Raw genomic sequence first — 121896 nt, 5'->3', positions numbered from 1 at the left:
GTTGATGGGTCGATAGGTAGGGTACAGGTGTGGGAGCTGCCTTCCTGGCACGTCGGTAGCATTGGTGCTCAGCACGGAAAACAAGATCGACGGAAAAAACAAACAAAAGGAAAAAAAAAAAAAAAAATCATCAACACAGTGTACGGATTTCGATTCAAAATTGTACGGATTTTGATTCAATCGTAGAACGCTGTACGGATTTTGATTCAAGATGTGTGCAATTTAAATACTTTTTCTTATAATTAAAGGTAATCTTAAGACCTGGTGTTTGCAAATAATGGTAAAATAAAGATAAATGTATATGAAAAAGATGTGATACAGGGCATAATGTGATAGCATTATTTTGTATTGACCGTTAATGATTCTCTCGTGCTTAGCTGTACGGATTTTGGTCCCACACGGTATCAAGTTGTTCTCAATCGAAAATGCTTTCCCTTTCTATGCTAGACAATACGTATGACTCCGAATTGCAAATGTCGTTAATATCTCAAACGTGCTTATCTTCAACAGTGACAACCAAAGGAGGGTGATGAGTAACTTGCTTTACTAGTGGAGAAAGTGCCGTGAAGATTAATGGAAAATCCCCAATACATGGAAGTCATCACCTTTCAGGAACATGTTTAACAACCATATGTTTTGTTTTAAAGTTATATATTGTTGCAGTTTCCTTCACTTACCACCTATGGGCTTATAATATGCACTATAGCATTATTTCACTCCGTCCATTAATTCTGGTTTCTGTTTAAATAAAAGCATACTGATTCTTCTATTATTATTTCGAAGACCAACTGCCCTCAGCTGTGTTGATAGATTACTGCCTGGCCTACTGCGCATCTCACTACAATCTTGATGAATTTCCATTGCTGGCTCGTACAAATGCTAGTCCTGTGTACTTGTTGCCAATGGCATTTTGCTTTAGTCGTTTCGTAAATACTCTCGTCGACTTCGGAGCTCAAGCATTTCTCACTTTACAACTATGTACTACACTTTCCGTCGTCACGACGTTCATTTCCATTTATTATTATTTGGTTCGAAACATTTGTTTTATTACAGCAGCGTTGCATTTTTCCGCTATTGCCTCTCCGTATTGTTCATTGTTCTGCCCGCTTGCAACATCCGATTCTAAGCCAAAACTATTTACAAAAGTCCTTATCTCAAACTAGTTTTTGCTCTGCTTATTATTCTGCTTCTCTCTCTCTCTCTATGTCACTTTTCATTTTCCGAAAGAAGGGAGGGATGTGTTTGCAGTTGTGTATAGTAATGCTTTCTCCTCGTTCGCTAAAGCAATTTATTATTGTTTTCATTTTCACTTTTTATGTTTTGTCATGTAGTTCTTTTTTTTTCTTGCATTTGTAATACTGTGCCGATGAATTTTTTTCCTCGCAAAAAAAAAAACTTTTTCCACATCCCAGAAACGATTGCAACTTGGAACAGATATTTCCGAGTGCACTTCCCAAATGGCAGCAAAAAGTGCTTGGTAACAAAGTTGAAAATGGTTACAGATAGCGGACAGAAAAAAAAGGTTAATATAAGCAGCTTTTTCTCGATCCCTGGTATAAGTGGGTTGATGTAAAGAAGGGAAAAAAAATGTACCGGAAACCTGGCAAGGAAAAAATCAAAGAGACGCTGTCGCTGTCGCCATGGTCGGTGCTGGACCGCCACACAATTAAAAGTAAAACCGATTATAAAGGATCGGGAGCTGAAAATGTTGGACGTCCTTTCGTTTGCTGACGTTGACCACTATTTTGAAGACACATTTGGAGCTCCATTCCGCCTCGTCGTGGGCTTCGTAGGTGATGAGATGGCTGCCAGCGCCGAAATCCGTCCCCGGGCTCTAATTACCAGCCACAGATGAAACCATAACGGAGGTGGGATTATAATTTATTCGGTGTAAGAAGGGAGGGATTTTTTTTTAAGTCGTAGCAAATAGAGGATACTTACATTGGACTTTGTGATGGTGACGACCCCTACGTTGTCGGAGAAGATTGGTTCCTCCCAGGTGGCCTTCACGCTTTGATGGCGACCCTCGATGGTGTAGATCTGGGTGTCTGGACAGAAGTCGACCGTCGGTGGTCTGCCAGCTGTGGAGAGGGTGGTTGAAAACAGTTGATTACAATTATTGTACCGTCCCGTGCTGAGCTTTGTTAGTACTTCAAACGAGTTCTCAGCATTTTATTAGTTTTACAATTTGCTTGAAATCTGCATATTCTCAGGAATGGTGGTAAGTGACGCAATCATCGAATATAAGACGATGAATTTTTCATCCTGAATAGTTCCTCGACCGGATCAGCAAATGAATCTGCCTCTAGAACTGGTGCACTACATCAGGCATAGAATATAGTGGGGCAAGAGTACGCCCTTAGTTTCAAAATTAACGTATCGATTCCTGGGCTATGTGGACACAATTCGAATAAATAAAAGAGGTCCAACTACGTACTTTTGCCTCACTGAAAAGAGTGCGCAAGTTTTTCACAAACGTCTGTTTTAATTTAATGAAAGCTTTCAAAATCAATAACAAACCAAAATTGAACGTTACGCACATATTATGTGTATGCATTCATATGTTTTCCTTGTGTAAGTATTTAATGTTGGTAATTTTAAACGGTGGAAATTAGCATAAAATTGTACAAATCGAGCTGCAAATAAGATATTTGGGCACATTTTCGTTGATTTTATGTTTGTGGATTTGTATACTAGGATTAAATCTGTTCACACGATATTCTGGTTAATATACATTGAAAGAACCTCACTTCAAGCAATGCACCAACAGTAACGACATATTATTCAGGGCATAAATCTATAGAGCGTATGGCAAAAACTAAAAAGGTCACTCAATTGCAACAACCGATCTGGTGCAACGAACAAAGAAACAAACGAAAAATCCCATCAAAACTCACCCATCACATTGACGACGAAGGTGCAGCTGCTGGTCAGCTTGGAAACCGGATGTTTGGCCGTATAGCTGATATTGACCGGCCCGAGTGGCAGCAGAAGGACATCCTTCTTGGCCCAGAACGGTTCGACCACAATGTCCCGCTCCCAGCTCACATCCGTCTTCGGCCGTCTCAGCTTGACCGCCGTCTGATCCGTCTCGTTCGGATGCAGTTCCACGTTCACGCTCGTCGGGCAGGTTAGCTTCGGCTGAGGATACCCTGTGGGAAAAGAACGATAGAAAAAAAATACACCAGTCAGCAATTACAGGTTGGTTCGTTCAATGCTTTCGAATCAAAGGGAAAAAGGAAATAGGGAAAAACTTGTTCCTTTGCAACCTGTTCACGTGTGCTTGCATTGAGTGAGCAGAGCCAATTGTGTGTGATTGTGTTTCCACCTAATTGAACGCGGCAAGTGGTCCCCTTTGAACTAACTAGGAGTAGTTTTTTTTTGTCTCAAGTGAATTGCATTGAATACGGGATTCCTGAAACCACAAGTGAAAGTTTTACATCGCATTGCATCGTGGTGCTTTCTCGTTCTCCAGGGGTGCCAGATATTCGTTTGTTAAATTATAAACAAAGCCATTCCGGAGGGAAGAAAAATGGAATCACAAGTGTAGGGCAAAGGTTCATGCAGTGGTGATGATGACCAGTCATCGGCATCTGATGCTGCCGGGGACACTTATCTTCGTATATGTGTGTGTGTATGGTATTCGCTGACCAGCTGGCACTCCGGAGAGGACAAACTTTTCCCACAGCTTCCCGCTTTTTCCTACTTTCATCTAACGAGCAGTAGATGATCATCAGCACACGTCCATTGAATATAAAAACATATATGTATGTGAGCAAACTCACACATGGTGTGGCACTCGATGGGGTCAAGGATGCTGGGTGCAAAGTTGTGACATTCGTTTGATTTATGCGCTAGTTTAGCTAATAGTTTCGTGCTGGGAAAAAGTTCAACCCGATATGGTGGTGATGCAATCTTGGAGTGAACGAATTGTGTTGGAAGGTCTATATATTTTAAAGGCAGAATCTGGATGAATGCTGATATGATGACACTGGGCAGAGTGCAGGTGGTGTATGAGTTATGGATCGGAGAACAATCAGGAAAGATGCACTGTGAGTACGTGTTTAGTTGTTTTGAGGAATTTGAAATTAAGTGGTTTGACATTTGTATTAAGCCAGTGTAGATGAATTACGTTAGTTTTGAAAATCAGTGCTATTCATTGGCGAATATGCGTTTGATGAGGTTCATCCTTGCTGAAGCTACCAACACAATATTGTTATAATTTGAAGAGAGTTGGCGAATTTTCACATAAAATTTACTTTCAAAACTGAATTCGAATTGCAGATTGTCAACATAAAATTACTTGTCAGTTAGAAAAGAGTACACTTAAATAGCAGGGACCCTTGAATGAACATTAGACTGATGCCAAATTTGAAATTTACGCTCCACAGTGCTTAAACGGTTCCAAATTGGGTCCTGCTTAGCCTCTCAAAATTTGAACTACTTTAGTAAAAAACTGGCTTGGCACAAACCATTTCAAGTTTATATGGGAATTACTATGGGAAAACTTATGTTTTTGTTCATATATATCTAACAATTCACCACATCACTATGCTTTTAAAATGATAGCAGTGATTGTAGCAAATTTTCTCAGCTACAACTTTGTTGGAAGCTACTTTTCAATCATATGTAAGGAACAAAAATTATTAATGATTCAAGTCACTGATGTCTTATGATTATGCTCATTCCACTGTTCAGCAGGCAACATTGGTGTTTCTGGTGCGAAGAATAGAGCACAAATATAATGGCTATTATGTCACACTGCAGAATACAGTGTTGCCTACAGAACAGCTGCTTGATCATGCCATAAGATTATCAATCTCTTAAGCAATTAATAACAATTTAATTTGACATTTGGCTGAAAAACGATATTGCGCAAAGTTGTAGCTTAGAAAATTTCCCGTAATAATAGTTATAGAAATTTTTGAAAAAGCAATATGGAAAGTGGGTAGAAGACAATGAACAAAAAGTTTGGTTTTCCCATAGTAATTTCCATATAAACTTTGAATAGTTTGTGCCAAGTCAGTTTCTAACCAAGTGAGTTTAAATTTTGAGAGGCTAATCAAGACCTGATTTGAAATCGTTTGAGCTCTGAAGAGCGAAAATTTCAAATTTTGCATCAGTCTAATGAACATGGTTATTTAAAAACTATCAATCTGTAAAATTTTAGTAAAAATTGTTCACCACAGCCAGGGCTGGTTAATGTCATTTTCAATGAAAAATCTCACGTGATATTTACAGAGATATTTCTGTCACTATCATCGGATGATAAAACGATTTTTTTCAAAATCTCATCGATTTTTTTGTCATGACAGAACGTGACAGTGTTGTGATCATCGTAATATCTAGCTCATTTATTGCTATTAAAGTTACTTGTAACGAGAAAATCTTAATAATATATTCACTCTACCGATTACATACGGTTGCTTGCTTAAATTCATCTAAATTTGGTAGAAATGTTGATGTCAAACCCGCATAAGAATTATTCTCATGAGTGCTTGATCATTGGAAAATGACAAGAAATATCGTGATAGGTAGTCTCGTCTCATGATAGTGAGAGGACCTGTTTTCTCATTGTCACATGACGGCCGTGATATTTACCAGCTCTGGTCCACAGCCCTTAAAGCAAACAAAAAAAATAGTTTCGTTTTCTCAGAATGGTTATTTTAAATATTTCCATATAATAATATTTTACGAGAATTCCTGTCAACAAATTCAACGATACATATTACTGTTACGAAATGTCCAATAATCCCAACAATTTTTATTTTATTTTCAATGATAAAGTACGAAAAAAGTTAACAATTATATCAAGAACAATTTATCAACAGGACGTATCTGCTTTGGTAAGCAAAGATTCAAACGTCAATTTTTCGAAGCTCTTACAGCAATCTTACACCACTATTAGAAAGGGTAATGTTTCCCAAACAAGATTGTGACCTTAGTTTGCGTGGGAGGGTTAAAATTATTGCCAATCTAACAATTGAATCTTTATTTACAAAAGCAGGTATGTTCTTTGGAAAAAAATAACCTTTGACTGGAGAGTTGAAATTATGCGTTACTTATTTTCATAAACCAGCGAGACCATGTTGAATACTTTTGTTACTATAAACGTTGAACACGAAAAAACCCCGCACCGAAAATCTAAAAAGGGATTAAAAAGGCATTTGATTTTTCATAGTTCAATGTAACAGCTATGCATTAGTAGGAATTATGCTTATCGTAGGACCATCGTTTGAGTAGCGGCAGCTTGCCAACTTCGGCCAGAATAGGCAATCCATCTCATGCTGCTCCATAAACGGCTGTGTTCTCTTTCGTAGGCACTTCTCTTGGTAAATTTGCTGGACAAGGAACTTTTTGGGGAGTTCCAGCTTCTTTTTTATTTTACATTCTTCCGGGGCACTCTTCCGGTCAACCGGGGTACAAAATTCCTGCCCAGAAATTTGACCAAATACTGTCAGGAGCGTGCAGGTTTGAAAAATAGATGATGTAAACAAATAAACATATCCTGACAACCAATGCCTACTGTGATTCTATACACTCTTAGCTTGATTAACTGAAATTTTGAAAAAAAAAACAAAGTACTCAAAACATGCCTTAATGGCAGTGACTTTTTCGTGTTCAACCTTTAAGCTGCTAAAGTGATCTAAACTGTATGTCTGATTTGAATCTAAATCCATCATAAACAGTCTACATGATGGGCTTAGATTTATGAGATGGATAATAACTAGGTAGGTCATGACCTTTCATACACATTTCCTGACAGTTGGTGAAAGGTCATTTGGATTCAAACTGCTGCACGGGTAAGTTGGACATTGAGAAGCTGCGTCGTGGGTGATTTGCTCATAATTAATATTGGCGGATTTTCACATTTCTGGCGACCGTGACAGGGCACGAACCTGGAATCTTGGAGACCCCCGATAGGTAATAAAAGGGGCAAATCACCCACTTGCAAGGAAGCTAGGATAAGAACACGACCGGGACGGCCGTTCTGAATGCGAGTGAGGACAGATTTACAAAAATCGTCTCCTCACCGTGGCAAAGCCACAGGAGAGAACGCGACCGGGACGGCCGTTCTGAGAAAACGAGCGAGTCCTTCTTAATGCTGCTAACAGAATTGTGAAGGTAACCACACTTGAGGTAACGGAGCCCTCGACGGAGCCACTCTGAATCACGGTATTTATAAACGCGATCGGAACCGCCAGCAGGGGATAAGTATGCAATTCCGGCAAAGCCAAGTAAGGATGAAAGTTATCAAGGAACGACAAGCAAATACAAAGAGAAGGTAGTAATCAAACGTTGACAACCGGTATCTAGATCCAAGATACGCATTTGCATGCTGCTGGTAATTATTTGATGGACGATGAGGATAAACGGATTAAGAGTAAATAGTAGCCATGAGAATGAAGAAGAGCAGGACTATTTATTTTTGTTTTGTTATTGAACCATCTCAGTGATTTCCAGGATCTCCTGTTTATTTATTAGACTGTTCAAAAGTTTTAAACCATGGACGTAATCGATTGACTCTCCCACCAAAATATTGTTACCATCCTAAATGGTAACATTTTGTATTTTTATTTTGTGTGGGAACGTAGGGCACCATTTGTTCAGCAAACTTCCAATTTAAATTGCGAACGGTAGCACCGATAACGATTGTGGGTGACGAGTGAAGTCAGCTGCAGTAATTGGAACGGAAATGTGTTGGCGAACGAGAGAGCTGAGTGGTGTGAGTGCGACTATGGGTGGATGGTGAGGATTATAGAGAGTTCGGGGGAGTCGGTGTGTAGCGATGCCTCTTCTTCTTCTTCTTCTTCTTCTTCTTGTTCGCATTTCAAGCTTATTGCTTAGCGCATATTAGCTTATTGCGTGCTCTCAACTTAGTGTTCTAAATGCACTTCCACAGTTATTAATTGAGAGCTTTCGATGCCAATACCAATGCATGAATTTGTATATTGTATGGCAAGCACAATGATACTCTATGCCCAGGGAAGTCGAGAAAATTTCCAACCCGAAAGATTCCCTCGACCGGACCGGGAATCGAACCCGCCGCCTCCGGCTTGGTAATACCGTGCCTTTACTGACTAGGCTATGAGGCCCGTAGCGATGCCTCTACCATTCTGTAACAGGAAGTCGCCATCTTGGATTTCGAAATGGCGTCAGACATCGATTTCCGGTCCCTACACGTCACTCCGATTCCACAAATACACATATTGTGGGGTATATGACAGAATTTCCAAGTTTTTATGTAACGAGAAGCCACCATCTTGGATTTCAAAATGGCGTCAGATATTGATTTCTGGTCCCTGCACATCACCCTGAATCCAAAAATACCCATATTGTGGGGGTATTTGGCAGAATTTCCAAGTTTTTCTGTAACCGGAAGACGCCATCTTGGATGTCAAAATGGCGTCAGACATCGATATCCGGTCCCTACACGTCACTCTGATTCCAAAAATACCCATATTGTGGGGTATTTGACAGAATTTCCAAGTTTTTCTGTAACCGGAAGCCGCCATCTTGGATTTCAAAATGGCGTCAGACATCGATTTTCGGTCCCTACACGTCACTCCGATTCCAAAAATACTCATATTGTGGGGTATTTGGCAGAATTTCCAAGTTTTTCTGTAACCGGAAGCCGCCATATTGGATTTCAAAATGGCGTCAGACATCGATTTCCGGTCCCTACACGTCACCCTGATTCCAAAAATACCCATATTGTGGGGTATTTGACAATATTTTCAAAAACCTCTTTTTACGAAGTAAATCCCAAATAACGAGTTTTCTTTTTACGAAGTAAATCCCAAATAACGAGGTTTTTTTTACGCACTAATTCGATTTACGAACCCCCGTTTTGGTTCGTAAATGGAGGTTTCAGTGTATTAATATTATGCCAATAGAAAGGTGGGTGACGCCATGATATTAGTGAAATTTAAACTGACAGCATTCAGTGATTCGTTGTTTTTCCTTTATTTAACGTCGGTCTCTGTTCCCCAATCTAGTGTCAACCACCGACGGACATCGATTGCCATCCATTGACGGCAACCGAATGTGCAGCAAGGCAGCTTCCACACCTGCGTAGGATATCGCACCCATTCAACACACATGGGCCGGGACCAACGGCTTTACTTCCCTTCCGAAGGAAGACGTGACCAGAGATTTTTATGCCTCAGAAAAATCCCACCGACCTCAGCTGGGATTGACCCAGACCCATTGGGGTGTTAGAAAGCAGTCACGCTTACCACTACACCACCGGCGCCGGTTATAATTCAGTGATTCATTAACATTACTTATTGTTTAAAAAAACACATTTAAAACTTTTCTACCGAAGGAGAGGGAAGATATGAGATGAATAATAACTGGGTAGGTCATGACCATTCATACACATTTCCTGACAGTTGGTGAAAGGTCATTTGGATTCAAGCTGCTGCACGGGTAAGTTGGACATTGATAAGCTGCGTCGTGGGTGATTTGCCCCTTTTTAATATCGGCGGATTTTCACAAGATTCAATTCAAATTCTAACCACTTCCCTGGAGGTTTTCCGGTTTCACCAAGATGGTGCTGAGTACTCAATGCAATGAGGCTTGTAATGATCTTAATTTAGAGCAATGATCCAATATGGTGTTTCGCATGATGATGTTTGACCCCGGTTGTGGTTAGACTTAATCCAAAGACCCTGGGGACGTAATAATGGTTTTCTTTTGATTTCGATGCCAACTAATTAATTTCGGAATAGTCTACAAAACAAAACGTTCTAAAACAAAAAGAACTTTTGACATTTCGGCCGAAAACAAAATTTACTGCACGCCTAAAACAAATATTGAAGCCGATCATTAAAACAACGAATAACCATTACTCATATGTAAGCAAGGTTGCATCTTTAAAAAAAATACATAGAATCAGAATACATAAAACAATCAACTCATCCTCATAAAAATAATCTGACAGGAGCAAGTCTCCCCTCTGAGCAGCAAACGCCACCCTCCCTTATTTGTCCATACTTACGGATGCACGTTCCACTTTCATCGCCAATCCATTCGCCCGTCGTTCCGCAAATCTTGGAATACTTCCCCTCCAATCTGTACCCGGTCGGACACTTGAGGATACACTGACTGCCCGGTCGGTTGATGATCTTAAGCCGCCCTCCGTTGGGTCCATCGGAAATCTCATCGATCGGGCGACTGCACTCCAGATAGCCGTGCCTCGGTGGAAACAGCGGCGGACAGGCTACATCCGCAAGCTTCAACGAATCGTTCAGCACTGGGGAAGAAGAAGACATTTATAAGAACAAATAAAGCAAGGGGTTGTTTAAAGGGGAAGAAGCCATTTCGGTGTTCGATGTTTTGAAAGCACTGCATAATTCCTTCGGGGAAGAGTTAAGAACGAACCACGCAGACGGGTGCTTGGAATACATAATCACGCTGTTTGAATTTCAATTCTTGCTGATGCCTTCAAAAGATAGCAATCGAGCAAAGGTCACTGGTTAGGAAAGAGCCTGAATACCTATTTCTGTTCCCGAGAGCGAACTCACGTTCGAAAAATCCCATTTAATCATTTGATTATTTCTCGCCTTGACCTAGCGCTGCCACAGCCGTCGTTCTGTGCAAGAGTTCCCCAAAAATGTTCCCTCTAAATCAAATCGTGTGGAAAAATCTTCACCGCAAAATTGGTTAAAAAAAATTGAGAATGACAGCTATGAAAAGTAGCTCGATTGCCTTTCATTGAGGGGGTGAAAAGTTGGAGCAATCATTCCACGTAATTTGACACTCCTTCCTATCATACTAACTTTCTGGAAGAGTGTTCAATGACGAACGGTAGTAAAACTTGAATCCCTGGGTGCCCACATAACTTTTTAATTAGAGGAGCTTTTCCATTTCATGGAAACGATTCAATTGAATTTCATGGAACATCTGAAAATGAGCAAATTTGATTTAATCCATTGAAATTCAAATTCCAAACCATCGCTGGTGATGTTTGCTCCACCTACCTATAAAAAGATTAAATCATTTCTTTTCCACATAATGCTCTGATGATTGACCACAAAAACAACCCACGATCATCATCATGACCAAGTTGAAAAACATCCCACTATGCAAAATTTACATTTTTAATCAAAATTCTGCCCATTACCGTTCTTCAATTTTTCGCACCTCGCAGCATCCGAAGCGTGGCATCAGCCGTCGATGGAAGACAAACGGAAAAGAAATTGGCGCCTTGCTCACCGGTCGGTCTTCTGTGGAGGGTGGTTCGGAAATTTGCTGCCGGAATTTTTCACATTTTAACTGACACCACTTTTGGAATTTGGCGTATTTTGCACTTGGTTTGGTTTTCGCCTGGAACTGGGTGATGGAGGGATAGAACGAACGTAAGCGTAAATGAGTGAGTGAAAGTGACAGCCCTCTGCTGCCTTCCATCTCGGTCGTCGTCACGGAACACGATGGGAAATTTAAATAATTCAATTAATTTCTCAACGTCTATCTACTTGTGATTTTTTTTTCCTGCTGCTGTCAAGAGCTCTGGGTGCAGGTTCCTTTTTCTGTTGCTGTCGGTTACATTTTTCTCATTAATTTATCAGAACGCTTTTTTCCACTCATCAACTGGGCCAGCACGTGAGGAGTGCACAGTGGTTGAAAATGTCATTGGTTTGCGCCTTGATAAAACATTTTAGAGGTATGATGTCTTGGGAGAAGTTTTTTGACATGCTTATGCGCTTCTTTTAATATTTTCAAACTGATGATGAATCCCCCTAAAAGAGATATACATTCTATTCAGTTTTTTTTTCTTATGTAGGAAGGATTCAACTATGTCCATGACACCTAGTTCGTATTTTGTTTGCTTTTGAAAATATTCGACATTTTTTGCAGATAGTCCATAAACAATAAGATGCATAACCGCAACCCGATTAGAATTTTGTATTCCTTGATTTATTTTCCGTCGATCTTGTTTTCCGTACAGAGTACCAATGCTACCGACGCCAAGAAGACAGCTTCCACACCTGGACCCTACCTATCGACCCATCAGCTCATGGACAGGGGACCCAGCGCGTTACTTCCTTTTATGCCTCAGAAAATTTCGGCGGCACCGACTGGGATTGAACTCAGGCTTTTTGGGGTGAGAAGCAGTCACACTTATCACTATACCGCCGGCACTGCTTACCCGATATGAATTGAAATTGAAATGTTTTCGAAGTTCCCGTGAATTGTTTTGCCATATTTTGCAGTTACCTTTTAGTAACTCAAAAAGGTGCAAAATGATCCAGATTATCTACCATACATATGCTACCATACCATAAAACTACAAGGTATTTGCTTCAATGTGACGATAAAACCATTAAAATTATGGTATCTGTTTTAAATCAGCAACGTAACTACTGTTTTTTTTTAATTATTAGTTGAAAAAACACGTGCTGAAGCGAATAAACAACGACATGTTTCAAAGTGCTTTTTGACGAAGTTAAGTGTCACTAGTACTAAAAATATTATGAATAAAAATTTACAGTCTCTAGAGAATGTGGTCAAATTTCCTAATATTATTACAGAAATTGCCTACCTTTTGACGCAACATTCTATAGAGAATTTACAATCCAAAGAACAAATAGGTTGGGCTCTCTCCGATTTTAATGAAACTTTGCATGTATGGATTAATTTTTTTATAAGAGCCTGTATAAAAATGGGTTTTATTTTCAAAAAATCATAAGTTGAAAATGGTATATTTGATCATAATGACGTGTGGAAAGAAGTTTTAGGTAATAGTATGGTCTATGCGAAAATAAATACACTGAGAGAAAAATCACCTAACGGCGCCGGTGGTGTAGTGGTAAGCGTGATTACCTCTCACCCCAGCAGGCCTGGGTTCAATCCCAGTCGGCGCCGCCGGGATGTTCTAAGGCATAACATCTCTGATCACGCCTTCCTTCGGATGGGAAGTAAAGCCGTTGGTCCCCGGTTCTTGAGTTGATGGGTCGATAGGTAGGGTCCAGGCGTGGGAGCTGTCTTCCTGGCACGTCGTCGGTAGCATTGGTGCTCAGCACGGAAAACAAGATCGACGGAAAAAACAAACCAAAGGAAAAAAAAAAAAAGAAAAGTCACCGTAAAATCGTGCCTAATAGTTAAATTGTTACCCCCGCCGCGTCGATTTTTTCATTTGTTTTTTTGAAGAATGCTAAAGTTATGCCCTCAAATCTGGTGCGGAGTACTAGATAGTAAAATGCTTACAAGTACTTTTTTGACGTAGAACTACGTCTTTGTGAACTATACTGGGATGGAAATTTAAAAAAAATGCATGAAGAAATAGTGTTAGGTTTTGAACACTTGTAACTTTGTCATTTATAGATGAAATTAAATTCCAAATTCGCCAATCGATAGGAAATAACTCTACAAATCTGTTGAAATAAAGAAATAGATACTTTGCTCAATTTCAACGATCAATCTTTTGAAAAATATTCAAATGATAATGTTATCACTGTTTTAATGAAATAAACGTTTTCTCCAAACCCAGTCGCCATAATCGAGTACCACTTGGTTGCACATCGTTCTGCTTGATCCTGAAAGCATATAAAACAGCGGTGCTGTCGTACCGCTGGTCATTTCCTCATCGGATGACGTGGCTAGCAGAAAGTCAGCGGTTAAAAGTGGATCACGGCATGATCACCTTGACAACCAGCGATGGGATGGAAGGATACTTGGGTCCCGTTCAAATATTACGAAACGCGAAATATGTTATTTTTTTTACGAAACTATTAAATTTATTAAAATTATTTTTCCGTACTTGACGTCCGTGAAAGAACTGACAATGTAATTAATAACACTGATGAACTTTAGTGATGACATTTTAAATTTTAATATTTTGACTAACTACAGTGCGTAATTAAAGAACTTTATATAGTTTTTGATATTTATATTTTTCAGCCTAGCAACTGAAATGATTAATTTTCCTTAAAGCGGAATTAATTTAATTTGATATTAAGCATGACTGCCTTTAGAATATAAGGTCATTGCGTGTCCTAGGTCTGCATTGATGAAAATCATATTAGGCTCTGCTTTGCTTACATAACTATGCTAAACCTTCACACCCACAAAGATTAATTGGAATCTGAGAGTGTGCTGTTACCCAACAAACATTGAATGTTGAATAAGAGCTTATTCAGGCAAACCCAAGCTTCTTCAGCTAAAAAATAGCTTATTCAGCTGTTGATCAACTCAAATTGTTTGTTGGGTAGTCCCATAGACGCTTTTGGATGTCACATGCAATGATTTTTTTTCCTCAACGCAGAAATTGAGAAGTTTTGCTATTTAAAAAAAAATACTCATTACATTATAATTTTTGTTGCAGTGAAAGAATACAATAAAACTTTCAACCTTTCCTTTTATTGTCTTTAGTTTTGTAGGCCTTATCTTTTTGAATTTATAAGCTTCATCGAAGCAATTAGACTTCTTCTGCATCCTGCATAAATTCGGGTTTTTTTTTCTAGTCTTTGCCAATTTATAAATAAATATGGAATATAAGTAGAATGGTTTTTCTTCGACTCAAATTTTCTTTTGTTATACAACTACTGTTATTCAGACTTTAAACTGCAGTACATGTAACAATGAAAAGATAATTGTCGATATTACCACGAAGTAAAGGATGGATGTATGTTACAACTATATCAATCAAACAATGTAAAAATAATTTAAATCATTCTCATAATCCCAATAATAAGTTGTTTGCAAATGCAAACGAGCGACATATGTATTTGCAAGAAATGAAATCACATGGCTTAAAAACATGCACATATTCCGGATATTCTAGATCATATCGACAAGTCACCAAGTGTTGAAATTATTTCGGAGGTCTTCAAAGCAACTCGTCTGTGTTCCCGATCAAGATAGCTCAAAGCTGTAAATTTATTTAAGGTTAGGATAGCAACAATATAAATTCATGTTTTCTTACATTTAGTCTCCTTACACAATGTACCAATGAATGTAATAAATAAAGAATTCAATTTTCTCTTATCCAGTCTAGAAACAAGAATATAAATCAAATAAAAGGTACTAATTTACTGTAGTATAATATTTACGTAATAATATATAATGTTGCACTCGATTCACCAGATAATGACAAAGCAATTCTACATTTGACATTTGTATCGTCTGACAATTCGACTGACATTTATCCTATATATTCTTCTCGTTCACGAATACTCTCACGCTGAAACAAGGGACCGCCCGGTGACTGCATTAACCACAACACCAAGAGAATTTTTATTCCACATTTTCTGATTCATATACTAGAACCGCGAAATACATTCGAAAATGGCCACAAACTACCAACATTTAACAAAAATTGTTTTAACTCGCTACTTCTCGAAAACGGAACAATTTAGAAAAAAATATGTTCTTTTGTATTGTAAATTTTGTGTACTGTTAATATAGTAAGTCGAAAAAATAATTGAACCAAGTTTTGGATAATTTCCCAAAAACTTGACTTTTTCAAAAATCATAACTTTTTTTGTCCATCATATCTCTATCTTGACCAGCAAGAGGAGGCATTCATTGTCGCCTAAAACATATGAAAAAAAAAAATAAAACAAAAAATATCTTTTGAGATGAACGATTTTTACGTTTTTATTCCATTTTCATTTACAAATAGTTCCAGATGTTTGCTACAACATTGCCGAAGGTACCAAACTAAGTGGACAAACATTTTTCGAGTACCAGCTTTTTTTAAGATACGCATAACATTTTTCTATGAGCCCTTTTCAAAATTAAGGCTGGGTTTAATATGGTGATCTAAATATGCAAAGTGGCATTTTTGGTCTTGAGAATTGTTTCTGAAAATTCTCAGCCAAATTAAAAAAATATGAAAATTAATGGTTTTTGAATCCATCTGGAATCACTCTCATCAGGCGCATATTATTAAAAAAAGGGCTTGGCAGCTCTGCCTTGACATGCGAGCAGGATGAAAAGAGTAAACTCATATAATAAATCACATAACCAGTGGAAAATATCCATGTGAATTTCACATAACTTTCATGTGATCACATAAATGGAAATTGCACCACTAAATCACATGAACGTTATGTGTCCAATGAAATCTATATGATTAGTCATATAGAATTTGTGATGTTATGTGATATTCAGGTGAAAATCATTATTTTTGTTTTTGGAAAATTATCATGTGCTTTCCTTATAGAAACTAAGCGAAAACTTTTTTCAGTGTAGATTGGCATCGACAGAAGGATAAATAGGAATGTTCAAGATATCTTGCAAAAAAAATATACAGGGATGCATAACAATATAAAAGAAATGTCCGAAATAGAAAACAAAATTTGAATATTTTTTCCTTTGATGTGGATCAGATGGGGAATTATGGATAATATGGATGTGAGATGAGCATGGATGAAGTTGTGTCGATCAATTGCGGTTATTTATATCGGTCAACATAAATTTGTTTTTGTTTTTCGGTTGAATCTAAAACAGAACGGGTGATGCTGACTCCGTGTCTGAGGATGATTTTTTGTTAAATAATATGCAATCATCATATGTACATTTTATAGCTGGACATCATGACAAACATTTGAAAATGGTCTAAAATATTGGAAATTTTTAATTCCCAAATAGTAAAATTTGTAATAACTTGAGAACAGAATAACTTAATAAAAATGCGAATTCTAATGAAGACTATATCTTTAGAAGTCATGCGCAAATTCCGTTAATTAACTGAAAATTACAAAATTTGATTACATGTTTCAAAATATGGTAACAACACTATCTAACACTCTACATTTATTTATTTTATTTTATTTATTTATTTATTTAATACAAGTATTAAGCGTAGTACACATAACCACATGTGTTCTCAAAGCTCGTACTACACTGAGAGATGATCAGTTCCGTCTCGAAAATAATTGTTTACATTGATTTTTAAAGTATACGTATGAGGCAGCTTGTTTGCAATTCATAGGCAGTTCATTCCATAATTTCGCAGCACGTTGATGAAAAGAGCATCTGTAGATCTCTGTACGACATCTAACGAGTGTTAAATTTCTTGAGCGAGATGACCTCAAAAATGAAAAGAAATTATGCAAATAAACAGGATCTTCATTCAGAATTTTGTAAGTTTGGGTACATACTCTCAGCTTCACGTAATTTTCATAAGTGCAACCTAAAATCCCCTTGTGATTGATGCCAATATGTTCAAAGCGAGGAATTTTATAAACATATCTTGTAACAGCATTAAATGCAAGTTGTAATTTTCGAGTATTATTGGAGGAAGTAGATGTATATAGAACATCAGCATAGTTAAATAGCGGAACTAGAAGACTTTGAGCTAATTTCAAACGAATATGTTTAAGAGTACAGTCTCTCAACAGCACTAATGAATGCAGACCAAAAAATACTTTTTTTGAAACACTGTTTACTTGTGCAGTCCAGTTCAGATGCGAGTCCATTATTATTCCCAAATTCTTAGCAACATCTGAATATGCTATTGCGGTATCACCTATCATAATGCAAGAAGCATCTGAAATGTTTACTGATCTATTTTTAAATATGATTGCTTGAGATTGAAGATTCGTCCCGTAAGATATGAGGAAAGTAAGTTTACAGAAGTTGTATCGAGATAGAAAAAACAACGTAGCTTCCGACATAACAATTTATGATTGATAGAATCGAAAGCTTTACTAAAATCCAAAAGAACTAGAACTGTTAGATTACGTTTGTCAAGCGCAGTTTTTATGTCGTTTTCAAAGCTGTTGTAGTACTGCAATGTTTACGATAGCCAGATTGTAAAGGACATAGTAACGTATTATGAATCAGATAATCGTTTAATTGTTTAGTCAGAAGACTTTCAAAAATTTTGGAAATAATTTGAGGGCATAACTTTACCTTTATTCACATACAAAATTAAAAACATCGATAGGGGTGTTTTGAGAAAATTATCAATTTAGCGTTCCAGCACAATATTACAGTGATTTATCTCTCAGTATATATTTTTTTTTTCGGATAGACCCTACCAGTACCTACAACTTCTTCTCACACTTCATTTTGATAAAATATGTATCGTTTTGAAGCTGATTTTTTGAAAAAAATAAATCCCATTCTTATATAAGCTCTTATTAAAAAATAAGCCCGGAATTTTTCAATTTTTTTTAAAAAGAAAATGTCACCTTGGGTAGCAGCCAACATATGTGCAAAAATTCATTTAAATCTGAAAAATTCGGTAAAAACGTGGCTTTATTTTTGCCATTTTGTGCTGGAAATGCTCAATATTACATTTGTTGCTTACAATGCATTTCGCACAAGCATTTTAACGTATGATTCGAATTGAGCAAACCCAAATTTATAAGGTATATTATCTTTAAATGCACTGCAAAAAAAAACAAAAGGTTCATCAGTTCCACCGCATATCTACGTTTTCATATTTAAGATTTCAAAAATTTCCAATGAATAAACAAATCATCCAATATGATACATAGGTGATTATGTAGAACGATAGAGTTCTCACTACACACTTATTCTAGCTCGGTAAAATCTCCAACAGCCGACTACCTCGGCATTTACTTTTGCTGATATCTCTACAAAATATGTGTTTGTTAGTTGAGATTTCAGCAAAATTTAATGCGTTAGCTGAGTCTCTGAGTTACCGAATCTCAGCAAAATAAATTGCAGAACTACTCGGCTGTTGGAATCTCGGCGAAAGAAAATTAGTGTGTACTGGATTCCAATTTTTATAAATAAGTTTCCATACTTGCGTTAAGCAGTGATCGATTTATCCCCGGTTTACCTAAATTAAAATTCTGTTGTAGTATCCTATTTCAATTGGCACTGTGGCTAACATCCGTAACATGGGTGTTCTATCTAACGGTATAATGCCACATTTTTTAAATCCAGCTCGAACATTGTTTGGTCCTTTAACCTTGATGTAATCCATCATCTCTTTTAGAAGCCTTGGAAATGTGTCTTATGGAAGAGATGCTTCGTGTTTGCCTACGCCAAGCAGTCTTTAGAGGACGAAAAAACGCCACATCTAACGGTTGTGTTAAGTGAGTTGAGTTGGCTGGGAGAAAAATCAAACTTATGTCGTTATTGGAGCACAACTCAATAACCTGTAATGTCAAATGTGAAGCAAGATTATCTCCAATTAAAACTCTTTTTCCAGTTTGTTTTTTTCAAATAGGGAATTGCAATTGTAGACAACCAGAAAGAGGAACTTTCGAACCAACCCGATTTCGATCGGTTGTATCTAACGTTCTCTGTCCTGAGTTATACAAATGAACAGCTTTATAAACAACATACGGTGGTATTATGGTACCATCTCCTGCAGCACTAAACATCACCGATTCAGACGCTTTTGTACTGTTCATTACCCGTTCCGGATATTTGCAGCCACGTCTAGTTATAACCTTCCTTTTTCCCGGATCATCTCACAAGTTCGTTTCATCATAGTTTACAATATTAGACGGTGGTACATCTAGGAGTTCCTTACATAACCTGTTGAAGTATTCGTTGATGATTTTGTGAGATACAGCAGACCGGTTTCTCTTAATATTCTGGCACATCCTGTATGAAAACTCCTTCTTATGCCTTTTCAAAAAAGAATAAACAAAATCTGGTCCTGGCAGATTTCTCTTGAAGGTTGAAATTTTCTTTCCCATTCTACCCAAATACTATTTAACAATGCAGCGTAACATCCAAGTATCAACAGGATAACCCCATTCAGAGCAAATTTTAAGCCTTTGGACTAACAAACCTTCGTCAGATTCAGTAAGGCACGTTTGTCTGCCTTAGGGTTCGATGGCATTTCCTTCTTTGAATGCCGATAAATCGCAGAATAGCTAATGCCGTACTGCACTGCCGCTTGGCGCAACGATATTTTTTTTGTTAGCAACATCCTCGTGCCTGCTTCAAAGTTTGTGGGTCTGTCTTTTTGGTTTGCAGTTTCTAACCATTGTTTTCCTAGAAATAATGGAGCACTATGTTGGTGTCGATTGCATAAAATGAATGACTTCAATTATCAACGCCATTGTTTCTAATTCGCCCCGTCAAAGTGTGAATCGGGACCATGAATTCAAATATAAGTGATAATATGATAAATACCTGTTGATGTTCAAATGTTTCACTGTAGAAGTTTACATAATTAAATAATATAACTACTACAGTACGTAAGCAAGTTCGAATTAAACAAAAAGTGACTTTCACAGGTGAAGTTTTTGCGCACTAGCAAATACTACTAACTCGAAGCAGCATTTTATGAAATTTCTAGAAAAATTACAGCAGGGCTGCCAACCCAACAATAGTTGGACTGAACTCTTTCAGTAGCTTAGTAACTGGGAAAAATGTTGTAGGATGTTTTTTTTTCAAAATAATCTTAGCATAGTAGTAATATTTTTAAGGCTGGGAAGTTTAGTTTCTTTTCGCCAAAATATTTATATTCGCCCCGTTTTACGGTATGTCCACTGGTATAGATTGTTGGTCATCTGGTAATGTCTTGTATTTAGTATCATGGTTGGGGTCCCATCATCGTCGTCATAGCAATTTTCGGAATTCTTAGATATACAATCTGATGCGATCTTGGGCTAAGTGCATTCCCATGCTGGAAGAATCGGATTAAAAATTAGCACTTTAAAAGATTTAATTCAACAGTTTAACCGTCTCTGTCTACCCAAAGGCAACCTACTCGCAAAATTCAGCCTCTTTCGGGTCGAGCACATCACGCTGGTCTCGTACAAATTTACCAACGGAGGTGGTCTCAGGTGATGTGGTTTGCTGACTGCAGGATCATCTTTTGGATCGACGAAGTCATTGAGTATCACCATGTTATTTTTCCTACTTCTTCTACACTATTGCTACTAACACCATTAATCGCTTGATCCCACAGGTTCATCCTTCGTCGAGTCCCTGATTAAATACGAAACAAATGTCTAGAAATGACTTGACGGAGCAAACAACAACAAACAACTACACTAGGATAGAAATAAGTAAGAATTTAAAATACTTAAAAATCTTAAGGATATTTATCAGATATTTCAGAATATTTAATTTATACCAGATTTAAAGCTTTAAGTTGGATACCCCTAGGTTGTAACGACAATAATGGGTTTAAGAAAAACACACTTTGAAATGCATTTCACAAGATCACTTGCTTTGCACTAAAGTTCTTTTCTAGAACTGTTATCAAGTGGCACATTTTTTCGAGCTAAAATACGATGAACAAATCAATTCAAGAAAAAAATAAAACCGAAAAATAGATACTCGGAAATTTTTCGCGACCTACAGAAACAGAGCACACTTCGATCTCGTGCAGTTTGATTGATTATCTGATTATGCATTTGATAGCAACATCTAATGGGTCTTATCTAAAAAGGCCCAAAGCTGGGCGTGCAACTTTTTTTTTTATCTCAGCAGACACTTAACATGCTTCTTAAATCCTGAAACTTTACCAGAAGTTTCAACCACGAAAGTTAGGAAAAGTCACTAAATTTCGAGATTATTGAGCTTATGGTTCCAGAAATTCAGTCAATTGACTAGTGCCTGTATAATATCGCCAGATTAAATAGAACATACCGTGTTGGATTTTCTTTACGAAAGATCAAATTTCAAACACCTCCGAAAGGCCGCCTCAAGGGCAAATTGATGTCAGTTGAAAGATTGCTTTAGTGGAACGTCCACTTTTGAGAATCCAATCGTCACGAAAAAGCAGCATAATGTAATGGATACCTCCAATTACCCACATTAGTCATCAAAGAAGTCTGAATTCTTCAAAGAAGACTTAATTGGAAATACATTGAATACGCATGTAAGTCAGACCGATACTCAGACGATGGATATTTGCCCAGATATAGAATCCAATCAATTGTGCTACGCCTCATCGAAAATGGAACACGTGCTGACAAGAGGCAGAAATCCCCACAGATGAAGGAAGATCTGTGATGTAATGATGAAAGCTCCCGCACATTTTGATGTACAACGTTCTACCGCCTAATGCACTTCCAACTGCCACCTAATTTGTGACACAATTCGGCTTCTTCCTGAGAGGTTGTGCATTATTACAGTTCGCCTAGGATGGGTGGTTGGATGCGGTGGAGCAAGCCGGGCATTGCAAGCTAATTTAGTTGCTTCCGAAAGTGCGTTCATGCGTTTACACAGATAGAGATATTGTACGATGATGACGGATGACGGTCGCCGACAAGGACGAGCACTATGGCGATGACGATGGCAATGAATAAATCATCTTACAAGCAGTTGATGTAAATTAGCTTACTCGTTCAGGCTCGATTGCGAACGATGATGTGAGTTATACGGTGGAACGTGGAAGGGTCACAAATGGAGAAGCCCACGTAGAATTTAGAATTAAATCAAGGGTTTAAGACTGTCTTCAGGGATTGGCTTGAATTTCTCAACAATGGGCCTGGAGGGGCTGTGGTCGAGCAAACCGAGATGAATGAGCTGACAGAATGACAAACAGGTATTGTCCCATGGTCCATGCATAAATACAGTTGCTGATGGTCGAGATCTGAATACCAGCGATAAATTTCCTTCTCGCTTCTGTGTGATCCCTTTATTATCAGGGCTTGCAGGGTAGTCATAAATCAGAGTGCTATCAAAGCGTAATTAGATTTTGATGAATGTGTATATAATTGTTCCACTTGCTCCTTGGAAACTGCTGCACTGAAATTGAGTAGTTCGTTGCAATGGACGGAAGCAATTTGTGGCACATCTTTGGAAGATAAATTGGCTTCGTTTGCATTCGTCCAGTTGTTTAATATCGACTGATGCTGAAAAGTGAGCCAATTGGAACAATATGTACTAGGACGATGAATTTGATTCACTTTTCAGTTCGGGAAACCAGCAGGCAGAGCAGCGTATCTTTCCGCTAATCAAATCACGAAACCGAAATAGGGAAATCTTGACGTCGGTGGCTCCGACTCGGAATCCAAGCATTATAGTTACGTACCCAGGCAGTTGTGCTTGTCGACATCGAGCTTGAATCCATATTTACACGAGCAATAGAAGCTGCCATCGCTGTTGATGCAGTGATGCTGACAGCCACCGTTTCCCTGGCTGCACTCGTTGGTATCTGAAATCGAGAAACGGAGGAGATGTGCTGGGATTGATGCTTTTGGTTCGGCGTAAGGTAAGCTCATTGTTGAGTATGGATGGTTACGACTTGAGCTGCCAAGTGGCTCATGGTCGAGATGAGATGATTTGGTTGTACTATTGATCGGTTTCATTGAATGGAAGGTGCTTAGAAGATTAAATTTTATCAAGCAATGCAATAGATACAATAGCCAACATTAGCTAATGATAAATAGAAATAGGCCTTTGAAAGTTTTCGAAGATAAAGTGGGCCAAGATCTTGGAACTGGTGGCACTTTAGTTATGAATTTACTTACTCGGAGGTGCTTGTTTACATATTCTGAACATTTATAAATTTGGTTAAATTAATTGCACCTTTTTTCCATCATCAATGACCAAGTCGGAATCTCTAGTGTCATACAAATAGTTGTACCAATTAACTACATCAATTCAACCACTCAGTGAGTTCCTGCGATTTATCCTACAATCAAAACGCACTCTTCCGGAGGGAAATGAACGGAAACATACACGAAACCCACTCGTCCTCTCGACCAGACACCCTAAATGCATATATGCAAAACCAATCCACCGAATACCTTACCTTGACAGTCGCCCATTGTCGTGTTAAAATAGTACCCCATCGGACAGAGGGTATCATCGTCGCTCTCATCGTCCAGCTCGTCGTCCACTTGCTTAGTCAGCCGGTCATCGTAATCCAGACCAGCTCCAGCAGGTCGCCCCTCCACTACATCCTCCAGCAGACACCGGTAGGAACCAATCGTATTCACGCAGTTTTCACGACAGCGAAATTCCTGTCTAATCGATTTCTGATTCAAACATTCGTCAATGTCGATACAGGTCTTCCAGTCGTCGTCCAGCATGTAGCCCTCGGGACACACACAGAATGCCCTCCCCAGTGTGTTGAGGCAGGTATGCGAGCAGCCACCGTTGTTGACCGTACACTCGTCGATGTCCTCGCAGCTGTGGCCGTCATCCGAGAGGCGAGTTCCTGGCAAACCCGAACAGCTGCACCGGTAGCCACTCCAAGTGTTGATACACGTATCCTGGCAGGGACCGTGACCGTTGCGCAGCAGACACTCGTTCACATCTGCAAAAAGAGGGGATGGAAAATTGTTTTAATTTGCATCAAACTGTGATTTTCTTCGCTGGATTTGCTTGAGTTTGGAGATTTTTCTTCTTTGTTAAGGGATCTAACAGCACATCAGTAAATAATTTAAACCGTTTGCAACCGTTTCACATTTTACGATTTGAATAGCGTCGTGCTGAGCAAATCTAAAACTTCTCCTCAAATAAATAGTAATGCTATAATCATACCATTCCCATTGGTGCAAGCTAGCTGTAGCAAATATCTAAAGCACACGCCAACTCCTTCGTACAAGAAAAACTGATTGCAGCTGCAGAAAACTTGTACGCCCATAATCATTTGTATGGAGGGAGATAAAGAGAGCGAAGGACGATGGCGACGACGACGACGACGCTGTTGGGCAAAAGCATAACCACTTTACTCGTGAAGCAGCTTTATCACTCGATTGTGGTCGTTGCTGGAGCAATAGAGCTGAGCGCCGGTATGCCGTCTATTGAATGTTCAATGAACTTGATGGGATTATGTGTGAACAATTTCGAATAAAGAAAAGCACTATTTTCCATATGCTGCTACGAACCAGTGTAGACTCTATTTTTGATGGTGTGATTTCAAATTGCTACCAAATTTAATGCAACATCCCAACAAACATTGCACGCTGAATAAGAGTTTATTCAGGCAAAAATATGCTTCTTCAGCTAATTAATAGCTTATTCAGCTTTTAATCAGCTCAAATTTTTTGTTGGGATGTTCCATAAAATCACAAATTCAACAAAATGAAAATCGCATAAAAACAGCATTGAGTAAATAGTCGCATATCAGACACATATTTGCTTGATTTCCTATCCATATGGGACGAATATACCCCATTAGGAATAAATACGCTTGGCATAAGGACGATAGGAATAATAGATGATAGCTTAGCTGTTTTGTTTGTGTTTTTTTTTTTATTTGCTTTCAAAACTATGATCTGAAGTTCAGCTTAGATTGAAATCAGATCCGTCTCGAATACTTAGATGATCTAAGTAATTTTGCCCATTATTAGAGTGGTCCAAAATATCGATTTTTCTTCACAAAGATGCTGAGAATTCTCTCAAAATGTGACCTCATATGGAACTCATGCTGGACTGGTTCTTTGCAAATTATAACGTGATTTTCCTAGCTACAATACATTTCAATTGAACGTCAGAATAATGAGTTATTAATTGATTACGAAGATGATGTTCTGCTCCATTGGTGTGCTTGGCGGGAAGAATAGGGCAAAAAATCCAGGCTACTATCTCATAAGTGCATGATACAGTGTTGCCCAGAAGGCAGTTGATTAGTCATATCAGAAAGTTATCAATTAACAACTAATTACCTTGAAATCGAATATAGAAGTGGTCTAGAACAAAATTGTAGCTGATAAAATTTCACAATGAAACTAAAGCTAGCTAACCCGAAAATCAATATGACGAAGAGCTAGGACGATGAAAACAAAACTAAAACCCGTATAAACTTCAAAGGGCCAGTGCAGTATGAGATTGCATCCAAATAAGCTTATTTTTTGAGAGAATGACTTGTTGATAGATAAAGCCCAAGCGCAATGTGGGCGGAAGCGGAAAGTTTGACAGTTGCCACAAATGACATCAAGATGCCTAACCGAAGTTGATTTAGTTCTAACTAGTTTTCAATCCGAAAAGTAGGCTTACTCAGATCGGGCTTTTCTGCTGCCGCTGCCGTTCCGCTTCCGCTGTCATTGCGCTTGGACCAATAGCCTGTCGTCCTGTTGAAAAAAATTCATATTTGTTTAAAATGAAGTTTTTGAAAAACTTCACTTTTTTAAGGAATTGGTTTTTTTTAAGTGTAGTACTTTTTTATTATTATTTTATTATTTTATTATACAACTTTCAACAAATCATCTAACATAAACATTTTTGTGTGACTTATCAGGTTTAAGCTTTTCAAATGGTGGTCTTAATATGGTTTTTTTTTTATAAAATAAGTATGTAAAGTTTCTTAAGTAGAATATAGCTTTACATCAACAAAGTTTCATTTAAATCTGAGAGGGTTCTGCCAACCCCGTAGTCGAGTTGGCGTGACAATCGCCAATTATTATTCCACATAAGCGGCAATGTTCTCACGGTAATGCTCTCTGAGCAATGTCATCGAAGGAGTACAAAAATACAGATGCATAATAACTCGATTGGTGCGTAAAATATTTGTAGAGTTAAGTTGATAAAAACGAGAGAGAGAGAGAGAGAGAGAGAGAAGGATTAGTAATTTCCATTTAATTCCACTAACTTATTTGCTAATGCTCGACTTTTAGTACAAGACACTGAAGAAGTCTGCACATTGTAAACAAAATATGCGTATCTGTCAAGGATAAGCAAATAAGGAAATTACTAATCCTTCTCTCTCTCATTATACAGGTATTCTACTAAGACGCCCACATTCATCAGGATTGATAAAAACGGTTTTTGGTGCAAATCACAGAAGACAGCCTAATCACACAATTGACCACACATTATTTTAACCGTATTGTTACTATTTATCGCGAACTTATGAAATTTCTCAAAGTGAGTCGCATTCGACGAAAGTTTGAGATCCACTGCACTGAGAAGTTTGCGTCCATGAATGCCTCCTTTTTTTGAACTTAACTTTTTTATGAACAATTTACCTAGCATGGACAAGGTGACTTAGGCAAAATTTTACAGAATATCTATCGGTTACATTTTTTTAAGATATGCAAAATTCTTATATGGAGACTACAGAACATCAATGTTTTGGCAATAACTTTTCTGATAGCAATTTCCCACCATGCTGATGTTTTACAAAGTTATTTATATTATCGACATGAGTCATTTTTTGACGTAGGAATACATCTGTCTATATGGGGGTACACTTTGTGAAAACTGAAAATGGAACATGTAACAAAATTATGAAAGATTTTGAACATTAATAGCTCAGCTTCCCCTCGACCAATTTCAATAATTTTATCACCAATCGATCAGAAATATTTCTACGCATCAATAAAAATGTTTACAGCTGATGATTTTCATAAAAAAAAACTATTGAACAAGTGGTAATGTCAAGCATTGTCCAATGTACAAATAAAAAGTGATAATTTTATCACTGTTTTTATGAAATAAACGTTCTTCCCAAACCCAGTCGTCACAATCGAGTACCACTTGGTTGCACATCATTAAGCTTTAACCTGAAAAGATATGAAAGAGCACTGCTGTCTAGCCTCAACTCATTGATTCACTGCCAGACTGTTGAGCTGTACAGTCGACGTTTTTTTTTTTTTCTCGCACTCTTCGTTCGTTCGATTGCGTTGTCCCGTTTTTTCTCGCGTTGAATAGTGACGCTCTCGCTGACCCAGCCATGGGTAGAAAATCGCGCGGTGACGCGAGTGCCGGCAATCCCGGGAAACGGTCTAGGCCTGAAGAGAACAGTGACAGTGCAACGGCCACGAAGAAGCTCCTCGACAACGGAAACAACAGGACCACCGAAGAAGGACAGCATGCCGCCCTTCTACGTGAAGGGCTTCCCTCCCGGACTGCGGGAAAAAATAAACTTCTTCATCACGCAGGGCATCCGGTGCACCATCCAGCTGTGCACGGAAGGATACAAACTGATGGTTCCGGCATTGAAATATTACAAGGCGGTAAAGACCATACTGGACCAATCATAGGTGGAGTGCTTCTCCCATGACATCGAGGCTGCTAAGCCGTTCAAGGTGGTCCTGCGTGGACTATACGACATGGCCACAGGCGTCCTCTTTGGTGGCTAAAGAACTGAAGCCGGTCCAAATTCACAAGATGGCCCGCCACAACAAGGCCGTCAAGAACCGCGACCTGCTATATCTGGTTCACCTTGAGAAGAACTCAACAACTTTGATGGACCTCCAGGGCATCCGCGTCCTGTTCAACATAGTGGTGAAGTGGGAGCGGTACAAGCCGGTCAGTCGTGGAGTCACCCAATGCTCGAACTGCCTGCTGTTCGGACATGGAACGAAGAATTACCATATGATCAGCCGCTCCATCAAGTGTGACAAACAACACAAAACCGACGCCTGCGACAGACTCGATGAAGCCGATCCCATTTGCGCCAACTGCGGTGCTGATCACAAAGCTACAAGCAAGGCCTGCCGGAAAAGCACTGAGTGCATCGAGATCCAGAAGAAAACATCAACGAGAAACCAGCCTGGCCGCAAGAAAGTGCCGGAAATTAATGACCAGAACTTCCCACCGATACCACGATGACCGACTACAGTGCTTCCACTCAATCAACGATTGTCTGCTGCTCGTGCCACTGCTACTGCTGCGACGGCCGCCACCGCTCAAGTCCCTGCAAACTCAGGTCATGAGACGACTGCTGCTCCACAGCCTCAGGATCTCCCCACAGCCCCTGAGCTAAACTGGCGTGGACCGTCCCTACTGCAGCCAGAAATCAACGATGGTTCGTGGTTCACTGCAACGGAACTAATGACCATCTTCCTCAAGATGCACAACATTGCCAACACCATCAAGAACAAATCCGACCAGCTCCAAGCTGTGGCTACCTTCATGCTCAGTTATGGGCCGTGAACTCACCTGAAACCGGAGATGAACGTTTTTTTTTCGTGGTTGGATCGGACAAGCTCTGGGGGTGGTGAAGTGGCCATCGCTACCAGGAACAACATCTGCTGCTGGCTGCTACCCAGTTTTCAGCTGAAAATGATTGAAGCATTGGGAGTGGAAGTCTCCACACCTGTCGGCTTCGTCACCACCATTGCAGACTATTGCCCGAAACAAGCCAACGCCAGGGGATGGATCCGCGGCAGACCTGCGGAGGGATATTATCAAGATAACACGATGCCGTGGAAAGTTTATCATCGCTGGCGACCTAAATGCCAAACATCAAGCTTGGGGCAACGATAGGCGGAATCAGAACGGAACCATTCTAAACGATGACCTACCAGAGGCCCAGTACACCATCCTGGTGCTGAACGCTCCCACCCGATATCTTCGTCAGCAGCATGGAAAACATCTCCCAACCGGTAGCCCACCAAGAGTTAAGCTCGGACCACTTTCCGGTGGTGGCCGAGGTGGGCTCCTCCCTTAATCGATTCCATGCTTCCCGTCGGAATTACCATCGGGTAAGCTGGGATCGGTTCCAACAAGTCGTCGACGAAACCATCGATTTCGGCGCCCTACTGGAGAAGACTGATGACATTGATAGATCTCTGTGCGCCGTCGAGGAGACGGTATCCCGAGCCCGCAAACTACACGTGCCAGCTTCCAGACGGGTGAGTAATTCTCTGAACCTTGATCAGAATACTAAAGCCTAATCAGACTCCGTAACGCCAAGCGTAGGCAGTACCATAGAACTGGATTGCCTACCTTGAAGAACCATTTCAACCGTCTAACCAAACTTATCAAAGCCAAAATGGTGGACCTCAGAAATATTTTTTTCCAATAACATCCGTTCCCTCCCAGATTGTACAAAGCCCTTTTGGAAACTAACAAAAGTGCTCAAAACTAAACCGACGGTTCAGTGGTTCACCTGATTACACCTGAAGAGAAGGCTGTCGCGATAGGTCAACATTTCGTCAGCTCCCACAATCTCGGACAAAACATCACCAGCCCTCAGGAAGCTGAGGTTGCTGAAAATGCAACCAATCTCCACCAGATTCCTAACATCTTTCCCGAGAAATCCGAGATCACGACTGACGAATTGTTGGCTTATATCAGAACTTCCAAAAACATGAAGGCCCCAGGTTTCGACAACATCCTGAATCTGGAGCTCAAGCCCTTGAGTTCCAGATTCTACAACCATCTGGCACTGATTTTCAATCAGTGCCTCCGACTTAGCGACGACTTCCCCTCATGCTGGAAGGTAACTTAAGTCATCCCCATTCGGAAACCTGGGAAGGATGCTTCCTCTCCTTCAAGTTACCGACCCATCAGCCTTCTCTCAGGGCTAACCAACCTTTTTGAAAGGGTAGAAGAAAACAACTTGTTACTCGAGGAACAGTTTTGTTTTCGAAAAGGTCGATCAACCGTCCGCCAACTGACCCGAGTAACAAACATTCTTTGACGAAACAAGGCTGCTTCAAAAATATCTGCTATGGCATTGTTAGACGTTGAAAAAGCGTTTGACAATGTCTGGCTTGATGGCGTGGTGTACAAGCTGCATCGATACGGTCTTCCGATCTTCCTCATAAAGATCCTACAAAATAATCTATCGGACAGGTCTTTCTAGGTCTCTTTGAATGGCATCACATCGGATGCCTTTAACATCGGTGCAGGTGTGCCCCAAGGAAGTATCCTTGGGCCCATCCTGTTCAAACTATTCACCTTCGATATTCCGGCTCTCCCTGATGGTGGATCGTTGTCTTTGTTTGCAGACGACACATCCATCGTCTACAAGGGTAGGGTCATCGGAGCTCCAGAGAGGCTTGGATGTCCTGTCTGAGTATTTCAACAGCTGGAAGATCCGTATCAACGTGGCGAAGACCCAGGTCATAATTTTTCCACACTCAAAATCTCCCAGACTTGTTCCGTCTGAGAATAACAAAATCTGCCTAAACGGCACAGTGGTGAAGCGGTCCAAAGAGGTAGTCTATCTCGGACTAACACTCGACAGCAAACTGATTTTCAGGGAGCATGTTGACAAAACCAATACAAAATGCAACATCTTGATAAGGTCGTTGTACCCGCTAATCAATAGGACCCTGTTTGGAGCAGAATTAATTACTATTCAATATGAATACACCTTTCTTAATTTTGTTGAACTAGAATTCAAAATGTATAACAGTTTCCCGATAACACCTAATAATTGTGAGTAGGCGAATTTATTATTGAACCCTATAATAGGAAGTCGATCTTTTGCGTTCTTTGATCCATAGAAACCTTTTCTCACATACTACTACAATGAAAGATATAGCCGAACCCACGAACCGAATTGTATTTTCCAGAGTTAGTTGAAATATAGCACTTGTATGAAGCAGACGATATCGCTTGTTCACCTAAGGCATGCGAATTCCGCGTAATCCGAAAGTACCTCGAGTTGTAATTATCGTTCGAAAGAAGTAGCCGCGAAGGTGTCCGCTTTGAGTTTCATCGGTCGCAAACTTCAGCGTTGTGTGAGTTCACCAAGAAGAATTCCATCTCTGAACAGACCCTATCCACCCTATCCCTGAAAAAAAAAACAAGCTTGCTGTCTAAAAGCAAATAATCCTTCCCGTCATAGAGTACGGGTTGCCAATCTGGGAGAGTTCCGTACATTCTCATCACCTCAAACTACAAAGGATCCAGAACAAGATCCTGAGGATGATCCTCAACAGTCCACCACGTACTAGAAATTCTGAGGTCCACCGCCTACCCAGACAACCAGAAGTCGTATAACAATGTACAAACAGTATCGTAAATAACTACAGTTTAAGTCAACATCCCATATAAGTATGACATATATCGCATTGTGTTTAAGTTGAATCGTATAGAATGCACATTTGTTACTTATATGCGATGAATCATTTTTCCATCGTATTGTACCACAAATTAAATCGGATTACATCGTAAGACTTTTCAAATTGAATTTGTTATGACAGATTAAATCGTATATGATGTCAAATCAACTCGTTTAATAAGAAATTAAAATTTGCACGTATATGGCCTCCACTTTTTAGGTATAAGCCTTTTTTTGCATTCTATACGATTTGATTGTTTGTATATATGTTTGTATATCACAGAAACAACTTTGAATATACGTGCATTCTGGTTGTCTGGGTAGCTGGTCTTCAGACGTTAGAGAGAACTGCTACCATCAAAAGGTTCAGAGATTGCTGCATGCGATCCGATCAACAGATCATTAAGGACACACAAGGACACAAGACAATAAGTAAATAAACAAACATTTTAGTTGTAGTAGCCTCAACTCATTTTCGCTTCGGACGGCGTGGTGAGCAATGATTGGTCGTGGCAAAGGAGGAAAAGGTCTTGGTAAAGAAGGCGCCAAGCGTCATCGCAAGGTTTTTCGTGAAAACCGCCATTCGTTGTCTGGTTTTCCGTGGCTGTGTCAAATGTATCTCCGGTCTGATCTACGAGGTGTGCTCAAGGTGTTTCTGGAAAATGAGATCCGTGATGCTGTCACCTACTCTGAATACGCCAAGCGTAAGCGTCCATGGATGTCATCTACGCTTTGAAGCGACCATCACCAACTTTTCAGGGCCAACAAGCTTTTTACAGTAAAGAGTTGGAATAGAATTTATCTGTGCCTATTTGTCCATATTCAGAACCACATGCCCTCAACGACCACACAAAATGCTCTCCGGAGTTGTAATCTTGTCTCTTTGAAAAAAAAAAAAATACTACAAATGTTTTACGCCTACAATTCAAAAACGGAGAGAGTTAAGATAATAAATGATCGATCAATTAAAAGAACTGAATACTTTTCACATTTGTTCCGTCCACTAGCGGTCCTACGTCAAGCTTCCGTTTGTGCCCCTAAGCACATACCCTTCTTATTTTTTTTCTATGAAAGTTAACTTAAATATCCCATGAAATAATGAAGGTAGAGACTTACTTCCAAAGACAAAATGGTGCATCTCAATAATATAAATAACTTTGTATAACATGCTGATGACAGGTACACATATTTCGTCTTTCTTTATGCTGATGACGAAAAATTGCTACCAGAAAAGTTATTGACACAACAATGATGTTCAGAAATCTCCAAACCAAAATATTACATATCTTAAAAAAGGAAGATATTGATACTTGGCGACTTCTGCAAAAATGCTCAAAAACTGCAAAAACTTTGCTCAAGACACTGTGTTTCTATCGCTATGTGTGTGTAACGAGGTTTGTTCGGTGAAACACTCGTTCCAATGGACGAATCAGGAATGGAATTATGTCTCGATAAACATTGATGTTAAAAAAATATCATTTTAACCAGAACATTGGAGCAAAGGTTGAATGTAATAAGAATTTTTTTGTTCTAGTAGTATTAAAGAAAAGCAAAACTCACTCATTACCCAATGCGCGAGATTCAAATCTCTTACTGATGTGTTGCTCATTTACGATTGAATTTTCGCTGCCATTCGACTGGCTCGTAGCTCTAACTTCTACAGTCAAGCAAGCAGCTCTTTTGAGACGATATTATTTCTACGCTGTGATCAACACACTGACTGTTTGGAAATGGAACCAAATGTGTGTTGGGCTGAAAAAATAAATAGATTTTCGGATCTTTTCCTGCATTCGAGTACCATTTGAATTCGGGGATAATTTTCATAATAGAATGAATTTGTAGAAAATATTGTCCTTTCATCAACTCTCCTGTTTCGGTTTGCTTTTATAATATAAGATCCAAAAAGCACCTGAAAATATTATTCAAATATCCATTATCAAACGAACGACATGAAAGTTCGTTACAGCTCGTTTTCTCTAGAAACCCCCACAGGCGATGCCTTTCTTATTCTAAAGTAAAATTCACTTCATCGAATGGAAACCATCGCAAGCAATAGCTAGGAACAGAATGCATGAAAGAATATGTATAGAAGCTCCCCGGAGGCCAAAAATGGAAATTGGATGTGGAGCAGCCTTCCTTCTTCGGTGTATAGAATTCATTGTTCACTTTCGATATGATGGTTCCTGGACAGTGACGATGACGATGGTTTTGATGAAAAATTGCCATTGTTGCTCCGTTCACTTCGAGTCGCAAACATAGATAGGCCATCATCCACCGAGAGAACGACAGACGACCAAGTTGTGCGAATTTGATTTGAACTTATTATGAATGTTTATGGAATTTAGGATGTTTGGAATTGCAATTTGCATATTTAAATACCTTCCAGGACGAACGGGCTTTCGTGTGCGTGTGGTGAAGACGTTTGGATTGCCGGTTGGTTCGTCTGTGTCTATAGCCTGGAGTAGAGCAGCATCGTATCGAGATAAATATTCAGGGCTCTGGAATTAACCACTTTGTGAGTAGTCATAAATATCATCGAAGCACAGGAGGGAGGGAAGGAAGCTATTGAAATGCAAATTCGAGAGCCCCAGGAAAAGCTGCTGATGTGAGAGGGTTGATCGGAACTTAATTCGAGAATGTATTTCTAAACGTGTCATTCAAATTAGTTTTCCTTTCGGTATCACCGGGCCTCGACTGAGATAGCAGCCTTCTTGAATAGCCAAAGGCTTATTCAATAAATTCTCATGCAGCATTGTTTGTTCATTGATTTTGAGCTTTGGAATGAAGCAGAACATTTCAATTTCTTTCAAAGCAGTCCATTCTAACTTTCGTATCCATAACCATGATCCATAGAATAAATTCAAAATCGTCTTCAGAATTCAACTTGTTTACCGAATGAAGAATTAATTTCACCACATTTATCCATCCATCCCAGACCGAGATAGAATTACTTGCTCAACGAAGCAGAAGCACTCGCAAGTAATTAAAACATGCAAATTCTATAATCTCGATTTAAACTAGTTTTCAACTCAGTTTGCAGACTATGAGAGCTATGTAACAAGTGAGAATTATTACTTTATATCTGGATCCAGACAAACCCAAGCCGGAGCACAAATGGCACAAGATAAAGCCAATCCAACCGACGACGTGCTTCCACTTCTCGCTCTAGCCAACAACAACGGTAGCCCACAGATTTGATTTCAGTTACCTATATGCAAACGATTCTGCTACTGGATGTGAATGTGGGAAAACAACAACAGCTACCCGATTTGGCCCAAGTGGCAAAGTTGCTAGCTTGGAAGGACGAAGAAGAGATTCCAATTTGCGGTAGGAACCATTTTGCCGATACGGTTGTGCAATAAACGAAGAAATGATTTTTTTTTTCGGTTTCTGTAGCAAACAACACATGCTCAACACAATATCATATCAGTGACTGTAGGTTCTTAGTGGCAAGAGGTATGTATAATAGTCCCGGCGGAAGGGGGACGTGATCAGCTTTAAGAGCTTTAGGAGCTTGTTGGAAACAAGGTGGAATTTAAATTTGTTGGATGCTTACTAGGGTCGTTCAAGTTTCAAACAAATTTATCAATCCTAGCTTCCATCTCTACAAATTATTATACTAGGGAAAAAGTTGGCTTCGGCAATACCTTAACCTATTATCGTCAGGGGGTAAACAAAGTCCTAGAGCACTCAAATTTGGCCAATAGTTGCTCTGAAACACAATGTATCCACATGCCAAAATTGAGCTCTCAAGGACGTTGTTTACCCCCCTGACGATGATAGGTTAAGGTATTGCCGAAGCCAACTTTTCCCGTATATAATATTTGAAATTACGATTATGATTTGTGAGGAAATTAAGCGCATTACAAACCGGTTTCTAGTTAACCTCTGGATTTTTTTACATGACAATAAATTATGTATATTTGTATATATGCAGAGACGTTTTCGTAATTAGTTTACTAGTAGGACAAGACGAACAGTGCATTTTGGCAAATTGTACGTCACATGGTGAGGTTTGGTCATATGCCAACGTGGTCCTAGGTACTCATTCTGACCGATAACAACATTACAATTAGTTTCATAACATAGATAAAGTCTGTTCCATTAAGTATTTGGTCGCTTCTTTTTAATTACTGCCTCGCCTCTAGTTGTCGTAGCAAGAAACTGTTGACAGCGTTTTGATCCGGAAGGATTATTTATTTAGTGAATGTAGTTTCGTTTAGTATGAGTTTAACCTGCAGAAGACTGATATTATTTACTAAAAAAAAAATGCTGCATTTATTGATGAAAACAACAACGAAAATCATTATTATATCCCTCCATAATTTTCATTCAAATATAATGGTTATATAGTTGTCGTTTTCATACTGATGCTTCATTTGGCTTGACAGTCGTTGTGGTCATCATTGTGATTGCAGCAGGATTAGCAAGGTGAACTAGGACTCTATGAGAAGGATAATAACTAGGCAGGCCATGACTTTTCATACACATTTCCTGACAGTTGGTAAAAGGCCATTTGGATTGAAGCTGCTGCATGGGTAAATTGAACATTCACTAGCTGCGTCGTGGGTGATTTGCTCATAATCAATATCGGCGGAATTTCATATTTCTGGCGATCCTGCCAGGAGCACATCAGGTCTCCATTATCTTGGAGACCGGCAGATAGGTAATTATGGGCAAATCACCCACGACGTAGCTAGTGAATGTTCAATTTACCCGTGAAGCAGCTTCAATCCAAATGGCCTTTTACCAACTGTCAGGAAATGTGTATGAAAAGTCATGGCCTGCCTAGTTATTATCCATCTCATATCTTCCCTTCCTCTTAAAAGCTTGACAGCGATTACACTTGGAGCAGCGAGAACGATAGGTACTCTACTATGCCATCTGTGAAAGGGAATCTAGTTTCATGTAGAACAAATCGTCCAATGTAACACTAATACATAATCAAAGAAAAATCGTCCAATGTAACATGTCCGATGAACAACTTGACTAGTCAAAACGTCCTATGTGGTTTTTGATATATTGTCGCATGAAATTCAAATCAAAATTGTGATATTACCGTTTCTACTGAATTTTCAACGTTATTATTCACTGACTGCATTAAAAATAGTATTGCAAAATGTATTGTTTCTAAACAGTTAAAATAATAATATGTCGAACTTCAACATCAATTTTCTCAAAATGGTAGATATGTAACATTGGTCTATTTGAAAAGTGACGCGTGAATTTATTATTTATTTTTATCACATGGCAACACCAAAACCAAAATTAGTCACTGGGCGCTGATGTCGTTTGATTTCTTGTAATCAACTACAGCGCCATCATGTTGTCAACGTTTTCAAAGTAAGTTTTTTTTTTAATTCTATACGCCGCCAATGTTTATATGAAAAAGTGAAAAACTGGTTTTAAAATTAAAATTGACAGCATTCAGTTATTCATTATAACTTGTATAACTCTTATAACAAAGGAGAGGGAAGATATGAGATGGATAATAATTAGGCAGGCCATTACTTTTCATACACATTTCCTGACAGTTGGAATGATAATTATTTATCGTGATATAAGAGGCTCGGTGCCCTAGTGGCAACCTATTTTGCCAAATGAGCAGAAGATCATATGTTCAATTTCAGGCTTCTTCACCAGGTATTCTGATTTGTTACCTTTTTGCACTAATATGAATTTAATTCCCATGACAGATGGCCAACAGAAACATACCCGTAGTACTTCTAAATTCTTCATTATTGGTGATTTTAATGCTCATGGAATAATGCTCAAAGCAATTCCAATGGTGATATTCAATTTGAAAATTGTTCTGCAGGCTATTAAACTATCCAATATTAAAACAGTTCAACTTGCTCTTCTTCATCAAAAAAGCTGCATTATTGTTTGAAATTCGTCAAAAGCAAATAAATCAGGGTGGAGAGTGAATTTTCATTTTGCAAATCCCAGTTTTCTAGGTGCAAATTAAAAAAAAACGGTTCCTCATATTCAGTAAGAAATGTAAGTTGTTAATAAATTTGGGATTTGAGAAAATTTAAGAGATTGCTTTCAATTTTTTTACAGTCTTAGACTACGATATATTTTCGAGATTTAAAATTATAAAAATGTACGTGATCCTAGATATTGAGAAAAAAACAAAACTATTTTATGTTATCTTCATGGATTAAAAAACAATTCATGTGGGATCTTGAAAAAAAAAATCTAGATCCCAGATTTCACCATGAACTTCAAGGCTGTAGAACTTGAATGAAATTTCAGGGATCTAACTAATTCTAACAATTAAATTCTGCCAAGTAAATCTATGAAATTTTGGGATGAATTTAAAAGAAATTAGAGTGTTAATTCAAAGGAAATGGTGTGGAGGATTCCAAAAAAAAAAAATCTGGGAAAAATTCTAAGGCGCTCTAACCAGAATTCCATATTTTTAGATATAGTCCTAAGAAATTAAGAGAAACTCCAAGGTATTTCTGGGAGAGAAGAAAAGAAGTTCTGGATTGAATTCTTAGGTGATTCAGTAGTTACTTGCATTTGACTCGTGAGGATACCAGCTTTTTATAATAGTCACTTTTTTTTGGGTCATTCATGACTTGGGATTAGATTTAAACTCGTGACATTGGCTTCCAAGGTATGAATGCTAACCACTACACCGAAGCCATCCCGCGGAAACCAGGTTTGAAGGAGAATTCAAAGAGAAACCTAAACTGAGTGCGCAGTAGGCTCTGCCCGCAAACGGTCGGTTTTAATTTCGCTGTCACAAATTCCGTGTTTTCCGCGTGCTGTTTGGCTTGTACCAAGGAAAAAAGTAATTCGTTTTCATTATTATCATGTGAATATAGATTCATCATGATTAATTTATCGGTGTTTTAATATTGTAAATTATTGTGAAAATTCCCGTGTTAGAATAGTTGTGTTGCTGTATAGTTGTGTTGCTGTAGCGTCGTGCTAGTGTGTTTCGGTGCTACGTCTCCACTTCCGGAAGCATTGGCGTTCTGCCCCTGGACAAAAACCGGGAAAGATGAATTTGCAGATTAGACTACGATGCTTCCACGTCGACACAATACATAAGCGGTGTGATCTAACTGATTACAACTAGATATAAAAATACGAAATGCATCCTACTAAATACGTGCCATCTACAAAGCAGGAATTGCTTTGATGATGGAAGTGTACACGCAGTACCAATATACATTTTATATCGGTACTACGTGTATAAGCCCCGCTTTGTAAGTGAAAGTAAAATCGAAATGGACGTGAGTGACCAGGCATTCTGAAATGAGTTACTGAATCTCAACAGAGCTAAATATCACCTTTCAACTTCCGGGCTAAAATTGTTTGCAATGAGATCAGTATATGATAATAATAGATTATATTGCAAACATTTTTCGTCCATAAAAACACTGTCGGACAGTGGAAGATGGATTGTATATACATTTATACAATTCAAAGAGACACCTAAACTGCATTTAAAGAGTGTTCTGACGAATTCTGAAGTGAAAAAGAATTTCACGGGAATTCAAAAAATATATAAGATTATAACGAACTTAAAAATATTTGCTTTTCATTAGGAAAAACGGCTGGAGTAGATAATGTTAATGCTAGAGTTATTCAAGATTGCTTTCATGTCATTCGACACACTCTGCGGGACCTTATTAATCAATCATTGCAATCTAGGCACGTGCCGCATATTTGGAAAGAATCTTTAGTTGTTCCTATACAAAAAGTTGCTGGGACGATTAAAGCCGAAGAGTTTCGTCCCATCAACATGTTGCACACATTAGAGAAAATTTTAGAACTTGTTGTAAAAGGCCAGCTGTTAGAATATTTAAATAGTAACTGTTTGTTGATACCGGAACAATCGAGATACCGGGAAGGCCATTCTTGTGACACCGCGTTAAATTTAGTGTTAGCTAAATGGAAATAAAATTTGGAGCATAAAGATACGATTGTTGCTGTGTTTTTGGATCTAAAACGCGCTTTTGAGACAATTTCTAGGCCCTAGGTTCTGCATACAAATGGTTTGAAAGCTATTTATCTGACAGAACACAAAGGACTGTTTTTAATGATTTTGTATCTTGTCCCGTTAACAATGACCTTGGAGTGCCTCAGGGAAGTTTTTTTTTTTTTTTTTTTTTTTTTTTTTTTTTTTTTCCTTTATTTTAGAGATTTTTAGCCTAAGGGAAGTGTATTAGGGCCCCTTTTATTTATTATGTATATTAATGACATGCGACGAGTTTTACGGTTTTGTGATATTAATCTTTTTGCTGACGATACTGTGTTATTCATTGCAGCTAAAGATTTAGAAGAAGCCGTTTCACGCTTGAATGAAGATTTGCGTTCTCTTAGTAGATGGTTGAAGTATAAACAATTGAAATTGAATATAAGTAAAACTAAATTCATGGTAATTTCGCGGAATCGTGTAGATGATGATGTCTCTGTTGTTATTGATGATGAGACACTTGATCGCGTTCAGGAAATTAAATATCTTGGCGTGATTATTGATGACAAACTCAAGTTCAATTCTCATATTGACAATGTCATCAAGAAAATTGCCAAGAAGTATGGAATCCTATGTCGCTTGAAAAACGATTTAACTATTGGTAGTAAAATACAGTTATACAAATCAATCTTCTCCCCTCATCTAGACTTTTGCCCTTCCATTTTATTTCTGTCCAATGCAACACAAATATCGAGATTACAGCGTTTGCAGAATAAAGTAATGCGTTTGATTTTAAGATGTAATAGATTCACTTCCTCAACTTTTATGCTGGACGCTTTGCAATGGCTGTCAGTGAAGCAAAGAATTGTGTTTTTGACTATAGTGTTCATTTTTAAAGTTTTTAACGGTTTGCTGCCTCGATATTTGTGTGATCGGATTGAAAGAGGAAGTGGTTTTCATAGATATAACACTAGAAACGCGGATGAAGTAAGAACACCACATTTTTTGAATAATGCTTCACAAAATTCATTATTTTTCAAAGGTATAAATGTTTTCAATTCGATGCCTAGACACATCAAGCGTGCAACTACACTTACAGAATTCAAGAGACGCTGCATTTCACATGTAAAAGCTGTTTATTGAGCAGTTAAATTTTTATGAATGGATAAATCATGTATCTTGACAAAGTTATCTCTAACGGATTATTTTGTATGGAGACTGTCATAAAGACATTTTAGTAATTTGTGTAGCATATACAAAAAACTACATTGTTTGCCTCGATGGTGATGATGGCTTTTTAGTTTTTTGATTTTGTAGTATTATTAGTAAAAATAGCTTTGAGTAGTCTACAATGGTTTGAGCCTCGCGCGCGGAATACAGGTATAAATGACTAATACGTGTAAATTGTGGCAAAACCCTTGAATTAGTAAAGGGTTGGCTGGAAGTCGTTTCCTTGGATATAGTCCTGGCACTGCGGAAGCTTAAACGTGTAAATCCCAGGTCACGTGTAAATGGAAGTATTGTCGAGGACTATACTTGGACTTTTGATAACTAGTTACACCTTTGAATGTTTTTGGTTGATGCCTATAACATATTTAACAGGACATTTATATCTGTAATTGTAACCAGCTCGATTTTGTTTGCAAACCTGGTTAAAATGTTTATATTTAATTATCTTAAAGATAACTCGTCCAGCTCAAACCTTTGTAGGGGTAAGAGGTGGGATCATCATCATCATCATCATCATCATCATCATCATCATCATCATCATCATCATCATCATCATCATCATCATCATCAGCATAATCCAAAAAAGAGAGGGTAATTTTAAACACACTTTTATGATTTTTTAAAGAAAATTCAAAAGAAAAACTTCACAGGATTTCTGATGAGCATTCCAAAACAAATTCAGAAGAGCATTCCACAGGTCATCTACAGAGGTTCAAATTATATCTGATTTCAGCTTATTAGCCAAATTATCTTATTTAGAACGGCACATTTGTTATTCGCCGCAACGTTTCAGCACTTGTTGGTGCCTTCTTATTTTTCTTCCTATTATTCTTCTTCTTCGCATTTCATTGCTTATCGTACGTATCTTATAGCGAATTCGTTTATTATTCAGTTCCAACCTGGATCGGGTATCAAGATTGGGTCTGCTTGTTTTCTGACAAACGTCAGTTTGTTCGTTTGTTTTTAAAACCTAGCTCAGGTTGAGGAATTCACTATTAGCTTATTGTGTGCTCTTTACTTCTAGATGCACTTCCACAGTCCATTAATTGAGAGCTTTCGATGCCTGTACCATTTTGCATCAGTATAATGTGGCAACCATGCTCTATGCCCAGGGAAGTCAAGAAATTTTCCGTCCCGAAAAATTCCTTGACCGGACCGGGAAGCGATCCAAGCCACCCTTCAGAGGAAAAATAGTTCGTCAAGTAGCTTGATCTAAAAAAAATGTGAGAATGCCACAATTAAAATTTTGTGCTGAAAGGTTGGGACGAATTTCAAACGTGTCGTTCTAAATTAGAGTGTTTGACTGATTATCAAAATAATTTTAAGAAGGATTCCAAGGTAATTCTTAAGGAATTAAAAAAAAATGCTGATTGTGAGGAGAGCAACTAGAAAATTTACTAGTTAGTTTAAGGATAATTCTGGAAATGCTAAATCTAGCATTCAGAATTATAAGGGTCTAACTGCGATGATCGATTTTCTTCATCCATTTTCTCTTTTTGCATGATCACAGTTCAGTGAACCAATCTTCCGAAATTACAACAATACATTGTGATAAAAAAAATGCAACATCAAACGCACCGATAAATGTAAATCAAGCCATCAAGGGAAATTAACGAAGCAGATATCTATCTACCTAATATATAAAAATGAATTTCTGTCTGTCTGTCTGTCTGATTCTTATAGACTCGGAAACTACTGAACCGATCGGCGTGAAAATTTGTATGCATGGGTTTTTGGGGCCGGGGAAGGTTCTTATGATGGTTTGAGAACCCTCCCCTCTCTGCAAGGGGGGGCTCCCATACAAATGAAACATAAATTTCTGCATAACTCGAGAACTAATAAAGCAAATGGAACCAAATTTGGCATGTGGAAGTAATAGGGAGAGTATCCCCTTAGATAAGAGGAGGAGGGGCTCTGTACAATATAGCATGCGTTTTTTAATCGGGGCATAAGCTCAAGCTAACATTAAATCCCAAGCAAGGCCGGGTACACTCAGCTAGTATGTAATAAACATATCCAGAATTGCCACTCTCTGTCTGTCGTTTATTCCTAATAGGGCAGGACTTAGCAAGTCTTCGAACTCGAGTCGCCTCCATCCACCTAAGAAGACTGCTATTCTCTGCTGAAGAACCGTCCAAGCCGGGCCGACGCGAGCACAAGCGCAAAATTTGTGGGAGACAGTTTCTGCTGTACGGTTGCCACAATGCGTACAGTGTTCGTCATCTACTCGCCGCATCACGAATAGCAGTTTGCGGTGCTCTATCTTCTCGTTCACCAACAAGTAAAGCTTCGTCCTCTGCGCTGAAGTAAGCTGCCTCGATGCAATGTTTCGCCATGTGCGTGACCAGTCACTTGCTGGACTGTTACGTTCCGCCCTTGGTAGCTCAGTTTGCTGGACGAAGTTGATCGGTGGAGGGGTTCTGTTGAATTTGGTGGGGAATTTGGGATAAGTTTGATAGGATTTGTCTAAGGCAGCCCTACTTTTGCTCAATAAAACAGATGAAATTATCCTTAATAAGTAAAAAAAATCTCCTTTAAATAGATCGGGTTGCTCCTTAAATGATTGATCAAAATACGTTAAAAATCTTAAAATGCTCAGTAAATATTTAAAGTACGCTCCCTAAAATAGAGAAAACTGTACATTAAGTATTTGAAAATGCTCCTTAGTACGCACCGCTTTGGACCATTTTGACGTGTAATTGTACCATATATCATAGGAAAAGCTGCTGTAGAATGGTTAATAAGTACCATGAAATCAGCTGAAATGTTCAGTAAATCATTGTGCGCATTTGTGCATTTTTACTGAACATTCCAGCTGATTTCATGGTACTTATTAACCTTTCTACAGCAGCTTTTCCGATGATATATGGTACAATTACACTTCAAAATGGTGCAAAGCGGTGCATACTAAGGAGCATTTTCAAATGCTTAATGTACAGTTTTCTCTATTTTAGGGAGCATACTTTAAATATTTACTGAACATTTTAAGATTTTTAACGTATTTTGATCAATCATTTAAGGAGCAACCCGATCTATTTTAAGGAGATTTTTTTTACTTATTAAGGAACATCGTCATTGTTTAATGATTCATTTACCTTTTTACCTTTGTCTAAGGTCGGGAAGATCTATTGAGATGGCTGGGCGGGGATTATCGTGGAAAAGAAGGGATCTATAAAAAGGAAGGGCTTCGATCTCTTGTAGGTGTCGGTTGATTGCGAGTGACTTACATTTCAGAGCTGGTAATTGCAGCTTCAGGCCTCCATTCTCTCTGCTGCGTGCCAGCTGCATCATTGGGACACAAACTTTGGTGCAGCGTCAGCGTGCGCAGAGAATGCAGCCCACTAGCGCATTCCAGTTCAGCGTTGTCATCAGTCGTATTGAATTTGCGAGAACAACACCCAGAAGTTTAACTACATTGACTGTTTGTAGCCACTGAGTGTTGATTGTGTTGCCTTCGCAAAGCCCAACATCGACGGCAACAGTTTTTCGCAAATTTAATTTTGCGCCAGCAGCTCTCTCGAAACGAGTGAACAGCCTATTTATCTCATCGATTTGCCTGGTCGATGTGACGATCACACTGATGTCGTCCGCATACGCCACCACACTGAAAATGTATTTTCGTTATTTCTCTGAAAACCGTTTCGTAAAAATGAATATCGTACATACAACACATCTTTCATAAATGGTACGAAACATTCGTTTTTCCTGTCATCTGGCGCAATGTCAATATTACGCCTTATTCGTATAATATACAAATACATCTTCGTACAATCAAACCAACAACTGCGCTTATTGTCTCCTAAAGTGCTGATTGTGTGTTGGTGATGGGACATTTTTTTTTAGAAATATTGTCGGTTTGACCAATACATGCGAGCTACAACAATAAATCAAATTACTCGTCGCGGTGGTTTTATGTTAAGTGGACCCTACACGATTGCTTTTATTGACAATAATCGTATTGTCAATACATTCAATATTGAAGTCAATATATCGAGATTGACAATATTTCTGAATTCACATCATCAATATTATTGTCAATAATTTCCCTTCGCATCAATATATTGATGCGTGTGAGGTTTGCTTTAGAGAAAAAAAAAATACATGCAAGCAGCAGAAAAGGCAAGCGAAATCGAATTACCGTTCCATGAGTACTTTTTATTTGCCTTTAGCTTTACCATTTCTCATAGCACAGATAGAGCGATGAATAAAGCACAGAGCTGACGATCGCAAGGTTCATGAGACGAGTCCGGTCTGAAACTTATTTTTATTTTTTTGTCATATTTATTCCTTCCAATGTTGAAGTTATTTTTACCCATCCTCACTAACACACTCCACATTTTTCGGTTTTCACAACCAACACTTGTGGCCCGCTGGTTGGGTGTAGCGATAGCGAGTGTGGCAGTTCTAACGAAACTAGCTTCATACAATGTAAAAATCCATTTCGTTGCAGAAAACAACGAATAAATTCGTAGAACAAACGAGCAATTTCGTTGTATAAACGAAATTTTATTTTCAGTGCAGCAGATCATTCCACACACTCTTTCGAGTCTGCACACTAGTGGATGTAGGTAGACAACGAAGAGGTGCATAGGTAGCGGATCCCCTTGCCGTACAGAGCGTTGAATTTCGAACGGACGAGAAAGGTGCCCATTGATCAACAGCCAGACCGGCCGGCGATTCGCGAGAGTAGAGCGATGAGATCCTGGTTGAAGCCGAGCGAGCGCATGGTTTCGAAGAGAAAAGAGTGCCGGACCCGATCGAAAGCGTGATCGAGATCAAAGCTGATTAACTTCCCGGCAAGGCGGTGGTGGCGGAGATGTGCTATCCGGTCCTTGAGAGCAAGAGTGGCTTGAGAGATATTGTGCTCTGAGTTGGAGGATTTCTGCCCGTCGCTTATTAACAAAAGAGAAAATTGACGAAGAGAATCGATCATCGCAGCAAGGCCCTTATGATTATGGACGCTATATATTGATATTTTTTTTTAGATGCCATGTTCATTTTCACAATTTTGAAAAACAGACCATTAACAAATATAAACCTTCAAATTTATTATAAAAAATGGTTATATTTATGCAATGTTTAGACTTAAGCGTAAAGTGTTATAAGTTCGGTTTTCGTAATATAACAATGATTTATCACACTTGTTCTGGTATCTTATAAACCGCTTATAGCACAAGAGACTAACCAGCTTGGGGCTGATAGGCTTTATAATAAAGTCAAAGAAGTAAAACCGTATGTCAAGGTTTATTGCTTTTTCCCGATTACTTTTTAAATTCCTGTTTGCTGGCCACACTGAAGAAAAAAATGATAGAATGGGAATGGTCCGAAAACTGCATGTTCGGTATAATTGGCGTTTGAAGCAAATCTGAGTTTAGTTTTCTACAATGAAAATGGATGAGTACTTACCCATACATTTGTTGTTGTCTGTAACTCGTAAGCCCTTCGGGCATTTGCACGTGAACGACCCAATCGTATTGGAGCAGCCATATTCACACACATCCTCGCCATACTCGGTACATTCGTTGATATCTATGGAATCGAATGAAGAATTGAAACGAACCATTATTCTCCTCAACTGAATAATTTGACAAATTTTTGCATTAAAGCTCGCTTTCCCAGATGCAACCACAACATCAAACCGAATAGTTTATCACACCTTTTAACGCACCTGAGGAGGTGATGCAACAAGATTTCTGACTCGAGATAGTCGAACTAGTGCCGGAAGCAGGAATGAATGAAAAACAGCAAATCCTCCAATCCCGTTTCTTATCTCGTGACAACTTGACTTCAGACATCACTTTGTCACTGTGTTCAAAGACGGCGACAACGGTAGAGCTAGGTATATCATTCCTGCTGCAACGAGTGCATCAAACTGTCTCGCTCCCTTCAATCACCTTTGTTCCAACTCCCACCGCAAAGAAATGACGGTTGTGAAACGGATGATTTACAACTATCTTTCACGGATTTACCGTGTTTTTGTGAGAAAAGTAGAATTTCAACACAATGTGACCGCGGGATAAGATGTCCTGCTGGTAATGTTATTGCCGGGTAGTTTATCCTCCACCCACCCAGCACTCCCAGCGCCCAGTCAGGCACCATTTCGTCATTCTTCTTTCTCCACTGGAGTGTCATTTTGTGGCACACGGTCTGCCATGATTCCTGACAGTGATGGAATCTTGAAAGCTATCTCTGTTTCCTCCCTCTCTCCGATTTCACTTCTTTCTCGCTCACTCGCTTATTCGATGAAGCACTCTCCACTCCACTGGGGGTAGACCGCAATTTGGTGCAAATAAATAATTCATAACGCGGTTGATGCTTTTAACCTGCTGATTCGATGCGCGGTTCCGGAGATTTTCATGCGAAATGTTGTTTGCGGTCGGTGGATGATGCTCCATCCGATGAACATTTCAGAGTTGTGCTAATGGAGGCGCATGGTTACTGACGATCTTTATTGGTGAATTATAATTTGTATACTATTGTCGACACTCCATCACACCCCTATTTGAGACTTGCTGTTCGTCCTCACCACTTCAACCCAAGGAGTCAGCGAAAGTGACACTCGTAGAAACTGAATTCTGTGGTTCAGTCACCGAGGAAAACAAAACCACAAGCGGAAAACCGTCAATTCCATAAAAGTCTGTGAATGACTGCGGTTTTTACGCCACTACCCTCTTAGGAGGTTGTAGCCAGCGAGCGATATGGGCTATGTAGGTAGGTACTTCTCCGAGCAAAAACGGCCAAGACCAAGAGTTCTAGAGCAACACGTGAAAAGGGTCTAAACGTCGGTTTTTCTCATATAAGGACTCCTTCGCACAAACCGACACCTGCAGGGCGTGTTGTGATACGTGGGCAATCGACGTTCAAAGTAGTTGCTTACGTTTGGCTTGTAGGCCCTTTTCACATATTGCTCGAGACTTTCGTACGCCTAAAAGTGGTGTCTGCTTCTATGGTATAGGTAACTCAATCAGGAAATGTGGTCAGCGGGGTGTGATAGGGTTCGCAAAAACGACGAAATATGTTTAAGGGAAAAGCATTGTCACTGCTAGTAACATGATTCTATAACGAGAAGAATGAAAAAAAAAATTGAAGTAGAATAGAAAAGAAGTTTCATTAGCAGAATAGCAGAGAAGCGGAGGCACTGGAGGAAATCCAATGGTGTTATCTAGGCGGATGATAGTTTGCAGCGTAAGTGGATTTGTACATGAACATTTCGAACAGATCGCTTGTGAAAGAAATGAGTTGGTTTGTATGGAGCACGGTTGGGATTCAGATCCCTGTAAATTAATTTTGTGACCTTCATTAGACAGTGAATTACAATCGATCAAAATTTTCAAATTAAATTTCAAAAACTCTAAGAAAGTCTAGGTTACGTCTAGGTCTAGGTCTCCTTACATGTTAATGCCACTCACCAACGTCATAAGGCTAGGACCAACGGCTTTACCTCTCTTCTGAAGTAATAGGAGACCAGAGATTTTCGCCTTTAAAAAACTATCTTCTCATCTGTTAAACGAGGTCTATCATCTAAATTGACAATCAAAAGTACCATAGATTAATACCGGTTTGAGGATCATCAATATTGATCCTATCAATTATTAGTTCTTTTGTATAATTATCACGGTTATTTGCGATAATAACTGATTTACAACAGGAATTGAACTTTCTTTGAAACAAAAAGTAGAAGCGTCTGTATCTAGGGACACGAACGGAACGTTGACGTGAGACCGTGATTGGTCGGTACTAGGGATGTCATTAAGGTGAATTGGTAACTGAATCTACATTGAACACCCTAAAGGCAATTTCAGCCAGTTTTCTATTCCATGTTTAACACAAATCTTCACATCACTTCACCAAATATCAAGCACTATTATGAGGTTTAGCGGAGCACGAACTTAAAATTCCTGTACTAGTGTAATCTACAACTTTTCTACGCCTAAAAAGAATAAAATTAGACAACTTAGTGTCTATTTAGCAGCTGCGAAAAAATGTTTCCAAAAGCTTCAAGCTCCTCTAAATACTTCCAACATTAATGAGCCATGCCAAGCAATTGCAGGAAAATTTACGACCAAACTTCATCGGCACCCAGCCGCGGAACAAATTACGATCGGTATTTACGCGTAATCACCCCCCTTATCGCAATCGCACTCCTTCACTCAAACAGAAAGGCTTAACGCTAGCGCTCGTAAAGAATACCCTCGTAATGACCATCAATATTCCCACCATAAAAAGCGAAAGCATACCAATTTCGAAGGACCATCGTCTTCCGCCGACCGTCTCCAGCGCCACCGCAATCCACACACCCGCATAAATTAATGGCCACCGATGAAAAGAGCTCTAAATCTTCCGAGGTCTATTCTTCCACCGGTTCTCGGCTCAGACGCCACAGATGGCTTATAAATCATCATTCTTCCCCCTGAAATGGCATGAAAGAAGCCATCTTCTTAATTGATTTTTTACATGCCGACAGCTCTTGTTCCTTTTTTTTTAGGACTACCATTTTAGGACTGTCTGACCAATCCCCTGCGCCGGCGAGGATGATATATTGTGAATTAAAAATTTGATTCTTTACCATAAATTATTTCACACAACGACTTTGGCCCCCTCATTGAGAGGGTGGGGGTTGAAAGAATGATGGCAGCAAAATTGTAATTTATTAGATCCGACTCACCGGAAGGGAATATTTTTTTAATGCCACATCGAACGGACGACGGCGGTTGGTGGCATGATGGCAATTTGTACCTCTCCACCGCACTACGGTGTGACAGCGTTCGGTTGATAAATTGGTTCGGAAAACGAGGTAATAAATTTTTATTTTTCAGTCCTATTGACTAGAAGAGCGGGTGACGGTGATTTTTGCATTCCAACACTTCGACCGGTAAATGAGCTTTCTATGGAAAATTTGAAATTTTATGGAAAATTTACACCTTGGAAGCGAGGTTCAGAAAATTTATCATGAATTTCCCTCAGGAAGCCATTACTTACCGACACAGCGTCCGTCCACCATTTTGAATCCCTTGAAGCAGGAGCAAACCCGCGTAGCGTTATGCAGCATGTAGCACGCTTGCTGGCAATTATGCTTCTTTCCACACAAGTTTTTGTCATTGTCTTGGTTTCCCGGAAATATCGCAGAATTGCCGTCCGCTGTGGTTACCTCGTTTAGCGAAAACGACGCCATTGACGACGACGACGATGATGATGATGACAGCGACAATGAAGGCTTTTTAATCCGCACACAGGAAGGCCGCTTACCGATCCAGCGGGATTTGCGGCAGATTAGGTTCGAGTTATTTCCGTTTGCATTAGGATAGCGTAGCTCGTACCGCAACCGGCAGTGGTATTCGGCTTCCAGGAAGGAGTTCTCCAGACCGTACACGTCGTTTCTGCGGATGAAATGGAAATTAAACTGGATGAAGAAAATAGAACAGATAACCATTGTTTATTGGGTTGGTTGGGAATGAAAATGGGTTGAGTGGCAGTCAACAATGCACAGAGTTTGGGGAGTTTTCCAGAAATGGTCCCTAGTGTTGCAACAAGTTGAGCCAAATGTTGAATGGGTTAGCTATTGAACTGGTCAAACAACGAAAAAATAAAGAAATCTTTTGATTTCACCTCTCCGAATTCCATGATACTTCGTATACACAAATTAACAATTTATAACATTCAATGTTAGTTGCATTTCGTATCATCATCTGCAGAGAATGATATAAATTGACCATCCAGACAATGCAAAGATTTTTTATCTTTTTTTTTCGTGTTCTGTCTATACGCTTTCCACTAGAGAGGGTCTAGTATAAGAGAGGAGCGGACTGATCCAAACGAACTGTCAAATCCAGAGCCAATCGAGCAGCGCCTATCTTGATTACATTGGCAGTGTTGCTAGAAAGCGCCTAGGCATAGGTTGCTAAGCCAGTCTGTTCTTAATTCGCTCCTCTCTTATACTAGACCTCCTCTACTTTCGACTTTACCACGTAGCTCGTGGTTTGAGTCCAGTCAACCGTTGTTTCGTCATAATTAATTTCTCTCAAGCTTATAAATTTGTCGAACCTCTTAACGGAATCCCTTTATGAAGAGCTTTGAGTGTGTTGACTTATTTCGCTCCTCTCTTATACTAGAACATCTCTACTTTTGACTATACCACGTAGCTCGTGGTTCGAGTCTAGTCACCAACCATTTTTTGACGTAGGACTACGTCTGTGATTTCTATATGGGGGTACACTTTATGAAAACCGAAAATGGAACATGTAACAAAATTGTGAAAGATTTTGAACGTTAATAACTCAGCTGCCCCTGGTTCAATTTCAAAAAAATATATCAGCAATATTTCTACGCATCGATAGCAATGCTTCCGACTGTTGATTTTCAACAAGAAACTATTGAAAAAGTGGTAAATGTCTAGCATTGTACATGCTTATGCTGCTTTCCCAACACAGTCATCAGAGAATCATTCCTAGACGAAACATGTTGATGTAGCATTATGACGAGGCTCGGTAGCTCAGTGGTTACCGTTTCTGTTTACTGAGCAGAAGGTCGGGGTTCAATCCCAGGTCCGTCCCCATCCTTGCAATTTTTCACTTTGCCTTATCCTATCCCCATTAGATTTGAATAAAAATAAATTCTGCTTTAACCGAACGCATCACATACCACATGAATCCTGATCAAAAAATAACCTACCTCACTAACACAATTATCCTTTTCGAGACAGCCGTGGAGATGTTGAGCAATTCTCGGTCTCTAGTAACAACCGCACTGTGCAAGTTGATTAGTTCTGATCATTCACGGAGGAGCAACTAAGAAGATCGGATAACGTTAACTCGACGGCAAACATTGTGACGGCACAATAGTGCGAAATAGGTTAGTGAAGCCATCACAAAAGAGGAAATCAATAGAGAATTGCTTTTCACCCTTCTGCTTCTAAGCCCCTTACAGTCGTTGTCACAGCAATGAAAACTAGAATCGCACTGCCAGAGTTGCTTCCACTCACTTGCTATATTTCCTGAATTTTGAAATCATTAGATGTTATAATGAATTTTTTTACTTGTTAGATACAAGAAGAGATTGAAAGGCAAGTGTTTGACTCATAAAACCTGTCAATTTCGCTACCAGAGATCGCTATCAGTGATCTTATGATTCGTGAGCGTTCACTCAGAGTGAGCGCTCGCGAGTCAGAAAATCGCTGATTGTGACTATCTGAAAGCAAATTTGACAGGTTTCATGTGTCAAACACTTGCTTTTCAAACTCTTCTTGTATCTAACAAGTACAAAATATGATTATAGCAGCTAATGATTTCAAAATTCAGAAAATCATGTTTTTATAGCAAGTGAGTGGAAGCAACCCTGCGCACCGCTTTTGGTTCTAGGGCACTTGCTGGTTGCAATTTTAAGATCAGGATTCACTGTGATCCGATCAGTGAAAGCAGCAGAAATTTCCTTCCCAACTCTCTTGTGGAATCTTTTAATGACTCTGATAAGGGCCAGTTTTGTTAGATTTCGACGGAGAAATTAAGAGCGTTCACCACGAATACGACGAGCCAGCTGAATGTCCTTTGGCATAATTGTAACACGCTTGACGTGGATGGCGTACAGGTTGGTATCTTCGAACAGACCGACCAGATGGACTTACTGGATTCCTGCAACGGCCGAGTTCTGGAACCGCAGATCGGTCTTGAAAGTCCTGGGCGATTTCAGGAGGAGCCTTTCTTCCGGTGGACTTACGAGTGGTCTGCTTGGTATGAGCCATTGTGCTTACGATGCAGATACGATAAATCGAACACGTTAAATGAAAATTTCAACCGCTTTCTCCTCTATTTAATAACATACTTTTGTTATGTTCAACCAATCATAAACGATGAAAGAACAAAAATGCAACAACTTGCAAGAAGAATTTAGTTTTCGAGTAGGTAAAAAAGAGGTATTCATGGTCAAATAAGCATCATTCTTTGTTAGACCGCCAAGCAGGTCAGTATGTATTGAGCTCGCTCTCTAGAGTTATATGGAAAGTTTTTCGCATCCATTTCCTGTCAACCGTACCCGAAGGCAGCTTAAACAACATAAACATTACCGGGACGGGGCAAGGGAGACAAAGGACTCGGCGAAGGAGGAGCCAAGCGTCATCGTAAGGTGTTGCATGATAACATACAGGGTATTTCCCAGACCGTCGTCAGGCTGGTCGTGATAATGCGTATCTCCGGTCTGATCTACGAGGAAGCCCGAGGTGTGCTGGAGGTGTTGATGGAAAACGTTATTCGTGACGCCGTTACCTACTTTGAAGGCGCCAAGACCGTTACCGCAATGTACGTAGTGTACGCTCTGAACGTCAGGGACGCACCCTGTATTGTTTCGGAGGTTAAGCTTCGTTCATTTTCCCTATCTGAAACGGCCCTTTTCAGGGCCAATAACTAATTTCAAAAGAGATGGTTTAGGAGTTCTACTAAACTTGGCATGAAACCAGCAAAATGGTAGCAACCAAGCTTCTAATCCTGAAGCAACTGGGCCGACTCTATGAGTGCCCATTTCTCGTAGCGAAGTTCGCTGCCTTTCCAATCACTGGGTAAACCCGTCTCCAGCAGTAGCCGTAAAAGGAAGGATTTATGGTGCCTATCCTTGCTGCATACAGCATAAATATTTACGTTTTTTGACAAAACTCAGGTTATTATGACAGATTCTGACGCAGTAGGTCTCTTTTCTTCAATCGCATTGTTTTCAAAGATCTAAACGTCATGAATACCTGAGATTTGTCAATGATGTAAATATTTACACGTAATGCATTGAAGAATTACATTGAGAAGATAGAAATTCAAATTAACTCTTAAGCCAGGTGCAGATTGGCAACGATGATTAATGCCCTGAGTGTATTTAAAGTGTATGAGTTATACTTTTTACTGTCGAGGCGAACGTTGCGAACAAAAAATTAAGTCCACGCACGATCCACCAACACTAGTTGCCTCCGAATAATTTGAAGCCATGTCCAGGTGCAAATATTTCGGCCCTTTTCAGGGCCACCATTTTCCAAAAGAGTAAGTTTCTGAACATGTCCCAACTAAAATTGACATCAAAAGGTTGTTTTCAGGGCAACCATAGTCATACTAAAGAATATAAAGAGAGAGAACCCCGTAAATTCCTATTCCTACACAAAACACAAGCTCCTGCTGCAGTTAACAAATAACATTATATAAGACCACGTAGTCCTAAGTCACCATTGCGTACAACCCCATAGGGCTGTCCCTTGTAGTTTTCGTCATAATTAATTTCTCTCAATCTCAACCACCACCAAGTGGTGTTGAGTACTTGGCACTGATGAAGTCTGGAAGTAGTAGACGAAATACGCGTATTTGTCAACAGATAAGCAATTATAACAGAATTAAAAGGAAATAAACCAACACACTCTAAGCTCTTCATAATTTCTCTCACTTATACAATCCACATGTTTTGGTCTCTAATTTTCTTGCATTGGACCGCTGCTCGCTATATCTCATCCTCTATTCATGCGGTCTCCACTAACATCCTGCGATGATAAATCACACATAATTGAAAGTAAATCTTACATTCCCCGGTGAATGAACCAAGTTTGTGCTGGAATTCGACCATTTTGACCCACGCCTAATTTTTGAAAATGGTGTATGCGATAGTTTATCATTATTTATCGATAGAAATCATAGTACGGAAGTGGCTATGAAAAGAATTCGTTAATTAACCTTAGGGAGCATCCATTAATAACGTAATGCGAAATTTTTCCTAAATTAACCCCCCTTCCTCCTCAGACCCTCCCCCTTATTCAATGAACGATGTAAAAATAATCGTGAATTGAACCGCACAAAACGACTGAAGCTCGGACATCTCGGATATTCTGCGGACTACAGTTTTCATACGATCATAGCCAAGACTAACACCCATTTGGAGTTCGAGCAGCCATTTCGTTTTCGGTGCTCGAAGTGTGCTTGACATCGGTGAGTAGCCAAGACAACGACGGTGCTCGGCACCAGTGGTGAAAAACGAAGACCCCAGACTCGTAACGTCAAGGCGTGGTGAAACGAGCTACGCATCAATCCACTCGAATCTCCACCAACGTTGGGGACGTATTTACCCCATAGAATCCCACGCGCGAGTTTCGTGTTGGTCACCAATCCCACTTTGGCTGGCTTGTCCGGATCGGCTCAAGAACATCCAACGAGGGAGCAGCTGGATACAGGAAAATAAGGTCAGACCTTTCTTTATTATACGATTGCGCAACGTATGAAGATTTGCTAAGTTTAAAATTAATTTGTTCAATCCGCTAATTATTGTTAGCTCGAACGTGATGTCACTGGTCAGTAGCCAGGTTTGCCTGAGTTGAGCTGAACCACATATAATATTGGACATTGTGAAACTTTCCAAATTGCTAGTTTTTTTTTATAAATTACGTCACTAAACGGCTATACTGTTTAAACAATTAATTACTTCGAGTTTAGTAAAATAAACTTCATCCTTTTGTCTGCCGTAAACGAGTTCGGTCGAGCTTATAAATTATCCTATCACTACCGATTAGTATTGGATTGCCGCTTAAAACTATCAAGAAATTTATTACAATACATGTTTTCTAGTTTTTGAATTTGGTCTGATTAATTTGGGTACGCATTAGTTGGGTCAAAAGTCGTAATCGATTTAGTTCTGAATTAACTGTTGGCCTGCCCTGAGTAGGAGATTTCATACCAGGTTATCTCAGAGTAACGGTCCTTTGAACCGAAGGTGGCGCATAAGCCGTTCACTTCGTGAAACAGAAAGAATTGTTACAATTTCAACAAACTTCTCAAAATTTCAATGGGCTTCTCGGCTATACTATGGACTTCTCAGAAGATTTACGGTCCTTGCTGGGAAGTTTTACTAGCTGAAAGCTTTGCAGACTTCTTGTAGCTTCTATAGACTTCGTGGAAGTTTAATGAACTTTTCAGAAGTTCTACGGTGTGCTATTATACGTACTTATCGGATATTCTATGGACTTATCGGAAGCTCTACAGACTTGTTAGAAGATCCAAGGACATCTCAGATATTCTATGGACTTATCGGAAGCTCTATAAACTTGTTAGAAGTTGATGATGATGATGATGATGGTCCCACCTCTTACCCCTACAAAGGTTTGAGCTGGTCGATTTATCTTTAAGATAATGAAATGTAAACATTTTAACCAGGTTAGCAAAAAAACGAACTGGTTACAGTTACATATATAAATTCCCTCTAGAGTTTACAGTTGCTTCACAGCTATATAAATGTGAAAAAGCTTAGGCGTCCTCCGTATATTTATAAGTATTACAAGCGATCAAGAGCTAATGAACAATCAACAAAGCATTCAGCGAGAAAACTTACTACTAACTCGAGGTATCTTCCGAATAAGCTTCAAAGTTGCATTTTTTTCAAATGTTTTAAATTGTTTGGACTCTTTCGGTTTAATCACAATTACCAGACGAGCCTTATGATTATATGGTTTATTACTGTATTGTTACTGCAACAAATAGTTTTACTTTGACTAGCACGAATATCTCTATTTACAACATCCGCAAAACTCGAATTTTCCTGAAAAACATCACCATCATCATTATCACTATTTTGTATTTTACGTTTTTTGCGTCTGGTATTTTGGTCCGATTCCGACTGAATCGTCCTAGATGAACTGCGCTGATCATTCATTTCAGCTAATTGGTTTTTAGGATCAATAAAAAAGTAGAAGGATCTGTGCCTAGGGGCACGAACGGAAGCTTGACGTAGAACCGCTAGGGCACGGAACAAATGTGAAGAAAATTTAGTTATTTTAATTGATCGATCATCTATTATCTTAACTCTTTCCCTTTTTGATTTGTAAGCGTACCAAATTTGTAGTATTTTTTTTTCAAAGAGAAAATTGATGAAGAGAATCGATCAAAATCACTTGCACCCCTGCTTCCAAGTTTGGTTACAAGATTACAACTCTGGAGAGCATTTTGTGAGGTCGTTAGGGGCATGTGGTTCTGAATATGGACAAACAGGCAGATAAATTCTATTATAACTTGTTATTGTAATAAGCTTGTTGGCCCTGAAAAGGGCCGTTTTGTTGCCAAAGTTGGCGATGATTTAACCTCCGAAACCGTACAGATTGCGTCTGTTGCTTCAAAGCGTAGATGACACATCCATGGCCGCATACGCTTGGCGTGTTCAGTGTAGGTTGCAGCATCACGGATCTCATTTTCCAATAACACTTTCAGCACACCTCGTAGATCAGACCGGAGACACGTTTGACACCACCACGGCGAGCCAGACGACTGCTTTTGCTGCTTCTACTGTCTGCTCACCACGGCGTCTGAAGCGAAAATTAGTTGAGGCTGTGAGATCAAGTGGTACTCGATTATGACGACTGGGTTTGGAAACAACGTTTATTTCATGAAAACAGTGAACAAATTATCAATTTTTATTTGTACTTTGGATAATTACCACTTTTTCAATAGTTTCTTGTTGAAAATCATCGCGTAAACATATGTCTGATCGATTGGTGATAACATTATTGAAATTGATCCAGGGACAGCTGAGTTATTAATGTTCAAAATCTTTCATAATTTTGTTTCATGTTCCATTTTCGGTTTTCACAAAGTGTACCCCAGTATAGAAATTAAAGACGTCAAAAAATGAACTTTTCATATTGTCCGATCACGGACACTGGAGATGGTGTGGCAATCCTCGGCTCGGAGTATTCCAGCTGATTTGGCCAATTCCCCCTGTGGGAATGCCAACATGAACACACAGAAATGCTCGACTGAAAATTTCACTTAACACATAGTCCTGAAAAGGACTGTTTTGGCTTCGACTTGTTCAAGAAGAAAAAACGATGGTTTATAATTTCAACGGCGCTATAATTCGATGTTCTCTTTACAAAGTTTGTGAACAGTATCATCGCGACGCCTTTTTTGCCATTTAAATGATCTTTATTTCTTGTGATTGTGTGGTTTACATGTATGAATTTGTTAAGTGACACAGATGCGTCTTTTCAACTTTGGTACATTTGAGATTTTAATTATTATTTACAGTTCCTAGTCCTATCAGGCCTATTTTAAAGTATGACCACCTTGGTGGGATTGGTTTGATTTGAATTGGAAAAAGGAGACTACTTATAACTACTATTTACAACTACAACTAACCTACAACTACTATATACACCTAACCTACTATATACAAATTGCTTATCAAAGCATGTTCTGATAAATTACATTTTTGTGTAAATTTAGTCTTAATTTCGTTAATTTTGGAATCTATTTTGGCAATGCCTGCCTCTTCATGTAAATTTGTTATTCTAGTGTCGAAAGGACGATCAAGAACCATCCTCAGCACTCTATTCTGAGCTACCTGAATTTTGTTCCTGTGAGTCTGTGCACATGATTCCCACACCGGAGCTGCGTAGAGGATCGCAGGTGCTACGATTTGTTTGTAGACGGCCAGTTTGTTCACCCTTGAGAGGCGGGATCTGCGGCAAATCAGCGGATACAGACTCCTAACCAAGGCGGAACACTTGACTACGGTTTTCTCCACATGCGAGCGGAATAGGAGCTTTTCGTCAAACAACATCCCGAGATAGGTTACTTCGGCAGACCACTCAGCCCTTGTGCCATCCATGATTACAGTACAAGAGGGAGTCGGTTTTAGTTTGGGTGATTGCCGATGGAGGAACATGATTGTTTGTGTTTTGGAAGCATTGATTTTGATTTTCCACGTGGTGGCATAATCAGCAAAGGCGTTAAGGCATCGTTGAAGTTTGTTCGTTATTTCGCGAGGCATCCTTCCTTTGACGGCTATTGCTTTATCATCTGCGAACAGGAAAAACACGCAACCGTCTCCAAGGGGAGGAATGTCGGAAGTGTAAATGCTGTAAAGCAAGGGTCCCAGCAGACTGCCTTGCGGGACTCCTGCTGGGATGGAAAACGTGTCGGAAAGACAACCATTCAACGATACCTTAAACGACCTTTGCTGGAGGTAGCTACGGGTGATTTTAACCAGATGTAATGGAAAGTTGAAGTTACAAAGCTTGTATACAAGCCCATTGTGCCAGACATTATCAAACGCTTTCTCAACGTCTAACAAGGCCATGGCTGTGGACTTGGATACAGCTTTGTTACTTCGGATGTTATTCATCACCCGCACTAGCTGGTGATTGGTGGAGTGCCCCTTTCTGAACCCAAACTGTTCCGGAAGGAGAATGTTATTTTCCTCGACAAACTTGAGCAAACAATTGAGAATGAGTTTCTCGAACAATTTGCTCAGCGCTGAAAGGAGGCTGATTGGTCTGTAGCTTGAAGCTAGCGTTGGGTCCTTCCCGGGTTTGCGGATAGGTATGATTTTCGCTGTCTTCCAGATACTTGGAAAGTAGTGCAGTTCCAAGCATCTGTTGAAGACAGCAGCCAGCAGAGAGTGAACCTTCATGCTGAGATTTTTCAACACTAGGTTGAATATTCCGTCAAACCCGGGGGCCTTCATGTTTTTGGTGCATTTCAGCGCTGAGCAAATCTGTTCCACTGTGATTCTATCCTCCGGAGGGATGGCACAAGGGGAGGAATCAAGGTTGAGTACGCATTGCTCAACCTGAACTTCGAGCGGACTTTGGATGTTGGAGCCAAGCAAGTGCGATTTGGCAATATGCTCACCAATCGCATTTGCTTTCTCCTGAGGGGTGATTATGAGCCGATCGTCATCATTTTCATCTTTTAGTGGCGGAATGGGTTTAGGGTGCGTCTTTAAGACCTTGGCAACTTTCCAGAATGGTCTGGAGCGGTCGTCCAGATTCTGGACAAGCCGCCCGAAACTTTCGTTCCGGAGTGAGACCATTCTGGAAAGCAATCTCCTTGTTCAGATTGGCCATTTCACGTTTCCTCGCTAGATCTCCAGTCCTCTGAAACTGGCGTCTACGAACATTTCTCAGGCGAATTAAGAGTTGGGTGTGGGAATCAATAGCAATAAACTTACCCCTCACAGGAACTCGTCGGACGCACGCCTCGTCAGCCACGGTTATGGCTTGGTGGAGTACTTCCAACGCTCGGTCGATGTCCTCCACGGAGTCAAGCGGCGGGTTGTCGATGATGTGCCTGTCTACCACGCGTCCAAACTGGGCCCAGTTTACGCGATGGTAGTCCTTGCGCAGGCTTGGAGCAGCAGCTACGTTGTATCCCAGTTCAGCCACCACCGGTTGATGGTCGGAGCTGAGTTCGTTTAAGGCTACCGGCTTGGACAAGCCGGTATTTGAAAGAAACAGGTCTAGCGTCGATGGGTTGCCTGCCGGTGAGATGAATGTTGGCTCGTCCGAGAACCAAACGGAGTACAGCCCATGCTGCGAATGGTCGAACAGCAGACGACCGTTCTGGTTCTGCTGGTAGTTCCGCCATGCCTCATGACGAGCATTCAGATCTCCTCCAACAACGAAGCGGGAACCGGTACGGGTGATGGTGGACAGGTCCTTCTTAAATTTAGCCGCTAGTCCACTGCTGGCGGCACACTGTCGAGGGCAGTAGACGGCGATGAACTGGACGTATCCAGTCGACGACTCCACCTCCACACCAAGGGCCTCGATGATAGAGGTGCGAATATGGGACAGAGTGTGGTATTTTATTCCTTTCTTGACGACGACCGCAACACCACCCCCCCTGGAGCTGGTGCGATCAAGCCGGATAATGTTGTGGTCAGGCAACCAGAAGCTGTCGCCGGACTTTAGATGGGTCTCGGTTAGAAGGCCCACGTCGATGCTGTGCTTGCGGAGGAAGTCGGCAAGCTCAATCTCTTTTGCTCTTACAGAGCAAGCATTCCAGGTGACGATAGTTAGCGGTTTAGACGCCATACTGGATGATGAACTTACCGAGCACCTGGATCTGTTCGGGCTTATTGCGGCACTTACGAAGAGCACCGGACATGTTGACGAAAATTTCCATCAGTTCATCCGCTGAGAACAGATCGGGGTTGTTGTTTTGCGCTGTTGGTTGTCTCCAGAATCCAGGGGGGGATGGAGAGCTTTGGCCAGCAAAATCGCCGGAAGCTTCTTGAGGGGGGGCGGGTTGCACCCGCGAATTCGCTTGCCTTTGCTGGGGAGCACGAAGAGGCGGAAAATCCTCCGTCCTGAATGATGGGGTTTTGTCCTTCTTGCGTCCTGGTTGATTGTTGCTTGACGCCTGCTTTCGGATGCGTTTGAAGTCCTCGCGTTTGGAGCACTGTCTGTCGGAACCTTGATGTGCACCACCACAGTTAGCGCATTTTATCGCCACGGCTCCATCCGCAGGGCAGTTGGAAGTGGCGTGTTCTTGAGCGCAGTTGCTGCAGCGTGGCTTGATGTTGCAGTTGCGGGTACCGTGTCCAAAATTGAGGCACCTCATACACTGCGTTACGTCACGATGGCCGCCACGGTATGGCTCCCACCGTACGATGATGGAGCAGATTGATCGGATGGCTTGTAGCGCATTGAGCGTCACTGTCCCTTTCTGGAAGTGCACCAGGAAAAGACAATCCGGGTACGTCTTCACGTTTTCGTCTCTCCTTGTCATTCGGAAGACAGCGATTGGGGCAAGCTTGTACCGGTTGATTTCAGCTTCGACCATCTTGGGGTCGAAGTTTGGTAAACCCCTGATGACTACCTTGAAGGGCTTCTCACCGGGGATGTCGTGCGTGAAGAATTCCGCCTTGGTATCCTTCAGATGTTTCACGGCCACTTCGTACTCCGCTTTTGTTCGGAGCATCACCTTGGTGCCGATCCTGCCGAGCTTAAACTCAGCTGCAACGCCCAGCGATGAAAGATCGCCAATCAGCGTGTTGAGTGGGACTTGCTTCACCACCAGTGGAGGAAGCTTCATTTTTGCTGCACTCGGGGTGGCAGCAGTTTCGTTGTCGACGGCGTCGGCAAAATCACCAATGACGCTGACGTTCGTCGCGGTGGCATCGTCCCGTCCACTCGCACCATCGGACTGGCCTTGATTTTTCTTCCTCTTCTTAGACCGCTTCACCGTGGCTGAGGTGGGATTCCCTACATCGGTGGGAAGAGTAGCGTACCTATTCGAAATAGGTACACTCAAGCTACCCTCACCGCTGCTCTTCTTCTCCGTTTTCTCTCGGAGCCTGCTCCGGGAGCGCTGTCTTTCCATCACACGAAGCGACCGACACTACTGACGACGCGATTAAACTGCGAATGTTTGGAACAAACTAGAAACTTTAGAACAACTCGACAGAGCGAGCAAAGACCGAACTGTACTGCTTGACGTTCAAGCAGAGAATCCATGACATCGCGACGCGCTAAATGCGTTGCCTTAAATATGTTTGGCTGTCTACTTCTTTCCTACCTTCCACCAATCAGCGCTCGCTACGCGCTCGTTGGTTTGCAGTCGGTCGGTCGTCAGTCGGTCGGTCGTCAGTCGGTCGGTCGTCAGTCGGTCGGTCGTCAGTCGGTCGGTGCTGCTGCTTGCATGCTCATACCAAGCCAGCGGCAGCGTAAGGAAATGATCAAAGCTTGTTTGTAGGGTCTTGATACAAATTACATTATGTTAGTGTTGGGGACCGATTACCCGCGGTCGCCTCGGGGTTAGTAGAGGTTTTTAAAGTATTGGGTAATCGGGTAGGGTGATTTACATCAAACCAAAACTACTACTACTACTTACATTACTTTCGCTCCAATCGCGAACATTCTCCCCCCAGGCAAAGAGATACTTGGTGGACAACAGACTGGGTTCATTCAAAGGGTAAAGGGGCCAATTTCGAGATTGGGCGGCGGAAAATACCATGAGAGGTTTGGACATCTGCAACCCTAACAATTGAATCTGATCCGGGGTAGACCTTCACAATTCGAGCCAGTTTCCATGCCTGAGGTGGAAGGTTATCTTCCTTCAACAATACTACCATCCCTGGAGTTACATTCTTGAAATCCTTTGTCCAGGGAGTTTGGAGGGTATTCAAATATTCGCGAGACCATCGCTTCCAAAAATGGTCACGGACACGCTGGATGAGCTGCGAGTCTATGAATGTTTACATCTTCAAGTGAAGGTTCCGGAATAGCAGTCAATGAGCGACCAATGAGGAAGTGCCCGGGCGTTATAGCTTCGAGCTCATTGGGATCTGAAGAGGACGGTCAGTGAAGCAGCACGGGGAACCTTTTCAAGGTGCGTTTTGGTACTCTTTACTCCAGCTTTCCACAACCCCCCGAAATTGAGAGCCCTGGGTGGAATAAAAAGCACTTTATCTCCCGAGCCTGATAGAACTCATTTAGCTGTTCATGCAGTTGATCACTTTTGAACAACTGATATAAATCGTGCAGATCAGATTTGGCTTCCATTGTCCCATTGACTATGACGTGCTGCAACAAAGGCTGAAGCAGACAAATCCGATACCAATTCCAAGAGTATGGCCTTGGTGGTCATACAAATAAAAGACAAATATAAGCCTTTACTAGAACAGGTTTCCTACTACCTTGGCGAATAAAAACCGGTCCTGCGAAATAAACTCCTGAAAAAGGTGGAGCTGGAACGACTCTAACCTCTGGTAGATCACCCATAGATGGTTGAAGCAACCTCGGATTGGATCGGAAACATGTAACACAAGACCGGATGACTTTCCTGACGACAGGTATTCCGAAGTGATACGTTCCGACTTGGGAGACCTTGCATTCACAACAAATCTCCTAACGTATCCAATCACTCGCTGAAGCTTTCGGAATGAACTAAAGGCACTCATAACTGGAAGGGTTTTAGGGACAAGGACTGCAGTAGACACTGTTACTGGTTTCAATTCCGGTAATTTATCATAGGAAAGAACGAACATTTTGCAAATTCTACAGACATTTCTGAAGTTTTACGAGCCTAGGTACACGCTTAGAAAAATTCATGTAAATTTAGGTGCTCTGAAAGTGACATATGGGTCATTCCAGCTCAAGTGGGTACATAATTTAAAAAAGTTGTGGTCGATGTCACCGATTTGAGCCAAACTTGGTCAAAACGCTTATTTTGGCATTCTGAACAAACGCCTTTTTCGATCTAATGTGCCTAGATTCTTCTAGGCTACAACCCTGGATTTTCGAGATTTTCAAAAATGTCAACTTTCAGAAGACATTACTCCACAACTAAATTAGCCATTTGTGATTTTAGAACGTCAATTTGAAGGTTTTTTAATGTAGATTCACAAAGGTGTACCCACGTTTTGTTTTTGTTATAGTAACTACAGTAAACAGACTGATTACAGGCAGGTATCCAAATTGTCAAAAAATGGAATAATTTTACCATGGGCGGGATATTATTGGCTCAAATTTTCACCACACTTTGGAAAACTCTTCTACTTGATGTGTTATCAAGGGCAAATGATTTCGACAAATAGTTTTTGAGATATGACCAGATGAGTGAGTGGTAGTTTTGAGCTTTTCTAGTGGAATATAAATGCTATTTGATATTTTTTATTTGCTCTTGAATTCCTTCACGCTGATGGAAAAATAATATTTTTTATGTTATTCTTGACATGTTTTGGCCAGGATTCTGTTAATATGAAATCATAACTAGCTCATTTATTTTCTTCTGTCCATAATTCAATTGTGGTACTAAAAGTGAAAAATATGTTCCTATGGGATACAGCCTAAACGTTGTGCTTTAGAAGTACGATAAAATCAGATAGATTAGCAGGGGAAGGAGGGGCATAGTGAGTTTCCTGTGCTTTAACCTTGGATTTCTTATGGTTCAAAACAAATTAATTGGTCATTAATCATTGCAATGGTGATATCAAACCAATTAATTTGTTATAACTGAGGGGGTCAGAAGGAAAGGAGTGTAAGTGACTTTGATCGATTCTCTTCATCGACTTTCTCTTTTGATAGTTACAGCTTTATAAACAGATTTTGCGCTATTTCTGCCACATAGTTTGATAAAGGTGGTTCTCATCTAGCATTCAGAATGGCACACGAATCAAGGAATGTGTTTGCAGCTGAATTATTAACGAAAAAGAATGCCGACGAAGAGAATTGAACAAAATCCCTTACACCGCTTTCCTTTCCTTCCCCTCAACTATAATAAAATTATATCTAAAAAATAAATTAATTGCTCAAATCAGGGTATTATTCAAGTAGCAGCTGTCATCCGCAACTGAAATTTTATATACCTGATAATCTATCTGATTTCATTGTACTTCTATAGCACTACGCTTAGGCTGTATCCCATAGGATCATATTTTTCACTTTTAAGACGACAATTAAATTAAGGACAGCAGTATATAAATGAGCTAGGTATGATTTCAAATATAGAGAACCCTGCCCAAAACATGTGAAAAATAACAAAAAAATATTATTGTTACATCAGCGTGAAAGAATTCAAGAAAAAAAAAATAGCATTGATTTTCCACCAAAAAAGCTCAAAACTTCCACTCACTCATCTGGTCATATCTCAAAAATTATTTGTCCAAATCATTTGCCCGTGATAACTCAGTAAGTAGATGAGTTTTCCAAAGTGTGGTGAAAATTTGAGCCTAACATATTAAGAAATAAAAAATCCCGCCCATGGTGAAAACAGGCCATTTTTTGACAATTTGGATACCTGCCGGCAATCAGCCTGTTTACTGTAGTTATTATAACAAAAACACAATATGGGGTACACCTATGTGAATCTACATTAAAAAAAACCTTCAAATTGACGTTCTAAGATCACGAATAGCTTATTTGGTTGTGGAGTAATCTGTTCTGAAAGATGTAATTTTTAATAATTTCGAAAATCCAGGGCTGTAGCCCAGACGAATCTAGGCACTTCAGAGCAAAATCAAAAAAGGCGTTTGTTCAGAATGCCAAAATAAGCGTGATGGCCAAATTTGGCTCAAATCGGTGCCATCGACCACAGGTGGTGTACCCACTTGAGCTGGAATGACCCATATACGAGCGTAAATTTTGACATAAATTTGAGTTATAACAGACGTAAAATATAGCTTAATGAAACGTACTTTTCGTCAAGCAACAAACTCTGCAGTCTCGGATCACTTAATTTGGTCATTTCCACCCACCGTAGACGCGTGACGTAATTTATGGATGCTTCCTTATTATAAGTTCCATCGTTGTTGATATTGACAATATAGATTTTTCGCGTGTAACGCTCACACACTACCAGGTATATTTTCGTTTACAATTGCTTGTTATTCTCCTCTGGTATATGTAAGAATGAGTTTGTCTGCCATTTGATATTTCATTCAATTTTTTTTTTAATCTTCCGAAAGAAATCAACAATTTGATATTACTTGGCGAAAAATATGTAACGCTTCTTGATTCCGCGAATAATGAAACAATTGGCTGTTGATCAATCGTGCAACAATCAATTGAAAACATTGAAATTTCCTCCTAGCACACAAACAAATAGCGAGTTATTCTTAGGTTTTTCTTAATTCCCCCCTCATGTTATTATTAAAAATTTCTTCATTTCTTCCGCCATAATATTATTATTCAACATGCAGCATCCGTTCACAGCATCGCCATTAAAAAAGAAACATCCAATGAACTTTCAAGCTCTTTAACAACGCAATAATTAACATTCACCGGCTTACCTCAAATACTTGATGTCCGCATTGGGAATCGCCGGTGCCGGAATAAAGTCATCCTTCATGCACGACAGATCCCCAACGATGATGATGCGCTGCAGAGAGACGGCTTCCGTCCGAAGCATGTCATCCGAGGCGAACGTCACCGAGCTCACCCTGGGATTGGGCTCGGTAGCCGGGGCAGGTGGAAGCTGCTGCAACTGCTCTGGCGGTGGCATCAGCACAAGATCCCCTGGAGGAATAGACCGTGAGTAAGGGGTTTGCAAAAAAAAAGTGTGTGCATGGCTAGCTGAAACTACCGTTAATCGGATGACAAAAAACGGAAACATCTGTGCGATGCCGGTCGTCGTCGAATGGCTTCCGGCTGACGGACGAGTTGTGAATGTGTTGAGAGATGTGGGAGCAATAAAAAATGACACAGTTTGCCTGCGAGTGGGTGGCCTTCGGCTTCGTTAAAGCACGGAACATGTGTGTTTGTGGGTTCTTTGAGGGAAACAGGATTAGTGACTGTGGGTTTCTTTCTGGTCGACCGTGTAGCCAGGATTTCCCGGGGAGTGTGCAAGTGTGGTCCTACGCTTGTTGAGCAATTAACTATAATGATAGCTTTGTCCTAGTTTGGCACAACTGTCCGCTTTCCTGTTTTTTAATGTATAGCCTAAGGGATATTGTATGCATGCGAGCGTGGGATTGAGAACGGAAACTATCCCATTTGTTTTTGCTCAAATTGAGATGCCTGAAAGTACTACACCGGGGATCGTTAAAATTTAATAATAAATGTCCAATTTTCCAGAACCCGATCAATGTCAGCTCCAAGGTACAACTTAAAGAGAATCACTTTAACACAGCCAAGGCCAGATTCACGTTCCTATCGCAAAATCAAATTGCAAACAGAAATTGATTTCTATAGAACCCTACCCGGGAAGTTCATTAGACTTGCAAAATTGACAATTGTGACAGCATTGTTTCACCCTGATCTTTTCCTTTCACTGCTTGTCTATTGATTTTCCCTGTCCCATTGAATCGAGAACAGTGCAAAAGCAAAAAAAAAAAATCGTGTTCCAAATCGAAACAACCAACGGGAGGAAAAAGAATTTCACCTACCTTTCATAAACTTTTTCAATTGCTTCCGCTGTTTTTCCAGCTTTTTCTGCCTCCGCTCCGCCGGTGTCGGTTTCCTCTGCTGCTGATCTTTCTGATGCTGCCTCCACCTGTCACCCTCATCCGACAAATTTATCATTTCCCTAACTCCTCCAGCTTCGTTCCTCTCCTCAGTGGCTGCATCCCTTTGAACTGTTATTTGCATATTTCCGTCGTAAATATCATCGCTGTTTAATACGACTAGCTCCTGACCGGCTTTCCTGGCCCAATTTTCGTCTCGTCTTCCCGACCGGATGGAGCTCTTCTTGGTCGACGTCATCTTTCTCTTCGATCCAGCGCCCGCCGTCAGCTGCGAAGATGACTTCTGTCTATGTTTTTTCCGCCCTGGTTTCTGGTTCTGCTTTTGCTGTTGCTCAGATTCGTTTAATGATAATTTGGTTACGCTGGTTAGTGAAGAATTTATCTGCTCCTCTCTCCCCCGCTGATCCTCGTTGGCGGAAGGAGCATTTGAATTCCAGCTGGAGTCGGAACTGCTGCCGGCGGTCGGTTTTATCCGTTTGATTTTCTTTTTGTGACCTTTTCTTCGGCGACCCTTTTTGCCACCGCCCGGATGTTTCTTCCGGGGAGCCCCGGTGCCATCGGTTTCCTCCGTCAATCGGATGCCAGCAGCAGAACTACTACTTTCCGAAAAATTCTCTCTGCAAACGAAAATCGATAGAGAAAAACAGAATAGATCATGTTAGATGGGAAACGTGATTGCTGCTGGTGTTGCGGAATGAGGAAATAATAGAGGAAACGCTATGCTTTGAACGATAAAAGAATGGGGTCATGTCGAATCATCCCGCCTGATGGATGGTATCTCATAAGGGTTGCTTCTGGGTATGAATTTTATCAAGAATCGGATTATGGAATGTACTATCGATCCTGGCTGTTCTATTGAGGTTGAAGTAATAAAATTAAGCATCACAATGCAATGCTACGTTATATGTAACACCAATATTTTCAATTCTTATCGTAGTTGCTTCACAATTAACTACACCTTAAATGTCGTTTGTTCAAATATATTGAAATCATGATTTTTACTAAGTGGAGATCATATGTTTTGCTTCATGCATGGCGTTACGTACCGAATTTGTTGAACCAAATGAAATATATTAATGAATCGATTGACTGTTTATCCACAACATGCTACTGGGGCTCCAGTATAGTCGACCATATAAAATCCTCAGCAAAATCATTAAGTGCTTTTCAGAATTATACGCATAAGTTTACCAACGAGCTTTATAAAATGTGTACCTCCTCAAGAAATTTTCCTAAAAATAGTGGTTGAAAATTGTGAAAACATTCCACATGGATATTCCACGTTAAAATTATGTATGGCAATGTTATGGCCAGTTAAAGGAAAGAGAGTTGATGTTTCTCCATTTTAAATCTCATTCATACAAAATAAAAATTTAAATTTTTGTTTTGCATTTTTAGCTAACCAGTAATTTACTGAGTATTGTACAGGTTGTTTGTTTTTGGATGGAGATTATGATATGGTTTGGTTTTGTCCATTTAATAAGCAAAACAGATGAAAATTTATCATTTGTTCTAAGTAGCCCCTCTCTACACATTTCTGACTGCGGTTTTATGGCGAACATTTTGTACGATCATTCTTGATAGTTCGTTTGCTTCTCATTCCACACCATAAAGGTGTTTCTGTTGTGTACATCACATCCTATTATTATTTACTTTATTTATCATACAAACATACGACAAAGATAAAGGTGTTCCGTGAGAAATCCCCTGCAAAGTTGGGCCAGGTTGTACTCAGGTGGTAATGGGACAGATAATTACATCAACGTTTCATTTCTTTTACTTAATGAGAGATATATTTTATGACGAGCTTAGAAACAAATGTTCTGTATGCATTTTGAACGGGTAAATATTTGATGAACGGTTTGATTTTTTTTAGTTTCTAGTAGCAAATAAAAAACCGCAAAAATCTATAGTCGAGTATAAGTAAAAGACATTGAAGAAGTCTGCACATTGTAGACGAAATACATGTATAGCATAAGCAAATAAGGTTGTGGAAAATGGAAATTACTAATCCTTCTCTCTTGATTTACACAGGTATTCCGCTAAGACGCCACATTAATCAGAATTTGACTTTACATGTTAATTTTTCCAAGAACATAAGAAAAATAAACCGGTTTTCTAAGATTTTTTACATTTTCATCAACGTAGTCAGCAGGTGGCTAAAGTGGCATTTGCCATCCAAAAGATCTCGAGGAGTGGATAAACTTCTCCTATGTTCCTTAAACATCTAAACAGTTCCCGCATCTTTACTTCTTGACAATTTTCTCTATTTCTACGAATTTCCATGAACTGCTTCCAAGCTCTATACTAATATTTTTCCAAGTTCTCTCAATTCGACCTTCTCAGAACATTCATGACCTTCTTCAAACTTCAGGAAAGACCTTCAACATTTGCGTAGCTAATAGGAATTGTAGGAAGCCAGGACCGATGATGTAGGTCCCTCCAGATTTGTCTGAAGATCAATATTGCAATGTAGAAATGTCGGTAGGCACTATAGACCCTCCGATTAGCTACGTCAATGAAATTGAACCTTCTGTACGCATTTTTAAAACATGTGACCGAAACAAAGCTCCCAAAACTTCAAATCCTGAAGTTCAAAAAAATATGCTGAACTTCTGTGATGCTACCTGAGCATCTACGAAATTCCTTGAACCGTTCGTTGAGCTTCTACAATTTTGGATGTGCTTCTTTGCAGTTCCTTGAATATTAAAAAAAAAATCTCAACACTTTAATGACGTTTTAAGAAGATCCTAGAATTGCTACGTAATTCGCTGAACTTCTACAAAGTTCGCAGGATTACTATGAAGTTCGCTGAACTTCAACAAAGTACTCTGAACTTTTCTAGAATGTCATTGATACGGAATTTCTTGAACTGTTCTTAGTCAATTATACTTTACACGGTGTAAGCTTTAAAACAAATAAATAAGCATCGCTAGAGCTTTGATCATTTGAAAATATAACTTTTTAACTTGCGTTTGACACATGTTTAAAAATAATCCACCCAGGGATCCCGAACAACTTTTTTTTTCTATAAAATAGAATTATTAGCTGTGGTTTTTTTCATATTTATTTTCCGCCAACTTCTGATCTGTTTCATTAGTGCCTGCAACCGATATAGGGAAATCAAGTAAATTTAGACCTATTAATTAAACACCTCAACACATGAGCTGGAATCAACAACTTAAATTCTCTTCGGAAGAAAAATCCACGAGCTGTTAGTAAAACCTGAACGTACCGTATACGTGATAATGTTTGCACCATTGAGTAATGTCAAAATTAAAAAAAAATCTCAAAAATTTCGTTTTCGAGTTTTTCTATTTATTCAAAGGAGGGATGTTTCTCAGAGTCTTAAACTATGTTGATCGTCGATCGAGTTTCCACTTGCTGCAATGACGGCCTCCACACGCTTCCGGAATGCATGGCAGGTTCTAATAATGTAGTCTGGATCCATTTCTCTCCAGGTACGGGTCAATGTTTGTCTGAGGCTTGCTGTACTCGGGTGGCGTGTAGAACAGGCCTTGGCCTTCATGACGCGCCATATTGAGTAATCCAGCGGATTAAGATCGGGGCTGGATGGCAGCCACATATCCTTTGCCCAGAACGGAAGATGTTCCTGCAACTACTTCTGAGTGCGGTTCGAGGTGTGGCACGGAGCCCCATCTTGATATGAAATACAACATTTGGCTTCGGACCGTACTGTTCTTTGATCCACGGAAGAACATACTTACTTAAAATCCCGATGTAGACCTCCGTGTTGACCTTGTCGCCTTCTGGAATGAACACCGGGTCTATTTTTTGTCATCGGAAGCCACCAATCCAAACACCATAACGCTAGCAGGATGCTTGGCCAGATACACGTTCTTGTGCTCGTCGGCCACGTCTTTTACCGGAAGAGAACTAATATACCGGTCGGTTCTGGAAATTGTTACGGTATCGACGGTAAACATGCTCTCGTCGGTGAACAGGATTACCGGATTTTTTCGCTTAAGGAACTTCAAGATTTGCTTGCATCGTTCGACTCGTAGCTCCCGGATGCGGTTGGTAATCATGTGAGTTTTTTTTTCCGTGCCCTCGACTTCACCCCGCAATCTTCATTTACGATCTTCCGTGCCCGAAGTCACTGATCCCGTGTTCCTTTGCCATTTTCCTTATTGAACGCACTGGATTCACCAGAATCTTCCTTTTGATAGCAGCGATAACCCTCGGAACCCGAGCTGACCTCGGACGACCTGTGGCCACCTTCGCGGATAGTTGTCCTTTCTTTTCTCGGTCTAAAACCCTTTTGATGGTCCAGCGGGACACTCCCACGGCGATTGATATGTCTTTTTCCGACATTTGCGCGTAGGACAAATCACGAATACGCTGCCACTTCGTCATGGTGCAACTGTCAAACTAAGTAAATCATTTTCTTTTATACACAGCCTACTACGGTATGAGCTATAGGTTAGGACGACCTGTCCTTTCCAATGAGTCAAAGAAACCTTTATTTCACGAAAATTGGAAAAGTAAGGCCACAAAATTCAAAAGCAAGGATATGAAAGATAAAGCTGCTGCCGTGAGTTCTTATGTCAGAGAAAAAACAACAAACGATGATGGAAAAACAACGAATAATTACTCTAAAACCAGTTTTGTATTGCAAAAATGTTCCAAAATTGGTGATGTTTTTTTTATGATGAAAGGAACATTGGGGAAAAGAATCTCTTTCTAAAAATTGGCATTGATGCTGGAGGTGGGTTTTTGAAGATTACATTATCCTTGGTGCAGAAAGAAGCCAATGAACGCTACAAGGCTGGTGAGAAGAATTTTAAGACCACTGGTGTTAAAAAGCTATTGTTACTAGTTTGTTGGAATGAATTTTTTTTGTAGGTGACCTGAAAATTATCAACATTTTGCTCATGTTTATCTTACCCATGTTTATATTATTTCGCTCCGAGACATTTTGGAGCACACGAGAAGTTTGCAATTAATTACTTTAATTTCATTAATGAACCGTTCCTAAGTGTTTCTTTTAGCGACAAAATATTTTGCCTCTGCCCTCAGCCAGTGTCGCACTTAAAGCTTGACATAGGGTAACCAACTGATTTTGGACCCCTAGAGGAAGTGAGATCACGTTTATGTCAAAATAATATTATTTGTTTATTATTATTATGCAATTTACATGCGGTTGTGTTTGAAAGCTACTCATCTTGGATGTAAAATGTCACTAGATGTTTTATTTATTGATATATACTCGAAAAATAATTCTTTTCACATCATGATATTCACATATTTTGGACCCTTCCACTTGATTTTGGACAGTGTCCATGATATATTTTGGACACACTGAATGGGAACGAATATATTTTGGACATGCTGAAGTTCTTTCAACCTATGAGCCTAAAATTAATTACGACGGTCACTTCTTCCTATCTCGCATTTGTTAGGTCCGTCTAGGTGGGAAAATTTTCAAAGAAGGTGCCGTAAAACGGGGTGAAATTGATCAGCGGGGTGAATTTGATCGCTGAGTATACCCAATATTGTACTTATGCATAATATGTTTACAATGTATACAAAGATACATTCGTACGCTTAGTGACGAAAAACATGTTACACATGAAAAAATATCACGAGAAATTTCAGCGATCAATTTTGCCCCGCTGATCAATTACACCCCGTTTTACGGTATGCATAAAAGTTAACCCCCCGTTACTCGCGCTGTTGTACTTTGTACAACACATATGAGTTTTCCATTGCCATTTTGTTGCTGTCAATCGATCTGAAACCAACTTGTATTCCTCAAAAAACTTGTTTTGAACTAAAAAAGCTAAACTTTGATTACAATTAACCCCCAAAATCCGGATAATAGAGAAAATGTAAATGGAAACCGCGGAAACGGTGTCCATACTACGTGGGATTGACTTAATTGGTTACAACATGAAATATCTTGAGATCCTGACCAGATAGAAAGTTACTGTCTTCGGCAAAGTTGTTCAGGAGGTCAAAGCCTATTTCTTAGTGTACAATAGTTCAGAATTATCTCACTTCGTGGTGCTAGTATACATGTGAAATTCTCGTGTATAAAATATCTCTAGATCCTGACCAGATAGAAAGTAAATGCCTTCAGCAAAGTTGTTCAGGAAGTCAAGTTCTTTTCGTTGGTGGAGTAGTTCAGAAATTTCACACTACGAGGCGCTAGTATATACGTGTAATTCTCGCATATACAATAGCTCGAGTTCTTGACCAGCTAGAAAGTTACTGTATTGGGCAAACTTGTTCAGGGGGTCAAGACTTTTCGACTGGTAGACAGTAGTTCAGAATTTTCTCACCACGTGGCGTTTGTATACATATACACTTCTCGCATATGATATATCTCGAGATCCTGACCAAATAGAAAGTTACTGTCTTTGAAAAAGTTGTTCAGGAGGTCAAAGCCTACTGCTTGGTGTAGAATAGTTCAGAATTTTCTCACTATGTAGTTTTAGTATACACGTTAAATTCTCTCATATAAAATATCTAGAGAGCATGACAAGATAGAATGTTACTGTCTTGGGCAAAGTTGTTCAGGGGATCAAGGCCTTTTGGCTAGTGGACGATAGTTCAAAATATTTCACTTCATGGTGCTAGTATATACGTGCAATTCTAACATATGATATATCTCAAGACCTGCTAAAAATGTACTGTAATCGGCAAAGTTGTCCAGGAGATCAAACCCTATCGTTGGTGGAAAGTACATAATTTTCTCACTAGGTGACGTTGAAAGACACGTGAAATCCTTGCATATAAAATATCTCTAAATGACCCGTATACTAGTGCCACGTAAAGGGAAAATTCTGAATTACTGTACACCAACGAAAAGATCCTAACATCCTGAACAACTTTGCCGAAGACAGTAACTTTCTGTCTGGTTAGGATCTAGAGATATTTTATATGCGAGAATTCCTCACGTATACTAGCGTTGCAAAGTGATAAAACTCTGAACTTAAGTCCACCAGCAAAAAGGCCTTGACTTCCTGAACAACTTTGCCGAAGACAGTAACTTTTTATATGATCAGGATTTCGAGATATTTTATATGAGAATTTCACGTATATACTAGCGCCATATAGTGAAAAAATTCTGAACTATAGGCTTTGAACTCCTGAACAACTTTTTCGAAGACAGTAACTTTCTATCTGGTCAGGATTTCGAGATATATCACATGCGAGAACTTTACATGTATACTAGCGCTATGTAGTGAGTAAATTTTGAACTACTGTACACCAGCAAAAAGGTTATGATCTCTAGAACTACTTTGGCAAAGATAGTAACTTTCTATCTGGTCAGGATCTCGAGATATTCCATGTTGTAACCAATTAAGTCAGAACCCTCGAAGTATAGACACCATTTACGCGGTTTCCATTTACATTTTCTCTATTATCCGCATATTTTGGGGGTTAACTGTAATAAATATTTAGCTTGTTTAGTTAAAAGCAAGTTTTTTGAGGAATACTCGTTGATTTCAGATCGATTGGTAGCTCGGCTGCAAAATGGAAATGGAAAACTCACACTGTTGTACAAAGTACAACGCGTGAGTACTCGTGTTACAAAAGTTGGCGCGAGTAACGGAGGAAATATAATATAACATAAGGAAGCAACTGATCATACCATAAAAAAAATCATTCAGAAGTAAATCTTAATACGGAGACCTGACTCTATGCTTGCAGTCCATATTATTTTTTGTATGGGCTGTTCATAAACTACGTAGACGGTTTTTGAGAGATTTCAACCCCCCCCCCCCCCTTCCGCAGAAGACAGTCTCAAAAACAAAATTTAAAAAATTGTATGGGCCGTAGACATCTGCCAAGCGCTCCCACCACCCTAAAGCGTCTACGTAGTTTATGAACAGCCCCTTAGTTAAATGCGTTTGGGAGATAGGAAAACTTTTGTGGAAAACTAGGAACTAGGTAAACTAGGGTAACTCAGAGTGGACCACTCTACGTGTTTTGCCGTTTTTCCCATTTTGAATCGCCTGATAAACAAGAAATATATTTAAAAACAATGAATTCATATAATTTTGATTGATTGATCTATTTACTTATCTGAGATAATAGCACGATCGACCAACCGGAATTTTTTTTGTCGCTCTTTTGATGATTCTCATTTGATAAGTGTCCAAAATAAGTTGGTAACATTTTTTTACGATCTTTTTTGGACACTTTTTATTTAATACTTTTTAAGTAAAATCTTAAGGTGAAATCTTTATAAACACGTGAAATACATCTTCCAAAGTCAGATAAACTGATTTGATAAAAAAAAAAATTGAATTGTATATTTTAGACCAAATTTAAAACAAGTACACTAACGCCGATTCCTCTTGACAAACGTCGAAACATGAAACTTTTTTGGTAACATTTTCTAAAACTGCATAAATTGAGCAATTGCAAGCAATTTGACGTGAACTAATGATCTTGAGACATAGCAAGTAATTGAAAGAATGTAATTACAACATCAACCCAGATGAATTTGAAGAAACTAGACAGTAAGCGAGGAAAATATATGAAAAGGGTCCAAAATATGTAGGGGTCCAAATCAAGTTGGTTACCCTAATTAACGTCGTTTATAAAAGCGTCGAACAGCTTGGATTGTTACGAAAGTTATCAATACAATCTATCTATCTATCTATCTATCTTCTATATATATAAAAATGAATTTCTGTCTGTCTGTCTGTCTGTCTGTCTGTCTGACCCTTATAGACTCGGAAACTACTGAACCGATTGGCGTGATAATTTGTATATAGGGGTTTTTGGGGCCGTGGAAGGTTCTTATGATGGTTCGAGACCCCTCCCCCTTCTGTAAGGGGGGGCTCCCATACAAATGACACAGAAATTTCTGCATAACTCGAGAACTAATCAAGCAAATGGAACCAAATTAGGCATGTGGGGGCGAGTGTGGGGGTATAAGGAGATAATCATACGGGGTAGCCCCTTAGATAATAGGGGGGGGGGGTGGCTACGTACAATAAAGCATGCTTTTTTTTAAATCGGCGCATAAACTCAAGCTAATATTGAATACCGAGCAAGACCGGGCACACTCAGCTATATTCTATAAAATACAGATTAAAAAATGGACGTTTATGTGTTTCAGACCCTTGAATGGCTTCATACGATATTTGAGTCATGCTTCAAAGATATGCTAGATCCTGAATACGAGCAGCACATCGCACGTTTTGCTGAATAATGGAGAGAAGCAGAACTTCCTAACAGTTCGAATTTTCATATTTTGAGATTTCACGTTTCACGATTTTGCAAAGCTTTGGGAAAGTTCAGTCAACAAGCTACAGACACTGTTCATTTTTACTTTTCTGTCACTTGGGATAGAGTTAAGCTGCCAGAATCATCTGACAATTATGATGAGGCATTACTACACTCTGTGGTATTATATAATAGTTCCCATATTTAAATAGGGAAATTCCAACTAGTAATAAATATAAATTTATGAATTGAATCGTCAAATTATGGATCTGGCTATTATTTTTTTAGAAATGACTGATATAACTCTTAAAAGATCTTCCATTATTTATGTCACACTTTTAGGGGGGGTTCCTGCACTTTGGTCAGATAGCGTATATGGCGTCTTTGTGCCAATTTGGTCGTGGCACATTTCGAGTATGAGAGTGATTGCATTTTGCTCAAAAGTGCCTGAGTAAAATGCAAGTACTTTCGATGACTACCCGTAGTTGTTACAGTGAAGATATACACCGATATTCTCGATTTTGTCTGGACGTGTTTGTCATACAGAAACATTTTTATTTGATTGTGTATGGTGGATGAGTTTCAGGCATGGACGGGCATATGGGTGATAATATCAAGTTAACGTTAATTTAGATTAAATTATGCCTAAAACATATGTAAAATATTATCTGAAAACACCTTCTTCGTCTTTGCCTTATTATGTCGCTACAGGTAAAAACTCCCAGACCAGACCAGGAATTCTACCCAGCCGCTTCCAGCATAGTTTATAGTTGCGCCTAACCGTGAAATAAAAGTTTTAGATTTGCATAAAAACAATGCAGCATTTGCAATACTTCACCGTTTGAACAGATTCTGTAATGTGGTCGTCGAAATTTTTATTGAATAAAATTGTAATGTTTTTGCTTGTACTTGTTTGTACGCTATAGATCATTATTGTAAGAACTGACATTACATTTTCTGTATGAAAAATTGCAAAGGATGAAAGAAATCGACCCTTGCATTTTATGCTCATGCCAAAGGAGGCTTCACTTAACCCATTATTCACCTTAAATAAATAGTGCCCATGAAAACTGACTATACCATCCGATAGAGAAAACTTCTTCTGCCAGATGCTATCAGTTTTTCCGAATGAGTCCATATCATTAACATTTAGCACATAGACCCATTTCACATGTTGCTTTACAATTGGTTTGCATGCGCATTGATTAATTATAGACTTCGCATACCTATCTGTTATGCAATACTTTAGTAGCGAAGCATGATTGCTTCACCTACACTAAATCACTAAATCCAAATGAAACAATCACATCATTATTATATGTTTATGCAAGACCGATTACAAGCGCCGCCGATTACTAAACTGCCAAATATCGATGGGAATACACTTTCTACGAAACGCGATAAATTTCATAGCTCGGATGTAATATTCCGTCTGAATATGTCCTTTTAATTAAATATAAACATGGCGTTCCGTAAAACAGCAGAAAACGCCCATCACATCACACCGACCGCATTGTATTCAAAACGTGACTCGATAATCCCCTCATTGAAAAGCCAGGTTTTCCCTTCGCCTTCCATTCCCTTCCGTTGTCAAAAAGGATTAAACGGGATGTGACATCGTATTAAAACATTGTTTAACCGCTCTTTGGTACAGCAGTATCTCATAAAAACAGCAAAAACCAGGAACGGCACCGGTGAAATCCCTATCGCCATGGGATCCCTCTTTTGGGGCAACCCTCTCGGTAGCACAGAGTGCAGACCGAGCAGTCTTCCGTACGAAAGCTAACCAATTTTGATGAATTTTATAATCACGTGCTAATGGTAATGACACCGAAGGATATGGGTGGTACCTTTCAGTGTCAAAACGAACATGGCGAAACCATCAGGGATGGATTTACGAATTATGTGCCTCATCACCATTCGATCCGTTCTCAGCTGCTGATGCTGGGATAGCAAGATATTTCCACAATGTTAGTTCAGGTTCGCAGTGAGGGAATCACGTTTGCAGCCAATTAGAACTTCCTTTGATCCCGCAGCTACAAAGTTCATCCATTCGGAGACATTATAGGCAGCAGTATATGCGACTATTGAGCGTATTGTATGGCGTGCTGATTTAGATACGGTGTATAGTTTTACGTTCAATGGAACGTGGAAATTGCTGACTCGTCTGGTATGGTGGCAGTTTGGTAACACCTGACTTGGTTGGTGAGTGAATTTCATACCAAAGCTGGCAGGCAGTGTAGATGCTGGTGTGAAGTTCATGTCAGTTAATGGTTGGTGATGACACGATGTCAGGGCACAAATGGCAGATGTCAAATTCTAGAACACTATAAGTTGGTGAACGACTAGTGAGGTAGTAATAAATTCTTAATGACGCTAGTGTCTAGTGTTCCAAAATGCTTTAACAAAATTGGCATCGTAGGTTAACATGGCAGATGGAAGAAGGACTAATTTTTCAATTTTATTTCCTTTATTTAACTGTTCAAGGCTTAAACACCTTCTATAAGATAATTTATATAAATTTATATATTTATATAAACGAAAGAGAAAGTCCATGAATCGATCAAATGAAAAGTGTCACCAGATCCAAGCAACTGAGCTTTCCATAAGCTTTTAAGTTTTTCACTTCAACAAAATGCCATAAAGTAAATTAATTTGATACTATGCGCAATTCCTCATTGTGAAAGGTGATCACGCCGTGACCCACCTTTAGTCGCTAACTTGGTCCTGCTTGTTACAGGACCAAGTGCCACGCCGTCCGAAGCGGTAATGAGCAAAAGCACTTCTGGACTTCTCTGAAGCTCTTTAAAAATAAATTCTTGGAAATCTTTCTGAAAAATTTCCATGGCTCCTATGAATTCTAATAGACGTGTCTGAATTTGTCTGAGCCACATTGAAGTCCAGGACTCTTCACAGAAGTTTTGAATCCTTGGAATTTTCTGAAGTTCCCTGAACTCTTCTGAAGTACTTTGAACTTCTTTTATGTTCTCTGAATCTCTGAACAAGACTCTATATACTGATTCCAATACTTCAGCGGAACCGGTGGTGCAGTGGTAAGCGTGATTACCTCTCACCCCAACAGGCCTGGGTTCAATCCCAGGCGGTGCCGCCGGGATGTTCTGAGGCATAACATCTCTGATCACGCTTTCCATCGGAGTAAAGCAGTTGGTCCCCGGTTCATGAGTTGATGAGTCGATAGGTAGGGTCCAGGTGTGTGAGCGGCCTCCCTAGCGTCGGTAGCATTGGTGCTCAGCACGGAAAACAAGATCGACGGAAAACAAATCAAAGAAAAAAAAGAGATTCCAATGCTTCTCTGAATTTCCGTGAATGTTCAAGAAATATCCAGATCTTCTCTAAATTCCATCAACTTTTTGAACAAATACTACTTTTTCCTGAGCTTATTTAAGATTTCAAGGCTTATCTGACGTTTCCAGAAGTTGTCCTGGGCTCATCTGAGGTATTCTAGGATATTTGAAATTTTCTAATCAATTTTGAGGTTTCGTAGGTCCTCTGGGCTTTCATAGAGTAAGCAAAAATTCATTGGGTTTCACTGAAATTCGATAAGTACTAAAATATTCCGAGCTTCCTTAAACTGAATGTTTCTTAAAACTTTTAGTTCCAACAATATCTTCTGACTTCCTTCATAAGTTTTACTGGCTTACTGGTTTTACTGGAAATTGCACTCCCCAATGTTTCCTTTAAAATACATGCTAGAGGAAATGTATGTAATGTGTAATGTCGGCCTAAGTGTCCCTAATTTGGGCCCATACATAAATTCAGCAATCGACTAAATTTTCAATAGCGACCAAAAATATCCATTAATACCGTCCCAATGACGCGTTCATCTAGATAAAATTGATAAATAGCAGATTTTTAGCGATAGGCCCAATCTTAGATCCATAGGTCTATATGAGTTTTAAAAACTCCAAATCGCGTCTAGCCAAACTATTGCGAACTGCAACATTACGTTGTTTACCTTGAGCCCGAAGGGAATCGTACAGCTTAGATTTGAGTCCACGATGCTCAGCACAAGACCAAATAATGTGATCAGCGTCCTGGTCACAAGTAATGTGATCAGTGAAACATCACAAGTATAAACTCTCGATCCTTTGAACCAAGGCCTTTTCGACACCTTAGGGATGATCGAATATAGGTATCGTCACAAACTTTCTTCACTCCATTTATTCATCCAGGCAATTTGAAGCTTAGAAGAACCTTAGCAAGTGAGTCCGCCATCTCATTGCCTGGAATCGAGCAATGAGATGGGACCCATGCAAAGGTGATGACAAAAGAACGTAAAGATAAAAGCACTTAGAAGCCCTCGAATTTTCATGAGCAAATGCGAGGAGTGCTTTACCGGCCTCATGCAGCGAATGCCCTGGACAGAACTGAGACTATCCGTAAATATGGAATAGTGATCGGGTGGAATTATTATTATTATTATTTAGCTTTATTAAGGAGGCTTTCAGCCTTGGGCTTTCGGGTGGAAGTGAAGCGATAGTTTCTATAATGTATTGCCGCCAGCTCAGCGATACATACGGAACAAGGAGCGTGAAGCTTTCGAGAGACGCTATGAAGTTCGTTATAAACATCAAAACCAGCGGACGCCTCTATTAGTGATCCATCTGTGAAGAACGATCTAGCGGAATCAACTTGGCCAAACTTTTTAGTATATTATGCTTTTGTCATCTGACAAAAGAGCGAAGGGGTTTGCGTCGTTGGTCGATGGCTTGTCTGTCTTAAGAATTTCTGCAAAAGACCACCTGGAACTTTCCTAAAGAGAGCGTTCAAGTTTCTTTACATTGAGCACAACGAGAGATTATGAGGAGCAGTTCCCTTGCAGTACGCGCACAGACAATCGAAGTTTACCCAGCTCAATGTAGTGAGGAAGGGCTGAACCAGGAAAGGTCGCACGGAATGAGTCTGTGGGGGAAAAACTCTTTTGACGTAGGACTACGCCTATGATTTCTATATGGGAGTACACGGTGTGAAAGCCGAAAATGGAATATGTAACGAAAATATGAAAGATTTTGAACGTTAATAACGCAGTTGCCCCTGGACCAATTTCAATAATTTTATCACCGATTGATCAGAAATATTTCTACGCATCGACTGTTGTTACAAGCCATGGTCATCGAAAGAGGAAATCGATGAAGAGAATTGACTCACACCTCTCTGCTTCTAAGCCTGCTGGTTGCAATTCTGCTGTTCGAAGTTTTTGAAGGACCACCAAAAAAACATGAAATTACATTATTTTCTAGGGATGTCTTTCTGCTAAAGGCTAAGATTTACCAACTTGTTGAGAGAAGGTGTTTAACGAGAAAAACTAAAAAGGGGAGGAGCTTTAGTTGGATGGACAGTGATTTGCTGCGGCCTTCCAACCTGTCGCAGTTCAACCCCTGTCCAGCAGCAGACGGGTCGATACTCTTGCGAGTGCCCTATCATTGAACCGAAGAATATGGGATTGTCCGGTCTGATTTGCTTAGGGCCACCAAGATTTTCCAAAAGAGTTTAATTTCTGAACATGTCCCAACTAAAATTCATATCGAATGGTTCTTTTCAGGGCAATCATAGTCATACTAAAGAGTATAAACAGAGAGAACCCCGCTCAAATTCCTATTCCTACACAAAACACAAGCTCCTGATGCAGTTAACAAATATCAATTATGATATAAGACCACGTAGTCCTACGTCACCAGTGCGTACAACCCAAAAGGGCTGTCCCTTGTAGTTAGTGTAGATACTGAGCCCAGTTTTTGAACTTTCAGTATCGTCACTGGGGGAAGCAAAAGGTTCTTGAACCGACCAACCACCTGCTTCTCCAAGATCTCAGGAGTCGAAGTCGCTTTGGTGGCCACACCTTCAATCTACACATCATATTTTATTATGGTTTGAGCCTCGCGCGCGGAATACAGGTATAAATGACTAATACGTGGAAATTGTGGCAAAAGCCTTAAATTAGTAAAGGATTGGCTGGAAGTCGTTTCCTTGGATATAGTCCTGGCACTGCGGAAGCTTAAACGTGTAAATCCCAGGTCACGTGTAAATGGAAGTATTGTCGAGGACTATACTTGGACTTTTGATAACTAGCTACACCTTTGAATGTTTTTGGTTGATGCCTATAGCATATTTAACAGGACATTTATATCTGTAATTGTAACCTGGTTAAAATGTTTATATTTAATTATCTTAAAGATAACTCGTCCAGCTCAAACCTTTGTAGGGGTAAGAGGTGGGACCATCATCATCATCATCATCATCACGAGCTGAGAAACACCCTCTATACTCGAGCGTAAAGAGCTAGGAGACAACAATCTCATTAGCTTGCTTCAGGTTATCTCCCTTAATTAATTACCTAGTCGGGAACTACGTTTTCTTAGAAAGAGAAAGCATAGTTTGCTATCTCTTTTTAATCTTCATGGAAGTTTCGGTTGTATTCGGGTGTAAAGCAAAAATCATTAATCTCAATCTCACCACAGTTTGGTGAGTTTTGTTAGCTTCACGGTCAATCATATCAACTCAGCAACTGAGATTAATTGACTCAGAGAATTCTCTTTCCATACGAAATTTACTCAGATTTGGAATAAACTGCTGTAACTCATAGCTTGTAAGTAACTGCAGTTTATTCCAAATCTGAATAAATTTCGTATGGAAAGAAAATTCTCTGAGTCAATTAATCTCAGTCGCTTAGTTGGTATGATTGGCCGTGTTGATATTCCGAGCTACGATATTACAGCTTGCAAATCAACCGCATTTGTTTGTTTTTTTTTTTCATTTTTGTCTGCGAAAATTATACGTGATCTTGGGCATTAATGAGCTTTGATTTTTTGATATTTTTCCAACACTGATCCTGAGGAAGATTCCAATTTGGAACGAAACGTTGGGTAAGAGGATAAGGCTTCGTATGCTTATTTGAGAAATGGAAGCCACTCCATTTAATGGAAACTTGGAACAGAGGGTTAAACTCGACGAAAGAAATCGGACCACCTGAGTAAGGAAGTTCAATTTTGCATAGCTCGCCAAATCCTTAACCAAGAAAATTTAATGTGTTGTTTGAAATTTAACCAATTCTGTAAAATATTTCATCTTAATCTTTTTCCTCGTATTTTTGGCAATTACGTCCCAATAGGAACTTTTCGTCTATCACGATTTGACCACTCCCAGAATGTTCTACTCTATGACTGATATCTATAAACCTATGGCCATCAGAAGTGCCAAACTACTGACTTGGAAAGTATTTCTCTCGAGTTCGAAGGTCACATCTACCAACTCTACCGTGTGCAATAGTAAATCGCATTTTATCATTAGTCACGATTGAATGTGTTCACCTTCAGCGATACGCCACCAACCTGACTTATCGCAAGATGAGCAGACTACAACCGAGCACATTTCCTTAACCCATTGTTCATATAGTTCACCGCATACAAACGGAGATATTTCATCACACTTCACTGCCATACCTACCACATACCACACCTGCCGAGTCAACGTCATCCAGATGATGACTACGCTGTTGCTTTTCATTCTTCGGATTCGAATTCCTCCATCGCACAGGCAAACTTTGCACGGCATTTCATTCACCTGTTATATGGTGTGGAACCATGGACTTGCTCCCCGACCACTCCATCTTTCGTCATGATATAATAATGCAAAGAGAAATGGCGGCAACGCTTTTGTTCCGTAAAATTTCCGCGATGAAATAGGAAGCGACACCTTCTTCCACCATCACCATCGTCATCATAATCCGAGCGACACATCCTCGCCGGAAGGTGGCGGAATTAAATGATCATAATTAGAAATTCTAAGCGCTCGTTTTGCCATCTTGCTGCTGGCTGAAAGTGCGATGCTGTTGCTGTTGGCTTCTGTCGCATAAAAGTGGAAGGATGGCATACCATTTATCTTCTAATTAATTTAATAGAATAGTGCTCTGCGGTATCCTGCACCGCTGCCGTTTTGGGAACGTTCTTGGGAGAAAGTTAAATACATGTCGTCAACACGTTTCCGAAAAAAATAAAAATTTAATCTAATTCAACGCCTCACAGTTTTCCCAAAAGGCGTTTATTTCAGTGTAGATCAACAGCTGCTCAGCAACGCCATCACACGGTGCGGATTTCAGGAGACAAAATCTTTCAGCGGCTTGTTCAAATGCAATAAGGCTGACAGGATTTAGGTCGGTCATCAATTATGCAGTGATTCGATTTGCCTGTGCCAAATCGGATCGAAACACACTCCAGAGTGGCGGTGCTCATGGCTCATGGGTGCTTGAATCGTGTATATAGGTATATCGCATTGCAATTCATTTGCATAGTAGACCAAGCAGACGGCGGTGGAGGACCGTCTGGGGCAGATTTTTCATTTGATGGGGGTAAATCGTTGCTGTCGAGATCGATGTGAAATTAGTTAGGATAGGTAAAGTTTCGTCTGATGATGATTGCCTTTTATTTAAAGAGGCTATTGTTCGACGGACAATTCAAATTATTTACTAAAAATGTTTTAATCTTCAGAAAATTTCGGTGTTTGAGGTCATGCTTAAGATTAAAAAAAATCAATCGATCTGTTTCCGAACTTCGATCTTATGACCTATTTTACCCAGTAGTATTTGACCTGGTGTTTTCCAAATAATTTACATAATTCTGTAGCACTCATCTCAGAATTATGGGCTAGCTAGTAAGTATTATAAGTCAGTCAGTTCTGCGTGTTCATCAAATGGAAGTGGCTCATTATTGTGGTTGGCTCATAATACTGGGGTGACTGTACATTCGAGATTTTTTCTCTTAAATTCTTAGACCTTGGAGCAGAGATGCCAGATTTGCAGACATGTCTGTGAATTTACAGACTTTTATTTTGTTAACAGACATTTTTGTTGTAACAGACATTTTTGTTGTAACAGACATTTACAGACTTTTTAGTTTTTTCACAGATATTTACAGACTTTTGTAATCAAGAAAAAAAATCAAAATGTATTGTGTTACACTGTTTTACATCTATAATCAAATTACACGTGCGACACATTAAAAATTCGCGCATTTTCAAATCCACCACATGAACGAGCTGTCACTGTTATATATAGACACTGTCACTGAAAAAGTTAATGAAATCGAGGGAGATAAAAGTCCAAGATTTATTCAAAATTTGCCAAAAATTACTCTAAAGTTTGATTTATTGATTTATAGTCGGAGAAATTTATTTTATCGGATTCATTCGATATAATCGTGCTTAAATCTCTAAAAACAAATAATATTGATTTTTATCGGTCATATCTGTTATATCGGGTCACATCTCTTTAAGTATCATGACAGGTAACGATGACACCCGTTTGTTTATAAGAAAGGAACGTTGTCAACCAACAATTCAAAAAGATGGATCAGCTTTTGTAATCAAATCTTGTAATAATCTTTTTTCGCCAATCGAAGCTCACCTTGCCAAATCAACAACACCGTCGGCTAGGGAAAATTCTCTCCTATTCGATGGTGGAATTGATTTGAGTAGGCGTGCTTCAGTTTGCAGGATAAGGTCATTACATGTTTGCTGATCCACTCTTTAGTATTGTTGGTTGATAAATCTGTTCGAAAATCGTATGTTCAAAAATCATTTATGGTGATTCCTTGAAGATTCCAGAAATTGCCTGATGATGGCTGAAATGCCCTTTCACTTCAAGTGTTCTAGAGAACAAATTTCGGACACAGTTGTGATATAACTTATGATGTTGGAACTCCTTGTCTGCTGCATCAAATGTAAAGTTCCAGTTTCATTGTTGTATGTTTTGTGCCAGCTGTGCTCTTGAAATATTGAGGTGATAGTAGCGCATTACACACATTATAGGAAGTACGGAAACGCATATGTCACGAATGGGTATTCTCCGATATCTCCAAGGTCATTACTGATTTCCATCACTACCTCAACAGTCTTCCCCAATCTCAGGCATCCGGTGAAGATCACTATCGTTTGGTCTTGCGTTTGGCCATCAATTCGGTTGCCAAATCTCCGGGCAAATATCGTTGCTTCCAGAGTTTGAACATGCAAAAATCACCAAAGCAGGTGCTGTAATTATTTTGCAAAATGTAATGAATAGGGAAGAGCGCTACTTGCTCGTAATCGCCCACTTCCGTTCTATCAAGCAGAAATCATCAATAATATCAATGATTTCACCATGCACAAAACAATATTACGTTTGTTCCGATCAATTAGTTCATAAGCCACAATATGAAGCCTATTACAGCTCATTGTTCTCAAAACAAAAGAAGTGCTCCTAGCGAATCCACTTTTTCTACCATCATCCGTAGGACAAAGAAAATCTAATGGCATTTCAATGCGTCAGGACGGAATTGAAACTCGTAGGACGAATTTAGAATTAAGAAGTAGTGTATGATTTTTAATAATATCTCAACATTGTTTGACTGTTTGTCAAATCCAACGGTACGTATGGAAAGGTGAATAAATTTAGAAGTTATTTTTGATGAAAACATTTCATGTTTTGTTCAAACCCTTTCAAAAAAGAGAGGTAAAGTGTGAGATGTGCTTAGTAGGACGGAAATTAGATCAAAAACCCTGTTTAGTTTCAGCAACCCTGATCCTGATTCATCAACAATTTTTGATCACGAAGTGTTAAGAATCGTACTACACAGCAAAAAAATAATTTTGATATCACATCAAAGTGGATGCACTACAATCATGTCGAAAATTTCATGTAATTTTTATGACCACATAAATAAACAAATGCAGTAAAAGCAGCGTAATGTCAGTTCATGCATTGTATTAATGATAATTATGTCCTTTTTAGCAAGTAATATTACACCATATTTTCGACATGATTGTAGTGCATCCACTTTGACGTGATATCAAAATTATTTTTTTGCTGTGTACAGTCATACCTCGATATAAAGCAACGTTACGTTATATCGAGTTACGTTATATCGAAGCAAAAAAAAAATTATTTTTTTAAATCGAAAATTGTTTATTGTAACCCAAAGATGACCCAATTTTTTTCTAGTCATCTAACAGGCTTACAAAACCTTTCTTATATAATTTTCTTACAATTTTATTAGATAAGTTCCCAAAGCTTACATGAAAGATATGAAAATGAAAAAAAAAGTACTAGAGTCTGTGCCTAGGGGCACGAACGGAAGGTTGATGTAGGACCGCGATTTGTCTTTTTTGTGCTTAGTTCTTTTCGTTGTTTAAAATCTATATCCTTAAAACACTTTAAATATTTCAAATGATGCCGTTTGTGTGAACATGGAATCGATATTAACAGTGAATGAACTGCGGCACCGGTGGTTTAGTGGTAAACGTGATTGCCTCTCATCCCAAAAGGCCTGGGCTTCAATCCCAGTCGGTGCCTGTGGGGTATTTCTGAGGCATAAAATCTCTGATCACGACGCCGTTGGGAAGTAAAGTCGTTGGTCCCCGGTCCATGAGTTGATGGGTCAATAGGGTAGGGTCCAGGTGTGGGAGCTGGCTCCCTGGCGTCGGTAGCACTGGTATTCAGTACGGAAAACAAGATCGACGGAAAATAAATGAAGGAAAAAAAAGTAAATCAACTTTTTAGTACAACCGCTGCATTTTTTTAATATTACCGATGAGTTTTCTAGCGGTGTTTCATAGCCTAGTCAGTAAAGGCACGGTATTACCAAGCCAGAGGCGGTGGGTTCGATTCCCGGTCCGGTCGAGGGAATCTTTCGGGTTGAAAATTTTCTCGACTTCCCTGGGCATAGAGTATTATTGTGCTTGCCACACAATATACAAATTCATGCATTGGTAATGCATTGAGGCGAATCTAGGAACCTAATGAAACGTGCCACACACTGTTAGTGTTAGTTTGTGATGCCCGTGCGAGAGAATATAGATTCATCAACCGTTCGCGATTCTGTTTAGTACGCGACATATTCATATTTTATTTGTTAAATTTCTTAATTGTTCAATTGTTCTATTTTCACTATTTGTACTATACAAACATAAAAAAAATTACAAGGGACAGCCCTATGGGGTTGTACGCAATGGTGACGTAGGACTACGTGGTCTTATATGAAAAATGTTATTTGTTAACTGCAGAAGGAGATTTTTAACAAATTTATGGTGGTCCAGAAAAGGACCGTTTTGTCGTGATGATTGAGTAATGCTGAGCTACTATTAGGGTGTTCAACACTGATGAAGCTGACGAGCTGTATGTTGTTTGGAACGAGGTTGACGCACTTGGTATAGATGGCCGCGCAACTGAATCCAATCAGTAGCGGTGCGGCGTCTTCCTCTTTCTTCGGTGAATCCAGGGCTCTTGTGGGCAGCCTTGATAGCTAGCTCCTTGCGGGGAGCCTTTCATTATGTACTGGAAAACGCCACGCGCCGAACGCACTGCTGCTAATGACGATCGGACACCACCATTCATTACGCACGGTGATTGAGTAAACACCGTTCGGCGAAACAGAAGGGAATTCGATTTTTAAATCTGTGTTAAGGAATGCACTTTTTGCAGGCATGATAATTTTGATCGCCATCGCAACAGTTGCACATTCGTTCAATTTTCAATAGTGACCTTTTGTAAATTGATAGTCTTATTCTTATTTGTAAAAATATTTCCAATCGATTGGCGTTTACGAATTAAAATCCATCATCTCTGGATGAAAATCAAATCACTTTCATGCCGCGACCAACTTTGGTTTTTGTAATTGTGGGTTGTCTTAAAAATACATGGAATGTTAGATTGAAACTTATGGGAACTGATATCCAATTAATGACCAAGAGAAATGTCCAGAAAAAACTATTTAAAAAAATTATGGTAGTCCTGAAAAGGAACGTTTTGTCGTAATGGTTGAGTAATGCTGAGCTACTATTAGGGTGTTCAATACAGATAAAGCTGGCGAGCTGTATGTTGTTTGGAACGAGGGCGATGCACTTGGAATATATGGCCCACTGTGGCGCACGACGCGCAACTGAATCCGATCAGTAGCGTCGCGGTTTCGTCCTCTTTCTTCGTAGAATCGAAGGCTGAATCGAGAGCATGCAGCTAGCTGCATGCCAGCAGGCTTTCATTATGTACTGGAGAACGCCAAGCACCGAAAGCACTGCTGCTGCTGCTGATGACGACCCAACACCACCACTCACCACACGCAATGATTGAATAAACACCGTTTGGCAAGACCGGAGTGAAATCAACTTTTAAATCTGTGTTAGGAAAAGCGCTCTTCGCAGGCAATCGATGATAATTTAAATTATGATAGCAACAGTTGCACATTCGTGCAATTTTCAATAGTGACCTATTGACAATTGATAAAGCGTTAATTTTAACAGATTTGTAGATGCCTTTCCAATCGATTGGCTTGTTTAGAATTAAAATCCATCCGATATGGACAGAGTTATAACTGTTCAAAATCTTTCATAATTTTGTTACATGTTCCATTTTGGGTTTTCACAATAGAGATCACAGACAAAATTACTGGATGTTTTCTCCGTCGAATGAAATATTTCCCAGTATGTATTGGTTTATTTCTCCATTTATAAACTTTCCGTGACATGCCTCCCATGCCTGAAATAATGAAAATCTGAGAGAGAGGAGACAGCTTTGCTATCGATCACGCAAACGTCATCGAGATCCAGTCATGAACTGTCACTGCAAACTAGGCCGAACATTTGAAATGGGGCTATCATCCTGTTGAAAACAACTTTTTTCGTGCGGGCCCAGGCTTGCCTCCGCAAACCAACAACACGATTGGGTAGGGGAGAAAAAAAAGAAGACAAAGAAAACAAACCATCCGTCATTGAGCTGGCTTCTCTCTCTAGGATAAAAATGATGTTTATTCAAGAAGTCGGCTATGGCGTATTCAGCCCCAACCTAGATACCAGCAGAGGCCTTCCTAAGCCTACATCGATCTTTTCGGCTAAGGCAGCTGCCATCTTCTCAGCCGTTACGGAGTCCAGTTTTTCCTGGAAGGCCATCATTACCGATTCGGCCAGTGTGCTGAAGGCCCTTGAGAGTCCGAAGAACCGACACCCGTTGGTGCAAGCAATCAGAATGGCTTCGAACAGTAACGCCGTATATGTCTGGGTTCCCAGCCACTGCAATATCAGTGGACGCGAGGCTGCGGACAAGCTGGCAGCGATCGGCAGATATAAAACCCCAGTGGAAACGGAAGTCCCTGCAGCGGATTTAAAAATTTGGATCAAAACGATTCGGCATGGGACAAGGAATGGGCTAATACCCGAGACCGTTTCTTATGCAATATAAAAGGAGATACAAAATGCTGGTCCGACACCAAAAACTGGAAGGACCAGAGAGTACTGTCCAGATTACACTGCGGCTACACCACATTCTCACACTATCTCGGATCCCGTGATGGATTCCACAAACAATGTATGGGGTGCTCAACCAAAATGTTAGTTTAGCATCTCATAATAAATTGCCCTGCACTTAAAAACCTCCGAGACCAATGCGGTATCGGTCTCAGCATCAGAGACGCATTATCCAATGACCCAGACATGGAAAGATAACTTCTCGACTTCCTTAAAGACACAGGCTATTATCAATATACGTAGAACCCCGCAACGAACAATGACACGACAACGGACGAACGACGGCACTTGGACAACACCAGCTCTCTAAATGACATGTCAAATGGAAGAACAACGATGAGAACCCCGCAGGCTACGGACATTGACTCTCTCTCTCGGAAATTAACCACAACTTCGTTCACCTTCCTTACTGTTAAAACAATCGACACAGAACTCTGAGATACTTAAACTCTGTAACAAACACTATGTAATTTATTTATTTTCTCTCTCCGGGACCCCCTCAGGAGCCCCAATCCTTCAAAGAGACAAACCAGTTACAGGCTGAAAGTCTCTATAATAAAGCAAAATAAAAATGTTTATTCAACCCAGCGTAACATGAAAAATTTAATAATACTATGTATAAAATAATTTAAAATGAATTTGTAACGTTAATAATTGATTGTGGGTTAATATTTTTCAATTTTTAGACTAAAAAAAAAGTTACGTTATATCGAGGTGGAAGTTACGTTATATCGAGTTACGTTATATCGAGTTACGTTATATCGAGTTACGTTATATCGAGGTTGCTTTATATCGAGGTATGACTGTAATAAGCTTCTAGATTGCTCTTTAGATTGTCGATATTTTACACATTCCTGTAAAATCTCGTAAAGATTTACCCAGTCTATGATTTAACTACGTTTTCAAGAATATGAGTGAACTAATCTCAACTTTAAGTTTACCTCATTTTTCGTATAATCATAATTTATCTTTTTATTAATTGCTTTTAACGTATACGGCTTAAATGGATGCATTCCCAATTACAATTAAGTTCTATTCGTTAAAAGCAGGTCATTTTTGCTCGAACATGACTTTTACAGACATTTCAAATTTCACATTGTACATTATACAGTTTACAGACATTTCTGAAATTTTCAGACATTTTTTGCAGCCTTCTGAAAAAAAAATCTGGCATCTCTGCCTTGGAGCTCGACAAATTTTCAAGATTATTGAACGTGTAAAATCATTAAAAGTTGTTGTTTAGATTTCCTACTCCCTTTTTTCTACACCCATTATCGAATATAAAAATAAACAAATCAATGCTGGCCTGCGTTATTTGGAATGTTCAGCTATACAGCAAAACTTGACGTTTGATCGCAAGAGCTGATCCATTTTCCTACCCTAATACTTGTTCAATGGAGGCCCGTATTCCAAAATCCAACCCGTTTGACCCCAAAAGCGATCAATCAATCAATTCGATTCCAATTTCCGGTGCCCAACATCCTTCTGAGTTGCCCTTCAATTCAAATCGGCAGAAAGAGGTCACCAAAATCGTCCCCCACAGATGATGGGGCAAAGCGTAGAAAATCAAATGACCGATTTTTGCCCACACTCCGACGCAGTACAATCCAATAAATGTCACAATCTATAAGGATAACTTTCGCACTCGTCTCGCCTGTATTGTATGGGTAGGTTAGGAGATACTCACTGATTCAGATGATCCAACAATTCATTCTCCTCTCGAATTCGCTCCTCGGTCAGATTGCTTATCTGCAAAACTTCCTCGGTGATGCTAGGGACGGTTTTTCCCCTTTGCAGTGGTTGCTCATCACTTATTCTATTATCGTAGTATTTATTTATCTTATCTTCGGTGAAAATACTCTCACCCCGCTTGGCTCTCCGGTATCTCCTGCCTCCCTGACTGCTGCTGCTACTGATGTAAGAAAGTAGTTTGTCTCGTAGTTTATTGTCTATTAATTTTCCTTCCCCGTCCACATGTTGCTGCTGCTGATGCTGATGCTGGGGCCAACTTTGGCTTCTTCTACTACTGCTTATACTACTCGTACTGATACTGCTGCTTTTGCTTCTACTGCTGCCACTGGAGTCTGCCCCGGGAGGCGATATGGATGATGATAATTGATGATTATTAGTACTCGCCAGGCCTGCGAAATAAAGGGTGGAAAAGAGGAAAATATAGTCCATTGTAAGGAAGAAGAGGGGAAGATTATGAAAATTTATGCATGACCGGATGGAATTTTTCCATGGCACCCGGGGAACAGGGCTATTTGTAATTTATTGCAAGACTTCCCGGCGCTTACCGTTTGATCTGACGTGAATATTCGAGCCGATGAATTAAATTACTCACGATATGGATCAATAAATATCCCTCTGCTTCTCCCTCTTTCTCTCGAGTTGCCGCTTAATCTTCAATAACCATCTCTCCCTCAAGTCACCTTAATCAACAAATAACACGAAGCAAGTCGTACCCTTTTTCTCGTTGCTGCGGACGCGCGCTATTAATTTCTGCCACGCAAAATAATAGAAGCGTCTCCGAACGGGTCTTATCTCGACCAAAACATCCCCCCATGCCATGCGTTGGTGGGTTGGTTGGGTCGCTCGGCATTCAACCATTTCTGCCATAACACGCCAAATTACTTCACCCGAAATTAGATTTTCAACGAGCATTATTCTGCCCTTCGTTACACACCTTAGCTTGGTTTGGCGCTCAGCTGAGCCACCACAAGACGTGAGCGATACATTTGGGACTAGAAGGTGTGCGGTGCGAAGAAACAATGACCAGCCGGTGTTGGTTGCAAAGCGTGATCCCAAAACATTTTTGGATTTGGAATGTTGTTATATAATCAGGTAAATCGAACTGGCTGGGTGAGGGTGAAGCTAGGGGAATTTAAATGCGAACGGATGAAGACATGAGAGAAAAGGTTAGCTTTAAGATTACGTCTAAACTGCAAGCATTGTGGAAAACCAGGAAATGTCAGGATTTTGTTTTCAGTAGAAAACTTGAACGAGTTTGGAAAACTTTTTGTAAATGATGAGTACTATAATAAATCGTCACGCATAATATTTAGATTTTTTTAATTAGCGTCCTGAGAAATATATTGTATGGACGACCCCTTCATCAGATGTTCCTGTAACCTTTGAGCACTTTTTTTCGTTTTGACCTGAAAATCGTCCTCAGAATGGCCAATCCATTTTAAGATTTCCGGTGTTTTACCAACTATGACACAAATCTGCTCAAAATATGCTCATAAGTTTTCAAAAATAAACATCGCTTTTACAAAACTCCAAACTGTTTTTATTCGGCACCCTTTCCATTTGAACTGCGTGTTATCCGAAATCAGCTACATTATGCAGTGCGTATGTTTCGTTCCATCAGCCGGAAAAATCTGATCAAATTGGAGCTGAAAGACTAAAGAATCGTTTGCATACATGGGCTAGAAGGCGAGAACATCCAGTGAAATTAACGTTTCAGTTTAGATTGCCGAAAACAGACACTGGTTGGCGAATCAGTTATTTACTCTATGTAGCTAAATTTTTTGGAAAAGCAAAGTGAGTTATTTCTGAATTATATTCAATATACAGAAGCTAATAAATTATTTGAAAAAATTACAAACATTAGTGCTTCAAATTACCAACAATATTTTCTTTGGAAGGATCTTTGTTTCTTTTTCTTGCAAGCTTTTAGCGCTTCTATAGTGAGCATTTTGCCAGCTCTCTTTGTGCCGGTACTACTTTGTGTTCCAGATGTACTTCCACAGTTATTAATTGAAAGCTTTCTACACCAACCAATGACATGCACAATGATACTCTATACTTTATGCGCCACCTCCGGCTTGGGAATACAGCACCTTTACTAACTAGGCCATTTGAGGCCTCTGGATGAATCATAATCTTGTGGAAATTGAGACATCTGCATTGAAAACCATCCATAACAGCATTCTTCTAAAACAATCCATTTAGCTGCACTTCTGTTTAATTAAGAACAATCTCGTTCTATTTCCTCCCTCACGATGGCTCCCACCGTGGTCGATGTTTGACTATGGCACCCTTAAACAAACGACCGCTCCTAACCAGGTGTAAATGAGAACTCCCCGAAAACAATCTCGCACTCGCAAGCAAGCATTTCGTGTGAAAGCAACGAAGTTGTGACGGTACACAAAAAGCCACACACTCTGACACCAATGGATGGAAAACCGGGGCAAGAACTGCCACCATACCAGGAAAGAAAACAAATTAGAAACGTCGTAAATTTGTAAAGCAGGAAAATCCATTTCAGAGAGAATAATTTATGTGATCCTTGGGTTGCATTATGGTTTGCTGCCACATCACCGTGGGTTCGGTGACCGAAAACGCTCAACAAAATGGAATTTCCACCAATCAAAGCAATTTATCGATTAACTCTTCATTCAACCCCGCTTTTCCGGGAATAAAAAAACTTTCCTAAAAGTCGACTCAGCTCAGGATTTTCCATTGAACTTAAACTTAACCGGGGATAAGTTTTCGATAAAGCAACAAAGTGCCTTTCAGCCCATCCCTTTCGTTTGCGGCAGAGAATGATCCAAACTTTAAAAAGGGAAGTGAAAGAAAGTGAAATGGAAGTGATTCAACATCAGTTTGCTCTCTGCTGGCAGCTTGGGCTGGAAACAAAGAAAGGATTTTCCTATTGCGCTCTGCTTTTCAGAGAAACGCATCTGTTATGTGTTTAGGTGGAAACAGATTCTTCTAATTTTTAATGCAGTAAGTAAGCCCCAGAAAAGTAAAATAACAGTCTGGTCGGACTCAACCTGTGTTCTCCACTGGATTCGTTCTTCTCCAGGAACGTGGACCACTTTCGTGGCGAACAGGGTCGCCAAAATGCAAGTGATGACAAAGGGAAACAATTGGAGACATGTTTCGAAAAGCACCAATCCCGCTGACCTAATTTCACGCGGAATCGCTCCGAAAGATATTCTCGAGAACGACTTATGGTGGCATGGGCCCACCTGGTTAGAGGATCCTCCCGAAGAATGGCCGAAAGGAGCTGGAAACCCACCAGAAGAAGAGTTAGAACGACGAAGCAATGTGGTAGTTTGCGCTTCGTCGATGGAAGGAGAATTCGTTTCGGATTACTTAGTAAAGTTCTCATCGTTTACTAGACTAATTCGCACAACAACTTACTGGCTACGCTTCATGGACAACATACGGTGTCCAGAAGAACAAAGACGGACAGGATTTCTATTCGCTAGAGAGCTTAACCTAGCCGATTGTGCGATCATCCGGAAGGTGCAAGCGGAATCATTCTCGGAGGAGATCAAGCATCTGTCATCAGGCTCTCCCGTTCGTCGAAATTCGCCCTTGCGATGGTTTAACTCTCGAATCGATGAAAACGGTATCCTGCGAGTTGGTGGTAGACTAGCGCACTCCGAGGAATCGCAACAGACGAAACACCCGATGGTTTTACCGGCTAGACATCCATTCACGGAATTAGTTTCACGCCTTTATCACCATAAACATCTTCACGCTGGGCCCCAACTATTAGCAACTTTTTGGCAGCAATTTATCGATTCCTTTCCCGAAAAAATCCTTCTGCATTTTGATGAAACAAAAGGGGGGGGGGGGGGAAGAAGTAAGTCCAGTTTCTCCTACATTACATGATGACATTTCAATCGCCTTCGACCAAGCTTAGATGCAATGATCCAACATAGTCAAGCGGGAAATCAGGTGAATGCTACTTATATTCTATTTCAGAAAATGATTTTTAATTAAGCTTTTTAAATCTGGAATCTCAATTACTGAATGAACTATCCATATTAAATGTTGTGCTAAACTTCCGACAGGAGAAAGAACCCCAAAGTAATCCAGCGATCAGTTTTTAATGAAGTTTCTGAAGATCAATTTATTGACATTACCAAAATGTACGTACCAAGCGGCAGTTTCTCCCTCGGGAAAATTTTCAAAGCACTCAACCCCAACCGCAAACGCTTAGATAACGGATAGCTAGAATAAATTTCAAAGGTGATTTCAGAATAAATCCACTTGCACTGTAAATCTTTCATCCTATTCACACCATAAAGAACCATAAAGGAACAAGTGCACATAGTTTGCACTTTAAATCGCTTTAAAAAGTGTTCGGGATCGGACGGGAGAGGGTTGCGAATTTCTGTCGCAACGGAAAGCGGAAGAGACGATTCCAATTGCTTCCTGCGGGGGGATGTTTTATCAGCACATTTGGACTCGGTAGGGTCGGCTGGGTATCGCGGGAGGTGGCATTTGAGCTCACACATTTAGAAGGAAATATGTTTGTTACCGTGCACAGTTCGCACCACTTTCATCTTTTGTGTGAAAGTATTTACACTGAATATGGTAACCGGTTGTATATTCGAGCACTGTGCTATGGCAAAAAGTATAATGTCGTATGTATTTCAATGCCTGTTGGGTTGGTTGACTGGATGTTGATACGGATTAGGCACGACATTGGATTCTTGTGAATAGAACTTTTTATTCAAAGGTACCGCGCCAGGAAGGATTTTTTCAAAAGGAAATGAAATTCTTCAGCAGTTGTTTAGATCAAAAGTTTCCTCATCAAACCGGGTACGTATGCTTATCCGTTACTGTCAGTCAATCGGTGAGCAGACGACGATAGCAGCGCTGTCAAGTTTTTCAACATGCTTTGAATAATTCTTCGTACCAAACTCAGATAAGAGACATGTGAAGCTGAATGACTTTTTGTGAAGCGGATTTGTCGCAAAAACTTTTCCATGCTGTTTTTCTCGTGTCTGGTAAATATGATAATGGTTTCGTTGGAGTTACTGTGATAAAGACATCAAATGATTGCAAGGTTCAAAATAAGTTAATCAGATAAAATAATCCAAATATTTCAAGGCGTATGCTGAAACAACTTTTCGAAACAACCTTACGAGATTTTAAATGTTCATTGACGACAAGAAACCTTCGTTCGTATAGACACTGATGGGTAGAGTTTCGATTTACAAGTGAGTGATTTGTTCGACATCGTTCCCAAATGTATACTCAATTTAGGAATTTGATTTTTTTTTTCCTTGATTTGTTTTCCGTTGATCTTTTTTTCCGTACTGAGTACCAATGCTACCGACGCCAGGGAGACAGCTCCCACTCCTGGACCCTACCTATCGACGCATCAACTCATGAACCGGGCACCAACAGCTTTACTGACTTCCCTTAGGCGTCATCAGAGATGTTATGCCTCAGAACATCCCGGCGGCGCCGACTGGGATTGAACCCAGGCCTGCTGGGGTGAGAAGTAATCACGCTTACCACTATACCACCGGCGCCGCTTAGGACATTTAGACGTTAAGAATTAAAGATAGTATACTTATATCTCAAAACATCGCTATTCATTTTAAAGCAAATATTGGGGAAGTTGCTTTAATGTTGGCCTATGGATCTAAGATTGGGCCCATCACTAAAAATCTGCTATTAATCAATTTTATCAAGTCATCAGGACGATACTTATGGATATTTTTGGTCGCTATTGAAAATTTAGTCGATTACTGAATTTATGTATGGGCCAAAATTAGGGACATTTAGGCTGACATTACAACCATTTCCCCTATCTGATTCCAATATATTATAAGTTGCGAGTATTAGTACAAGACACTGGAGAAGTCTGCTAAGTGTAGACGAAATACATGAATTTGTAAAGAATCTGCTATTAAGGTAATGAAATTAAATGAAAATTATATCTTTCTTTATAACAACCCTTTGAAGTAGAATTGGAGTTTTCTTTAAATATTTGCCATTTTTAAGTTGTTATTTTTTGCATTTTAGCGTTTTGGCATTTTGGAGAAATTTCCTAATTTATACTTATCAATGCCATTTTGTGTGTGGGATTCCGACAATCATGCAGCTCTTTCGAATTTCAAAGCCATTTTGGTGTTATTACAACTTAAGGTTTCAGTACGGGTGGGTCCATTGGCGTAGTTACTGGGGATGCACAGGGGGCCCGGCCCCCTGCAGAATTATCTAGCCCCCTCTCCCAGAACTTTTGGTACTTTTTTTTTATTCACTGGTATTTTGTTAAGCTTGTCAAGTTCGATGTTACTAATCTTTTGTTTAAAGTCCTTAATGTTGACAACTTTTCTTACGTTTTGGACTAGAAGAAACAATTTTGATGGCATAATAAGACGTCTACATACTCTACAAATTGGTTATGAACCCGGGGATTTTTCTTTAACTTCTGGGAACTTCGTAAAACTTCAAGGGCGTCCAATAAGTTCAGGAAACATCGTAGAAATTGAGAAACTTATTATAAATTTTGGGATCTTTATAGATCTACAGAAAAGTTCGTAGAAACAAAGAACTTTTTAAAATTTCTGAAAACTGCGTAGAAGTGGAAAATTTATTTGAATTTGAGAAGCTTCGCAGAAACAAAGGGAACATTATTTTATTTCAGAGAAGCTCATTATTGATCGGCAACTTCTATATAATTTCAGGGCACTTTTTTGAAGCGTCATGTTCTTGGAATAGTTGTGGAAATTACTTACAAATGTAAGAAAATTCGTTCGTGGAACTTCGCGGAAAATCATCGAGAAACGTAGATGAATAGCAAACTTTGTAGAAGTTTTGCAAATTTCGTAGCATTTTGATGAGCTGGGTAAAACTTCATATAATTGTAAGGAATTTTGAAAAGTTCAGGGAATTTTGTAGAATGTTTAAAGATAGTTCAATAAACTTCTAGGAACTTCAGGCATCCTCGCTTCAGTATAGGGAACTTCGTTGCAGTTTGTCAGAGATCTTAATTCGAAAAAGCTTCATGAACTTCTTGGGGGTTTTGAGAACTTCGTTATATTTCATGGAACTTTCCAGATGTTCAAAAATATTTGTAGATGATAGGCGCCTTTCCAGAAGTGCAAAGATGTTCAAAGATCTTCGTAGTTAGTTAATTAGTTAGTTATCTTTATTAAGGATACTTTCAACCGAACGCTGTTTCATCTCTGGGTAGAATTAAGAGAGCTTGACAAAATATGGAATTTGGAATAAATTCAGGGAACTTCGTAGAAGTTGAGGGAATTTAGTAAATTTTAGATGTTCAGAAAACGATGCATAAGCTACAGGATATTCTTTCAGATATCCTTCCTAAACAGCAGAAAATATTCAAAAGATATCCATATAAACAAATATATTAGTAAAGTTCTATGGACATTTTTCCAAGACTTTGAAACTCTTAGCTGTTGGACCCCGGGAGATTCTGCACCGTCCCAGAAGCCTATCGCCTTAGCCTATCGGAAGCCACTGGGGTGGGCACCAAAGGCCTCTTTTGTTCCCAGGTCCCAGGATTTGTCGGCTTTCCTAATTAACGCATTGGAATCCGGCCATCCGGCTGTTCCATTCCACCGTCGTGACAGTTGGGTAGCAGTGGCTGGATGGCGATGACCGGATGGCGATGACCGGATGGCGATGGCCGTATGACCATGGCCGGATGGCAATGGCCGGATGGCGATGGCCGGATGGCGATGGCCGGGTGGCGGTGGCCGGATGGCGGTGGCCAGATGACCATGGCCGGATGGCGATGGCCGGATGGTGATGGCCGGATGGCGATGGCCGGATGGCGATGGCCGGATGGCGATGGCCGGATGGCGATGGCCGGATGGCGATGGCCGGATGGCGATGGCCGGATGGCGATGGCCGGATGGCGATGGCCGGATGGCGATGGCCGGATGGCGATGGCCGGATGGCGATGGCCGGATGGCGATGGCCGGATGGCGATGGCCGGATGGCGATGGCTGGATGGTGATGGCCGGATGGCGATGATCAGTTTGCGACGATGGCGCACAGTGTCCGACTGTTCGTCAAGGGCGGTCCGGACGATGGTTTTGGACGATTAGCGATCGGCCGGTTGATGAGCGGTCAATAAGTAGATTCCGCAACACGTGACCAACGCTGGAGACCGTGATCGTCGAGAAATCACTCTTTTCCCGATCTCCGGGATCTTGCCAGGTACCACAAACTTCTCGGCACAAAAAAAAAGTAAGTGGTTGTGCCCATGTAGGATACCGTGCCCGGTATCAATATTTGGCGGCTGTGTAAGGAAAACCACTTTTTGCAGGCAATCGACGATAATTTTGCACCATGATCACCATTGCAACAGTTGGATATTTGAGTAATTTTCAATAGTAACCTATTGAAAATTGATAAAGTATTCGTTTTTGCAGCTTCGTAGAAAAATTTCCAATTGATTGACTTGTTTAGAATTTTTCGTAACGCGGTCGATTTTGGTTTTTTTTGGAATTGCATCCCTAATATGTTGCCGAAAGACGTAATCCTACGTCAAAATGTGAAGTTTGCGGGAGACGATGTGCAATTTTGTGAAATATGAAGTAAAACAAATCCTAGCTCTGCATGATGATTTTGTTTTAATGTATCATTTAGTAAAGTCGCCGGGAAATACCGGCTGGCGATTTGTTTTTTTTTTTAATGATAACTCCTTACTTGAAAACAGGCAAAAACTCACAAAAAGGGGGTTTTGTTTTTGCAAAAAGGGGGCACTAATATCGACGACCGGACACCACCACAGACAGTGATTGAATGAGCACCGTTCAGTGAGACCGCATGGAATTCGATTTTTAAATCTGTGTTAGGGAAAGCGCTGTTTGCAGGCAATCGATGATAATTTTGATCACCATTGCAACAGTTGGACATTTGTATAATTTTCAGATATATATATATGTGGTCAAAACCTGACCTCTTTTCGTAATGCGGTCGATTTTGTTTTTTGAAATTGCTCCCCCAATATGTTGCCGAAAGACGTAATCCTACGTAAAAAAAACGGTTTCTATCCCGCACCACAGTCTACCATCTCGTAAAAAAAACAAACTCTCTTGCACCACAGTCTGCAACCTACTGTATCTCGGCCGAACGATCTCTCACCTCATCATCGACTCTCACCTTCCCCGTAGCTAGTTTCCATCTCCCACTACTCTATGACAAGTCGGTGGTGGTTCAGTGGACAGTGGTCGCTTCACCCATGCAGCAAAACACCTCCATCATTGCTGTGCCCTACCTTATCGGTCACTTTAGAAGTAACGTTATGGAGCTATCTATCATAACAAGTCTGACCCTACTCTTACACCAACTGAATCAAATGTAACCAAGTTCTGATGATCTAAAACTGTTTAAGAATTCAATGTTCCAAGACTGTAAGTTGTTCAGGAAGTACCGTAATGCGGGGGAAAATTGATCACCTGGGTGAATTGCGTTGCACTTTAAATTGTCACGTATAACATGGTCGGTGATAGATATCAAGAGAAATCTTTAAAGTATATCATCATGAGACTCCAATGATTGCCTTGATGTGTTTTTTCTAACAAAAAAAAATATTGCTTGGATTTCAATTTTATATAGCTGACGATAAGTAGCATACAATATTCAAGTATCATGTTTTACTAAACTAAGTGTCAATGAATCCTAATTATTTAATAAATTGTGGAAGAATGTTATTCAGCTGCAGGATAGTTTAAATACCTTAACACATAAAAAAAAATCCGTGTGTATTTTTTGACGTAGGACTACGTCTGTGATTTCTATATGGGGGTACAATTTGTGAAAACCGAAAATGGAACATGAAACAAAATTGTGAAAGATTTTGAACGTTAATAACTCAGCTACCCCTCGTCCAATTTCAAGAAATTTATCACCAATCGATCATAAATATAGCTACGCTAATATAGCTAAATATGTATGCTCCTGAGAGACCTCTTCGTCAACGCGAATTTCTGTTTTTGGAGCCACGAGGCAGAAATTATACGCAGAATGAGCCAATTCGTGCAATCAGCCGACAATTTAACTACTTTTATTGCGAATTTGACTTTAACGTATCAGCAAATGTGTTTCGTCACCGGTTACTTGACCGTTTTCGTTTCGTTGACCATAACTATTTAGATTAAGTTTTATTCATTAAGACATTAATTGTCAGTTGAATTATTAAATAAACAAATAAACAAATAAACAAAATAACAATGCTTTCGAATGTTTATTTTCAACAGGAAACTATTGAAAAAGTGGTAAATGTCCAGCATTGTCCAAAAGCGTCTAATTAACTAACAAATCCACCAATTACGTACATGCATATGCAGCTTCCCCAACACAGTCATCAGAGAATCATTACTAGACGAAACATGTCGATGTAGCATTACGACGAGGTTCGGTAGTTCAGTGGTTACCGTTTCTGCCTACTGAGCAGAAGGCAAAGAGTTCAATCCCAAGCCTGTCCCCTTCCTTGCACTAGATTTAAATAAAAACAAATTCTGCTTTAACCGATCGCATCACATACCACAGTGAATCCTGATCTAAAAATAATCTACCTCACTAACACAACTATCCTTCTCGAGACAGCCGTGGAGATGTAGAGGTATTCTCGGTCTCTAGTAGCAACTGGACGTCGAACTAATCATCCTTCCCTCCCCAAAAGACCGGCGCTGTGAATTGATCTATAGATTGAATTAATGTGCTTGTACATTGAAGATGGAAAGCTTATCCCATGCACCATCTATGTAGTTCTCTGTGCAAGTGGATTAGTTCTGATCATTCACGGAGGAGCAACTACGAAGTGCACGGTCAGATAACGTTAACTCGATGGCAATAGGAAGCCATGGTCATCACAAAAGAGGAAATCGATAAAGAGAATTGGCGTTCACCCTTCTACTTCTACACCCCTTACAGTCATCGTCATAGCATCGCACCGCTTGCTGGTTGCAATTTTTAGATCAGGATTCACTGTGATGCGATCAGTTGTAAGCAGCAGAAATTTCCTTCCCAACTCTCTTTTAGTGGCTCTGAAAAGGGCCGGTTTTGTTAGATTTCGACGGATAAATTAAGAGCGTTCACCACAAAGACGAAGAGCCAGCTGAATGTCCTTTGGCATAATTGCGACACGCTTGGCGTGGATGGCGAACAGACCAACCAGATAGGCCTCGCTGGATTCCTGTAGGGCCATTAACGGCCAAGCTCTGGAAGCGCAGATCAGTCTTGAAGTCCTGGGTGATATCACGGACCAGACGCTGGAAAAGCAACTTGCAGTCATATGGTTGACACAGAACTGCCTTATTGCATTGAGTAGATAGAAATTCAAAGAGCCAGAAAATTTGTGTGACCCTGAAAAGGGCCGTTTGATTTGTCAGATGAGTTCTGATGAACACAGCATGGCTTTCCTGTTGGCTCACACTCCGGTACGGTGCAGATTGGCAACGATGGTAAACGCCCTGAGTTAAGAGCCTAGAACTCGAAAAATTACAAAACTGGGCGATGGTAAGAGTTATACTTTTTATTGTCAAGGCGGACGTTGCGAACGAAAATTAAGTCCACTCACGATCCATGTCCAGGTGCAAATATTTCTTCATGAACTCGACGAACTTTAAGTTCCCTTCGTTCATGAGGTCCATGTTAAAATTACCCAGCACAATCATGGGCATTGGCTCCAAGCAATATTTCGTCAGATTCCGCGCACAAAAGTATAAGTTGTAATATTTTTCGAATTTTTTAAATCCTAATTCGGAACGTGTTTAAGTCCTATATGTATGAATTTTATTCTGTGTGCATTTTACCATGTTTCAAATTCAAGCTCCTAGAATTTAATGTTGGTTCCTATGTCTGAGATTTAACTGATGATGAAATAGGTTAGGTTAGGTTTTCTTTATTAAAGAGGCTTTTCAACCTGGGGCTGGTTCACCACGATGATGATGAAATATTCAGAATATAAAAAAGCTAGTTACAAAATTCATAGAATTACCTAACTATGAGCATTTTCTTAAGTTTGAAATGCTTAAATTTATGACATCCGGACGCTATGTGGTTTCATAACAAAAAGCATGAACAAACGATCATTGCTTGTTCAAATTCAGTATGCTTTTAAGGCTCGGCCCAATCGAGGTCGCAATCATTGCTATGAAATAAATATTATCAAATTTATTGTTTCACAATTAAAATAAAACTAAGCCTCAATGTCATATTATTGGTCACAGAAAAAATATATCCAAAAATAAGCATTTTAGCGAGTTTTTATTTAACCGTAGTCAAATTAAAACTCGCCTCCCTAGGCCCCCTCCAGATAAATTTTATAGCTACGCCAATGGGTGGGTCGCAAACTTATGGAATTTCTCAAAGGGGATCACAGTCAACATAAGTTTGAGAACCACTGGGCCATCTATGACTTGATTTCACAGGGAAGAGATGACATCTCTTTGTATGTTCGAGACGCGACCCCCCATTGAATGCGTGGAATTTTCATACATCGTAGCATGCCTCTACCTGTTGGAGACTGTGGATTGGTAAATTGTGACATGGCAGTGGTTACCTGCTGATTTTTAGTACATATTGATTAGTATATAACTCGTAGATAAAAGATGGATTCTTCAGTGGTGTTGAGTACTTAGCACTGATGAAGTCTGCAAGTAGTAGACGAAATACGCGTATCTGTCAAAAGATAAACAATTATATCGGAATTTAAAGTAAATAAACCAACCCACTCAAAGCTCTTCATAAAGGGATTCCGTTCAGAGGTTCGATAAATTTAAAGGATTTGTGGAATTTCTATTATTTATATGCTTACTGCCACATTAACAATCAACTGTAAACTGCGTATCGATGCTGTGAACAAGCTCGCTTCTTGGCAACGAGACAGTCATAGCGTTGACAAACAGTTTGCTGGCTTGCTAGTCTGAGGCTAGAGCCGAAGATGATAACAAACTCGCCCCCAATTGACTTACGGGGAAAAAAGTAGACCCACCAAGAACTGAACTAATGGTATCGAAGAAAAAAAAACTCGGTAACGGCTGCCATGAGCCATTTCTTTCGTATCGAATCGAGAAGGCAGTTCGATAGCAGTTCTCTTCAGGCCATAGGTAGACATTATGGAAAAGGGTTCACGTGTAGAGCCGGATGGAAAGTGCCTACACCAAGGAATAGGGTGGTTTGAATTTTGCTGAGTGTGCTGCTGCTGCTGCTGCGTTTGATAGGCAATTTCCCTCTCGATATGGCTTCAATGTGAGCAGTGCCGAAGGCTTTTCCCAATAAAGCTGCTGAGCGCCAAGTCAAATATTGAGCTAAGCGATGAGTACATTCCAAGCTCTTTATAGAAGAGTCTGAAACCGTTCTGTAAAGTGGAATTAGAAGAATTTTTAAACAACGCTTGTTTGAACAAGGCATCGTCGTCGTCGTCGTCATCGTGCAAAAGGCATTAGTATCGATGAGAGGCGGCCCTTGTTTGGAGATTGACTCTCGACTGGTGAAATTGACTGCTCAAACCAAACACTTGACTAGTCGTTTAGAATTTGAAGCATCAGCCTCTTTCAGGAATTAAAGGAAAGCAATTCAATCGACGGTTGTGAAGAAGCAAACAATGTCGAGTAATGTTTCGATCCACTTTCATTAGGTAAATTATTGGATTTAATTATCCCTCTGATAAAACATCAACCAGTTAGTTGTTTCCCTTCTACAGATAGCACTCCCATGTACGATGAAATTAGGCTGAGCTGTAATGCTCGTCTATCGTTGACAATAAAACCTAATGATTTCGGTTAACTGCCGCAACACACGGCAGCTTGAGGTATAGAAATGGCGCAATATTTGCCATCCCTTCGGGACAGAGTATGGTATGTATGTATATTGTTGTATATGGAATTAGCTAAACTCACACCCAGATCATCAGTTAAGGTCGATGAGCCTACACCGTACCACTACCGTCCGGTTGGGGTTAAATGCTATCACGATACGGTTGATTAGCTTACATACATACTATACAAACTGTTGTTTCGTGCCTTGTTGGGCCTGATTCGGTGCCACACTTTCATTCCATGTCGCTGTAAGGCTCTTCCCTGATGAGTCCTGGCACTGAATGGCTTGGGAACATGCAATCAGCACTGTGTCGCTATGTAATGCTTGTTTTTGTGTGGAAATTGATTAGTCAAGTTTCAGGGTGATTTGAAAACCACTGCAGTGAAAATGTATGGAAGTGATAATATTCGACCAGTACAAACGGGCGTGGAATAGTTGTCAATAGAACGATACCGAAGACAAATCTTTCCATTAAAATTGAGTAACAATTGCTCTCAATTCAACACTTTGTGGATGCTATGGATATGTCTTCTTATTACTGTCAATGAAGCTCTACTTCCACAGTTATTAGTTGAGTGATTTCTATGCCACGCAAAGCTTGAATTTTTATATTGGGAGGAAATAACATGAATATTTACGTAAGTCGAGGAAAATGTTCAGCCTGAAAATTTTTTAAGCCCGGAATTAATGGATTGTGATAATTTGTACCCATTTACTGCAGGCAGTATTTTACAAAAACTTACAAGAGATTCATGGCTAATTGATATCATCTCGATCACTATGAAATGTTGCATAACATTGATGCAAAATTGTGCACTTCGTTTTTGTGTGTGCATTTATTTTTAGCGTTTTGAAGTTGTATCGCTGAGGATCAATCTCATTACCATAGAAAAATGTCAAGAGTACAGATATCAGCTCTCACAAATCTTATAACAAAGAAACTGAAACTTCACGTTTGTTGCAGTCCGGTACACATGGAGTTTCAATATCATGAGTGATGTCACAACCGTCCAAGATTTGGGTCCTAGAAATCTTGAAGTGCTAGGAAATATCAGCCATCATGACGGTCATTGTTGGACGCTTTAATGAATCACTTGAAGAAAGCCTTACTCATATCTGATTGTAATTTAGGAACCAAATGAAATAGAATATGTATTCGCATTTTTATGACGTCCTGAAAATAACCAAGTTTTACTAAGTAGGAAATCAAAAATATGTACATAGGACTGAAATCATAGGTTATTTCTACTGTATTTTAAATCAATATCTAGAAAAAAAAATTCACGAGAATTTCACTACACAGCTTAACGTAGTCTACATCAACCCTGCGGTCGTGTCTTGTACACAACCCCACCATTTTTTTTTAATATGAAGGAGGCAAGACAGTGACAGTGAATGAGGCGGCTGAAAATGGTATGGATGCCTACTGGGTTTGTTAAAATAAATGTTGCCACAACCAACGCTTGACCTCGAAAAACGGAGATTTTGACTGGCCACCACGTTCTCCGGATTTTACGCCGCGTGACTTCTTCTTGTGGGATCCTTAGAAAGCAAGGTTTATTTCAATAAACAAGACTCTCTCAAACAACTTGAGGCCAACATACGCCACGAATACTCCCAAATTACACCTGAAATGCTTCAAAGAGTGATGGAAAATGCCGAAAAAAGAGCCGATCTGTGTACAGCTGGTGGCGGCCACTTGCCCGGTATTGTTTTCAAGAAGTGACCAAGCAATCCTCTACGGTTACATCCAAGGTTTTTAGGAAATCATCGATAAACCTCCGAAGAACATCCCAAGCAACATTGCAAATTTATCGAGGTTTTATAGCATTCTACAAGTTTAAATCATGAATGCTCTACAGAACCCTTATAAAACCAGAAATGTTAGAAATGGGATGTTTTTAGGTCATTTCAACTAATAAACCCAAAATCTTTTATGACCGTGTTGGTTTGCTCACTTCCATCCGAACCTATTTGAATGAAAGCTTCAGTGTTTAGGTAGAATATTTCAAATCCATGTGTAATGACATCCACTCAAATAATGAAGGATTGATGTACACTGAATTCTGTTTTATGCGATCATTTTTCGCCACTATTTTTGATCATGTGATCTTTAATTGCTACCAAACTAGATGCACCTTGTTTAAAAAAATCTCAATAAAATCAAAGAAAAAACATGATGGTATTGATGAATTTACGCGAAACTGCACCAGTGTAGCGACACCTAGGTTTGAAATCCAAAACCACAAAAGTGAAGATGTACTAAAAAATATTCCATACGATTTGACAGGTTGCAAAACGTCATTATCATTTTCACATCCTATCCATCTGCTGGTCGACCGTAACGTAAATTCATCAATTAAAAACTCTATAACAAAACCTAAAATTTTGTTATTCACGTAACATCATAATCGAGTGTAGAGGGAAATGGTGTAATATGCACCACCATGATATTTCACTTAGTAGACACTTTGATCGACTTTTTTATATTTCAACAGGTAGTATTTTGGGGTAGATGCCATTCTAATCTTAACATTTAATATTTTTGCTCACTAAAAAAATATAAAAATAAAAGTTTATTTGAGTGCCTTTCGATGCAAGAGTTGTTCAACTGTTTGTAAGAGGCAAACATAAGAGCATTCCTAAGATTTGAATGAATTAACTTGCTGCAGTTCGTGATCTGTGTGAAAATAGAATGTTTTTCGATCACAAATTAGCGTTTTTAATGTATAAAGTTCTGAGTTGATGGTGGGCCGTTGACGTTTAAATTGCTGTAAGGAGTTACGTAAAACAGGAGTTACAGATAGCGAGAATCTTATAAAAGTGATCTAAATACATCCTAAATTTATATTTTCTGCAATAATAACATACACACTTAGAAATAACTATTTTTACATGAGACGTAATCCATCCTTGACGTAAATTATGGAACGTAAAATGTTCCTAAGCCGAAGCATACGCAACTCGGCGAAAAGTACGCTTGATTGAATCGATTTTCTCGTTTCTTTCAACTGATGTATCGGTCTCAATGCACGGAAATTTACATGACTTTTTTGTAGTGTGTACGGCATCGCATAAATGTATGCATCCTACATAACATCCAGCAAAAAGCATAACACTTTTGAGGTGACGCATATCACCCCTGCCAGTAGCGCATATTACCCAGCGACAGTGCACAAAATAGTCGGGTTTAATGAGTCATTTTCATGTGAATATGAACATGGATGGCTGGGAATGATTGGGAAGTAAACGAGTCACTGACAGTCGAGCACTCAGCCAGTAACTCAGTCAGCATATTTATTTTAGATGAGGGGGAGTACCGCTAATCCCGTGACAGGCAGTGTAGTCTTGTTAAAGGCTATAACAGGGTATTCGTATTTGAAGAGCTCAACTGGGCCCTGCGCCGCGGCATTGGTAAGGCTGCGGGCCCTGACGACATTGGGTATCCCCTGCTTAGGAGATTACCTCTTGTCGGCCGATTGGCTCTTCTTGACACAATGAACGAAGTCTGGCTTTCTGGCCAGATACCGGACGAGTGGAAAAAAGGGTTGGTTATTCCCATTCACAAACCTGGGATGGATAGAACCCAAACGGATGGTTATCGACCAATAACCCTGCTGAGCTGCAAGGGAAAAACACTCGAGCGGATGGTTAGTCGTCGTCTGTCAACTGAGCTGGAGAGTCAAGGACGGATTCACCCACAGCAACACGCATTTCGATGCGGCTATGGATCGGAGACGTTCTTCTCTGAACTCGATCATTTATTGGACAAGGGCTCGTCGGAAGATTTGAATGTTGATGCAGCCTCCCTCGATTTGTCCAAGGCATATGATATGACATGGAAGCTTCCTATCTTGACTTCCCCCAAGAAGTGGGACTTCCAAGGATGTATATTTAACTACGTAGAAAACTTTCTACAGAACCGTAGGTTCCGAGTTTTGAACGCTGGCGCAACCTCGAGGTTGCTGGAGAATGACATCCCACAAGGGTCTGTCATCTCGGTTACACTGTTTCTCATTGCGACGAACTCAGTGTTTGAACGCATTCCTAAGGAAGTATACATTATTGAGATATTACCCTCATCGTGTTAGGTAAATACGGTTGGTTAGGCATAAAATGCAGGATGCAGTGTAGTCTGTCGTTGACTGGGCAGATAGTGTGGGGTTTGTGATTTACCCCGAGAAGTTCAAACTGTTGCACGTCCGCTTTGGTCATCATCACAGACCGAGTCTGCCATTTGTCAGTATCGGTGAGCATGCGGTCAAGGCCGTGCACGAGATGAAACTGCTTGGTGTGACTATTGATAGCAAACTCCGATTTGTTAAGCACGCCAAGTTGGTGAAGGATAACTTCAACAACAAGTTGAATATCCTTCGGACCCTAAATGGTCTCTCGTAGCACTTTGACCAAGGTTGCTAGGGCTCTGGTTGTCCCTAGCATCCTTTACGGACCGGAATTGTGGAGCAGGGGTGGTGTCTTCCTGCTTAAGATTCTGGAACCTCAGTACAATGAGGCGTACAGAATTTGTAGTGGAGCGCTGAGATCTTCACCAATAGCTTCCCTATTGGTGGAGAATGGAAAATGGCCACTAAGGCGCTGAGGTTGTTAGAAAGGGATCCCATGCTAGGGCGAGAGGATGGTATTTAGAGCGACTTGACGGAAGTAGATTTCCCACGTTAACTCAGCGAGTTAGGCTGTGGCAACGGGCATGCGATGCTACTGCCCCGAAAGTTGATTGGAGGGTTAAAGCTATGTGCGGAGCAGAGGCCAGCTCTGGTGTGGCGAAAGCTGCATTCAGGGAGGTTGCTGCCTCATACGAGGGAATACCCATGCTATATACGGACGGTTCTTTGATCGACGAAGAAGTTAGTTATGGGTTGTCTGGAGAGGCCATAAGCCGCTGCGGCCGGTTATCCGGTCTCTGTGGCATCTTCTCAGCTGAGGCCTATGCTCTCCTGCAAGCTTGCAGGCTAGCAAACGGGTCTCAGGCCGTTGTATTCTCTGACTCTGCGAGTTGTCTTTCTGCCCTTGAGCATGGGCGGGTTGGACATCCGTGGTTGTTGGAGATGCAATGGTACGCTAACATAACCTTTGTATGGGTACCTGGGCACGCAGATATACCAGGGAATGAGGCTTTTGATAAACTAGCTAACTAGGGTCGTCTTGCTCAGCTAGAGGCCACTTCGATGCCCTATAGTGACGCTACCCGCTGGGTGAAGCAGACCTCGCGATACGCATGGAATGTATCTTGGCATAACAACCGTGATGCATTCCTGCGTAGAATCAAGAACACTACTCAAGAGTGGAAAGATGTACCCAATTCTCGAGATCAGAAAGTTCTGACTCGGCTTAGGATTGGTCATACACGGTTCATTCATGGACCTCGTTTTAACGGCAGTGTGGCCTACTGTCAGGGATGCGGTGCGGTTTTGGATGTTAATCATCTATTGGTGGAGTGCCCAGCTCGAGCACAATTGAGGGAAGATATGGGTGTCGTTGGTTCAATCCGTGACAACGACAGGAGTACAGAACAAACTGTACTCAATTTCTTGGGGGCGGTTGACTTATACGATATGATATAGGCATAAGTAGGTTGAAGGGGCATTAGAAAGAAAATGATTTGTATAGTCACTTCACTTCTTTTTAGTAAGAGGGTGGTCTTGGATCCTAAAGGCAATGGTGTGTGAGGGTAAGCGATAACGGGGAGTTATTGATGCTTGGAATGGTTATTTTGTGCCGTCTCGAATGAACTTAATTCTCCTCTACCAGGGAACAGTTTAAAGAGACGATAATAGACGGAAGCGGAAGCAACCCTTGTTTTGAGTTACTAAGCGTAAATTTACTTTAGAAAAATGCCTGTGTCTGTGTGAACGAAGGCAAGCGATTGTTCGTGAGTGACTGAATGTTTTTGTTGGCTCGTTCGTTGCCTCGGCCTTTACCGTTTGATACATACGGTCAGGATAAAGCGATGAATTGAACAGAGCAGTGCTTTCACACTCAGCCTAAGCAGTCAATAATTTTACGCTCTGCTCAGATTAAAATGTAGGGAAATTCGATCATTTCCTTAGGTGGAACGTGTCCTCTACATAGGTTTTCATTGAGCTTCCAGTTGATATCAAATGACCGAATGACAATTTTTATATGTACTTGCTTAAAGGGAAGCTTAACGCAAAAAAAGGCACATTTTTTTTTATCAAAATATTGGAAAGATATAAATATTCCAAGAAAATCCGTTTTTTCCTTAGATTCCCAAATATCTAATAACATATTGCCCGATTTTTGAAATTAGACGTAGAACAAGAACTTTTGGTCAAATTACACGAATAGCCGTTTTAAAAAACAGTTTTCACTCGGCTGTCGACAAAAGCAGGCCACTCTCAATGTGTGCCACGCGATCGTCTGTTTTCTCGGCAGCAACCATTGTGTGGTCCTCCTCATTGTTCTTCATCAACAGTTCTTTCGGTCGATGCGTCGTCGACTTTGGAAAGCAACCGTTTTATGATGAGTGTGTGAGTGCTTACACCACGTTTTGCGTCCATCGCTGCAATGGAATCGCTTTGCCCCACGAAAGCGTAACTGCCATACAATGAAACCACTGGAAGCAGCTCCAGCAGCGGGAGATAAAGTGTTTATTGTGTTGTAACTTTTGACTATAGTTTTAAGAAATATTTTATAGTGACCAAGAATCCTCGGCTCTTAAAAGTTAATTCGGTTGAGCCTTATCAAATAAATTAATGAACAAAAAAAACCGTTTAAAAAATAGTTCATAAATGTGTGCAAAAGTTCTTGTTCTACGATTTTGATAAATAATTGAGTGTTCATTAATTTAACTTTTCAAAAGTATTATTTTTTATAATCTTTGTTAGAGCTTCAAAAATCAGACCTGCTAATTTTGAGATATTTAAGATTTTTAACCATTTTTTTTTTTTGCAAATAACACACAATTATGCAAAATTTCAAGCAAATCGGAGAAGGTTGAGTTTAACCGATTCATTTTACAATACTTTCAGATACATAAAACACCAATTTATTTTTCCGGGGTGGTAAGCTTTAAGTTGAACAATTGAAATTTCAAATTTTCAATATCCAACTTAAATCAAATTCCATGAGAAATGATCAAAACCAACACTACCTTTGCCAAGCAACAAACCGGGAACCAACTAATGACTAGAAGCTCTTTTTAATAAATTCAACTCTCGCGAATATTAAAACGGCTGAACGCTGTTAACCTGGTCGGCCATGTTCCTAGCATCCATAAACCGGCACGTGGCGCACACGACGAAATTGAAAAAAAGGAAAAGGTACGGTTCGCTCCGCAGCTAATGAAATAATCATTCGTAATTGCCGGCGACTGCGAAATGGAGCGTTTTATGATCGCAGTAATATTGCACGAATGTTTTTATTTTACACACTGTTGAACGCACTGCTGAGCTCTGCTAATTCGTTATTTAAGAGTGCGCAAATATGAAATGAAATCGGAAAGAGTATGGCATGCTCATGGATTATGGCGTGTTGTACAGCGAATGGATTTATCCGATTAATTTTTAACCATCGTCAGGATGATGCTGCGTTCCTCCATCTGTCGTTAAAATTGCTCTGCAGCTGCTCAATTACCTCATCTTTCCGATTTTATGATCACCGTGACACCAATTCCGTCCGAGAACGGAGTAAGCTACAAGAGCCACGGGATCGAAGGTGTATTCCCACTTCCGGGACACAATATCGATTGCATCAGTTATTCTGTTAGGTAGCTACCGGCAGATCGTTGAGACAAGTTCGAGCACTTTACAGCTCCACTTCTTCTACGTCGCGCAAAGGAGCCATATTCTCCGGAGGGAGGTGTCTTTTACGACACCTTCTTACGGCACGAGCGACGCTCGTCACTTGCCGCAATAAATGAACTATCGACGGATAACAACCTTCTGTGGGATGGGGGTTGAAATAGTGTAAGGCGTTTTACTTTCGAGACAGCCAAATCAAAGTGCAAAATCTCCGAAATTCTTTGATGAATAATAAGCAAAATTTAGACATTTCAACGGACGAAACAAATGAACTCGTGACATTCATAATGTGCATTTTGTATATTTTTTCACACATTTTAGGTCATTCGTGACTTGTCCGGACAAGAAATTTGAACTCGTGGCATTTAGTGTGAGAGGCATGGATACTAACCACAATGCCGGGTCCACCTCCCCCCGTTATACATTAAATATAGGAAAGACCCTCATTTCGCACCCGAGTCCAAAACGACCCATAAAAAAGAATCCAAAACGGCCTTTAATTTTTTGCAACCCATTTAACCCGGGGCCTGGCACTCGTTGACACCCGTCCAGAATCGATTAGAGTTTATTTCCGGACCGTCAAAGGACGACACACTTGAGCCTACCTCCACAAAATGTCTTGCAGCCCCGACTCTCACATAAACTCGTACTCACACCCACTTGCCTAAACTGTTGACCAAGCTAGTCACGTTTCTGCAGTAAAAACGTGAAAAACTAACAGACAAACTCATTGCTGTCGTCGTCGTCGTCTTCGTCGTCGTCATGGCCTCATAAACTTTTTTCTTCTATTCGGTTCCATGTGATCTTTCCTGCTCACCTTCTGTGTCGTTGTCTTGTTGGCGTTTTTGGTTTTATGGTTGTGTGTTAGTTTGGAAAAATGTTTTTATTTATTTATTGATAAACTTTCTTGTTTTTCCTTTGGCCAGGGGAATGGAATTCTCAGGGAGACAGAAAATGGGATCTTCCGAGTCATTCATTTCTCGCATAAGGAGATGGTACCTCGTTAAACGAGGAAATTTGTTAGGATCATGGCAATAAACTGCACAAAATGTTACTTCATAATTCTGAACGGAGATCTGGTGTATTTGTGGAAATGGAAGTTTTCACGCTTAGATCTCGGCAGTCACTTGATGGATTTTTGAATTTTGTTCACCACTTGAATCTCTAGGGTGTTACCAACAGACTTGCAATTGCTCATTACAGCTAAAATGCTAGTTTTCGTAATTATGAAACTATGGGATACTATTATGATAATTATTATTTGTTAGAAGCAAGAAGAGGTGTTAAAGTTTGTGTATGACCTATAAAATTTGTCAACTTTGCTTTCAGAAGGTCACAACTAGCGATTTTATGATCGCTGATTGCTCGCTCATCGCGTTGCTCATCGTTTCAGCTTATCGCTAGTTGTGACCTTCTGAAAGCAAAATTGACAAGTTTTATATGTCATACACACACTTTACTCTTGCTTCTTACAAATAAAAATTATCATTATAGTATCCCATAGTTTCATAATGACGAAAACTAGCATTTTAGCTGTAATGAGCAATTGCAAGCCTGGTTACCAATTCAGAGGAAAATTAGTATCCTGCTTACTTGACTAATACAGCTTTAAAAGCATGCTGCGGTTGTCAAATGCAATTCTTATTTTTGTCTTCATTGGTTATTTCTTTATTAACTGCTATGAAAGTTTCTAAAATATAGGGTTTCTTACTTTTTTTCAGGTGCCATTTTTACATTTGTATTGTCATGCTTTTTCAAGTTTTTTGAAAATATCATCTCATTTTTTTGATGGGATAAGCTTCCCAAGCAACATTGAAAGTTTTAACGAGGTGTTAAAGCAGTCTATAAGTCTAAATCATGGTCTAGAGAACCCTCATAAAACCAACATTGTTGCTTGGGTTATAATGTCTTCAGGTATTATGTCTATAAGGCTAAACTCTATACACGCAAAACAAATTTCTCCTACTTCCATACAGTTTCGTACAACAAATATAATTGCATTTCTTTCAATAGACTATAGAATACAAGTTTTTGTAGGTTAACGAGATAATTTTCTAGACGCAATGCATTTAAGGAAACAAACATTGTTCGAAAAATAGGCTAACACAAAAATTACAAAATTATTTTAAAAACTGTCCGGCGACCACATCCAACCAGAATCTGATCATGTCGCGAAACTTTGCAAATTCTGCATATGTTTCATACAAATCTGTATTACAATTGCCCAGTTGGGTGTACTATGGAACAAACAGCAACAAGACAAGAGATATTCAGACGATCTTCAACCTGTAACTTACAGACTGTAAGTAATAGTCATATCAAAATCAAGGATTTGATTTTTTCAACAGGGTACTGAGTAGGATAAGTGTACCAGTTTTTGTCCCCAATGGTTCCCTAATTGGCCATATCTTAAATGTAAGTTTTATGCATTATTCACCAAATGTAATTCAATGTAAGACTAAAACATAGATTATGACATATATCTCCGTAAATTTAGCCATGAAAATTTATTTCAATTTTTAACTAGTCACTAGGGTCAAAAACTGTATGTTTTCAAAATTTTACATTCCCTGAATATCATGAACAATTGAAATTCTCAGTCCTCAAGTATTACTAGTATTCAACAAATATATAATATGAGTTCGATTTAATGAGTTAGAAATACGTTCTAAAACATAATGTTATGGGTAAAACTCTAATACATCGCAATGAATGATGGTTTTGTAAAAATGACGTTATTAAAAAAACCTATTATATATTGAAAAACAAAAATCATTGGCATTTTGGAAATCAATTTCTTCTTATTTCATCATAAATTACGTTTCCAAATTATAGGGAAGCGGCTTTAATTTCAAGAAAAACAGCTAAAGATAACCCATACTGCCCTGGAAACCATTTCCGGAAATTTTACTCTGTGTAAAACTATCAATAAATTATCATCAATGTCCAATGCAAGCTGATGGAAACATTTTGGAGAGGTTTTGAAGAAGTCCGGAGAAAGTTAGGAGGAACTTCCAGAGGTACGGAGTTACCATCTCCGAACCGGCAGTCGTCGCCGAAGAACTCGGAGAGTATTTCGCCGAAATTTCGGCCATCTCCGGATACGATAGCCACTTTCAGCGGTTGGAAAAGCCTACCCGTACATCAGTCGCTGAGTTCAGCATCCCGCCTGACACGGACAACCTCGAGATCAACGAGCCTTTCTCCTGCGAGGAACTCTAGCACGCACTAAGCCGCAGCAACGGCAAATCTGCGGGACCTAACGATCTCGGGTATCCACTTTTAAAACAGCTGCCCCTTGAGGGCAAGTGTTGCATGCTTGAGATGCTCAACCAACTCTGGGTCTCTGATACCTACCCGACGATGTGAAAGAAGAGTCTCGTCGTGCCCATCCTGAAGGCAAACGAAAAAGACAGGGGCACATCTAAGTTCCGGCCGATCGCTCTCACATCCTGCATGGCCAAGGTATTCGAACGGATGGTGAACCGTCAACTCAAGATGTTCCTTGAGACAAACAGCAGCGACAGCATGCCTTTCGACAAGGTTTCGGTACGTCCACGTACTTTGCCACTCCGGGGGACGTCCTGTTGCAAAACGACCTCTGCAGGGACAAAAGCATTGGTCGTACCGGCTAGAGCATGAATGACTACCACAACAAAACATACGATAACATAGTGCAAGCTTTATTTCCCTCCCATGTTACACCTAACTTCTGAGCTCCTGTTCTTCAGAATCGCCTAGCTAGTTCTTTTTTCTTCTTCTTCAATGCTTCATCTCTTCACTGGTGTACTCACTGCTACCGGAACATCCGCACATCCTCTCGTTCACAGCTCATCACCGTCGATCTTCGGACTGTGCCGACGTGGAGGCACCGCGACCGGCTTCGAGGGCCTGATGACGGTTGGCGTCCACCTCAAAGCGATCGGGTTCAGATCGTCACCCGCTTACTGGCGATGTAGGTCCGCTTTCAGTTCGCACACATTGCACGACAACGTATCGGCACGTACGGTCCAAGCCGAGTTCCTTTGACGGTGCAGCGCCGACCAGGGGGCGACTCAATTTCGGACCGAGTTCACTCAGCGTTGCCGCTGTACCCTGAGCTGGTCAAACTATTATGTCGCTGATTCTTTCGTCGATTCGAGCTGGAAAACAAAAAGCCCTGAGGCAACAACTCGTTAGCCTCCATCTGTCGGCAGTGTACGCAGTGGGCAACTTACTTCGCATTGAAGGCTTTTATCTTTTGTCTTCCGAGGCTGGCCGTATCCAGCCGCCGTGGCCCACTCGATCGACTGTATGTAGGAGCAGATGCTGGAGGAAGGAAAACGTGTCAGCAATGCCATAACAGTCATGAACATGGAAGTGGCTTACCGCTTTTAGTATCGAATCACGACTTTTCTTCTCCGTCCGACTTGTGGCCGCAGTGAATATCGAGTCCCGAATCCAGCAGTGGTTCACGTGTCCCAAGTTGCCTCACGTGTCTGATGTGCACGATGAATCCCGCAGACTGATGTACAAGATGGCGTCCGAGGTCACAGCGTGAGCGCTCGTCGTTTCTCGGCGGTTCTGGTCGATGCCGATGTTGTTGCCACCAGCTGCCTACTTCCCCAAGGCAATCGTGTCGGAATCGAACGTCGCTTCAACCTGCCGACAATGGACTGTCGCTGATACTGCGCGCACCCGTCAAAAGAATCCACTCGCGACGACGGCAAATATGGGCAGTGACTGCAAATGACTTTTCGTGCCGTACTCGGCGCACACAGTCTCCACAAACTGTCTCGATGGCCTCTTCGAAATGCCGCAGTTGCTTTTGGAGCTATTGCGATCGAATCGCGAAAGTTTTCGCGATTTTCACTACCGCGTCGGCGATGGCCGCCCGAATCAGACCACGCTTTTGCACTTTTTGCTGCTTTGCTGCTGCTTGAGCGACGGGCTTCGTTGCGACGTCATCTGCAGTTGTGTTCGTGTGTTGTTGTCGGAAGTGCTATTATTCCATTCGCCCGTGCGGCGATATCCGTCAATTTTTTTTTTTTTTTTGTTTATTAATTTATTTGATAAGGCTCAACCGAATTAACTTTACAGAGCCGAGGATTCTTGGTCACTATACAATACATTTTAAAACTATAGTCAAAAGGTACAACACAATAAACACTTTATCTTCCGCTATCCAAAAAGCCTCCTCCATCAGAACTGGAGCCGCTTCCAGAAGTTTCATTGTATGGCAAATTGTTGTACGCCAACGAGGGTCAGAGCGCGTCCATTGCAGCAATGGACGCAAAACGTGGTCAACACTCACACATTCATCACGAAACGGTTGCTTTTCAAAGTCGACGACGCATCGACCGAAAGAACTGCTGATGAAGAACAATGAGGAGGACCACACAATGGTTGCTGCCGAGAAAACAGACGATCGCGTAGCACACATCGAGAGTGGCCTGCTTTTGTCGACAGCCGAGTGAACACTGATATCCGTCAATTTGACTGGTGACGTTTGCCCATGAAGCATAATTTTAATGTGCACGATCAAGCGAAACTACTCTGATTCTGCTCAAAAAGCTTGCATCAAATAAAACGTAACAGTCCTCAAGAACCTTACGACCAGGAACACCACGTTGAAATCATCTCTTTGGACATCTCCAAGGCTTTCAACCGGACGTGGACGCCAGCCGTCGTGGAAAAACTTACAAACTGGTGTTTGAAGGGGCATATGATGTATTTCATACGAAACTTCTTGACCGACCGGTCATTCCGTGTATTGGTGGGGAACATGCGGTCGAAAAGTTTCAGCGAGGAGGCCGGAGTCCCTCAAGGCTCCGTTATCGCAGTCACGTTGTTTCTGGTGGCAATGAACGGGGTATTTGACCGGCTACCTGGACGCATTTACATATTTGTTTACGCTGACGATGTGCTGATTGTGGCCACTGGTCCTACACAGATCCGGCAAGCGCAAGCGGCAGTCTCTGCCGTCGTCAAATGGACCGACTCGATGGGTTTCTAGCTGTCCGCCAGGAAGAGCATCCGATGCCACGTACGTCCGTCTCAGCACTGAGTCAATAGCACCCCAATTACGATCCACGACCAAGCCATTCCAAACTGGAAAACAGTTCGCGTCCTCGATGTACTGATCGACCGAACGCTCTCCTTCGACCAGCATTTCCAACAGGTCAAAAAGGACTGCCGCAGTAGACTCAACCTCGTTAAAACGATCTCTATCGACAGTAGGTTGCTTTACGGGACGGAAATTACTTGCATCGCTTCCGAGAAGCTGGTTAGAACCCTAGCACCAGTCTACAACAGCTACATCCGCATCATATCTGGTCTCCTGCCATCCGCTCCAGCAGACGCCGCATGCATCGAAGCGGGTTTTCTTCCTTTCTGGTTCTGCTGAAGCTAAGCCGCCAAGACCTCCGGAAACAATAGGATCTTTCTCCTCGACGAGGGGAGCAGAGTCCTCCGCACGGCCGCTGACATCGACCTCCCCCCAGTAGCCAAAGTCCATTGGCATGGAGAGAAAAGTTGGCACTCTTCAGGAATCCAATTGGACAATCGGATCAAGAACCACTTCAAAGCAGGGGATGCATCCATCATTTTGCGCAGATCGGTCGCCGAGTTACTTGGGTCCAACTATGCCGACCACGTACATCGGTACACTGACGGCTCCCGATCGATAAACGGAGTAGGTATCGGGATTTTTTGGGGACGGTATTGCTGAAAGCAGCAGTCTTCCTCCACAATGCTCGGTTTTCTCGGCCGAGGCTGCTGCGATCTTCCGTGCCGCTACGACGCCAGCCAACAAACCGATACTTATATTAACCAACTCATAACGGCGCCGGTGGTGTAGTGGTAAGCGTGATTACCTCTCACTCCAGCAGGCCTGGGTTCAATCCCAGTCGGCGCCACCGGGATGTTCTGAGGCATAACATCTCTGATCACGCCTTCCTTCGGATGGGAAGTAAAGCCGTTGGTCCCCGGTTCATGAGTTGATGGGTCGATAGGTAGGGTCCAGGTGTGGGAGCTGCCTTCCTGGCACGTCGGTAGCATTGGTGCTCAGTACGGAAACAAGATCGACGGAAAAAACAAACCAAAAGAAAAAAAATATACTAACCGACTCACACAGCGTCGTTCAAGCGATCACCTCAGAAGCACCAGAACACCCATGGATCCAGGCGATTATCAAGTACGCCCCACCGAACACCGTGTACACATGGATTCCCGGATACTGTGGAGTGCCAGGTAACGAGTCTGCTGATCACCTTGCCGGAGCCGGGACATCGGGTCCCAGACTCACCAAGTTGGTGACACCAACAAGGTGGATCATGCGGACCATTCGAATGGCATGGGAAGCCGAGTGGTTCCGCAACAGAACTGCCTTCATCCGCAAAGCCAAAGGGTCAACTGGACCATGGAGCGAACTGGACAACCTGAGGGATCAACGCGTTATTTAGCGGCTTCGAACTGGGCACACCAAACTCTACTATAACTATGGTGGCCTGCTGTTCCGCAGAAGCTGCATCATCTGTGGGGTACCCTACACCGTCGAACACATCCTGTGCAACTGCCCGGAGTTCCAAAATCTTCGGGAGTCACTCTGCCTAACTTCCAGCATCAGCGATCTGCTCGATACT

General features: G+C 40.3%; 1 protein-coding gene across 1 annotated transcript; it reads right to left on the bottom strand.

Moving 5' to 3' along the window:
• Positions 1 to 640: 640 nt before the first annotated feature.
• Positions 641 to 100443, bottom strand: LOC135712599 (uncharacterized). The gene is made up of 12 exons (XM_065235550.1): positions 100245 to 100443; positions 92620 to 93073; positions 67365 to 68059; positions 66270 to 66495; positions 49737 to 50134; positions 46164 to 46286; positions 23657 to 24163; positions 22934 to 23056; positions 10004 to 10258; positions 2898 to 3152; positions 1942 to 2081; positions 641 to 1834 (listed from the first exon to the last, which is right to left on the bottom strand). Exons 1-12 carry the CDS (start codon positions 100441 to 100443, stop codon positions 1667 to 1669), a joined length of 3543 nt encoding a protein of 1180 aa, XP_065091622.1. The 3' UTR covers positions 641 to 1666.
• Between the last annotated feature and the right edge of the window lie 21453 nt (positions 100444 to 121896).

This window comes from Ochlerotatus camptorhynchus, unplaced genomic scaffold (genome assembly GCF_037179485.1).
Source record: "Ochlerotatus camptorhynchus isolate MF236.1 unplaced genomic scaffold, CSIRO-AGI_Acam_v1.1 ptg000494l, whole genome shotgun sequence".
NCBI classification, from domain to species: domain Eukaryota; kingdom Metazoa; phylum Arthropoda; class Insecta; order Diptera; family Culicidae; genus Ochlerotatus; species Ochlerotatus camptorhynchus.
Note: the sequence above shows the minus strand (reverse complement) of the source record. Positions and strands in the feature narration are given on the sequence as shown.

What these genes read in the sequence shown, in the direction of transcription:
- LOC135712599 (XM_065235550.1), bottom strand. Translation starts at nt 100,443, where the DNA reads ATGGTCATCTGGCCACCGCCATCCGGCCACCGCCACCCGGCCATCGCC. An exon ending in TTGTTGGATCATCTGAATCA is followed by an intron (nt 68,060 to 92,619) that starts GTGAGTATCTCC and finishes TTTCGTTTGCAG; the next exon opens with AGAGAATTTTTCGGAAAGTA. An exon ending in GCGGACATCAAGTATTTGAG is followed by an intron (nt 50,135 to 66,269) that starts GTAAGCCGGTGA and finishes TTTCATCCGCAG; the next exon opens with AAACGACGTGTACGGTCTGG.